This window comes from Hibiscus syriacus, unplaced genomic scaffold, assembly GCF_006381635.1.
Source record: "Hibiscus syriacus cultivar Baekdansim isolate YM2019G1 unplaced genomic scaffold, ASM638163v2 tig00110788_pilon, whole genome shotgun sequence".
NCBI lineage: Eukaryota > Viridiplantae > Streptophyta > Magnoliopsida > Malvales > Malvaceae > Hibiscus > Hibiscus syriacus.
Genome location: NW_024062863.1, coordinates 78,509 through 200,404, shown reverse-complemented (window position 1 = coordinate 200,404; position 121,896 = coordinate 78,509). Strand labels below are relative to the sequence as shown.

At 35.5% G+C, this 121,896-nt stretch overlaps 9 protein-coding genes, 1 long non-coding RNA gene and 3 pseudogenes across 10 annotated transcripts; 6 read left to right on the top strand and 7 right to left on the bottom strand.

Moving 5' to 3' along the window:
• Window positions 1-381: 381 nt before the first annotated feature.
• On the bottom strand, window positions 382-9,733 carry LOC120140662 (14 kDa proline-rich protein DC2.15-like). The gene is made up of 3 exons (XM_039155630.1): window positions 9,250-9,733; window positions 5,098-5,102; window positions 382-393 (listed from the first exon to the last, which is right to left on the bottom strand). Exon 1 carries the CDS (start codon window positions 9,670-9,672, stop codon window positions 9,271-9,273), a length of 402 nt encoding a protein of 133 aa, XP_039011561.1. The 5' UTR covers window positions 9,673-9,733; the 3' UTR covers window positions 382-393; window positions 5,098-5,102; window positions 9,250-9,270.
• LOC120140665 lies at window positions 4,538-14,206 on the top strand. Its single transcript, XR_005517732.1, has 3 exons — window positions 4,538-4,548; window positions 13,123-13,125; window positions 14,090-14,206. It is a non-coding gene; the product is annotated as an uncharacterized LOC120140665 (long non-coding RNA).
• Window positions 6,463-6,978, bottom strand: LOC120140661 (14 kDa proline-rich protein DC2.15-like). The gene has a single exon (XM_039155629.1). It carries the CDS (start codon window positions 6,926-6,928, stop codon window positions 6,512-6,514), a length of 417 nt encoding a protein of 138 aa, XP_039011560.1. The 5' UTR covers window positions 6,929-6,978; the 3' UTR covers window positions 6,463-6,511.
• A 194-nt stretch (window positions 14,207-14,400) lies between the features above and the next one.
• Window positions 14,401-18,380, bottom strand: LOC120140654 (annotated as a pseudogene).
• Window positions 18,381-38,470: 20,090 nt separating this feature from the next.
• LOC120140914 (uncharacterized protein At3g28850-like) lies at window positions 38,471-39,281 on the bottom strand. Its single transcript, XM_039155910.1, has 2 exons — window positions 38,870-39,281; window positions 38,471-38,523 (listed from the first exon to the last, which is right to left on the bottom strand). The coding sequence occupies exons 1-2, from the start codon at window positions 39,279-39,281 to the stop codon at window positions 38,471-38,473; spliced, it is 465 nt and encodes a 154-aa protein (XP_039011841.1).
• A 2,795-nt stretch (window positions 39,282-42,076) lies between these two features.
• On the top strand, window positions 42,077-82,237 carry LOC120140655 (annotated as a pseudogene).
• A 5,293-nt stretch (window positions 82,238-87,530) lies between these two features.
• Window positions 87,531-88,386, top strand: LOC120140656 (ethylene-responsive transcription factor ERF061-like). Its single transcript, XM_039155624.1, has one exon. It carries the CDS (start codon window positions 87,559-87,561, stop codon window positions 88,384-88,386), a length of 828 nt encoding a protein of 275 aa, XP_039011555.1. The 5' UTR covers window positions 87,531-87,558.
• Window positions 88,387-90,119: 1,733 nt separating this feature from the next.
• On the top strand, window positions 90,120-92,563 carry LOC120140659 (abscisic acid receptor PYL3-like). The gene is made up of 3 exons (XM_039155627.1): window positions 90,120-90,448; window positions 91,213-91,428; window positions 92,296-92,563. The coding sequence occupies exons 1-3, from the start codon at window positions 90,428-90,430 to the stop codon at window positions 92,512-92,514; spliced, it is 456 nt and encodes a 151-aa protein (XP_039011558.1). The 5' UTR covers window positions 90,120-90,427; the 3' UTR covers window positions 92,515-92,563.
• Window positions 92,564-97,682: 5,119 nt separating this feature from the next.
• On the top strand, window positions 97,683-99,116 carry LOC120140658. The gene is made up of 5 exons (XM_039155626.1): window positions 97,683-97,881; window positions 97,953-98,014; window positions 98,089-98,224; window positions 98,457-98,529; window positions 98,976-99,116. Exons 1-5 carry the CDS (start codon window positions 97,727-97,729, stop codon window positions 99,057-99,059), a joined length of 510 nt encoding a protein of 169 aa, XP_039011557.1. The 5' UTR covers window positions 97,683-97,726; the 3' UTR covers window positions 99,060-99,116.
• Window positions 99,117-99,915: 799 nt separating this feature from the next.
• LOC120140664 lies at window positions 99,916-117,314 on the bottom strand (annotated as a pseudogene).
• LOC120140663 (arabinogalactan protein 41-like) lies at window positions 105,420-105,970 on the top strand. The gene is made up of 2 exons (XM_039155631.1): window positions 105,420-105,570; window positions 105,699-105,970. The coding sequence occupies exons 1-2, from the start codon at window positions 105,450-105,452 to the stop codon at window positions 105,785-105,787; spliced, it is 210 nt and encodes a 69-aa protein (XP_039011562.1). The 5' UTR covers window positions 105,420-105,449; the 3' UTR covers window positions 105,788-105,970.
• On the bottom strand, window positions 106,975-109,718 carry LOC120140660 (ubiquitin-conjugating enzyme E2-17 kDa). Its single transcript, XM_039155628.1, has 5 exons — window positions 109,584-109,718; window positions 109,391-109,470; window positions 108,806-108,933; window positions 107,599-107,703; window positions 106,975-107,277 (listed from the first exon to the last, which is right to left on the bottom strand). Exons 2-5 carry the CDS (start codon window positions 109,458-109,460, stop codon window positions 107,134-107,136), a joined length of 447 nt encoding a protein of 148 aa, XP_039011559.1. The 5' UTR covers window positions 109,461-109,470; window positions 109,584-109,718; the 3' UTR covers window positions 106,975-107,133.
• LOC120140913 (BTB/POZ domain-containing protein POB1-like) lies at window positions 110,513-111,227 on the bottom strand. Its single transcript, XM_039155909.1, has one exon. The coding sequence runs from the start codon at window positions 111,131-111,133 to the stop codon at window positions 110,513-110,515; it is 621 nt and encodes a 206-aa protein (XP_039011840.1). The 5' UTR covers window positions 111,134-111,227.
• Window positions 117,315-121,896: the final 4,582 nt, after the last annotated feature.

Here is a 121,896-nt window from a genome sequence, read left to right as displayed (position 1 = left end):
TGGGTCTCTTTCGTTTCCTATGGGCGGAAACTCAAATTCATATACCTTGAAAACTTGTGAAAGTTGGTATAACGGGATCAACATAATTTTTGTAGTCCAAATGCGAATGTGAGCAAGCAGCAATGACATGAGAGCATGGATATTTGAGTGCTTGAAAGAAACCACAATCGCACCACCTCTCTTGCAGATTAACTCTGAAAGAGTTAGCTTCAATCCCTTGCAGCGGACGTGGCATTTCGGTTACACGAAACAATTCACGGGTGCGAGAAAAATTTGTAACTAACATCCCATTTGATGTAGCCATTTTTTTCTGTAAATCGGCTACTAGTCTTGGGTGGTAAATATGTCCGTTTTGCATCCAAGTAAGAGCTTGTCCACCGAGTTTTGCAAAGAGTTGACCCAAACGAAAATAAGTCGTTTTGACCAACGCCGTGACTGGTAAATGACGCGCCCCCTTTAAGGTTGAATTTATTGCTTCAGCCAAGTTTGTTGTCATATGACCATAGCGATACCCCCGTCATATGCATTTGTCCACATTTCTTTGCTGATGTCCATAATGTACTCGCACCCCTTCTTATTTTTGCCAAACAGCTCTTGTAGCATCGACTCAAACCTTTGAGGTAAGAGTTCGTAACCTAAGTCATTAGGAATATGTAATAGTTAATATGAAGTATAAATAAGTATAAGAAATTGATAGAAAAATTGGGAAAAAGTAACATACCCATCCGCACGACTAACTGACGTTCATCGTTCTTCTTGTATTTTCCGTAATAGTTTGCAATATGACGGACACAATAACGATGTTGAACAGGTGAAGGTCTATACATTGTACCCAAAGAGTCCATTGCTGCTTTTATCCCGGCTCCTCGGTCTGAAATAATGCATACTCGTTCCCTGGTGACAACATGTAAACGTAAATTTTTAAGGAAAAAAGCCCAACTCAGTGTCTTCTCCTTGAACGAGGGCAAACGCAACAGGAAGAATATTGCGGTTTCCATCTTGGACCACAGCCAATAATAAAACTTGTGTATTTCCCATACAAGAAAGTACCATCAATTTGGACAATTGGTTTACAGTACTTGACTGCATTAATACTGAGGGTAAGTCCAAAAGACTCGGTAAAATTGGCAGCGATCGCGAACCATTCGATCATTCACGTAATGATGTTGAGTTTCGAACTCAACAATTGTCCCGGGATTAAGTCTTTGCACAACATGAAACCAACTGGGCAGCTCGTTGTAAGAGGAATCCCATTCGCCATGAAGTTTGCAAATGGCATTCTGTTTTGCCAACCACGCTTTTTTATATGAGACAGTGTACCCATATTGGGACTGTATAGCAGAAATCAACACTGCAACAGCTATATGAGAGCTTTGCTTCACAATGGGCATGATTGCTTGACAAATAATGTTGGAGTCCAAGTTGGGATGATCCTGGTTTATACCTGTTGCACAACATGTATGAGGACCGTTGTATCTGGTTAGTTCCCATAAGTTGTTCTTCCTCTTCCTCTTTGATACACGGACCATCCATTGACATCTGTTGTGACGTTGGACTCGCAGTAGCAGATTCTCCGTGTTAGATCGATCAACTCGGGACTGAACTGAGTTACGAATATTGTAACTCTTTATTGCCATCATTGCTTCCTCCTTCGATGCGAACTCCATTCCAATATGTAAATTACCGTCATTGACTGATGATTGAAGTCCATAGTTTCCAACATCAGGAAGATCTGGAAATTCAGCTCATACATTGCATCATAATCAGCCTCATACATATGTGCAGGAAGTTCGGCTGGTGTTGTATTTATCGGAACGTCATCCTCGTCATCATCAGAATGTACGTTAAACTGTGGTGAGTCAGGTTCAACGAATAATCCCGTTCAGCACCATCTGCACCTGGCTCCCGAAGAGGTTCTTCTGGTGGAGATGAGGGTTCCGATAATCCAATGTTGAGGTCAAATAAGTTCCGCTTGCGTGTCCTCCCCTTGAACTTGAGGCCATTGTATCATGTGGGATGTGAATAGACTGTCGTCTGTTGCATTTCCATATGTAAGTCGAAACATTGGCAGATGAATGTCTGCCCCTTGAAGTAGAAGAGATGTTGCCATATGGATTATTGGTGAAGCCACGTGGGTTGAGATCATAAGCAGTTGAAGATGAATGCCTTCCTATTGAACTTGATGGCATGGTATATGGCGTTGGATCCGCCATTAATGATGTGAAATCATTACAGATAAGTTGTGTCGGGCTATCAACTTGATCAGTTTGATATGCAATGCCAAAGTGAGAGGAATATGAGAGACCACGAGTTACACGAACCTCAATAAAAGTGGCATACATTTCAATAGAGATTGTGAACTCCCCATATGAGCATCAACCATCATAGAAACATCATCGTTTGAAAGCTGAAATGATGTATACGTGAGCGGAAAAAGTTCAGTAGGAAATCTGTATTGAAGTGAAGATAGTCTTCTCTGGCCTGCTACACGAATCTTTAACGAAATTTTTGTGATTAACTCCTCAATTGTGATGTTTCTCTTCAAGGTTAAGGGGATATAATGATCTGACTCAAAACAACCCCCTCTTCAGCTTCCTTAATTTCTCCATCATACAAAACAACAGCAGAAAGACGACTCATTTTCAGAGAATTTGAGAATTTAGAGTTTGGGAATTTGAGAATTTGAAAGATGAACTGAAGTTTGTTTTGAAAGTTTATAATTTGCATATAATAGTTTCTATATCGGTTCACTATTCACGTGAAGGCGCGTTCCCGGGGCGCGCCTTCCATTATTTCGTCAGAGAATATTATCATTGCCCTATTATGTCATTCATGTCCTCGGGGACACTAGATATATCAGTACCTATTATTTCACTATTCACGTGAAGGCGCGTTCCCGGGGGCGCGCCTTCCATTATTTCGTCAGAGAATATTATCATTGCCCTATTATGTCATTCATGTCCCTCGGGGACACTAGATATATCAGTACCTATTATTTCACTATTCACGTGAAGGCGCGTTCCCGGGGGCGCGCCTTCCATTATTTCGTCAGAGAATATTATCATTGCCCTATTATGTCATTCATGTCCCTCGGGGACACTAGATATATCAGTACCTATTATTTCACTATTCACGTGAAGGCGCGTTCCCGGGGACGCGCCTTCCATTATTTCGTCAGAGAATATTATCATTGCCCTATTATGTCACTCATGTCCCTCGGGGAATAACTTAAATTTAACTTCTTTTGAATGTTCAACAAGTTAAGAAAACTTAAATTAAAACGTTATGTGAAGTTTGAATAAATTAGATAAATGTTATTGATAAATTGAATAAAGTGAAGTGATAAGTTGATTGTGACATTGAAATTGTATGGAATAAGCATTGAAATGTGACATTGAATAAATTGCCAATTCACCCCCTCTTGTTGATTACGTCGATCGATGAACTCAACATAAGTTGATTTTAATGTATACGTTTTAATATATATGTTAATGATAAAATCATATGTTGGAGTCCTTTAATTTCAATTTAAGTATTGTGAACTAATTGGAATATAACTTTTAATTTCGAATACAATTGGAATATTAAGTTGAAATTTAATGTTAAATTCGAATACTATAATTATTTTTAAATTTAAATTTGAATAATATTTTATTTTTATTTTAAATTTCGAATAATATAATTTGTATTTTAAAAACATTTATCAAACTTTAATGTTAAATGTGAATAAAAATAACATAAAAAAATATGTATGTAACCATGAAACATTTAAATAACATAACCAAATTACATAAAATTCTGAAATTTAATTATTTAAATAACATTAAATATAACTGGATCACCGATGTCGTCGTCTCGATGAGTTCCACATGGCGGTGGTTGCCTATTTCGTGGAGGATTTCTTCGTGGAACTTGTTCTTCAGTCCTCATCTTCACTATCATCATCAGCAGCATTTTCTTCATTTGGTGCAGATGACGCTGAAGGGGCTGAAGGGCCTGTATAAATAACGACCCTGGAGGAGTGCTAGTAACATCCCACCGCTCCCCGGGAACTGTGGAAACTGTGGAAACATTGGCATCGATGTATGTGATCCAGATGAAGATTGAGGTGTCTGCGGAGAAGCACCACCAGCCTAATAAGAGAATGTAACCCTGCGGGCTCGGAATGTAACCCTGCGGAGATGGCATATAAACTGGTGGGCTTGGCATATGAAGTGGAGGGCTGGGCATTACCCCGCGCATCGACGAATAAGGGTTGTGGTGGGACTGATGCAGAACCGGTAGCGCCTTCTCTCTCCACGCGTCGGGGGACGATGATATTGAGACGGTTGACGTCTTTCTCGGCGCCTAGGAATGTTAACCCCTCGTCTTCGCCGAAAGTAGAAACGCCCCATTTTCATTAAACCAGTCCATATAGTTATTCGTAACCATACCAGTTTCAGCGTAATATTGTCGAGGGGCCAACAGTGTATATCGGTTCTCCCAAAGCGCAATCCAATCTCTGTGTCTCACCACCCAGTTAACATCTTTCTTTCCCCGTCTATCTATGTTATGCACGTCGTCTAAATTTCTAGGAGCTCCAGGAATATATTGCGTACAACCATACTGACGGAGCACGCGATCAACTGGATGCCACTCAATAAGCATAACATATAAGAGGTATAACCGATATCCATACCTCTAATGACCCTCTAGGTGGGGTGGGATGCAAGCTTTCACTTCATCGCTCGCATAAGGTATCCACTGAAACTGAAATATAAATATACAATTCAATAAATAAAATATTCTAATTATATCTAACATTTTAAATTAAAATATTAATAATTAAACAAATTTAAAAACATACCTCAGACCCAGCTTTCGTATCAATAAGTAAACGAATTTCCTCTAAAACAGTAGGTATACTTTTATGGTCCTTTCTTTTCATCGACCACCTATGAAATATAATATAAACTAAATATCACCCTATTTAATTGAAAATATTTAAATCAAAATTTAGTTCGAAAATTACCTCAACAATAAGGGGAATACGTATGGTTCATTCACGATCGGGCATAAGAAAGGCATGCGGAACCACGCCCATGATTGTAGAAGCAGAAGACATCCACCGATAGCAGTTTTCTTATAATTCGTCGCCCGACACATTTCTCTAAAGAGAAATGCCAAAACTGCAGCACCCCAACTATATCTTCCAGCTTCATCAAAATCGATCAGATGCCGCAACCACATACAATGCACCTGGTTGCGAGATTTGTCGGGCATCAATATTCCTCCAATTATTCGTAGAATATATGCCCGAGCACATGCCTTTGCTTGATCCTCTGAAGCATTTTCATTTAAAACCTCAAAATTAGCTTTCAACCAAGATAAAGCTATTCTACCTCCATTAAACTCTGGCGGAGCAGCTCCAAGATAATCAATGCACATTGATTGCCAATCACCATCCGCCATACCACACATCATATTTCCGTCGACGGGAAGCCCCAGATGCATAGAGACATCCTCCAACGTAATTGTTGCATCCCACATGGAAGGTGAAAAGTGTGTGTCTCGGGCCTCCACCTCTCAATCAGTGCAGAAATTAGGACAGGTTCGAGTTTGCAACCGCCTATAATTGTTGCAATATACCCGAACCCAGCAGAAGCCAAATATGGCAAAATACGTTCCGGTGTCGGTATACGTGGATTTTTAATAAAAGTTTCTAAAATACGATCAGCATCCTAAATAATATATATAAAAGTAAAATTAATATAATTCATAATAACTTTAAAATAAAAATAAATTTAAATATTAACATTAATTATAAAATATTACCATATCGCTAAAATGTCTGGAGATATGATCATTCCAATCGCAACAGTATTTCGTTTTCCATTATAACTGTAGACAAACAATATAATTAGCAAAAAAATTAATAATTCTAAATAAATAATAATTTATAAATATTATTTTAATAATAAATAATATTTACATAAATATATTATATAAAAATAATAACTATTTTAAAAAATACTAACATAAAAATAAATTTCTTACCACTAATAACAAATTTAAAACTCAAATAGTTGGAGAATTTGAGTCATATAAGAGAGGAGAAGATGATTTTGGTGTGAAGAATGAGTGAGGGTTGAGGGGGTTTATAGGGGAGGAGGAGGGTAGTTAGGAAAAACGGATGGGGGCATTAATGACATTTAATGGAAGGCGCGTCCCGGGGATGCGCCTTCCACACGTGTCTGATATGGCAAAGGCGCGTCCCCGGGACGCGCCTTTCACACGTGGCATCCAACTCAGTGAAAACACGGGTAAAGCGCGCCCCCGGGGACGCGCCTTTGCCAACTCAGCAGAAAGGGTGCTAGTTTTGGAAATATTGGTCGAACGGTGTTAGAAAAGTAAAAATAAAAATAAACGGTGTCAGTGGGGTAAAAAAGCCGAATGATTATGGCATGCCAAAACTCCAAATGAAACACACTCAAAACATATTAAAAAAGAAACCAAAACATTGGAAGTAAGCTTAATAATAACATTTGTAACCGGCAGGCAGTTTCTTTCCACAGGTGTTGAGCAGCAGGGACAATGAAACGGGAACATTGAGGTTAGTCCCCAACACATTGGCCTTGATTGCAGTGCAAAGGCAAACGGCGGCATCGAGATCAGCCAAACCCGAGATGAGAGAGCAGCATTTGGTCCTCGACGAGCTTCCGACGACAAGGTGCACTAATCCCCCCAACAAATCAGCACAGACGCCCAGTTTGAGTGTATCTTTAGGGCAAGTGGCTGGCTTTTTAGGCCCCGAGGGCGGGCCCTTGGGGGATGGCTTGGGACTCTTTGGTGGTGGTGGGCATGGCACGTAGGTCGAGCTCACCAGGGTGAAGAACAACAGGTTCAGGGCAACGAGAAGTGCAGCCGATGTGACGGTGGTCGAAGCCATGATGTTTTAGATTCACAACAACAGAGACAATGGTGTTATTAGTTGTGAGTGTTGGTGTGATGAAATGGTGAAGCAGGGCTAGGGTTTTTATAGGCGAATTAAGGGACTGGTTATAGCCATGGGCACGTTGTGAGTGAACATACCCCATGTGGGCACGTTGGGTTTGGGGTACAACCTGGCAGACCAGGTAGGGATAAGCCTGAAAGAAATTGGATGAAAAACTATGGATTTGTCTATAAGTCGTCAATTATTCATCTTCACATATTAAAATCAATATAAATGATAATAATAAAGTTAAAGATAAGAATAAAAATGATATCTCAAACTATTTTTGTTTCTTCCATGCTAGTTGATACGCTACTTCTAAGATCATAATTTGTATAAAAAAATTAATTACAATTATGATTATGTTGATCGTAGTTACAAACATAATAGATATTATTACAATTATAATTTGTATTATAGTCATGAATATTTTTTTACTTCACACAATTTATTATAAAATATAATAATTTAAATTGTTGCAATGGGTTATTGATTTTTAATTTTTTTTACTGTAATAGAACAATAACGGGAATAGTAACTCAATATTATTGTTATTGGTTGTTGCCCATTAAATTGTGACTTCTATTCACCATTATCGGTGTGATTCTATTTCATAACATTATTTTTTATAATAGTAATCTCACATTGCACCACTGTTGTTATATAACGAATACTATTTCGCTCATTCCCTTACCACTATTTAAATCCCTAATTACATTAGATTAATTGTTATTAAATGTAAATCATTAAACATATGAGTATTTGATTTATTAGAAAGAGACGTTTTTTTATTACATAATATTTAAATTTTGAATTTTAGTAAATAAAACAAGTTAAATTAAGGTCTTTCTCATAATGAACCTACGCCGTATTCGATTCAAATTAGTTAGTTATTAAATTAAAATATTAATATACTACTATATATATGTATGTATACGTGTATGTAGAGAAAGAGAAATAATATTGGAACCAAAATGAATGAATGAAAGGGACAAGTGGAAATAAGCACATACATGTGAATGCTGATGAGGTAGCTTTGTCTCTTAGCTTTCATGGTGAACTGGAAAAGCCAGAGCAATGTATGGGGATTTGCAGATGTTTGAGAAAGGAGAGGAATTAAGCACATGGCCCCTCATAATTACTTCCATCAACTCTTACTTCTACTGTTCCTCAAGTTGCTGGAATTTCTTCTTCTTTCTATTAGCTACATTCATACTCTATTCATTTTTCTTCTGAGTTTTCTGGTTTTGTTCTTTTCGTATTTTCCCGGAAAATTCAAATTGAAGCATATAAGAAAGTAACATTTAATGGAAACAAAGCAGTTTGAGAAGCTTCCTTTCAATATTCTATGATTACTGCTAAACCCTAATTTTGTTGGTATATGGCATTTTTCGGAGCAAAGTGTTGATATATTGGCATGTTGTCAATGGAAGACCAACGGAATCGATTGCTTAAACTAAAGGATCGTTTTAGTCATTGAACTTATAAAAATTATAAATAGTATTAAATTTATCAAATTTTTATAAAATGGTCTCTGCAATATTATAATTAAGTGTAAAATTCTGATGAATTTAATGATTATTTTATAACATTTGGATAAAATTTAATATCATTTTATAACATTTTAATAAAATCAATGACTGTTTTATAATTTTTATAAAATTTAGCAACCAAAATAACCATTTGAGCATAGTTAGTAACCTTTAATGTACTTTTAGCCTTTTCTATTTTCACATATATTTGTAGGGTAGTAGGTGTTTTCATTCTCTTAGGCACTCATGGGGTAACATAAATCTTACTGCCATGCATGTTTTTCCACCTTTTCATGTTGGTATAACTGCAACCAGTTTATGCTTGTGTTCCTCGTACGCAGCCACATCATACGCCGTAACGCCGCCGAAACCCACCACGCCACGGAGGCGCTCCCAAGGTTGAGCCACCATTATTGAATGATATTGGTTATTAGTTTTCGCTTGAAGAATTCTTAATTAAGGTATAAAAATATTGATCCATGTGGTTTGCTCACATTTTGCATGTTGTGAGAAAAATACAAACATAAAAATATAAATAAATAGGCATCATATTAATAAATCGATAAAGAAACAACAAGGAAAATAATACAAGTATTTTCATGTCCCTCAGAGATTCACAAATCTCTGAGAAAAACACACTTGAATGCATCAATTCCTACTAGGAAATTAAACAACAAAGTTGCCAAAAGAAATTAAACACTGCTTTATTGGAAACTATAAATTTCAAAAACCATAAGGAAGATGAAGATGGTGAAGTGTGGTGATTTAGCATTGGAATCCCGTTGGAACGTTCCTTGAGCAAATGTTGAGAAGCAAGCTAAGGGAAACTGGGATGTTAAGGTTGAGGCCCAAGACATTAGCTCTGAGTGCAGTGCAGAGGCAGACGGCGGCTTCGAGGTCGGCCAGGCCTTGGATAAGGGAACAACATGGCTGCACCGGGGGTGAACCGACGACGACGTTGACCAAGTTAAGCACATTAACGCACACACCTAACTTAAGGGCATCCCTGGGGCATCTGCCTCGTGTAGATGGAGTAGGGTTGGGGTTGGGGTTCTGCCTCGGGTTACGGCTGGTGGGAGGGCAGGGGGTAGAAGCACTGCCAAGGGAAAGGAAGAGAATATTGAGTGCCAAAAAGAGGGCCATGGAAGCTGATCTTTTTGAAGCCATCTCAAAACCCTAGTTGGCTTAGAGTTGAAAGTAGGAGTGTTTGAGGATGATGAATTTGGAATGAGGGGAGAGGGGATTTTATAGTGTCTTCAAGAGGGGTAGTCGGTTGTTTTTTAAATGTTAATCAAACTGTAGGGTCATCACTTTGAGCTGGCTGGTGAAGCATATGAGAAACAAACATTCCATGAGTTTGGCTGGTGAAGTTTGGATGTTTGTGATTGAGGAGGAAATTATATAGCACATGCCATGTTCCCATTGCTCTTATAGGATCGATCTGCAGATCTATCTTACCATAAATTATATGATTTGCAGCTGTGCTTCATCCAAGTAATAATTCAAAACATTAAACAATGTTAAGTTCGATAATTAAGTTATTTTAGGGTGAGTAATTGCATATCCTAAACACAATTTGTATCCACCACATGAAAAAAATATTGAATACGAAATTAATAGTCAAAACCCAAACTCAATAGCTCAGTTTGGAGAGAGTAATCTATTTGGGATATCGGTTCAAAAGATTAAAGTTGAATCTCTGTTCCAATTGTAGAGATGTAAAAAGAATTTTGATAAAATATTGGGTTTATAACATAAAAGAAAAATCATTTGAACTTTTTGTATCTATATATTTTATAGTAAATTTTTTTCTCATCCGTTGAGGTACGTGATTATTTCATATTACTTCACTTTAATTATTTTTTCACTTATAAATTTTTAACATATTCATAGTTTGATCTACTTCTTTTAAATATGTTTCACGTTGGATTTCAACTTCCATTTAATGCATAAGCTAATAGTTACGTTAGCATAAATATCTAATTGATACAATACCGACATTATGAGAGTTCAATTCAAGTATTTTAAAATTTAGATATCATTTTGAAATCCATAAAGTGCTGACTCTCGCACACGTTGATAACAAAAGCTTTGATTTAGACCATTACCATAAATTACACCACTCCCCACAACAATTAAGCATACACACCCGGTTTGAGTGTATCTCTAGGGCAAGTGGCTGGCTTTTTAGGTCCCGAGGGCGGGCCCTTGGGTGGTGGTGGGCATGGCACGTAGGTCTTGCTCATCAGTGACAGACCGATAGGGATGGTCGTCCATGAAAATTTTAAATTTCTATATATTTTAAATATTTTTTTTATTTTTTATATTGATAATTTGTTTTTATCCATCTAATATAAAATTATACATATGTTGGAGCTCACCAAGGTGAAGAACAATAGGTTCAGGGAACAAGAAGTGCAGGCGATGCAACGGTGTTGAAAGTCATGTTTTAGAATCAGAATAACACAGTGATATAGTAGTTGTTGTTTCGTACAATTAATGTAAGTGTTGGTGCGATGAAATGGTGAAGCAGAGCAAGGGTTTTTATAGGCAAATTAAGGACTGGTTAGCCATGGGAGCAAAGGATGAAAGTACCCCATGTGGGCACGTTCTGACAGGCCACACAATATGCAGGGATAAACCTAAAAAACTGATGCAAAACTATGGATTTGTCTATGTCGTCAATTATTCTCAAATTAAAGTAAATATAATAATATAAAGATAAAAGAATCCAGTTCAAGTGATATGGTAGGTAGTTGAAAGAATAGAAACACATTACCTTTCGTATGAATGTCGGACACATACATACGCACTCGAAGATAATTCCAGTATGAATATACAAGTGAAAGTGCATTTATGAATAAAAGGGTTTTCATAGGTTAACGAATGATTGGGCTTTCGTCAAGTTCCATTTTGTTTATGCCTTGCATTTGTGTATCCACTATCCAACATTGGGCAACCGCCCATAGTTTTGTGTAATATCAAGACACCATAGCTGAATACCAATTTTACCTAAGGGAAGAAGAAAAATTGCAGGATGATTGAGCAATGTAGCGTGGATCATGCGCGGGAACGACATCGTTTCGCGGTGCGTTGCCTCCACTACCCGACAAGCCCGTAAGATCATTCACGTTCATTTAGACCTTGGAATTCTTGAGGAAACTGATCAAAAGCCAATCGATTCCGAATTTCAGCAGGGTCTAGCACATGTCACAGGGCAGGAAAGGCTGTAATGTCTGTCTCTATTTTTGTCCATCAAAACCTGATCGATGACAAATAAAAATGTTGTTAAAACTTAAAATACGTAAGCATTTGCGTTTATGTTGTTGGGTAGTTGGCGTTTAGGTTAGTGCTTTGGGATGTTGATGGAGGTTTTGGTGGTGGGACGAAAGTGGTTCAGTGACTGTGGCAAGAGTCGAGTTGGTATGGAAGTGGTGATAGCTGAGTGAAGAACGGTGAGGAGATTACCGCTGGAAGTGAAGGTTTTCTTGGCGATGGGAAGTGAAGGTTTAATGGAATGAAGGCTCCTGCAGTAAAGGAGAGTGGAGAAGAACAGATAAATACAACTGTGGAAAGGAACCATCCATGGAGAGATAAAGTGTCTAGTGAAAAAAATGCTAAACATCAAGACAAAAACAGGACAACACGTTCAATTCGAACAAGCAAGGACTGAATGATATCAAAAAGACTATGGGGCATGTAGAAGAGAAAACCTTATGGAGATGACAAAAATGCTTAATAGGTTCGATAGCAGCTGTTTGTGATACCAATAGTTTTCTAGACAGACTTCGAGTGTGGGGCCTCGGTAAAATTGAAATTAAGAAGATTGGAGGAAGATTTTTTCTGTTAGAAATAAAAAATGAGAAGCACTTCAAAATTTTGGAGGAACATAAATGGTCTTACCTCAATGAAATTTTGGTGGAATCAAGAGATCTTTAGAAGAATTAGAAGACATTAGTAGTATTGGGTTGTCTTGTGATGGTTTTGACAAGCATGGTGCTAAGTTGTCTGAGGATGAAATTCAAAATATTAAACAAGCTGAAATTCAGGTTCCTTATCAGTTTTGGTCAACCTTAAGAATGGTTGCAAATGCATTCCGGGTAAGAAAAAAAATAATTTTAAGATAGATCTTTAAAATATGGTTTTATCGACGGCTGCAAAAAAGAAAGTGATTCTGAAGAACGCGAATCAAGCATTGGCATTTGCAAAAAAAAGTTGGGTTTTAGTATCGATGGAGATGAGCAGGAAGTGGTAAACGAATTGACAAGACTGGAGGGGCTATAGCTAACGTGATGGAGGTTTGTTTCGGGGGCTCTTAGTCGCCACTTGATGCTGGTTTTTTCATTCTCTATTGACCTAGATAATTCAATTGGTGGAACGTGCATTGATGTTCTGTTAATGATTGTTCTGCGTATGGATTTTTAAGATTAAGAGTTTTGTCGTGAAGTTGCAAAAGTCCATACGGACTATGTGATCAAATTGGTATGCATCTTGGAGTCAAAATTGTAAGCAACTCATAACAATATTTGGGGGCTCTTTCAATGATAGGGCGTGGAAGAAATATATATTTTCTGTGGAGTTTAAAGAGAGTTCTACCAAGCGTATTGGGAGCTCGAGTTTGTGTTACTTGCTCTTGAATGTAAATGAGATTTGTTATGTTTGTGGAAGGCTTTGTGTGTGTTTTAGCAGATTTCAGTATGGGGTTTTTAGAAAATCAATGTTGGAATATCTTCTCGGCACCCCACATTTTTACTTGCTCGAGTCATGAAGAGTTTTTGGAGTCTCGTGGATCAAGCTCTTGGGTGGAGAGTGTGCAATGAATGTCTGATTATTCCTGGAATGATGTCTGATTACTGGGGCTTGAAGATGAATGAGATGGATGCAACCACAGAAGAGCTAGCTTAATTTTAAGAAGGATTGCAGTGTTTCAAGACATGGGGGCTACGTCTGCTGAATTCTTTGCAGTCTATTTTTAATTGGTTCAACTTGCTATGCCTAAGTGAGCAAGGCTCCATTTTAGGATGCAAATCAATTGATGAAGAATATTGATTTGCAGTCAACACTCCTTTAAGATAGCAGAATCTAAGGTTGGATGATAGTAGCTACTTAGGATCTGATACAAGAGCGATCCTGTTATGCGAACTATTTTAGGATTTAACAATAGTCTTCTTAGCTTTGTTGTTTGTAATTATTTATTATATAATAAAAATTCATATCAAACGTGTACTGAATTAGATAATGATTTATTAGTAATAATAAATTTAATTAAATAAATTTAATTTTATCTTGATATATCAACTAATAAATAATAATAGCTTGGTAGAAGGCAAATGTTGATTTATGATGTTATGTCTGAATTCAAATGGGTTTTAAATGGTGTATTTGGATGAATGATGAATAAAAAATAAAGGTGACGAAACGCATTATTATGATGGTAAGATTAATTTTTTTTTTGGATTAACAGTTATAATCCAAAACCAATATAATGTTAAAAGTTTTATACATCGTAAATGGATCACTTAGTAATGTCAAGAAATGTCACCCTTCTAATAAAGGGGAGAGTGAAATAAGATTATGACTAAAGCCATTCTTGAATAATGGAAAAGATCATGGCCTAATGATTATGTACAAATTGAACCCCCTACAAGGACACTGAGGCTAACTAAATTAGTGGGAGTATTATAAGCTCTAAGCAGCTACAGTCGTGGATTATACTGCCAGAGTACATTTCATATTTACAAGCACAAGAAACACCAATATCATAGCCCCCCAACCCATCACCAATATCATAAGTATAGATATTCTCATGTTCCTGGCCTCTTATCCCGAACTAAAACATGAAGAATTCTTGCTTCTTTCAAAACCAGATGATGATGTTTAGGTCTATGGAAGCTCTAAAACCAAGCTAAGTGATTTGGGTTCATCTACTTTACTCCACAACCTAAAAGTAACACACAAAAGCTGCTACGTACCAGCAATAAACAAACAGGAAGTGAAGGATGAACGGGTTCTTATTTTAGTTTTCGGATGAGTCTGAGCTTATTATCGTCCCTTCACCTTCAATGGAAGCCAGGGGAAATTTGCTTCTTCTACTCATCTTTTTCACATCCTGGCTTGTACAAATAAATATTCTTCTTACCATGTTGCAAAATTCCCTGCATGAATATAAGATCAAAGTAGATAAACGTCTGAATTCTAGAACAAATAATCATATATATGTGGAAGACTCGAGGAATTATTAGGCTACTTACGGCCATGGATCATCGCCTACAAGCATCATATCCCCTTCATTATCAGTGTAGACAATCTCCCACTTATTCCTAGGGTGAAGCTCTCCCTTAATATCAAACATCTCCTCTAGTTCATTAATAAACTGATCGTAACCCTCGAACATGGCCAAGTCCACAGCACGACCTACAGCTATTCCCTGCATCTGAACCTGTTCACATACACAGATGCCAAAGAAAGATTACCGGAAATTCTTCGAAGTAAATAATTATCCAATTGGAGGAATTAATACTTGCAAGAATATTTCATTTTCAATACCTTTGTACGACTTCTTGTAAAGCTAGAGCAACTTTGCCTGCTCTGGATTTCTTTTGCTGATAGCTGTAACCGTTCCTGCTTCTCTTTAGAATCTTTTGAAAGGTTGGACTTCTGATCTGAATCAGTAGAGGATAGGGTGCTCGGGTCAAGTTGGTCGGTTAAACCCGTAGTCATAGTAGAAAGTTTTGGAGATGTCATCTCCAATGGTGTTGAGCTTGCAGAATGGTTTATTAGCTCAATACCAAATAATCGGCAACTATAAGCTGTCTCTGATCTGCTTAACTTTTCAATTGGACCAAAGGTTGAATCCTGGTTGAGCTGTGGATTTGAAAAACCTGGAGGAATTGGCCAATCAGATAAACTCGTTTTATCTTCTCTTGCATCAGGAAACAGATGATGGAAAACGCTCATGCCAGGAGAAGGTAGCCAACTTCCTTCATTCGGGGTCTTGGTAACAAAGCTGCAACTACTGCTCATCTCTGTCTGCATTTGGTGCCACATGACAGGATGAGCTGATGCTTTTGAAGATATATCTATATTATTCCAATAAGGTGGATGAGTTGGTTATAAAAAATAAAAGCAAAACAGAAGAGGTATCAACAAGCAAAGCATGTCTTCACCTATGGCAGGAATTTCAGCAGGTGGTCGAGGCCTTTTGTTCTTAGCTGCAACTGGTTGAGCCAGAGATGTTGGAACGTGAGCAGGAAAGGGTTCTATCTCCCACGGTGAAACTCTGTCAGGTCTTGGAATAGAGGCAGGTTCATCCCATTGTACCTGTTGACAAATTGGTAATTATAGCCCTCAGCATTTCCCCCGTCTGTTATGATTATGGCCATAGCGGCCCAATAACAACTGCTCCTAAACTGTCAAAATAATTTAACTTAGAGTTGAAGAAAGCATGTGAGAAGAAGTTACCTTCAATGATCTCCATTTTGAATCTTTCCAGTAAGGAGAAAAATCTTCAACCCCAATGATTGTGCCGGCAAACCTTATCAATCAAGATATGTTGAGTATGAATTTACAGAAGCGATCAAATAATCATCGATTCAAATCAATCGTGTGGTAAGCTCCACTACCTTCTCTCAGGAGAATCCTCCTCTTCAAACCGCATCTTAAATCTCACGCCAACAGTAAACTTATTTTTGACAGCCTCCAAATATTTGTTCAACCCAATGATGAACCTACTTGTCCTGATATTTTACACAAGAGAAGATATAAGAAAATGTATCATTTTTACCTCAAATTTTGACAAATCTGCAAATATCATACCTAAGCTTATAGTAGACAACAAAGAGGGTTTGTGTTGAAACTGCATGAGATGCAGTTGCAAGCACTCCAACATGCATGATCTGACTTGAAATCAATGACGATGGCATGATGCTATTTTGCCGAACAGCATGCCTCACTCCAACACGTAGTTCGCCATTTTCCCCTCTAGTTAACCAAGTGTTAAAAAAAGTAGCCCATAACATGTAGAAAAACCACCAAAGGCCGGAACATGTTCAAGGTGAACAAACACAAACAAGTAGAAAAAAATCCATAAATGATCTACCTCAAAAAGACAAAAGAGTCACCAGCGACTAATCTCTTTGAAGTAACAACGTACTCCATCCTGTTGTCAGCAAATGCCTCCTTGGTTGGCCTGTTCATTTAATCAGATACACATAAATAATGTGCCACTTGATGAATGGTGGAGGTGTCTTTTACACAGAATGGACAGTAAAAATATAAAGGTGTTTTATATTAAATAACTGAACAAACAAGAGTATAAAAATCAGGTGTGTATATTATTATTACCTCTGAAAATATGCTTAAAACGCCATTCATAGCCATGAAGATCCTTAGCAACCAATTCCTGGGTTGGGGTTGCCTCGTTCATGTCCTTAAAGATATCCATGTATAGAAATCAGCAAAAAGGATATTTACAACAACAAAAGATGTAAAAGGCCAAAAAAACAGTGTTGTCGTCTTAAAAGGAGTACAAGTTTAGGAAGGCATTCAGTGGCATGTTTGCGAAGAACAGAAAACCCTCCATGGGTGCTCGTATCTGAGGCAGTTAAAACCTTGCTGAATGAATGGATAGTAGGTCCTTGAGACTCAGGAGGGCATGGATCAGGGGTTGTTGGCTCGGATTGCTATAGATGAGAAAAGAAGGAAATCATTAATTTCAAGGGCAATTCAAATCTTAAAAAAATACAAATCAGCAAGGAAGAAAATTGGTTCTTACATTTGGATCCGGCAACAAAGTTACTTGTGCATAAACTTCATCAGTTTCTTTTTCAGCCTACATACATAAAAGATCCATGAGCGTTATGCAGAAATCAATCATGTTGACAGGATAATATTACTGTCCACCTAAACTACATCTCTTACATTCTATTGGAAACCCCATTTTTTGAGCTGAAAAACCAATTACTAAAAAAATTATTTAAAGCTTAAGGTCTACGTCCTCTTCAAGATCAAAATAATAATAGGGTCCCAAATCCCAATAATTACTCAGTTCATTTTTTTCATCTCCATTTTCTCGGGAAACAAACAACACAACTAGAAACCATAGTTGTTAATATTACCAGCAACTGAATGTGAACGACACGGCAAAGAATCTTTGACGGAAGATTAAACATCGGAATCCTCTGATTGAATTCCTGATTCGTGGACGCTTCCAACTAAAACAATCCCCCACCAAAAATAGCAGAATTTCAAATCCAAGAAGAAATTAATCATTTCCATAAAAAAATTAAGTAAAAATAAAATACGAAAGTGAAAAGAGATTTACCTGTTCCATATGTCCTTGAAGAAAATAATATACTCTCTCGTTAGCTCGAGGAACCTCAACCAGTGGTCCGGCACATAACTTCCATAATTCCGTGTACAGATCATCGCCTCCATTTCCTATCACTCAAAATAAGATAAAAAAAGTTCCAAAAATTTTCCAGGAAAAGACAAACAAAAATAAAAAAGCTGACCATTTGTGTTTTCTTTTTACCTTCAGAGGAGACATTATTTGTCTGCGAAAACGACTCTCCCAGATTCGCCATCATTTAACTCTCTCTAACTCTCCTAGTCAACAACAAGCAGCAGCGAATTTCAAAAACCTCCAAAGTCCAAACCGATCTGATCCTTCACTTAATAAGTCGTACCGTATACACTTAAACAATCAAGTTAACACGATTCAATTGCTTGACTCTTCAAAACTACACTTCTAATTCACCACTCGTCTCCGCTTCTTCGCAACACCGTAACAATCACCAGATCCAAACACCGTAATCAAAAACCGCTTTCACCGTTACAATACCGCCTTGCTTCACCTCCAAAAACCGCTTTCAGCTAAGAAACGCCGTTGCAAAAGAATCCCTGAAAATCGCTTTGCGCGTGTCTTATATTACGCGAATGTTGTCTGCCTTTAACTATGATTCTTTCTCCTATTTCTTTCCTCTTTTATGTCTTTATTTGGTTTTCTCTTATTAAGCACTGTCTTACGGCTAAATTAACTAACTTAACTAACTCTGGTTCAGGATTTAACCGGGGAATGGAGGAATGTGTTTAATATGACGGACCATTTTGGCGGCAAACGGTGGTGGGCTAATGCTGTTTCTTAACGGCGTTTTACGTACGGATGATTGGGGAATTGTATTTTAGGGCCAACAAAATTCAACTCGAATTAAATTGAGTTAACTCTAATTTATAAATTTAAATAATTTGAAATTTTTAATAATTAGTAGATTTTTTTAAATTTTAGTCGAATCTTTTAATTTTGTATCTTATATGTATATCATATATGAAAAATATATATGTATTATATGTAATTATAAAAAATGGTTTAAATTAGAATCAAATATTACCATAATATTATAAATATGTATAATTAAATTTAAACAAAAACTTAAATAATTCAATTCGAATAAAAAATTTTTTAAATAAAATTTAAGTAATAAAATAAAACTTATTAAATTAAATAATAATTCGACTATACTCAATTAAACATTCATCCCTATTAAATGCTTTCTATTGGGAAGTGCGTGGTTCGAAGTTAACGGAGAGGTCTTAGGTGGGATTTCGACGTTAGTTGTTGCGCCGTCTCTTTCGTTGTCTGCTTCGAAACAGGCAACAGGATTGGCTCGACTTAACCCAGCAGAAATTTGTTTTTTGGTAAAGTAAAATAGAGGTCCCTAAACTATAATCAAATAATTGTTTTGGTCAATAAACTTTCAAAAGTTGTAAAATAATTATTAAATTTAACAAATTATTACAAAATAGTCATTATAAAATTAAAAAAATAGTCATTAAATTTAACAAAATATTATAAAATATCATTAAAATTAATTAAAATATTATAGAATAGTCATTAAATCTTACTAAATTATTATAAAATAATCACTAAAAATTTTAAACTATTACAAAATGATCATTAAATTTATCAAATTATTATTACTATTATTATTATTACATTATAATAATATTTTTATAATAATTTAATAAATTAATGATTATTATATAACTTTTAAAAGTATAATAACCACAATGATAATTTAGTCATAGTTTAGGAACATTTAGTATATTTTACTTTCTTTGTAAGTTGCCCTGGAATGATAGTGATAATTACGGGCTTCTACCACATATGATTGTGAGGTCCACGTCACACGTGGGAAGTGCTCGATTTTGACAATTTTAAATTGAGAAAATAACCAAAAATTCCATATAATATACGATTTTAACCAATTTTTTTCGGATTTGCCAAAATGACCAACAAAATCGCAATGCGATCGCTAATTCGCAACGCGATCTCCATTATCGCAAATCAGTTTCCAGATTCGCAACGCGATTATGACTATCGCAATGCGATTTTCCAATTTCGCGTTGCATTTTCCAATTCGCAATGCGAATAAGTAAATCGTAATGCGAATTTGGAAAATCGTAATGCGATACTGACTATCGCAATGCAATTTTCCTAATTCGCATTGCGATTTACGTATTCGCGTTGCGATTTTCATAATTCGTAATGCGAATGCGATTTACATAACGCCATTCGTATTAACGCGTATTTTTTTTTCAAATTCCAAACACGAATTTTTTCTTAATATATCGGAAACTGAACCGTCCACAGTAATCAACTCATAACCTCAAACCTAAAATCACAACACTCAGTCTCATCTCCATCTCTCACTCTCTACGGCGAAATCCGTCCCTATCCGAAGATTTCCGTCCCCATCGCCGGCGAAATCCCTCACAACCATTCACGGTCAGAAATCCCTCACAATCATTCAGAAATAGAAATCAACCTCCGAGGGTTAGTTTTTTTAATTATTTTTATTTTGAAATTTTTGCATTATTTTAGGTTTTTCATATTGATTGATAAGTTTACTGGTAATTTCAATAATAGATTAACCATTTCACTTAGATTTCTTATTAAATTCATTCGCCAATACTGCTAAACTGTTTAGCCTGTGAAGTTAGTATTTGTCTTTGTTTTATCTTTTGGTTGAAGTAATGCAGAAGAAGAATAGTTTCGAGAATGAAAATCGCAACGTGGAAATAACTATCGCAACGAAATAATCGCAACGCGAAACCAAATCGCATTGCGATTTTCATTTCGCGTTTGCGATTTTCATTATCTCGTTGCGATTTTCATTTCAACCAAAAGACAAAACATGTTACAAATTTTAGTTTCAAGAATAACTACTATTATGTTTATTGTTTTTGGTATATCTTCACAGTGTAGTTTTTGGTATATCTAACTGGTATGTTTATTGTTTTTGTAGAAATTTTTTCGGCTTCATTGACATTAAGGAATAAAGTTGGCCTGCCACTACAATTGCTTCGAAGCTTTCACCTGCACAAAGAAATTGTTTGAGGAAACCTGTTTCGGGTCATGGCTGAGAGTACAACATCCGGGTGGAGATGCTAATTTGACCATTTGTGGCTTCAGACCATGACTAGCGATCTACCCGACAATATACAACGTGGTGAGAAGATATGGTTTCATTTTCCACCGGCGTATACTTGTTTTGGGCGGAAGGAGTTATGCTTAATCACTGGTCTACGATTCGGACACGATGATGTAGGCCGGTACACTCGTCATATCACCCGCCCATCATGGTTATCCAGGGTTTTTCCTGATGAGTCAATAGAGAGCCGAACTTACACTCGACGACATGAAGAAATTGTTTAATAAGAAAGATGGTTTTACTCGGATGAATGACGTCGATGTTGTCCGAGTATGCCTTCTACTACTTTTGTATGTCGCTTTTTAGGCAGAGGCCAGACAACCTATTCCTCAGGAGCTAATATTATTGGTAGAGGACCTAAATGCATGGAATCTGTTTCCGTGGGTTCGTATATATGGAAAGCTACCTGGACTAAGTTGCGTCTGCCTTTGATGACCGCAAACGTTTGCGGGGCGATGGTCGAAATACACTTTGTCAGCTTTGTTTGGGCCTTTAAGGTAAGAATTTCTATATAAGTTTTCAAAATTATAATTATTATTTAACAATTACTAATGTTTGTTATTATATTGTTTGTAGATTTGAATATTCGAGGCTTTCCCCACATGCAGACATATGCATTAAAAACCTCAAATGATATTCCTAGGGCTATTTCCTGGAAAGGAAACGTCTGTTGGATTGGGAAGACTTACCATATGCGACAATAAATAATGTAAGTTAACACAAATACTATCATATATAAGCAAGTTATTAATAGTAGACGTTTAACTTTGTTTGAGTTTTTATATTTTTAGGAGGCCAACATTCCATTAATGACTGACACCCACGGAGGAGCTTGCCACTGATTGGTGGCAAGCTAGTCAGCGTTTTCTTGATGTCACGAATGATGAGCAGCCTCCACTTCCTCCACTTCGAGAGCCATCACCTCACCCAGAGCCATCACTGATCGACCCGACTATACACCTCTACAACGAGAGCCATCACCTATCCCGTCACATCATCGAGCCTCTTCTCCACCATCACCTCATGATAGGCGACCGGCAAAGATGCCACAACTTCTATCTCCCTGTTCTCCACCTCACCTCCACGGATGAGTCAAGGAGTTACGTGATGAGGTCAATGCCTTGCGTGAGGAGATCGGTACTCTACGCGATAACGATGGTGCATGGCGTGTGGAGGGTCTACTTTACGTGGTGAGGTTGTCGCTCTACGTGAGATGGTAGTATCGTTGCAGAATGAGGTTCATACTCTACGCACGAGGTAAGTTTAAGATTTTCCATATTTAACTTGATGATAAATTTACTCGTAATTTCACTTAAATTAACCATTTCACTTAGATTGCTTAGTAAATTTATTCGGTGCTGCCAATACTGCTAACTGTTTATTAACACTGTGAAGTTAGTATTTGTCTTTTGTTTTGTCTTTTGGTTGAAGTAAATTTATTCGGTTGCTGCCAATTCTGCTAAACTGTGTATTCTTTAACACTGTGAAGTTAGTATTTGTCTTTGTTTTGTCTTTTGGTTGAAAGTTTGAAATATATTTGTCTTTGTTTTCACTGTTTAAATATCATGTCTATTTATTACTGATATTTGTATTTAATTATTTAGCGGACCGATAAGTGGATGCTTTACGTCGGGTTTTTCTTGCACGACAGAGTTCACGCATCAGACGGCGTGCACGTGCTATTAAGTCTTCGTACACCCCAATAGTGCAAAGACACGCAAGAGAAGCCCCTCGCCTGTCAAAGAGGCCCCTATCATTCCTCGAGAGTCCCCTCCCACCGTTCAAGAGGCCACTGTCATCGTTGAAGAGGTCCCCCCACCATTCAAGAGCCCGATTCACATGGCGTCATGTAGGATTCTTGAGAAACCCTCTGACGTGCCGGACATGATGGATTCAAGTTGGCTCTCGTATGAGTTACGGCCAGTACCATATTGTATCTGAAGTGGAGAAACAACTACTGGACACAATTCTGGATAACACCCTTTGGGCTAAGACCGCAGTTGATTTTTATCTACATGAGCGAGCCAGGGGTGTTTCACTGACATATGCAAGCTCAACGATGATCTTTTGTTGCTTGATCGGTCTTGGTGGGGCATATTATTACAATGGCTATTTCGATGGAGGGGTAAGTCTTATATTTTCTTATATTTTAATTTGATATTTTTTTTTAAATTTATGTAAGTTACTAATATGTCTTTTTTGTAAAACAGCATATCAATGCGTGGGTGTCACGCCTTCTAATAATTAGGAAACTTAAGGAAAATAAAAGAAATACACGATATACAATTATGCCGACGTCTTTAACGCCGTTCACTTGAAGAATCAACGAGATGAATCATTTGCGTTGGGCAATGGACAAGCTAAACTTTATCCTACATGGTGGGAGGTCGATAAGTTAGTGTTATTTTAGATTGAGTTTAAAGGTATTCATAAATAAGTGCGCAAATGAATGAATTATACTTATGATTGCAGGTGTTTCCCTGTTTTGGAACGTAAACATTGGCTTCTCGCGAGCTTCAGATCCCATCCTTAAAGCAATAGTATATGACACATGATATTACATATTGGCTGATTTAAGAGATATTATAAGGGATGGAGCTCATTTGGCTAAATTCTTGGATGCGATAAATTATTGACTCGTTCTGGAAACAAGCCAAAGAAGCTCAATATTACAGTTAGCAAGACGAGACCGCACCACAACAAACGAAAGGACCCAGAGGGGATTGTGTCCTCTCGTATGCTTGGCGTTGGACCGTTTGATCACAGGAAGTATAAAGTATCTACCTCCCACCGATAGAGATAGAGTTGCATAGGCTTGTGGTTTCGCATTATATGGCTAGATCGATATATACAAGACGCTGCCTACCTGCATCCGCGTTATAAAAATGTCCATAAACAATTGGTATGTTTAGGCTTGTGGTTTGAAAATGTTTGGTTAAGTACCTAGAATTCAATAATTTGCTATTTGTAGGTTTTAGATGTGTAGAAAGTGTTTTTGAGCAAATATTTGGTTTATGCAGGTTAATCTCAGAAGTGATTGCGTGAAAATGATGTGTGGCTGCAAAAGTTGATTCATAGTATGAGGAAATAAGAATTATTGCTTATTTTTTATTGTTTAATTATTTGTAAAATGTGATTTGTAAAAGTTGATTTGTTTAATTAGTTAACATAATTCTTATTGTGCTTGTTTAATTGATTGAAATGTAATGATTGATTTGTTGATTTCATCTGCATTATTGAAGGCAAAAATTACTATCGCAATCGAAATGAAAATCGCAACGAGATAATCGCAATGCGAAATGAAATGCAACTAGAGAATCACAATGCGAAAAAAACGCGAAACTAAACGCAACGCAAACTAAATTCGCGTTGCGATTTTCATTTCACTTTGCGATTCCCTCGTTGCGATTTTCATTTCGCATTGCGATTCTCTCATTGCGATTTTCATTTCGCATTGCGATTATCTCGTTGTGATTTTCATTTCGCATTGCGATAGTAATTTCCACGTTGCGATAGACATTAAGATGATTGCGAATGTCATTTCCGTGTTGCGATAGTCAAATGATTGCCTAATAAGTGATAACAACTGAACAGATCATAGCAATTTTCAAACTCAAGTTACTAATACATGCCTAACTGAAAATGTTAAAAGTTAACACATAAAATCTACATAATACAACGTTTGCATTTAAAAATCACCTAAGTTAACAGTCCCCAAAGTTGAAGCCAGTTGTGATGGGATTTTAAAGATGATTACGATTTTGATTGCCTTTTCTTGACACCATATGAGCTTTGGATTTGATGATGATCCATTTTGGTAGAGGAAAAGATGATTGTGATGGAACTGGTGATCCACATGTCAACCTTGTATGACCACTTTCCTTGCACCGACTACATGTCGATCTCTTTTTTTCTTCACCCTTAGACGGTATACGATCGTGACTTTTTGGTCGGCCAGGTAGCCTTCTGTCCATGGCTGGTGGCAAAACTGTTTGTAAGTCATCTGGTATGTCCCACTCAGAAGGATGTGGAATAGGGTAGACAATCTCGGCATAAGTCTGTCGATATACTTCTGTAATGTAGCAATCCATATCGTATGTGCTTGAATCATCTTGGTTTAGATGAAGAGCAACTTTTATAACATGGCCACACGGATAACCAGATGTTTGCCATTCATACAACTACGTCCTTGCATTTAGATCGACAAGCCATTTAAGTTATTATCCAATACTTCAAACAAAGTGTTTGAACATGGTTCAACTCTCCATGACGTTGACTTCACAACACGTTTCGTTATCTTTTTTTCAGTCCATGGTGTAACACGATGTTCCAATGTTCCTGTAAATTTAAATAAATAATATTTAGTAAAATATATGATAAGTTACGAATTCAAAGAAATAATACCTGCATGGTTTCTTTTCTTGTAGTACCACTGTTGAATAGAGGCTCGAAAAAACTCCATTAACATAGTAATGGGTAATTTCCGGGAATGACGACTTAGAGCGTTGATTGATTTTGCACTATTAGACGTCATGAAACCATATCTTGCTCCAAGTTGATGTACTCTTGACCATCTTTCAAACCCGACATCTTCTAGTGTTTGAGCACACTGAGGCAAAACACGTCTTAAACAGTTTATATGCTTATTGAAATCCACTTCCCGATAAGCTTTACAGCCTTCCAGTATGTCCATTTGTTTTTTTATACCAGTAGACCTTGATTTTAGATTTCTATACAAATGACACCACATTCTATGAAAAGCATCTGGGAAACACCTTCTAACAGCGTTGTCAATTGAGTTTGCCCTATCGGATATGATTGTCAGATTGCTAATAGGACCTATGCAATCCCTAAGATGCCCTATAAACCATGTCCATGAATCAGAGGCTTCAGATTTGCCAACCCCGTAAGCTATTGGCAATATCCCATTGTTAGCATCCATGGCTACTGCTAATAAGTTTACTCCAAGGTATCGACCTTTCAAATGTGCTCCGTCAACTATAATAACTGGGCGCATGCAAGTAATAAACGAACGAATCTACAAAAATAATACACAAGAAATATAATCATTTAAATGTGAAATGCATGTAACTAACAAAAATGAGTCAACGGAATTATATTTATTTACTAACCGCAACACCAATGGCAATAAACAGCAACTCAAAGCGTCCATCTCTACCTGTTTTGATATGAGTTACCGACCCAGGATTTTTTAGCTTTAAATTGTGATAATAAGCCGGCAGTTGGGCAAATGATGCTTCTGGCGACCCCCTCAACAATTCCAAGGCATAACATTTGGCTCTCCAAGCTTGAGAATATGATATACTAATCTTGAACCGAGCATTCATGTCAGTCATAATTTCATGTCCCCGATATACCCTACCATTCAAAAACATTAACTCAGCCAGAAAACCACCCAACACCTTTTTGTTTGCCTGTCTATGGTGAGGAAAAAATTGGGTTCTTGAACATGTATGTTTATCAATAAAAGTACTAACTTGAAACATTTCGCAATCTTTTATCCTCTTTGCAATCATACGCCACGTACAGTTTTTGTCAATCATACACCTTGTTTCGAAACGATCTTTGCTTGATTTGTTAACTTTTAGTTGATAGCCATCTTCCACATATTTCGTATACAAAGCTATCTTCAAGTCTTCCTTTGTATCAAAATAATCATCTTTCTTGATACAAATAACTTTTGTGTAACAATCAACTGCTTTCTTTACCAACTCTTCTTCTGGTATCTGAAGTAATTCTGGCATATTCCAGTTATACTCCCGTGGCATTTTCTTTTCTTTGGGGACTTTTTCTTCTTCTTTTTCTCTCAGGATTATATGAATTACAGAATGGATGTTCAACATGTTCATTCACAGTCGTAACTTCCTCCTCATTATCATCAACAACATCTTCTCGGCAACGGTTGTTTCATCATCAAAATTCGGGTATTGACCAATATCAAAATCATTACACGCAGGGTCTGTTTCTTCTTCTGAAACATCATCAAAATCCGAGTATTGACCAATATCAAAGTCCGGGTATTGACCAAGATCAAATTTCGAATACTGACTAGTACTCACAATTTTTTCTGTTGGCTCATCATCGTCTAATTGGTCAATACGAAAACCGAAATTTGGTGCTGAAAGTTGATTGAGATTTGGATTAGAGAAAGGTTGTGGGTTTTGAAAAAAACTTAGTTGATTACTACCCGCTACTGACCCAACAATACTACTTCTAGGTTCAACCATACAATGTAACATCATCACTTGAAACACTAATGTAAGCAATGAATCGTTCAACATCTTCATTGTCGGTTAACAAATAAACTTTACCATTTCTCTGATAAGATAGCCTAAATCCACTTAGGGGCTCTAAATTTAATTTCTTTGAAACACGTAACATTAGAGTTTCATAAGTTAACTTTTTTAATGACAGTTTTAGTTGAAGATTCATGGGTAAAGACATATATTGTAAAACACCATGAACATTCTCCCATGACCCTCCAAAACACAAATCTATCCAAACATGATCAACATTAGATGATTTCATGGTTGTAAATTAATTTACTAAACAAACGAGCTACGAAACTAAGACTTGTTGCCGGATGGGGAAGGATGTAGGAACGGATATAGGAACGGATGTCGCCGGAGAAAGTGATAGATGGAGATGGAATGAGTTGCGATTTAGGGATTTAGGTTATGAGTTGTTACTGCTGCGTAGATATATACACAAAAAATTTGTGTTGCTAAACTAAAACCTATTGCGAACTTTGAAAATCGCATTGTGATTCTGTATTATCGCGTTGCGAAAGTAAGTATCGCGTTGCGATTTTCCCAATTCGCAATGCGAATAAGTAAATCGCAACGCGATACTGACTTTCGCAACGCGATTCTGACTTTCGCAACGCGATTCTGACTTTCGCAACGAGATTCTGACTTTCGCAACGAGATTCTGAAAATTGCAATCATCTTCAAAATCCCAATCACAACCGGCTTCACCTTTTGGGACTGTTAACTTAGGTGATTTTTAAATGCAAACGGTGTATTATGTGTATTTTATGTGTGCACTTTTAACATTTTCAGTTAGGCATGTATTAGTAACTTGAGTTTGAACATTGCTATGATCTGTTCAGTTGTTATCACACTTATTAGACATTCATTTGACTATCGCACGGGGAAATCGCAACGCGAAAATGGCTATCGCAACTAGAAAATCGCAATGCGAATGAAATCGCATTGCGATTTTCTCGTTGCGATTTTCATTTCGCATTGCGATTTCTCGTTGAGTCTGTTTCGTGTTGCGATAGTCTGTTTTGCCTTCAACATAATGCAGATTGAAAATCAACAAATCAACTATTACATTTCAAACAATTATTACATTTCAATCAATTAAACAAGCACAAATAAGAATTATGTACACATCAATTAAACAAATCAACATTTACAAATCATTTTTTACAAATCAATTAAACAATCAAAAATAATGATAATTCTTATTTCCTCATCAATTATTGAATCAATAAATCATCTTTTGCACCCGTACATCCATTTCACGCAGCTCACTTAAGGATTAACCTGCAGAAACCAAACATTTGCTCAAACAAGACTTCCTACACATCTAAAACCTACAAACAGCAAATTATTGAATTTTAGGTACTTAACCAAACATTTTCAAACCAAAAGGAGTATATATGTTAACAAAACTTGCATTTGACTTACCAATTAACAATGGATACTTTCATAACTCGGATGCAGGTAGGCAGCGTCTAGAATATATCGCTCTAGCCATATAATGCCAAAACCACAAGCCTACTGCAGCTCTATCTCTATCGGTGGGAGGTAGAAACTCTGTGATTCCCGTCGTCAAACGCGCCAAGCACATGCATACGAGAGGACCACAATCCCCTCTGGTTCCCGACAATTATTGTGGCACGGTCTCGTCTCTGACAACTGTGACATTGAACTTCTTTGGCTTCTTGTGTCCAAAATGAGTCCAATAATTAATCCCATCCAAGAATTTAGCCAAATGAGAGCTCCATCCCTTGATAATATCTCTCAAATCAGACAGTGATATGTAATTTATCATGTTGTCATATACTATTATCTTCAGGGATGGGAGCTGAAGTTGGACGAGAAGCCAATGACGACGTTCCAAAACAGGGATAAACACCTGCAATCATAAGTAATAATTCATTTATTTGCGCACTTATTATGAACACCTTTAAAAAATTTAAAAAATTAAACACTAACCTTATCGACCTCCCACCATGCAGGATAAAGTTTAGCTTGTCCATTGCCCAACGAAAATGATTCATCTCGTTGATTCTTCAAGTGAACTGCGTGAAAAGCCACCGGCATTATTGTATATCGTGATTTATTTTTTATTTTTCCTAAGCTTCCTTATTATTAGAAGACGTGACACCCACGCATCGATATGCTGTTTTACAAAAAAAAAGACATATATTAGTGAATTACATTAATTTTTAAAAAAAATAATCAAAATCATATATAAGACAAATATAAGACTTACCTCCCATCGAAATAGCCACTGTCTTCAACCCCTAATAACACCCCCACCAAGACCGATTAAGCAACAAATACATCTCATCGTTGAGTTTGCTTATGTCAGTGTAACACCCTTGGCTCCGCTCATGTAGATAAAAATCAACTGCGGTCTTAGCCCAAAGGGTATTATCCAGAATTGTTTCCGGTAGTTGTCTCCTCTCCACTTCAGATACCGGAAGGGTACTAGCCGGTAACTCATACGAGAGCCAACTCTCATCCATCATGTTCGGCAACGGTGGGGGTTTCTCAATAATTCGATATATTACCCCATGTGAATCGGGCTCTGGAATGGTGGGAGGGACCTCTTCAACGATGACAGTGGCCTCTTGAACGGTGGGGGGGACTCTTGAGGGATGATAGGGGCCTCTTGAACGATTGGAGGGGACTCTTGAGGGATGACAGGTGAGTCGGGCTTCTTCTTGCGGAGTCTTCACACCATTGGGGTGAACGGAGACGTAATAACACGTGCACGCCGTCTGATGCGTGAACTCCGTCGTGCAAGGAAAACCCGACGTAAAGCATCAACCTTATCGGGCCGTTAAAAAAAATTAATACATAAATCAATAAATAAACAGACATGATATTAAACAAAGACAAATATATTTCAAACTTGCATTATATTCACCCAAGTCATTATTCTATCATATTTCACAAAATGCATCAGATAACATTCCAGAAGTAAGCACTTATATAAACATTTAAAAGGACAACATATATAAACATTCAAGAAGAAGAATAGTTTACTTTCGCAACACGAAACTTACTTTCGCAACGCGAAAATGACTATCGCAACGCGGAAATGACTATCGCAACGCGGAAATGGCTATCGCAATGCGAAATAAAAATCGCAACGACAAAATCGCAACGCGAAACACAAATCGCATTGCGGTTTTCATTTCGCGTTGCGATTTCATTTCGCATTGCGATTTTGTCGTTGCGATTTTCATTTCGCATTGCGATAGCCATTTCCGCGTTGCGATAGTCATTTTCGTGTTGCGAAAGTAAACTTCTTCTTCTGCAAATTAAAACTTGAATGGATTGCATTACTTCAACCAAAAGACAAAAACAAAACCAAAAACAAATACTAACAAAAACAGTTTAGCAGTATTGGCAGCAACCGAATGAATTTATTAAGCAATCTAAGTGAAATGGTTAATCTAAGTGAAATTATGAGTAAATTTATCATCAAGTTAAATATGAAAAATCTTAAACTTACCTCGTTGCGTAGAGTATGAACCTCATTCTGCAACGATGTTACCATCTCACGTAGAGCGGCTACCTCACCGCGTAAAGTAGACACCTCAACACGCCATGCACCATCATCTTTGCATAAAGTACCGACCTCCTCACGCAAGGCATTGACCTCATCACGTAACTCTCCTAACTCATCCGTGGAGGTGGAGAACAGGAGATACGTCGTGGGCATCTTTGCCGGTCGCCTATCTTGCGGTGATGGTGGAGAAGAGGCTCGATGATGTGATAGAATAGGTGATGGCTATCGTTGTGGAGGTGTATAGTCGGGTCGATCAGGTGATGGCTCTGGGTGAGGTGATAGCTCTGGGTAAGGTGATGGCTCCCGAAGTGGAGGCTGCTCATCATCTGTGCCATCAAAAAAATGCTTACTAGCTTGCCACCAATCAGTGGCAAGCTCAGCTTCCGTGGGTGTCAGCCTCTGTAATGGAGTGTTGGCCTCCTAACAATATAAAAGCTCAAACAAAGTTAAACGTGTACTAGTAATAACTTGTTTATAAACATATGGTAGTATTTATGTTAACTTACATTATTTATTGTCGTATACGTAGTAAATCTTCCCATTGCAAGGTCCGTTTCCTCTTCCAGGAAATAGCCTGGGAATATATTTGAAGTTTTATTGCATATGTCTTCATGGCGGGAAAGGCCTCAAATATCCAAATCTACAAACAATATAATAACAAACATTAGTAATTGTTAAATAATTACTTATAATTTTGGAAACATTATATAAAAATTCTTACCTTAAAGGCCCAAATAAAGCCTATCAAAATGTATTTGGAACCATCGCCATGCAAACTTTTTCGATCATCCAAGGCAGACGATAACTTATTCCATGTAGCTTTCCATAAATACGAGCCCCACGGAAATAGGTTCCACGTATTTAGGTATTCTACCAATTTGATTAGATCATTCGGAATAGGTTGTCTGGCCTCTCTGCCTAAAAAGCCGGTATGCAAAAGTATTAGAAGGCATACTCGGACAACATCGACGTCATCCATCCGAGTAAACCATCTTTCTTATTCAATAATATCGTCAGGTCTTCCACGTGTAGATTCGGCCTCTCCAGCTCAGGAAAAACCCGAGATAACCATGATGGCGGGTAATGTGTCTAGTGTACCGACCTACATCATCGTGTCTAAGCGTAGACCGGTGATTAAGCAAACTCCTCCCGCCCAAAACACGTATACGCCAGTGGAAAATCAAACCATATCTCTTATCACGACGTTGTATAGTATGGTAGATCCCTAGTCATGGTTTGAAGAAACAGGTGTGTCAACATCGCATCTCCACCGGGATGTTGTACTTTCAGCCATGGCCCGAAGCAAGTATCCTCAAACATTTTTCTTTGTGCAGGTGAAAGCTCGACGCAATTGTTTTGGCAGGCTGACTTTATTTCTTAAGGTCAATTGAGCCGAATAAAAGTTCTACAAAAACAATAAACATACTAAGTTAGATATACCAAAAACTACACTGTGAATATACCAAAACAATAATAAACATAAAGAGTAGTAGTTTATTCTTCAAACTTAAATTTGCAACACTGTGAATTTTTATTTGTCTTTGTTTTTTGGTTGAAGTAATGCAATTCATTCAAGTTTCAATTTGCAGAAGAAGAATAGTTTCTGAAAATAAAATCGCAACGAAAATTCGCAACGCGAATTTGACTATCGCAACGAGAGAATAAATCGCGTTGCGATTTTGTCGTTGCGATTTTCATTTCGCGTTGCGATTCTCGGTTGATTTAATAAGCAATCTAAGTGAAATGTTAATCTATTATTGAAATTACCAGTAAACTTATCATCAATTTCAATATGAAAAACCTAATAATAATGCAAAAATTTCAAAAAAAATAATTAAAAAAACTAACCCTTGGTGGTTGATTTGGTTGATTTTCCATTTCTGATTGTGAGGGTGGCTCTGAGAGATGGAGATAGACAGATTTCGCCGGAGATGGGGACGGATTTCGTCGGAGATGGTGAGAGAGTGAGAGATGGAGATGGGACTAGTGTGTGATTAGGTTTTAGGTTATGAGTTCGATTACGGGATATACTGTGGATGGTTCAGTTCCAATATATTAATATTCGTGTTTGGAATTTGAAAATAAAATACGCTTTGCGATACTAATGGCGCTTTGAAAATCGCATTGCGATTATGTATTATCTCGTTGCGAAAGTCAGTATTGCGTTGCGAAATTAAGTATCGAGTTGCAAAAGTCAGTATCGCGTTGCGATTTTGTATTATCGCGTTGCGATTTTGTATTAAGTATATATCGCGTTGCGATTTTCCAAATTCGCATTGCGATTTTCAAAATTCGCATTGCGATTTACTTATTCGCATTGCGAATTGGGAAAATCGCAACGAGAAATTGGAAAATCGCATTGCGATAGTCATAATCGCGTTGTGAATCTGGAAACTGATTTGCGATAATGGAGATCGCGTTGCGAATTAGCGATCGCATTGCGATTTTGTTGGTCATTTTGGCAAATCCGGAAAAAGTTGGTTAAAATCGTACATTATATGGGATTTTTGGTCACTAAGGTTATTTTCTCTTTTAAATTAAAGGAAGATACACCATATTCGTCTTTTGAAATTATTCAATTTTTAAAACAAAATGAGTTTAATTTTAGTAAACATTGAGATTAATTTTGTTAAATGCTAAGGGTTGATTTTAGTATTATACCATAATAATAATAATAATAATAATAATAAAATAATAATAATAATGTTTATTGAGAAACAGCTAAGGTTATGTTTGTATATTTCCCTTAAGCATGATAATGAATTTCTTAAGCTTAACTTTAATATCCGTCTTAATTATTAATACTTGTGACAATGGAATTATAATATGAGGGCGTGTACTTTGTGACCCTTTCTCCCTTCCCGAAGTTGATATTCTCTCTTGTTGAATATATATAACTACGTTCTGTCTGCCGTTAGACTCTAACACTTCAGAATTTATATTGAGAAACGTGTAATGGAAGATTACGACAATAATGAGTGCATTTAATTAACATGGTTGAGCACTCCATGTCATACAATTTTCCATTAATTATGTCTTACATCCATCGTACATATAAATGTTTTATTCAATGAATTAAATATATTTAATGCACTCACATTTAGGCTTGAACCAAAAAATGTTGACTCATCAAATTCATTAAGTGACCTTTAATGGTTAAGAGGAGTGTTGTTTTTCTAATGATTTTGGTTTCAATCAGTTGTGTCTATAAGGTGTGTGTTATCAATGGTTAAGAAAGATTTTGAAAATATATTACCTTATAATCATTTAGAGTATTCAAAAAACTGAGGGGTCAAAATTGAATTATAATGTTTATCATTGTATTTGTTTGTAACATTATAATTTTTAGAAGGATTAAGTTAGATCTTTTATCATTTTAGGGAGGGCAAAATATATTCTTACCATGTACTATTATTAGAGGTGGGTATACGGGCTACCCGCCCGTTTAGCCCGCGGGTTTTGACGGTGCGGGCTTAAACGGTGCGGGTTAAAAAGCCCGCATTCATAAACGGTTTTGAATTTTAAGACCCGCGGCCCGTACATTTAACCCGCGGGCTAAACGGGCTTACCCGCGGCCCGTTTAATAAAAATAATTTTAAATACTTTAAATACAATAAAAAATAATGTTTTAACTTACTACACCTTTAAAAATGATCGAGCAACTTGAAAAGGAAGGTAGCACTGTCAAAATAATAATAATATTTAAATTTTATTTAATAGCGGAAATGATTATAAATAATATTTTTTTAATTTTTTTAATCATTAATATATAATTATATATATATATGATATATTACTTAAAACTCAAATTAAAAAACAATATCACTTATATCACCAATTGAAAAAAAAAACAATAACCACATTATACTTTTATAAAACACAATTATTCAAGGTATAATATGAATACACAGAAGTGTCTGAAAGTAGAAATTCAAACTTAAAAATTTAACAAAGTCAAACATTATACAAATCTAACAGAAAGTTGTCAAGTGTTTCTAATAATTGTATTTTGGATACTTTAGAGAAATACTAAAACATAATATGAAAATATAAAATAAAATACTTATAGTATAGAGCAAATTTGAAAGATACAATTATACTAAAATTGATAAAATATAAGTATTAATTTGTTAAAATATATTTATTTTGTAAAAGTCTTTAAAAGTTGAAAAATATATTTTATTTTAATTTTATTTTCTTTCTTATTTTTAATCCAAATATTACGTGTCATGTGATATTATTAGAATATCACGTGACTTTTTATAATTAAATAACAAAATGGATAACATACTTCATGAAAAATAAAGGTCATAATTAAATAAAAAAACTTTAAATACCAAAATGATAATGATGTATATTTAAATGAAAAAAATATCAAGCAACGGTAAAATTATGACAAACACCTTAATAAATTTAAGAACTACAATAGTTATAAGTAACATCATATTTATAAGTAATTTATTTTCTTTTTCTATAAAATTCTTTAAGTTTATTTTTTCTAAAATTTCATAAATTTTAAATTAAGCGGGCTTTAGCGGGTTTAACGGGTAGCCCGCGGTTATACCCATTAAACCCGCGGGTTTAACGGTCCGGGCTAAAAAGCCCACAATTTAAACGGTCTTCAATTTTTGAGGCCCGAAGCCCGCACGGGTCGCGGGTTAAACGGATAGCCCGCGGGCCTTAGCCCATATACCCAGCTCTAACTATTATATAAAATTATAATTTTACATGGGGTTAATGGACAAAAATTCCAATTTAATCCAACCCCCTGACTTCGCACCTGCTGACATTGTAGAATTTGGGATAAGTTCAGGTACCAATGTGAGAATAGCCAGACCAAAATGTAATTTTAGCATGCACTACTATATAAAATTATAACTTTTAAATGGGCTAATGAACAAATTTCCCATTTTAAAGGGGCCATGGCCCTCCATCTTGCACCTGCTGACATCCCAGATTTTTTTGGATAAGTCACATTTTAGCCTTCAAACTTGTCCATTTTTCCACATTAGTACAAATGTTTTTAAAAATCTGTATTGGTACTTGAACTTGTTTATTTTTTTTATATTAGTACCTAAATATTTCTTTGGTCCAATTAATATCTTTTTCTTTTTTGGTAACAAGTCCAATTAATATCTAAATTTATCTACTTTTCCAAAATTTATATATTTTATTAGTCCATTCTCTTTAAATATCGTAACAAAAAAAATTGATATGAAAAAAGTAGACAAGTTCGAATACCAATGTGAATTTAAAATTTTAACTAATATGAAAAAAAAGTTTAAAAAAAATCTAAAACCAATATAGACAAAGTAAATAAATTTAAATACTATTGTAGAAGTACTAGACCGATTCAAGAGTTAAAATGTGACCTATCCCTATAATTTTATAATATAGTGAACCAGAAAATCATATATTATAATAATTTTAAATAGAAACTTAATCGATTTCATTTTTAATAACGTATAATCAAAGTTCCATAAAAACCCCTGAGGCGACCCGCCTATGTTAGGGCATTGTTGAGTGTGGGCTAACATAAGATAAACAATGACAACATTATAAATCGAAAGAATATATGTATGGGATAACCTTGGAAGTCACTAAAGAGTGAATCACTTTGGTTGGAATCCAATGTGTTATAATATAGTTTAAGGAGAATGTTTTTTTATTAAGTATTAATATTATATATAAATTTTGATCAAATATGTAATGTGATTTATAAATTTTGATTCTATAATGTCATACATATGAAACTTAGGTTTTGATTTAAATATATGTAAAGATTGACTGAATTAGAAAGGGTCGGGTTTTTGGTTGATATTCTAATTTTTTACTTGTCATTCAATCTGACTCGAGTTTAGGGAGACTCCACCTAACTCGAAATTCAATCCTTAAATATATATATAGTTTTTATTAGATAAAATAGATGTCTAGCTGAAAAAATTAAGAGGGATATTATTGCAATGATCCTTAAATGTATAAAAGATTATTATATTGTTATTTCGGATAAAATCGAATTAGAGATTTTTTATCATTAACTCAAACTCTACATTATCTTATTCTTTTAAAAAAATCATCCTAAATTGAAGTGAACCTAATTATATATATATATAAACTTAACCTTATAGGATTGAGCCATGTCAAAACTTGTTAGTTCCAGGTCTCATATTCATTTTATTTTCCAAAAACCTTGATTTTGATTTAATTATACACATTAAAAAATAAATACATCCATCTATTTTCACATAGAATAAAAAGAATTATTTGTATATATAAAATATAAATGTAAAATAATTATTTGATTAGATTAAATGCTTCCAACCGTTGGATCAAATATATATATATATATATCATAATGTGATTAGGAGAGGAATGTCATTAAAACTCCAAATGATTGGTCAAACTTAATAAGCACACCACTAAACTAAGGTCAAATTCCATGTTATTACCTTTCCATTGGATTATTTATTCATATATATATTTTTTACTTTTTCTAAATACCAAATTTTAAACCATATTGGCTACCGATTTAGTGCTTCAAGTTAGGTGAAGGAGGAATCCCATCCACACACAATAATGAGATGCTTTCGTTTGTCGTCTCAAAGTGTTATTCTATACTGCTAAGCATTTCAGTAGTCAATAAAATACTACTTACTTCACCAATAATAGAATCATAGCAAAAGCCATTTAAATGTCTATTTTAAGTATATCACATGGTTTCCCCCCTATGAATTTATCTTTTTATTATATAAAAATCAATAATTTACTCCAACCAAATAATATTATTAAATTAATATATCAACAATTATGAGGCAATTCTCAGACAAGTCAACCTTTCCCTCAATGATTTGTGCCCTAGATTAACTAGTCATAATATCATGTCATACTTGACAAGAGTTATTCTCTTAATTCATTAGTCAATCTCAAAACAACCTGTCCAAATAGATAAGCCATGTATTAGTCCAGAAGCCACAAGTACTTTTGGAAGAGAGATTCTGTGGGGCATAATGAATGCTAGAGTGCAAATTCACTCCTCAAACGTCCTCGGGTATTTATAGACATTGTATCATCCACTTGGTCTTAATACCTGCACACCTTAACCCCTTATGAACTTAGGAGAAGTTACTTACACCATGATAGCTCCGCATGCAAAAAAAAATGATAAAACTAAACAACTAAGATTGTTGTCAAGAAAATTAGAATAAGATTATGATGGTTCATACGGTGATTATAGTTCAAAAGTCATCAGAGGTGTGGAGAGTTTCAATAACACTTAGTGAGATGAGATGTCAATAAAATAAATTTGTATAATTAAATTTTAATAAAAAAAATAATTCATCAATTTTCATACAAGTAAAAGAAAAAAATCTATTATTATATTTTTTGAAGGTGGTATATTGAAATGATTATATACGTATCGTATGTATAAGAAACAACTTGAAAAAGGGGCAACAACTTGCAAAGGGTAGAGATACACTACTAGAGCACAACACTTGCTTCCCCAATAAATATCAATATCAAACTTAAAAACTCTTAGGCCCAACCCAATTGGGCTAACCATGAAATTGCAGAGCACTAAAGACAAGTTGGACAATGGGTTAAGTGCACCCATGCTCGTTGAACAAGTCGATTTTCGTCTAAATCTTCCTTAAATCGCTACTTTCTTCAGGCTTTGCAGGTCTCACAGATACTGAAACAATATAATAAATATTAAACGATGTAGATCAACATGAGATGTAGCTTATATGGTAGAGAGCTCGTTTCATATGTGAGAGGCACGAGGTTTGATTCCCCGCACCTCCAATTTTATCTTATACTAATATTTTGTGAGAATCTCATAAATGCAGGCTTCGCTTCGTTTTAAGGTTTCATTTTTTTCCTCTAAAACCAGCAAAACAAGTCAACATGAACCAGCCTCGTAAGAGCTTAACTTTTCACACTAGTCTTTAGTGCTTTGCCCAATTGGGTTAGCCATTCAAAAAATCTAAGGCCTACACTGCTCCCCCTTATCAGCCCCACTCGTCGTCACTTTATACCTCCTTCGCACTCCACACACGACACAAATTTCGTTCCGCTACAGTCTTCGCAAGCCAACCGCCTCATACTCAGTATTTTCCTAAGTTTTCCCGTCTCATTCAATTCAATCACCTCCTCGGCTCCACCAAGATACCGTCCCTTAACAAACACCCTCGGCACGATCGCTTCATACCCTAGTAACTCCCTCAACTTGTTGAAGAACTCCCCATGCAACGACACATCCAGCTCGTCGAAAACCACGCGTTGGACCTCGTGTATCCCCTGTACCTTATTGCTATGCTTGGACGTGCGGGGGACACCCCTCAATAAGGTCGTGTAAATCACCACCGTGTCATTCCCGGCCGACGGACTGTCTCGAGGAACTCGCTTAACTAGTCTCGTTTGGCTCATTATCTTATCGTAGTTTGCCATCCTCCCTTCTTTCTCTCACTTTTCTATATCCTTTAATATGAATATATAATTTTTAACTTGGACCTTAAAACAAAACCTGCATTTATGACATTCTCACATAAATGTAGTAAAAGACAGATTGGAGGTGTGGGGAATTGAACCTCAACCTGCATTTAAGACATTCTCACATAAATGTAGTAAAAGAGAGATTGGAGGTGCGGGGAACTGAACCTCATGCCTCTCACATGCGAAGCAAGCGCTCTACCATATAAGCTACACCCCCATGTTGATCCATGCCTCTTAATATTTTTTATATTGTTTCAGTATCTGTGAGACCTGCAAAGCCTGAAGAAAGTGGCGTTTAGAGGTAGATTTAGACAAAAACCAAGTGGAAATAGCATTAAGACTTGTTCAACGAGCATGGGTGTACTTTACCCTTTTCATTCCTACGTAATGCAGGGTCTGAAACTGCTGCTCGTGTGCTTTGGACTGTTGGTTCATGATATATAGACGCATTCCAAAAGCGACAAAAAGCTTAGTATGTAAATGAAAGAAAATCAGTTTGCAGACATCCTCAGTTCAAACGAAACTGTAAGAGTATAACTGAATCATCACATTCTCACCGTAAAAGCTTGAAAGAGGAAGTTTATCTGACAGCGAAAGTGAAAAACAAGAAGCCAATATCAAGCTCGAAGCAGATAAGATGCGAGAGAAGTTGTTAAACAGCTCGTCCACGGTCCAACAGCACAAGGAGTGCATCTCGAACACCATCAGTTGTCAAATCGACGTTCTTTGTTGACTGCCACCATTACGTCGTACAACATTGGTTTGATGTGAACATTACCCTGTTTCGTTCTCCCTTCATATCGACAAACAACGAATCTAGTGTATGATCGCCTTTGCTATGTTGCTACATTTTCTTCTCCTTTGTTGCTGCCTGATGTGGCTACAAAGATAAAAGTTTCCAATAGGCATCGATACAACATATTGGTAGGCAGGAATGAACTGAGGGATTTGATGGGGGTGACAGCTCCTCTAAAACTTTATAAGTCCGCTTGCTTTTAAAATTTTATAATTCAATCAAATTATTTTGGGTGAAGCGTACTTATAAAGTTAAGTGTAAAATTTTAAAGGTAATGTTCGCACTTACAAAATCTTTTAAAAATGTTGATACAACGTATTAGCGGGCAAGAATGGACTGATGGGTGAAGCATACGTATAATTTATAAGTTCATATCTTTAAAAGATTAGTGTTCATATTAAAATTTTCTATTAGTTAAATGGCCACTTATGTTGTATATATTGAATAATTTAATAAATATAGGGTAAAGTACATCATAAGTCATCAAACTATGTTCAAATGATTATTTTGATTATTAAACTTTTAAAAATTATAAAATAATCATTAATTTTTTTGAATTATTACAAAATGGTCACTACGACTTATAATAAGTGATAAATTTAAAGATCATTTTGTAATTCATATGAATAAAATTTAATGATCGTTTTATAACATTTCAATAAAATTAATGATAGTTTTATAACAGTTCAATAAATTTAATAATTATTTAATAATTTTTAAAAATTTAGTGTAAAAACAATTATGTGAGGCCAACTGTTCTGTTGTCGTTCTAGCTGGTTGGACAGTTTGTTTGATCGGTGAAAACAATGAATAGTAAAGGTCGTGGGGGTAGTAGCCATCGGTTTCGGGAATGCCTAAAGCCTTCTTCACTCAAATATTTACCCATCAATTTTTAATTTTGTAACTATTTAAACAAGGGCAATTAAGCTATCGACGGAGGAGCTAGCATGACAGTTAATAAAATAGAGATAATTAGAAATTTAGTTGTCCTTACTTACACATACTATCAATTTAGTCATATTTTTAATTTAATTTAATAAATTCAATAGATTATGATCAAATTGATAGAATTTAAAAATAATGAGGACTAAATATATAATTATATTAATTTTATTAATTATTACATCTGTCAAATGATAACGACATGTAATTTGATTGACAACATTTAAATAATTAAATAATCTGATTAATAAAATTAAAAGATCGTTCATATAATTAAATAATTAAGTGATCAGATTAGGGATGGGCATGAGACCCGAACTCGACGGGTTCCGAACCGACCCGATCAGGTCGTGCTTTTTAAAAAAATTCAGGTTCGGGTCAGGTCGAATTTTTTTAAAGGTGATGTTCGGTTCCGATCGGATTCTGATTTAGGGTGAAAAATACTCGACCCGACCCAAAAAAATATAAATTTATCTTATATTTAGGAATAATTACAATAATACCCCTCTCTATATTATTTTTTAATTAAATAATTATTTTTATTGAATAAAAATAATATTTTTATTATTATTTCGGGTCGGGTCGGATTAAGTTCGGATTTTATCTCAAAAAGTCAGATCAAGTGAAGGATATATATTTTTTGGGTCGGGTCGAGTCGGGTTAGCCGAAACCGTACCCAAACCCGACCCATGTCCATCCCTAGATAAGATTGGAATCTTATTATAATTAAGGGGTTCGTGCATATAGTTTACCCTTATTTATATTAATATGCTTTTTATGATTAAAGCCCTACAAAAATAAACAGAGCTGCATTATGCAGTCCAAAAAGTAACAAACCGTCGTTTTTTGTTTAGCCGATCACACAAAGCCACGGACTCCTCATTTCTTTGGCATTATATATATATATTTACAAATTTTCTTCATATTTATATAATAATCTAAGCGGTTGAAAGAGAGGATATTTAAAACAATTTATAGTGACAAGGTTTCTGATTCGAACCATTTTGATCAAATGGCTGAGCAGAGTTATATAATAAAGGTCGAGGAAGCAACGCCCGCCACCGGTGAGAAACCGTCGATCGGCCCTGTTTATCGGAGTCATTTCACTGAGAATGGATTCCCTGCTCCGATTCCTGGATCGGACAGTTGTTGGGATATTTTCCGGTTAGATTTTTAGCTCTCTCTCTCTTTTTCTTTGGTTGCTTTGAAAATAACGAGAACGTTACATTCACGGAGCATAAGATTTAATTATATTATTGGAACGCCTGATGTTTGAAAATGTTGAATTTTAAACACTCGTATGGATCAAGGTGTTGAGATTTCCATGCTTCTGGTTGAATTATCGGTGGCTTTCATTCAACTAAGATTTATATGTTTAATTGTAGTTATTAATTCAATTCTGAAGCTCGCTGTTGATGTGACGTGGAGATTAAAATTTTCTGCTTTATAATTTACCTCATGTTCATGTATGGTTGAACGTGTTACTAACTAACACAGCTCGTATGTGTTATGCGACAAAAGAGTGTTTTTAAAAATAAAAAATAAAAAAATCTTCCACTATGACAATGATTCATATTTCATCTTCTCTTTGCAGAATGTCAGTTGAGAAATATTCAGACAACCCAATGCTTGGTCGCCGGCAGATCGTGGACGGGGATGTATGCTGCTATCCTACATTGATGATTTTTTTTATTGCTTTTGCGTTCTGCTTTTACCTTTGATCTTGACTTTTAGTTTGTGCATCTAAAATTATGTGCTTTCACTGCAGGCTGGAAAATATGTGTGGCAAATTTACAAACAAGTTTATGACACTGTAATAAAAGCGGGGAATTCCATCCGGAGCTGTGGTGTTGAGGAGGTAATAATACACTAACTTTTTTATATTGTAAAATTTTTTCTCCCAAAAATCAAAGCTTCTGCGATCATTAACCACAGCTGCAGTTTATGCGTATGGTTCAAATTTTATGGTTTTTTATTCTTGTTTACAGGGAGGAAAATGTGGTATTTGCCAATTGCCAAGAGTGGATAATCACGATGGAGGTATCGCTATTCTAGCATGTTTTTGCCTGACTTATATACTGAGTTTCTCCTGAGCACACTCTTCACTTCCAAAATGCTTGTTCCCCAAAATGTTTACTAATGCCCCAGCATTGATGCAGGCCTGCAATGCTCATGGAATCTCTTGTGTTCCTTTATAAGACACTATAGGTATTTCTTCTTGATAACCCATAAAACCTGTTTTGTATTTCATTAAGTCTCTACTTTCAGCAAACAACAATCCTATGTGTGTTACCTAGCTTTCCTCATTTTTTTACTTGGTCTCAATTGTTACTTGTAACATCTTTAAACTCTTTTAATGATGAATGTACCTCAATACCACTGCATATTGTTAATGATTGTTTGATCCTTTGTCGCCTATATTATAGGTGTTGGTGCTGTGGAGTTTATCATATTCCATGCAGAAGTTTCTATTGCTTTTGTAGAAGAAATGAAGATTGCTGAAGTAAGTATAGTTAAATCTATATATATTTGGAACCCTATGATTGTTATGGGATTTGGGAACAAGGGGGAAGACATTTTTTCTAGGTATTTTCAAAAATAAGATATCTTTATGTGAAATAAATTTATAGTTTTCTATTATCATCATTTTCTTCTAGAAATGCTGCTCAGTTTTGTTAGTTGGTCTTCATCTAAGAATATGTAGGTACATAGTTCTTTTCTATGTGAGGTTTCGTTTTGCCCTTTCAGCTCCCTTTCTCGCTCATATGCCAAGCCTTTGGTTCCATAGGTTTGATTTTCCATCAACATCTGCTACTGTAATGATATTCTCTAAGTTTGAGGTTACATAGAGAGTATCAGTCTTCTTACCACGAGCATTGTGTCATGATCATGAGAGATTTAGAAATCGGAGAAGACGGAGGACTGCCAGCAGTGAAGAAGTCACGCCAACAACACCTGCAAAGGAATCTATCTGTTAGAGACAGTTGTATTGCCAGCTGGTAAATAGGTTGGTACAATGTAAATATATAAGCAATGTACTAGGTAAGGCTGAGGCAGAATATGATTGAATGAATTCACAGTTTTCTTGAATCCCTTTTCTTCTCTTCTTTAATCTCTATTCCTCTATTCCTTCGATTATTCTTCTTCTCTCGTAGGGTCATAACAATTGGTATTCAGAGCCATCATTTCCTGGCAGCTTGAAGCAAAGAACCAAGGCATGACAAACTTCATTAATCTTTCTGCGATTTAGAGGCAGCTTGACGATCTCACCAAGATGATAAAGCATACAACGACTAAATCAACTCCTCCAAAATGGTGGGAAGCACAGAATGCTCGCATAACTGATTTGGAGATGGAAATGGACGCAACCCAAAAATCGATGGAGCAGATCTTCCAGATTCTGGCTAGTACAATGAGTTAGCAAAAACAAAAACAGAAGGGATGTGATAATGTGTCTCAGGTGTTCGATAAAATGCAAGCAAAAGAAGCTGAGCCATTCATCATTGAATCATCCAGCCTCTGTGATGGTCAAGATCCTGCAGAAACAGAAGCTGAGCAGAAACATGCAATGGAAAACGATATAAAGGCTACTATAATGGATGATGCTTACGGTAAGAACATTCACACTGTCTATACACTTGAAGAAGCTTACTTTATGCCTAAAACTAAGCTAGAAAGCACTGAACCACCACTTAAATGTTATGCTGAAACTGTAAAGAGTGGCCCCAACAATGGTGTTATGATACTTCATTGCAGAAAGCATAAAATGTTTGAGAAAATGTTAGAGCTTCAGCATTGCGTAAACCATAGTAGTGGTGACAAACTTATCAGTCGTGGTGCTGAAAAATTCAACAAATGTGAGTCTAAAGGGGTACGCATCCAATGGTTAAATCAATACCAATGTCTGAAGTCTTACCTCAACATGGATAGAACCAAAATTTATGATGAGCTAAATTTGAAACAGAGATTTCTCCAAACCCGAATGCAGATTCTAGATGAATTGAGAAAGAGAACCACCACTTATTATGATACGGGATGGAGGGTGGACCAATATCAATTGAGGAATATTGGAAATCTAGACCAAGGTTTTCTTCCACTGTCACACGTGTCTTCTTTGAGGACATCACTTCTGCAGTTTGTGTTAGAGGTCTCTGATGGCCAGGAAAACAAATCAGCTTCAACTTTGTATTTGGAAGATACAAATGTGGAAGCCAAAAAGGGGAATAAATTGTTGGCTGACTCGGAAAAGGTGTGGGTTCAGAAAAATATTGATACATGCTTTTACCACTTGACTAGTAGAAAGGGTCAACATGAGCAAATGAATCTAGAAAATGACCAGCAAAACAGTGACCAACTGATTATGCAAGAAACTCTCACAGTCGAGCCCTTTGGGATTGCGAGGACAACCTTATCACTTGAACTTACTGCCTTTATGCACGAGACAAATCAACGAAGAGCTTTCCTTTCTGTTGGAAGTCAATATGAGATGTTTGACAGCAGAAAAAGCTTTTTGGATGGATTAGCAGCAGTTGTAACATCAAAGACAGCCCTATCAAAGAAAGCACAAGAAATTTGGATGTCTCGTACTTATTCATTTGCTGGTAACCATAAGTTGATCCTGTCAGTCCCTGCTTTCAATATCATCAAGGGTGGTTCACATCCAAGAAACAAACCTGCTATGATGGAGTTCATGATTCTCCCTGTTGGAGCATCATCCTTTAAGGGGGTCAAGAAGAGGGATGTGGAAGTTTACCATCACTTGCAGAATGTTATCGAGAAGAAGTATGGTCAAAATGCAACAAATGTCTGTGATAAGGGTGATTTTGCTGCTCCTAGTATTCAGGAAAACAAAGGCGTGCTTGAGTTGTTATGAACTACCTTTGCTAAAACAGAGGTTGTCTCGAAGAAAATTTTGGAGTTGATGAATGTTCCAGGCCTTACCAGAGAAAACGTCGCCAGTCACCTTCAGAAATATCGCTTGTATCTTAGACGGCTGAGCAAAGTATCGCAGAACCAGAGTAATTTGAATCATCCTTTTATCAGCCCCAAGATGCAACATTTGGGCCACTCTCTTCACTCAACGAACTTGACCTTCAAGCTCTTGCTGCTACCGGTCAACTTCCTATGCAAAGTCTTGTCAGACTCCAAGCAGTGGGGCTTGGTCGTCTGACTGCTAAATCTATCATACCTATGTCCCTTGTTGATCAAAGAAACATCTTTAGCTTTGAAAACCCGAAGTTAAGATTCGAAGGAAAAAAATAGCAGAAAATAAAATCACTTCATGGAATCCTTACAAATATGGAGCCGAAGCAGCTTGCCAGCTTGCAGCACAGCGGACCATCACTGGAAAACATGAATATGCAAGTTGCTTCCCCATGGTGCGCAAAATAACCAAAATAATTCTTTATTGATGCAGATGGGGTAGCCGTAGTCAAGAGGACAGATACTCAGTGATACAACTGTTAGTCACTCTCCTGGGCGTCCTTCATCCATGGGACAGCCTATATTGTCTAATGGAATGGCCGCTAGTGTCGCTTCGAGAAATGTAATTTCTGAAAATATTGGGGGCCCTAGCTACAATCTGGTTTCACAGGCCTTTTCGACGTTGAATTTCCCAATGAATCACACTTCAAAACTACCTGATAATAGTTTCCTGCTCGGAAGTAACCATGAGAATTCTAGTTTTGCATTAAAAGGGGCTTTTCAAGAAAATGTTAGCTCGGAAATTAAAGGATCCGTCGTATTCATGCCCTGTTACGATATATTTAATGATTTGAATCAACATAAACCCCAAAGTTGGGAGCTACAAAATATTGGCATGATATTCAATGCTCCTTAACATTCAAGCTCTCTTCAAGGCAACCTTTATATTATGCAATCTGTTTCAGTTTAACAAGGATCATTTCAAGGGAAGGGGAATGCCATAACTATATGGGAAGTCAACAAAGAAACCAACAGAATTTACCTGAAGTTTCGATCTTACCATCAAACCTCACTTGCTATTTGAAAAGGATTAAGACTGGCAGCAAGGGTCTATGGTACTGCTATCTATAGTTTTTGGTGGAAGGTATTTGGCAACTTGAGTTTTCTGGATGAAGGTGTAATTAACCTCAAGAAGAAAAATCAGGCTATCACTCAAATTGTTGCTGCAGTGGACGAACTTAAGACCAGAAAACATCATTGGGGAAAACTATATTGTGCTTAAAGCACTAATTCCAGGTTTTGATCCTTGGGGACAAGGATCCTTTCCTGGAGAGGGTATTGTCATTATCATGAGAGATTTAGAAATCGGAGAAGACGGAGGACTGCCAGCAGTGAAGAAGTCACGCCAACAACACCTGCAAAGGAATCTATCTGTTAGAGACAGTTGTATTGCCAGCTAGTAAATAGGTTGGTACAATGTAAATATATAAACAATGTACTAGGTAAGACTGGGGCAGAATATGATTGAATGAATTCACAGTTTTCTTGAATCCTTTTTTTCTCTTCTTGAATCTCTATTCCTCTATTCCTTCGATTATTCTTCTTCTCTTGCAGGGTCATAACACAATGACGAGTGCTCATTTGGTAATCTTCCGTTCACAGCCCGAAAAGGTTGTACTATATCCTTCTCCATCAAGATGACATACATAAATCAAATTTCTTTTGAGGCTAGGAATATGTCTCACTTCTTTCAGCTTTCAGGTGGTCTGGTTTGGCAACTTTAGTCGGATGTCTCCTTTTCCGACGATCTTCAAGGTTTCATCATCAGCTAGATAAACCTTCTCAAAATCACCATTGACATAGTTCTTCATGATTTCTTGGCATGGGGTGGAGTGGAAAGATGCTCCTGAATTCAAAATCCATGATTCAATCGAATTGTTGACGTTTAGAATCATGACATCACCTGTAACATCCTCCATATTGGGTTAGTGATTAAATTGTGAGATTTAAAAATTCAGTGACCAAATTGGATAAATTGAAAAGTTCAAGGACTTGAATGAAATGTTTTGTGTCGGATTAATTAGCAAATAAGGAAGAATTACAAGGGTGAAAGAGTCTTTTAGCAGGGAAGTAATTAAATATTAGTTGAGGATAATTATATATCCACGTGGAAAGCTATTGGGGAGAACTAAAGTTTCCATATTTCTATTCTTCATTCTTCTTCTCCACCGTAAAGCCAAGCTAAAGGTGAGTTTTCTTGTTAGTGAAATTCTTGATGAATTTATGGTTGATTTATGACCATTAGACAATAGTTAAACTTAAAGGAAGTTTAATTTGGTTTAAAACCATAAGATGAGGAGTACATTAAGAATTAAAGAAAGGAAGTAGAAAAGTGAAATCTTGGAATAAAGTTCATAATAAGAATTGGAAGTAGGATTTGACTTTTCATCAAGCTAATTAAGGAATAGGAAATGTTAGAATAGGGATTAGAACATGTTGGAATTTGAGTGAGATTCTTAAATTCTATAGGTAAGATTGATTTTTTAAGTTTTTGAGGTATTGAATGGATAATAATTAGTTTAAGTGTATGCAAGTTAGGGAAATGAAAGGAGGTGAATTATGTAGTGTTGAGAGTATTATGAAGGGATTTTCGTGCTCAAAATAACATTTCTGGGTTATGTGCATCAATACACATTCAATGTGTACCGATGCATTCTCAAATAAATGAATATCGAATGCAATTAGTGCATCGATGCACCCTCTTAAGAAGAAAACATCGAATGTAATTTGTGTACTGATGCACGGGTAGTGCATCGATGCACACATTAAGGAGTGCATCGATACACTGTAGAGTGCATCGATACATACCTTTATTAAGAGATGAAAATAGCTTTTCTTTTAACCTAAGAAATGATAGTTTAGAATATATTAATTAGTATACTGATAAGTATCAATGTATTACTATGTAGATACAGAGCTTAAACAAGTTCCAGAAGAATTGCCCAGTAAGATCGATCGAGGGAAAGTCAAAGAAATATAGGTGAGTGCAAATGCATAACATGATTATTGTAGTGTATCCAGTTCTAGACTTGTGATAAGTCTAGATTCAATACATTGATGCATGATTCATTTCATATTATGAAATGTAATATAAATCCATACTATATGCATTGTGTAATATGTTTTAAATGAATATGTATGCAAAGTTATATGAACTATGTGATGAAGGTAAGGAAAATAATGTCTATGTAATATACTATGTAGATTGAGAAAAGCCCATGTTATGTAGATGGGAACTATAGGTATATTTGGTATACCAAGAGTAGAGAGTCTACGCGGTCCTTCGGGACATAGATGTATTCCTTAGAACATGTGTGATGTCTTTTGAGACACGTACTTGATCCTTAGCATATATATATGATTCTTAAGGAATTTTCTACGTGGTCCTTAGGGACATCTTATATAGCACTACGGTGCAATTCTACGCAGCACTTTGGTGCAATTCTACGTGGCACTTCGGTGCATTTATACGAGCTGTGGTGACAGCATAGTGCACAACCTCACAGTACTCACATACCTTAGGTTCTCAGTATGGTATCATGGGCCAATAAACTTATTAATACGAATTCATGAATGTTAATGTAATATGCTTATAGGTAAGGAACATGATGATATAACTGCATTGATTAAGTATATGACTTCATTTCATTTCATCTCATTATGACATTTTCATTACAATTCCTTATTGTTATTATTATTATTATTATTATTATTTTGCCTCACTAAGTCAATGGCTTAGCGTGTAAGTGTTTTACACGTAGGATCCGAGAAAGTAGATGAGACATGTTAAGCAGCTAGACAACATTACTCCTGTCACTATCAGATCAGAAGTAACTTAATCAGTAAGTCATTTTGTTATGTAAATGAATGTTGGCATGTAATCAAATGGTCAAGTTGTGAATGCTCTGAGTATTTTGATAAACTTGTATTAACCTATGTATATTATCGTATTTTAGTTATATAAGTCCAAATGTTTTATCATTTTTTTAGGAATATTGTTTTTTATAGTCAATGTGACATCCTGGACTCATATCCGGGTCGGGTATGGGTTGAGGGTGTTATATTTAATGGTATCAGAGCTATAGTTTAGGCGATTCTAGGAATAAACTAGAGTCTATAGAGTCTTTAAATGAAATACATGCCAACATATAGTGAGAACTTCTGATCTGGTATAGTATGAGTATGTTGTTTTGCTAATAGAACAATATGTTTATTTTATTAGATGTCCGGACATAATAGCTCCCGAAGTGAAGTGGAAGAAGATAGGCATGTTGAAAGCAATAATTCACCTACCCTGGTCAGGCAAGGTGAAGGACATACATCTCAGGGAGTGCCTGTACAAGACCAAGACACTTTCTTCAGGACGTTGGACGTTATTCTGACGCGTCTTCAACCTCCTGCCCCACCAACTCAAAGAATGAATATAGCAAAACAGTTGAGAAGTTTGGGAGCTCCCGAATTTAAGGGAGAAGCCGAGGAAGGTCCGGTTGCTACAGATCTCTGGTTAAATGATTTAAAAATCATGTTGGATAGTCTTCATTTCTCTAAAGTGGAGAAGTTAGATGGAGCTATCTCGTTACTATGGGGATGTTAATTGTAGATCGAAAAAGGTAACCTTGAAGAGTCTAGGAGGAATAGAAGTAAGTGTGATCAGTGAAATATTTAATCCTTTAGCAAATGTAATATCAGTGATGTCTGCTAAGAAGTTATTGCTACATGGATGTCAGGGTTTTCTTGCAAATATAATAGATGCAAGAGCTAAAGATAAAGGGTTAGATGAGATTTCAGTAATTCAAGAATTCCCTGATGTTTTCCCTGCTGAGCTGCCAGGATTATCTCCAGATAGAGAGGTAGAATTTCAAATTAAAGTAATGCCGGGAACAACTCCAATTGCAATGACACCTTATCGGATGGCTCTGAAAAAATTGCAAGAGTTAAAGAATCAATTGCAAGAGTTGTTAGATAAGGGATTTATTTGACCAAGTGTGTCGCCTTGAGGAGCTCCGGTGTTATTTGTTAATTAAAAGGATGGTTCAATGCATCTCTGGATTGATTATCGACAACTCAGTAAAGTAACCATTAAGAATAAGTATCCCCTCCCGCACATTGATGACTTGTTTGATCAGTTAAAGGGAGCTTTAGTATTCTCGAATATTGACTTATGTTCTGGTTATCACCAATTGAAGATTCAGGAGAATGATATTCCGAAGACGGCTTTCAGAACGAGATATGGTCACTATGAATTCATCGTACTGCCATTTAGAGTAATGAATGCACCTGCTATTTTCATGGATCTCATGAACATGATTTTTCAGCCCTATTTGGACCAGTTTGTTGTTGTATTTATTGATGACATATTGGTGTACTAGAAATTCCATGAAGAGCATAGTACACATCTGAGGATAGTTTTATAAATTCTCAGGGATAAGAAGCTTTATGTGAAATTGTCCAAATGTGAATTTTGGCTGAATGAAGTAATTTTCTTGGGGCATGTGATCTCTACAGATGGGATTAGGGTGGACCCTCAAAGATAAAAGCTATAATGGATTGGGAAGTTCCAAAGAATGGGTCTGAAGTTAGGAGTTTCCTTGAACTTGCATGTTATTATCGAAGATTTGTGAAGAATTTTTCGATGATAGTATTACCTTTAACAAAGCTGATGAGAAAAAACGTACCATTTGTTTGGAATTTAGAGTGCCAAGAATGTTTTGAAACTTTAAAGAGAATTTTGACAGAAGCTCTTGTATTAGTTCAACCTGAATCCGGTAAGAATTTTGTGGTGTATAGTGACGCATCCCATAATGGATTGGGATGTGTATTAATGCAAGAAGGAAAGGTGGTAGCGTATGCATCGAGACAGTTGAAACCACAAGAAAAGAATTACCCCACTCAAGATTTAGAAATGATTGCAGTGGTATTTACTCTCAAGATTTGGCGTCATTATCTGTATGGAGAACGATGTTATTTATATGCGGATCATAAGAGCTTGAAGTATCTGATGACTCAAAAAGAGCTTAATTTGAGACAAAGGAGATGGGTTGAGTTTTTGAGAGATTATGATGTAATAATTGACTATCATCCCAAAAAGGCTAAAGTGGTAGCAGATGCTTTGAGTAGAAAGACGTTTGCAGCCTTACGAGCTATGAATGCAAGATTATCTTTAACTGGAGACGGCGGTTTATGTGCAGAGTTAAAACTTAAATGTAACATCCGTAATACCGGGTTAGTGACCAAATTGTAAAGTTTCATAATTTGGTGACTAAAGTATAAGAATAAAATAGTTCAATGATTATTGGATATATATGATGAAGGTTATTTAGTAATTATTAAAGGAAATAAAGGGAAAAAGGGTCAAATGACCAAGAAATGAATTAAAAATGGGATTGGTAAGGATAAATGCACGTGGAAAGGGAGATAATTCTCCAGAGTTCTCTTCTCCTTTCTTCTTCTTCTTCACGTGGAAGCCAAGAGCCAAAGGTAAGTTTCTTTGTTTATAATTGAATTGTTGATTTAAAGGTTGGGTTGTGATTATTAGATGATAACTAAGCTTAAGAAAAGCTTAAATCATCTTAAAAGCAAAGGATGGTGGAGTTAGGAGAGATTAAAGATTTAGAGTTTACAAATGAAATCTTGGAATAAAGTTCATTTCTTAAATTGGAAGTTAAATTTGACTTGTCAATGGTTAAATTAAGAGATTTGGAGTGATAAAATTAGATTTAGAACATATAGAAATTTGGTATGATTCTTGAATCTTATATGAAAGATAGGATTTTGAGGTTTAAGATTAAATAAATGAATATAAATTGGTTTAAGTATGTGTACTAGAGTTAAGAATGAAAAGGGGATGATATATGAAGTGTTTGGGAGGAAATAAAGTAATTTTCGAGTTAAAAATATGATTTCTGGGCAAGGGGAATCGGTACCCATTCAAGGGGAATCGGTACCCATTCAAGGGGAACCGATACCCCTTCAAACGAACAAAAATTTCCATAATGTCATGAGGGAATTGATACCCCCTTAGTAGGGAACCGATTCCCCCTAAAGGAAAAATGTGAATATTGGTTTAATAAGTTCGTTTAAGTTGCTAGTATCCAATTACAAGGTGTAGGTAGGTATCTAATGATTGCCTCAAAATGTACATTTATGTAGATTCTGCGCGTAAAGCAATTCTGGAACATTTGGCAAGTAAGATCGATCAAGGGAAAGATACGAGATTAGAATTAACTAGCGAGGCCAAGGTGAGTGCATACTAGTGACATGTAGTGTTTAATGGAAATAAGACTTGCGATGATTCTATTTCCTAGAGTAATATGCATGAAGTCATAGACATGATTATGTGTTGGTTATAACTATATGTGATTATATGTATTACATTGATTGTATGTATGCATGACTAAAGATAATAATATGCTTTGTATATGCTATATGATTTATGTAAGACTTTATTATGTAATAATGGAAGAACATGGAATAAGTTATATGATAGAGTCATAAGAAATGAAATGAACATGAGAGAATAAGATAATCAAGTATAAGTTATATGATATGGTATAAGTGATTATACGAGAAATGTTAGGAGACTCTAAGAGAATAGTATGAATTCGAGGGCATAAATAAGGATACATAAGTTATATAGAGAAGATTGATAAATTAAAGGAAACTATGGTTTATGTATTAAAGTGAAGAGCTACAAAGTTTTATTAAAGAGTATTGTGGAAGTCATGAGAAATTAAACTAAATAAATAGATGGTTTATGTGAGTAAAAAGGGAAAATGATATAAAATAAGTTATGAAATTATAAGAATATAGAAGATAAGTCGAGAGATGTAGGGAAATAGAAATAGATGTTTATTAAGAGTCATAGGAGAACAAATATATGTAATATGATAATGAAATATAAGACTATGTGGATACATGGTTATGAGATAAAATATGTAATAATAGGAAAATATAATGAAAGTGAGTTTATAAGAAGTGATATGAACTAGGTAAACATGGGTAACAGTATATGCATAATGGAAACATGAGTTGGACAAGTACCTAGTGGTATGATTTATTATGAGAATTAGTATAATGGAGCTATATGAAAAGATTATAATGAATATATGAAATTGAATTAAGTAAAGAGATTAAATTAGTACCTAAATAAAAATACTATTAAATGATATATGTTTAGAAATACGACATAATTTATAATCTAAGGGAATACAAAGAAATAGAGCATAAGGTAGATAATATGATATCCGTTATTATATATCTATATGATATATGTCATCAGGAAATATGAAAGGACTCTGAAAATTAATATAAGCTATGAGAAAGTGTTCTAGGTGTTTCTATGTGTTATATGAAGCATATATGATCATATGTGAACAAGATATGATATGTATGTTTATATGAATATCTGAGAAATGATCTAAGCTATATGATATATATGTGATTATGTGCACTTTGGGATATATGTTATATGATATGGATCTATGTAACTACGTGAGAAAATATATAAGCTATGTGACATGTAAATGTGACTCATATGAAAATGTTCTATGAGTAATTGAACTATGTGTTATGTGAAATGATAAGTATAAAAGAAAATGCCCATGTTATGTGTCTTGAGAGCTAGGGGTATAGTTGGCATGCCAAGAATTGAGGGTCTATGCGGTCATTCGGGACATATATGTATTCTTTGGAACATGTGTGAAGTCTGGTAAGACACATACTTGATCCTTGGCATATGTATATGATTCTTAAGGAATGATATGTGGTCCTTCGGGACATATATGTATTCTTTGGAACATGTGTGAAGTCTGGTGAGACACATACTTGATCCTTGGCATATGTATATGATTCTTAAGGAATGATATGTGGTCTTTCGAGACATATATGTATTCTTTGGAACATGTGTGAAGTCTGGTGAGACACATACTTAATCCCTAGTATATATATATGACTCTTAAGGAATGATATGTAGTCCTTATGGACATTATTATATGGCACTACGGTGCAATTCTACGCGGCACTCCGGTGCAATTCTACGTGGCACTACGGTGCAATTATACGAGCTGTGGTGACAGCATAGTGCACAACCTCTATAGACTCACATATCTATAGTTCTCACATGTGTACATTGGCTTTGAAAAGAGAACATAATTTGATATAATGATATGTGTATTTTTCGTGACATGGTAGAAGTGCATATATGTCTTGGTGATATGAGAACAATGTATGTGATATATGTATATGATTTGTGATATGATGTGTGCATGATATGTTATATGTGTGATAGGGGTTATGATATCTGTTATATAATATACATGAATATATGTTGATGTATATGTAAATGAGTTGTATAATTTGATAGCATAAAACAGTCATGCATGATTAGTTGGTATGAATTCCATTAGATGTGTTTTCTTTATGCCTCACTAAGTCATCGACTTAGCGTGTGAGTGTTTCACACGCAGGTTACAGAAAGTGAATATGGAAGCTGTGAGGAGCAGTACAGGTCAGCATCTCCCTTACAAGATTTCAGATCAGAAAATAGATGAGTTAAATGATTTTTGTTATTTTGAATATAGTTGGCATGTACTAATTGATTGAGTTAAATATGCTCTGATCGATTTTGGTTATTGTGGTCAAATTATGTAACTAAACTGGTTTTACTCTAAGGAAAGTTTTAAATTTTCTTTGAATTTTGTCAAGAGTCAAAGTTTGAAAAGTCAATGTGACACCTCAGACTCGTATCCGGGTCGGGTACGGGTTGGGGTGTTACATTTAATGGTATCAGAGCTAAAGTTTAGCCGATTCTCGGCATAAACCGAAGTCCAAAGTGTCATAAAATGTGTACATGCCAACATAGAGTGAAAAAAATTTCTGATCTGACAGTGTAAGGAGTATGTTGTCTTGCTAATAGAATAAGAATAATTTAATACAGTAGAAATCCGATCGTGATAATTTCGAAGTAAGTGAAAGGTGATATTCCTGATTGTGATAGTTATTCACCTGCCCTGGCCAGGCAGGATGAAGAGAGGACACCTCAGGAAATGCCTAGTAAGATCAAAAGTTGATTTCAGAAAGTTGAAATCATATCTGAATAATGATAGAAAGTTTTCATTGTTTTGAATCGGAAACATGATATAGAGTAGTTTTGTTATTATGTGGATAAGATGGAATATGGTGAACGAGTGTTACCATAAGGATGTTAAAAGATCAAGTGACACGGTTATTGTTTGTAAAAGAGTTTGTATTCTAGATGGAAAGAGTTAGCATTGGCTAACAAGAGTATGTGATAAAAATGTAATGGAATTATAATATATTGACAGGTTATGATAACCAAATATGAAGAGGATTTGGATACAGTTGTATAGTTTGATCATAGTAAGGTGTTGTGGTGAAGAAGATAAAGATTTGTATGTTTGAAGGAAATACAAGTACAATAGATGATAAGAATGAGGTTCTGTACAAGTAAAGTTGATTATCAAAGTTATGAAAAGATATAGTTTAGTTATGTTATAAGAATATTTTGATAATGAAAGGATTAAAAATGATAAAGGATTATAAGGAAGTGCAGATTATAAGTTTGATTAGAAGTAAGAAAAGTATGTAAGGTTATATGAAGAGATTATGTGTATTGTAATACAGACAAGGATGAAAGAATGAGTAAAAGTTTGGATTGTGGTGAATTAATTAGAAAATGAGGAAAGAAATCAATTGATTGATTTTTGATTTTGAGTGATAAGAATTGATGTTACTGTCTATAGGATAAGTAACATTATATGAATGAAATCAGAGTTATGAATTTGAAACAAAGGGATAGTATTGTGTATAAGAAAGAGTGTGGAGATGATAAGGATTTGTACTTTAGAATGAAAGAGTTAGTGTTGACTAACAAGATTTTGTGATGAAATTGTATTGGATATAGTTGTATATTTTGATTACGTAAATGTGATATAGTGAATGAAGTGAGGATTCATATGGAAGTGTAAATGATAAGTTCGATATAGAAACACGAAAAGTGTGCAAGGTGATGTGAAAATATTGTTTGAATCCTTAAAGTATAGGTTTAATCACAATTGAAGAAGATTTAAAGTTGTGTTTTGGTCAAATGATGATGAAATACAAGTTTTGTATGGTTATAAGGTAATTAGAGAGTTATGAAGAAATAGATAGATTTATGATATAGAGTGATGAGATGAATGTATAAGCGAAAAAGATAGTTGGAAAACTAAAGGATTGAAAAGTAAGTTTCTGATGATGACAAGAAAGATTAATTAAATGAAGCAACATGAGAACTTTAGAAGATATGTTTCTATCAAGATGTCCAGTGAAAATTCGAGGACAAATTTTCTTAAAAAGGAGGGGAGATTTGTAACATCCGCAATACCAGGTTAGTGACCAAATTGTAAAGTTTTAGAATTTGGTGACTAAAGTATAAGAATAAAATAGTTCAATGATTATTGGATATATATGATGAAGGTTATTTAGTAATTATTAAAGGAAATAAAGGGCAAAAGGGTCAATTGACCAAGAAAGGAATTAAAAATGGGATTGGTAAGGATAAATGCACGTGGAAAGGGAGAGAATTCTCCAGAGTTCTCTTCTCCTTTCTTCTTCTTCTTCACGTGGAAGCCAAGAGCCAAAGGTAAGTTTCTTTGTTTATAATTGAATTGTTGATTTTAAGGTTGGGTTGTGATTATTAGATGATAACTAAGCTTAAGGAAAGCTTAAATCACCTTAAAAGCAAAGGATGGTGGAGTTAGGAGAGATTAAAGATTTAGAGTTTACAAATGAAATCTTGGAATAAAGTTCATTTCTTAAATTGGAAGTTAAATTTGACTTGTCAATGGTTAAATTAAGAGATTTGGAGTGATAGAATTGGATTTAGAACATATAGAAATTTGGTATGATTCTTGAATCTCATATGGAAGATAGGATTTTGAGGTTTAAGATGAAATAAATGAATATAAATTGGTTTAAGTATGTGTACTAGAGTTAATAATGAAAAGGGGATGATATATGAAGTGTTTGAGATGAAATGAAGTAATTTTCGAGTTAAAAATATGATTTCTGGGCAAGGGGAATCGGTACCCATTCAAGGGGAACCGATACCCCTTCAAACGAACAAAAATTTCCATAATGTCATGAGGGAATCGATACCCCCTTAGTAGGGAACCGATTCCCCCTAAAGGAAAAATATGAATATTGGTTTAATAAGTTCATTTAAGTTGCTAGTATCCAATTACAAGGTGTAGGTATCTAATGATTGCCTCAAAATGTACATTTATGTAGATTCTGCGCGTAAAGCAATTTCGGAACATTTGGCAAGTAAGATCGATCAAGGGAAAGATAAGAGATTGGAATTGACTAGTGAGGCCAAGGTGAGTGCATACTAGTGACATGTAGTGTTTAATGGAAATAAGACTTGCGATGAGTCTATTTCCTAGAGTAATATGCATGAAGTCATAGACATGATTATGTGTTGGTTATAACTATATGTGATTATATGTATTACATTGATTGTATGTATGCATGACTAAAGATAATAATATGCTTTGTATATGCTATATGATTTATGTAAGACTTTATTATGTAATAATGGAAGAACATGGAATAAGTTATATGATAGAGTCATAAGAAATGAAATGAACATGAGAGAATAAGATAATCAAGTATAAGTCATACGATATGTTATAAGTGATTATACGAGAAATGTTAGGAGACTAAGAGAATAGTATGAATTTGAGGGCATAAATAAGGATACATAAGTTATATAGAGAAGATTGATAAATTAAAGGAAACTATGGTTTATGTATTAAAGTGAAGAGCTACAAAGTTTTATTAAAGAGTATTGTGGAAGTCAAGAGAAATTGAACTAAATAAATAGATGGTTTATGTGAGTAAAAAGGGAAAATGATATAAAATAAGTTATGAAATTATAGGAATATAAAAGATAAGTCGAGAGATGTAGGGAAATATAAATAAATGCTTATTAAGAGTCATAGGAGAACAAATATATGTAATATGATAATGAAATATAAGACTATGTGGATACATGGTTATGAGATAAAATATGTAACAATAGGAAAATATGATGAAAGTGAGTTTATAAGAAGTGATATGAACTAGGTAAACATGGGTAACAGTATATGCATAATGGAAACATGAGTTGGACAAGTACCTAGTGGTATGATTTATTATGAGAATTAGTATAATTGAGCTATATGAAAAGATTATAATGAATATATGAAATTGAATTAAGTAAAGAGATTAAATTAGTACCTAAATAAAAATACTATTAAATGATATATGTTTAGAAATACGACATAATTTATAATCTAAGGGAATACAAAAAAATAGAGCATAAGGTAGATAATATGATATCCGTTATTATATATCTATATGATATATGTCATCAGGTAATATGAAAGGACTCTGAAAATTGATATAAGCTATGAGAAAGTGTTCTAGGTGTTTCTATGTGTTATATGAAGCATATATGATCATATGTGAACAAGATATGATATGTATGTTTATATGAATATCTGAGAAATGATCTAAGCTATATGATATGATATATGTGATTATGTGCACTTTGGGATATATGTTATATGATATGGATCTATGTAACTACGTGAGAAAGTATATAAGCTATGTGACATGTAAATGTGACTCATATGAAAATGTTCTATGAGTAATTGAACTATGTGTTATGTGAAATGATAAGTATAAAAGAAAATGCCCATGTTATGTGTCTTGAGAGCTAGGGGTATAGTTGGCATGCCAAGAGTTGAGGGTCTACGCGGTCCTTCGGGACATATATGTATTCTTTGGAACATATGTGAAGTCTGGTGAGACACATACTTGATCCTTGGCATATGTATATGATTCTTAAGGAATGATATGTGGTCTTTCGGGACATATATGTATTCTTTGGAACATGTGTGAAGTCTGGTGAGACACATACTTGATCCTTGGCATATGTATATGATTCTTAAGGAATGATATGTGGTCATTCGGGACATATATGTATTCTTTGGAACATGTGTGAAGTCTGGTGAGACACATACTTGATCCCTAGTATATATATTATTCTCAAGGAATGATATGTAGCCCTTATGGACATTATTATATGGCACTACGGTGCAATTCTACGCGGCACTCCGGTGCAATTCTACGTGGCACTCCGGTGCAATTCTATGTGGCACTTCGGTGCAATTATACGAGCTGTGGTGACAGCATAGTGCACAACCTCTATAGACTCACATATCTATAGTTCTCACATGTGTACATGGGCTTTGAAAAGAGAACATAATTTGATATAATGATATGTGTATTTTTCGTGACATGGTAGAAGTGCATATATGTCTTGGTGATATGAGAACAATGTATGTGATATATGTATATGATTTATGATATGATGTGTGCATGATATGATATATGTGTTATAGGGGTTATGGTATCTGTTACATAATATACATGAATATATGTTGATGTATATGTAAATGAGTTGTATAATTTGATAGCATAAAACAGTCATGCATGATTAGTGGGTATGGATTCCATTAGATGTGTTTTCTTTATGCCTCACTAAGTCATCGACTTAGCGTGTGAGTGTTTCACACGCAGGTTACAGAAAGTGAATATGTAAGTTGTGAGGAGCAGTACAGGTCAACATTTCCCTTACAAGATTTCAGATCAGAAAATAGATGAGTTAAATGATTTTTGTTATTTTGAATATAGTTGGCATGTACTAATTGATTGAGTTAAATATGCTCTGATCGATTTTGGTTATTGTGGTCAAATTATGTAACTAAACTGCTTTTACTCTAAGGAAAGTTTTAAATTTTCTTTGAATTTTGTCAAGAGTCAAAGTTTGAAAAGTCAATGTGACACCTCGGACTCGTATCCGGGTCGGGTACGGGTTGGGGGTGTTACATTAAACTAGCATGGTTGGACCGAATAGAAAAATTGCAAAGCCAAGATGAAATATGCTTGAAAAGAATAGAGAAAGTAAAGAATAAAGAGATTAAAGATTTTAAAGTGAAATCCGATGGGAAATTGTATTATAAAGAAAGAATTGTGATACCAGACGATGAAGAGTTGAAGAAAGATTTATTGACAGAGGCTCATTGCAGTCCATTGACGATGCACCCGGGTGGAACCAAGATGTATATAGATTTAAAGGATCGGTATTGGTGGCCAGTGATGAAACAAAGCATCACAGAATTTGTGTCCAAGTGCTTAACATGTCAACAGGTTAAAGCTGAACATCAAGTTCTTTCTGGATTATTGCAACCACTTTCCATTCTACAATGGAAGTGGGAAAATGTAACGATGGATTTTATTTCGGGGTTACCCTTGACTCCAAACAAATAAATTCAATCTGGGTAATTGTTGATCGATTGACCAAGTCAGCACATTTCCTTCCTGTTAGAACATATTTCTCTATGGAAAAATATGCGGAACTGTATATTAGAGAAATCTTTAGATTGCACGAAGTGCCTGTTTCTATAGTTTCTGATCGAGACCCTCGATTCACCTCAAGATTCTGGAAATCCTTACATGGAGCATTGGGGACTCGCTTAAACTTTAGTATCGCTTTTCAACCCCAGACAGACGGATAATCAGAAAGAACTATTCAAATATTGGATGATATGTTGCGAGCATGTGTTATTGATCGTGGGAGAAATATTTACCACTAGCGGAGTTCGCTTACAACAATAGTTATCAGTCCATTATTAAAATGGCACCCTATGAGGCATTATATGAGAGGAAATGATGTACGTCATTAAACTGGTATAAGCTTAAAGATCGAAGTGTATTTGATCCATATTTGATTCAAGATGTGGAAGAGAAAGTTCAGGAAATTTAATATAACCTAAAAGTGGCGTTTGATCGGCAAAAGTCCTATTCTGATAGTAAAAGAAAAGAGATTGAATTTGAAGTTGGAGATAAAGTGTTTCTCAAGGTGTCACCCTGGAAAAAGGTATTACGATTTGGTCAGAAATGAAAACTAAGTTCTAGATTCGTCGGGCCATATGAAGTTGTTAAAAGAATAGGACCAGTGACATATCAGTTATCTTCGCCACCAGAAATGGAGAAAATTCATAATGTTTTCCATGTGTCCATGCTACGAAGATATAGGTCTGATCCATCTCACATCGTTGCACCAGAACAAGTAGAAGTTCAACCAGATTTGACCTATGAAGAGGAACCAATACAAATATTGGGCCACGAAGTCAAACAATTGAGAAATAAAATGGTTCTGTTGGTCAAAGTTCTTTAGAAAAATCACAATGTAGAGGAAGCAACGTGGGAACGTGAAGAGGATATGCGACTTCAATACCCCCATCTGTTTGTGCAATGAAAATTCAAGGACAAATTTTCTTAAGGGATGGAAATTTGTAACATCCTCCATACCGGGTTAGTGATTAAATTGTGAGATTTAAAACTTCAATGACCAAATTAGATAAATTAAAAAGTTTAAGGACTTGATTGAAATGTTTTGTGTATGATTAATTAGCAAATAATGAAGAATTACAAGGGCGAAAGAGTCTTTTAGCAGGGAAGTAATTAAATATTAGTTGAGGATAATTATATATCCACGTGGAAAGCTATTGGGGAGAACCAAAGTTTCCAGATTTCTCTTCTTCATTCTTCTTCTCCACCGTGAAGCCAAGCTAAAGGTGAGTTTTCTTGTTAGTGAAATTCTTGATGAATTTATGGTTGATTTATGACCATTAGACAATAGTTAAGCTTAAAGGAAGTTTAATTTGGTTTAAAACCATAAGATGAGTACATGAAGAATTAAAGAAATGAAGTAGAAAAGCGAAATCTTGGAATAGAGTTCATAATAAGAATTGGAAGTGGGATTTGACTTGTCATCAAGCTAATTAAGGAATAGGAAGTATTAGAATAGGGATTAGAATATGTTGGAATTTTAGTGAGATTCTTAAATTATATAGGGAAGATTGAATTTTTAATTTTTAGAGGTATTGAATGGATAATAATTAGTTTAAGTAAGTGTATGCAAGTTGGGGATATGAAAGAAGGTGAATTATATAGTGTTGAGAGGATTATGAAGGGATTTTCATGCTCAAAATAATATTTCTGGGTTATGTGCATCGGTACACATTGAATGTGTACCGATGCACTCTCAAATAAATGAATATCGAATGCAATTAGTGCATCGATTCATAAGGAGTGCATCGATGCACCCCCTTAAGAAGAAAACATCGAATGTAATTTGTGTATCGATGCATGGGTAGTGCATCGATGCACACATTAAGGAGTGCATCGATGCACACATTAAGGAGTGCATCGATACCCTGTAGAGTGCATCGAAACATACATTTATTAAGAGATCAAAATAGCTTTTCTTTTAACCTAAGAAATGATAGTTTAGAATATATTAATTAGTATACTGATAAGTATCAATGTATTACTATGTAGATACATAGCTTAAACAAGTTCCAGAACAATTGCCCAGTAAGATCGATCGAGGGAAAGGCAAAGAAATATAAGTGAGTGCATATGCATAACATGATTATCGTAGTGTATCCAATTCTAGACTTGTGATAATTCTAGATTCAATACATTGATGCATGATTCATTTCATATTATAAAATGTAATAGAAATTCATACTATGTGCATTGTGTAATATGTTTTAAATGAATATGTATGCAAAGTTATATGAATTATGTGATGAAGGTAAGGAAAATAATATGTCTATGTGATATACTATGTAGATTGAGAAAAGCCCATGTTATGTAGATGAGAACTATAGGTATATTTGACATGCCAAGAGTAGAGGGTCTACGCGGTCATTCGGGACATATATATATTCTTTAAAACATGTGTGATGTCTTCTGAGACACATACGTGATCATTAACATATATATATGATTCTTAAGGAATTTTCTACGTGGTCCTTAAGGACATCTTATATAGCACTACGGTGCAATTCTACGTGGTACTTCGGTGCATTTATATGAGATGTGGTGACAGCATAGTGCACAACCTCACAGTACTCACATACCTTAGGTTCTCAGTATGGTATCATGGGCCAATAAACTTATTAATATGAATTCATAAATGTTAATGTAAAATGCTTATAGGTAAGGAACATGGTGATATAACTGCATTGATTAAGTATATGACTTCATTTCATTTCATCTCATTATGGCATTTTCATTACAATTCCTTGTTATTATTATTATTATTATTATTTTATTATTATTATTATTATTATTATTATTATTATTTATTATTATTATTATTATTATTATTATTTTGGCTCACTAAGTCGATGACTTAGCGTGTAAGTGTTTTACACGTAGGATCCGAGAAAGTAGACGAGACAAGTTAAGCAGCTGGACAACATTACTCCTGCAACTATCAGATCAGAAGCAACTTAATCAATAGGTCATTTTGTTATGTAAATGAATGTTGGCATGTAATCAAATGGTCAAGTTGTGAATGCTCTGAATATTTTGATAAACTTGTATTAACATATGTATATTATCGTATTTTAGTTATATAAGTACAAATGTTTTATCATTTTTTAAGAATATTGTTTTTGATAGTCAATGTGACATCCTGGACTCGTATCCGGGTCGGGTATGGGTTGAGGGTGTTACATCACCTGTCTCATCTGTCATGTTGACTTCCTGTGCGCCGATATCTTTCTTCCGTGCTCGGCAATCTCTTTTAAATTGACCATTCTTGCCATAATTATGACAAGTAAAATCTTTCTTTTCCATTCTTGATTTTCCCGTTCTGGATTTTGATCTGCCACGATTTGAATTTCTTTCTGAAGTTCTCCCTCTAGACTCTGTGTGCAAGGCTGAGGAGCTTGATGCTTCACCCGATTCTCTCCGTAAAATTTCTTCACTCAATACCAGATCCCGAACATCGTTGAATATTAATTTTTTGTTTCCTGACGAGCTACTGACTGCTGTAACAGTAGCATTCCAATTGTCTGGTAGAGATGATAAGAGAATTAAAGCTTGAATTTAATCATCGAATTCAATTTCCACGGAACTCAACTGGGCTGTGATTGTGTTGAGTTCATTTAGATGTTGAGCCACTGATGCCCCTTCCCCCATCCGCAAATTGAATAATTACCTCATCAAGTGAATTTTGTTTGAGGTCGATGGCTTCTCATACATACTGGAGAAAGTCGCCATAAGATCCGCCGTAGTCTTTTCCTTTGCTATGTTGAAAGCAATATTGTGGGATAACGTCAATCGGATAACTCCGAGGGCTTGTCTATCGAGAAGAGCTCAGTCTTCATTCTTCATGCCCTCTGGTTGCTTTCCTGAGAGAGGTTGATATAGATTTTTTTGGTACAGAAAAATCTTCAATCTGTATCTTCCAAAAGCCAAAGTCTGCACTATCAAACTTTTCAATTTTCACTTTCCCTTCGTCTGCAGCCATCGCTCCCACTCGAATCTGACTTCGTTTGGATCGTTTCTGACAATTCTTGTGAACCACCGTGTATTAGTACACCTCTGTCGACAAATTCGTATTGCCAACAAAAATTTTACTATCCACGAACTTCACTGTTCAAGTGAATAGTAATAAATAGTAACCTCACAAAAAATTGACAAAATTCACAACCAAATCTCTGATTACCAGTTGTTGAGAAATAAAACGAGAACGAGTATGAAAGATTTTACCTGTTATAATTGTGGCAAGAAGTGTCACTTTAAAGAGAATGTCGAGCACTGAAGAAATATATCGGCGCACAGGAAGCCAACATGACAGAGGAGACAGGTGATGTCATGATTCTAAGCGTCAACAGTCTTATTGAATCATGGATCTTGCATTCAGGGGCATCTTTCCACTCCACCCCATGCCAAGAAATCATGGAGAACTATGTCAGTGGTGATTTTGGGAAGGTTTATTTAACTGATGATGAAACCTTGAAGATCATCGGAAAAGGAGACATCCGACTAAAATTGTCAAACCAGACCACTTTGAAGTTGAAAGGAGTGAGATATATTCCAGACCTCAAAAGAAATTTGATTTCTGTAGGATAGCTTGATGGAGAAAGATATAGTACAACCTTTTCAGGTTGTGAATGGAAGATTACCAAAGGAGTACTCGTCATTGCTCGTGGTAAGAAGACTGATACTCTCTATGTAACCTCAAACTTAGAGAATATCATTGCAGTAGAAGATGCTGATGGAAAATAACATATGAGGATTGCATCTTTGGCAAACAAAAGAAAGTCAATTTTGCAAAAGATGAAGACACTTTTGTTAAAAGGGAAGTTGTCGGATCTAAAGAACGTAGATGTTGGACTATCTGAGGATTGCATCTTTGGCAAACAAAAGAAAGTCAATTTTGCAAATATTGGCAAGACACCCAAGGCTGAAAAGTCATAGTTGGTTCATACTGATGTATAGGGACCATCTCCAGTTCTATCTCTTGCAGGCTTGCTATATTATGTCACCTTCATTGATGATTCTATAAGAAAGGTGTGAGTTTATTTTCTGAAGAAGAAATAAGAAATATTTGATACCTTCAGAAAATAGAAGGTCATGGTGGAAAATGAGACTGGTCTGAAAGTCAAGCGGTTGAGGTCTGATAATAGAGAATAGTACAAAACAGTAGATTCAGAGATTTCTGAACAAATAATGGGATCAAGATGGAGACAACATTTCCCATGACACCGCAGCAAAATGGCGTATCAGAGCGCATGAACAGAACTCTGAATGAATGTGCGAGAAGCATGAGGATACATACCGGATTGCCCAAATTTCTATGGGCTGAAGCTATCAACACTGCAGCTTATCTGATCAACCGTGGGCCCTCAGTTCCTTTGGATTGTGGAATACCAAAAGAAGCTTGGAACAAGAAAGAAATAAACATTTCACACTTAAGAGTGTTTGGTTGTATTTCTTATATGCACATAAATTCTGCTGAAGAAGTAAACTTGACGCCAAGTCCAACAAATGTGTCTTTGGTTGTTATGGTGGTGATGAGTTCGGTTACCGATTTTGGGACTACGAAAATCGAAAAATCATCAGAAGCAGAGATGCCATTTTCAATGAGAATGTGATGTACAAAGACAAGTCAACCATAGAATCAAGTAGCTCCAATACCAAAGCTGAAACAAAGGAATTTGCCGAGTTCGAGGAGATTTCTGGAAATGATGTTCAGATCAGTCCTGAAGCAGTTTAAGAAGAACAAGGCACACCAGAACTAAGACGCTCCTCCAGAATTCCTAAACCAACACAGCGTTATTCGCCTTCTTTGCACTACTAGTTGCTGACTGACAATGGTGAACTAGAGTGCTATGATGAAGCAATGTAGGTGGAGGATTCAGTCAAGTGTGAGTCTTCCATGAAATATGAGATGGACTCGCTTATGTCAAATCAGACGTGAAAATTAGATGAATTACCACCAGGCAAGAAAGCGCTCCATAACAAGTGGATTTACAGGATCAAAGAAGAGCACGATGGGAGCAAACGCTACAAAGCAAGATTGATTATTAAAGGCTTTCAGCAAAAAGAATGTATTGACTATAATGAAATTTTCTCTCCAGTCGTAAAACTGCCTACAATCAGGCTGGTGTTAAAAATTGTAGTTACAGAAAATCTACATCTTGAGCAGTTAGATGTGAAGACAGCTTTCCTTCATGGTTGTAATATCCCAAATCAGGGTCAGTGACTAAATTGCAAATTTTGAAAGTTTTGTGTTCAATTTAGAAATAAAATTTAAAAGTCTTGGGATTTAAGTAAAGAATTTTAATATTGGATTAAATAGCAAAGATGGATGAACTAAAGGGGCAAAATGGTCTTTTCATGGGAAAGATTTTTATCTTCCCTTTTTGAGTATTATAAACGTGGGAAAATGAGAGAGTTCCAGACTTTTCATCTTCGTTCTCTCCTTTTCCACCGTGAAGCCATAAACAAAGGTAAGATCTCTTGTTAGTTGATATTTAGCTGAATTTAGGATTTGGTTATGATTATCGGATGATAATTAAGCTTTAGGAAAGCTTAAATCATCTTAAAAACAAAGGATGGTGGAATTAGGAGAGATTAAAGATTAAGAGTTTTTTGAATGAAATTTTGGAATAGAGTTCTTTACTCAAATTGGAAGATAAATTTAACTTGTCAATGGTTGAATTAAGAGATATGAAGTGATGGAATTGAATTTAGAACAAGAAGAAAAATTAGAGTGATTCTTGAATTCTATGTAGAGAATTAGATTTTGAAGTTAAAGATGTATTGAATGAGTAGTAATGAGTTTAAGCATGTATATGTAAGTTAAGAATAAGAAAGAGGATGATATATGAAGTGTTTGAGAGGAAATGAAGTAATTTTTGTGCTGAAAAATGATTTCTGGGTTAGGGGGAATCGGTACCCATTCAAAGGGGTACCGATACCCTCTCAAACGAGCAGAATTCCAGAATGTCATGAGGGTATCGATACCCCCAGTAGGGAATCGATACCCCCTAAAGGAAAATTGAAAATATGGGTTTAATAAGTTCGTTTAAGTTGATAGTATCCAACTACAAGGTGTAGATATCTAATAAATGCCTTAAAATGTACATTTATGTAGATTCTGAGCTGGAACATTTGACAAGTAAGATTGATCAGGGGAAAGATTAGAGATCGAGATTGACTAGTGAGACCAGGTGAGTGTATATTCAATAGTATATGGTGTGTGATGGGAATAAGACTTGCGATGAGTCTATTTCCTGAAGTGTTACATATGAATTCATGATTAAAGGCATGAGTTGAATATGAGTGTATGTATGTTTGATTATCTGAATTGATATGTTTTGTATGTGCCATGTGGTTTATGTAAAAACACGATTAAGTGTTATTAAGAGAATATAAAATAAGTTATGAAATTATAGGAATATAGAAGATAAGTCGAGAGATGTAGGGAAATAGAAATAGATGTTTATAAAGAGTCATAGGAGAACAAATATAAGTAATATGATAATGAAATATAAGACTATGTGAATACATGGTTATGAGATAAAATATGTAATAATAGGAAAATATGATGAAAGTGAGTTTATGAGAAGTGATATGAACTAGGTAAACATGGGTAACAGTATATGCATAATGGAAACATTAGTTGGACAAGTACATAGTGGTATGATTTATTATGAATTAGTATATGGAGCTATATGAAAAGATTATAATGAATATATGAAATTGAATTAAGTAAAGAGATTAAATTAATACATAAATAAAAATACTATTAAATGATATATGTTTAGAAATACGACATAATTTATAATCTAAGGGAATACAAAGAAATAGAGCATAAGGTAGATAATATGATATTAGTTATTATATATCTATATGATATATGTCATCAAGTAATATGAAAGGACTCTGAAAATTAATATAAGCTATGAGAAAGTGTTCTAGGTGTTTCTATGTGTTATATGAAGCATATATGATCATATGTGAACAAGATATGATATGTATGTTTATATGAATATTTGAGAAATGATCTAAGCTATATGATATGATATATGTGATTATATGCACTTTGGGATATATGTTATATGACATGGATCTATATAACTACGTGAGAAAGTATATAAGCTATGTGACATGTAAATGTGAATCATATGAAAATGTTCTATGAGTAATTGAACTATGTGTTATATGAAATGATAAGTATAAAAGAAAATACCCATGTTATGTGTCTTGAGAGCTAGGGGTATAGTTGGCATGCCAAGAGTCGAGGGTCTACGCGGTCCTTCGGAATATATATGTATTCTTTGGAACATGTGTGAAGTCTGGTGAGACACATACTTGATCCTTGGCATATGTATATGATTCTTAAGGAATGATATGTGGTCCTTCGGGACATATATGTATTCTTTGGAACATGTGTGAAGTCTGGTGAGACACATACTTGATCCTTGGCATATGTATATGATTCTTAAGGAATGATATGTGGTCCTTCGGGACATATATGTATTCTTTGGAACATGTGTAAGTCTGGTGAGACACATACTTGATCCCTAGTATATGTATATGATTCTTAAAGAATGATATGTGGTCCTTATGGACATTATTATATGGCACTACGGTGCAATTCTACGTGTCACTCTGGTGCAATTCTACGCGGCACTCCGGTGCAATTCTACATGGCACTTCGGTACAATTATACGAGCTGTGGTGACAACATAGTGCACAACCTCTATAGACTCACATATCTATAGTTCTCACATGTGTACATGGGCTTTGAAAAGAGAACATAATTTGATATAATGATATGTGTATTTCTCGTGACATGGTAGAAGTGCATATATGTCATGGTGATATGAGATGCTATGCGTTTATGTATTATATGATTATAGAAATTAGTAACATATTGTGGCATATTAAAATATATATAATATGTTTATATTCATTATATGCTCATATGACGAATTGAAGTAATGACAAGGGAATTAGTAATAAATAGGTTGGTGAATGAGAACAATGTATGTGATATATGTATATATGTGTGATATGAATGCATGATATGATATAGTGTGATAGGGGTTATGGTATCTGTTACATAATATACATGAATATATGTTGAGGTATATGTAAATGAGTTGTATAATTCGATAGCATAAAACAGTCATGCATGATTAGTGGGTATGAATTCCATTAGATGTGTTTTTCTTTATGTCTCACTAAGTCATCGACTTAGCGTGTGAGTGTTTCACACGTAGGTTCCGGAAAGCTAGAAGAAAAGTGAAGAGGAGCAAGACCGGTCAGTTACTTCTTACCGAAGATCAGATCAGAAAAGATGTCTTGAATTAGATGTATTTTGTATATTGAAAATAGTTGGCATATAATTAATGTTTTGAATTGTATATACTCTGATTGGTTTTGCAAAAACATTTAAGCTCTGAATAGTTCTGGAATTCTTTTGAATAAGTTACATGTATAAAAGTTTTAAATTACTCACTATTTTATACAAGTAAACGTTTTGAAAAGTCAATGTGACACCTCGGACTCGTATCCGGGTTGGAGGTGTTACAATGGTGATTTGTAGGAGGAAATCTATATGAGGCATACAGAAGGCTTCATAGAGGCCGGCAAGAAAAATCTGGTATGCAAGTTGAAGAAGAGCTTGCATGGTTTAAAACAAGCTCCTAGACATTGGTATAAAAAGTTCGATAGTTTCATGAGTAGCAGTGGTTTTACCATATGCCAAGCAGATCATTGTTGCTACATCAAGAAGTTCAACAACAGCTTCATTATTTTATTATTGTACATTGATGACATGCTCGTTGCAGGCTCAGACATGCAAGAGATTATAAACTTGAAGTAAATATTGTCGAAGCAGTTTGCTATGAAGGATATGGGCGCTGCAAAGTAGATTCTTGGGATGAGGATTAAGAGAGACACAAAGTCAGGGACTTTGATGTTATCACAGGCTGAGTACATCAACAAAGTACTCTCCAGGTTCAACATGCAAGATGTTAAACCAGTAAGTACACCTTTAGGTGTTCATTTTAGACTCTCCAAAGAACAGTCACCAAAGACAGAGGAAGAACGTGCACACATGGTAAAGGTATCGTATGCCTCAGCAATTGAAAGTCTGATGTATGTCATGGTTTGTACCAGACCAGATATTGCTCATGCAGTGGGAATTGTTAGCAGGTACATGAATAATCCGGGCAAGGTATACTGGGAAGCAGTCAAATGGATCCTCAAATATCTACGGGGTACCACAAACAAAACACTTTGTTTCAAAGGTGGTGGAGATACGATACTGACAGGCTATGTAGATGCTGACTTAGCCAGAAATGTTGACATCAGAAGGAGCACTACATGGTATGTCTATACTCTAGGAGGTACTGCAGTGAGTTGGGTTTCTCAACTACAGAAGATAGTTGCTCTCTCCACAACTGAAACAGAATATGTTGTTGTTACGGAAGCCAGCAAGAAGATGATTTGGCTCCAAAGTTTCTTGGAAGAGTTAAGCAAGAAACAAGAAAACAATGTCTTGTATTGCGACAGTCAAAGTGATATCCATCTAGCAAAGAATCCGTCTTTTCATTCCAGGACGAAGCACATACAATTGCGATATCATTTTATCCGGTCTCTTCTAGAAGATGGAATTTTGAAACTTGAAAAGATTAGTGGAACTCAAAATCTGGCAGACATGTTGACAAAGACGGTGACTATGGACAAACTGAAGTTGTGTTTAGCTTCAGTTGGTATGCTTGAGTAACAAGACCAGAAATGTTGTTGCATTGATCGAGGTGTGAAGACATATTAAAATCAATCTTCAAGTGGGAGATTGTTGGTCAAAGAAAAGGGCTAGCAGCCGCCGGCTTAAAAATTCAAAGGTGGGCTGCCTAATATTGTTGAAATTGGCAAAGGGGTAATTACCAAATTGAGTCATTGAACTTTATGGTATTTACAAGATTAGTCTTTAAACTTAAACTATAAATACCCTATCCCATTTAGTTTCAAAATCATCTCAAAAATCATTTATTTCTCTCAATACTAAAGAGTTTAGAGAGTTCTCTTGTGAGTAGTGAGTGTTTTGTAAACACCTATAAATTTTCTCTATGTAGTAAAAAATCTGCAGCAGTCCGGAGACGTAAGCAAAATGACTGAACTCCGTTGTCAATTTCATGTATAATTTTTTCCGCTTTTATTTCGCATTCTCACTAATATGGTTATAGGGAAATTACTCGTTTATTTCCCAACACATCTAAGAATTTGTAGGTACATAGTTCTTTTCTCATGTGAGGTTTCGTTATTTTTGGTGGGAAGGGTGGGATATTTTTATTCTATAGAGTTAGACATAATTTATGATCATGTACATTTTCTATGCAGCAATTGTTAGCTTCGGGAAGGTAACATCTGATCAGAAGGCAGAAGCTGAGAAGCATGAATTGGCAACATTTGCTTCGGAAGAATTTTTGCTGTTGGTTGGTTACTTTATCTGTTCTTTCCATTTTCAATTTATTCGTAAATAATTTTATACTGCTGAATTTTTGTGTCTTTTTTAGTAGACCTCAATTAATTTAGTCGAGTTCAGAGAAAAGCATTTATTATAGCCGTAGAAAAAATGTTTCTGGCATTGCATTGCAAATCTCTAGTGTGAGCTAAGGATCCTTTTCATTTTCTTGCAGCGGTTCTGTCTACTTGATAATTTTAGCATATCTTGATTCTATATGTGAGTTGCCATTTTCTTTGTATTCATTCTGGTTTAGGATGCTGAAGGAATTTCCCACTGTTTTATAGTTATTATTTGATAACCATGCCTCATGTCATCCATCTTCGATAAACGTTCAATTAAAATCTTAATTTAATTACACAGTACCCATTTTAACAGGTAGGTGGTCAATGGTTCTGATTTAAGTTCTGATGCATGGTGGAACAACTGGTGATCCCAAGGGGGTATTGATTTCAAATGAGAGTATCATTACTCTTCTAGTATGGATTAATAGCCTCCTAGAGCATGTAAATGAACAGGTTATCTTTTCATTTAATCTCCTGATTCCAAGACAAGCCATTTCACCAGTCACTTTGTTTTGACATGTCTGTTCTATTTTCCACACTAAAATTCGGCGTATGATTCTTCTCTTTTTTTGTTTTCCCTCACTAATTTGTTCATTTCTTGTGAAATTTTACAGTTGAAAATGAAGGATGTTTATATTTCTTATCTTCCTCTTGCACATATCTTTGACTGGGTGATCGAGGAGTTATTTATTTCTCATGGTGCCTCAATAGGATTCTGGCGTGGGGTGAGCAAGATTATTTGAAATTATTGATACGGGAGTTATTCCAATCGGCAATTGCTTATTTGTTGCATCTTCAGGACGTGAAACTTTTGGTTGAAGATCTTGGGGAGCTAAAGCCAAGCATCTTGTCTGCTGTTCCTCGTGTGTTGGATAGAATCTATTCAGGTAATTCTTAGATTCTTCAACGTACCGCTGAGATGGATTTCCAGGATTCTTCCTAAACATGCATAAAGATATTGTAGCAGATTCTAGAATCTGGGTAGGCAATTTCATTTTGGGTTGTTTCTTGAAGGTTACAGTAAGCAATCTGGAACATGTACTTGAAAATTGTCTTGTTTTATTTTCGAAACTCTCATAATTAATTATATTTTTATTCCTTTTTTAGCATTCTCATTGTTTTTGTATCAATATCAGCTGCGAACCTATCATAATTTTTGTATGTTGTTAGGTTTACAAAAGAAGATTGCTTGTTGAAAAAGACATTTTTTAATGTGGCATACTCATTGTAAGTTAACTTTTCATTATGCTCATGTGAAGCATTTCATTGTATCTTGCTTGCATCTATTAAGAACAAAGAACATTTGCCTTCTGTACACTATGGTCATCTTTTTCCTAGTTAGACAATAGATTTATTGTTGAATCAAAATAGAGTAAAAACTCTAATTGATCTAAAAGAAAAAAAACTCTTTAGAATAATCTCACAAAATTGCAAAAGGGAAGAACTCTTAAGAAAGCTTTCAAATGCTTATAATTAGCTTTGATTGTTGGATGATAAACTCAATACAAGTAGGGTATTTATAGGTTACAAAAATCTAAACCACTCATTAAAATAAGCACTAAATAATCTAAACCATTGAAATTAAAACATGAGAAAAATACTTAATTTTCACCTAACTAAATTGATGTAAGCAATGACATCAAAACTAAATTGATGTAAGCAATGACATCAAATTAATTTAGGTGTGAACTTATTTAGGCTAATATTGAATTTCAACACTCCCCCTCAATGTTAGCCTCCATTCTTTGAATCACGCCATGCTGACGACGGAAATGTTCAACTTCCCACTCAAGCTTTTTGTAAACAAGTCAGCAATTTGCTCATCTGTCTTGATTTGCCTCATCTCAATCTCTTCTTGCAAAACTTTTTCCCTAACAAGTGGTAATGTACTTCCACATGTTTAGTTCTTGCATGAAAGACAGGATTCTCCGCCAGCCGAATTGCCGATTGGTGTCACAATACAACGAAATTGCATAATCTACTGGTTGATGTAGATTATTCATCAACTGTATCAACCATGTACTCTCTTGAGCTGCCATTGCTGCTGCTCGATACTCAGCTTCAGTGGTTGACAATGATACCGTTAGTTGTCTTTTGCTACACCAAGAAATTGTTCCGGAGCCAAGCTTAAACACATATCCAATTGTTGATCTCCTGGTGTCATGATCTCCTGCATAATCAGCATCACAATAACCAACTAACTTGCAGTCTTCACCTTTCTTGTACAAAAGACCATAGTCAATTGTATTCTTCACATATCTCAGTATTCGTTGAACTGCTTCCAAATGAGGCTTCTTTGGATTTTGCATATACCGACTCATCACACAAACTGCATAAGAAATGTCAGGTCGGGTCAAGGTTAAGTAGATCAGACTACCTACCAATTGTCGATACATTGTTGCATCTTCCAAATCTTTTCCTTCATATGCACACATTTTGATATTTGGTTCCATTGGCGTTGAAGTTGACTTGCATTCGAGCATTCCAAACCTCTTCAACAAATCTTTAGCATATTTCTGTTGACATAGAAATATTCTTTCGTGTGTGCGATCAACCTCTAGACCAAGGAAGTGCTTAAGTTGTCCAAGTTCCTTCATCTGGAAATGAACTGATAAATTCTCCTTCGTCTGAAGAATTTCGGCTTCATCATCACTGGTTATGATTAAGTCATCCACGTACACTAGCACAATAGCTAGCTTACCTTCATTGGATTTGACAAACAAGCTAGAATATGCAGGTGTTACTGAATAACCACTTTTCGTTAGAAATTCAACAATCTTACCATACCACGCCCTAGGTGCTTGTTTCAATCCGTAGAGTGTTTTTCGCAGCTTACAGACATATTCAGGATGATCTTGACTCTGAAAACCCATTGGTTGGGTCATGTAGATCTCTCGATCTAGTTCTCCATGAAGAAAAGCATTCTTCACATCCATCTACCACAAGTTTCAGTCTTTGTTGCTGCAAGTGCAAGTAAGACTCGTACGGTTGTAAGTTTCGCCACTGGACTAAATGTTTCATCATAGTCTAGTCCATACTGTTGAGAGAAACCACGAGCTACCAATCGCGCTTTGTACCTCTCGATTGACCCATCTGGACGACGCTTTATCTTGTAAACCCATTTGCAAGATATGGGTTTCACATCTTTTATCTTTGGTACAATATCCCAAGTTTGATTTTGTTGAAGTGCATCGATCTCTTCTTTCATAGCTGTCATCCACTCAGAACTCTTCGATGCTTCTTCGAACGTCTCAGGCTCGTTGCTCTCTTCAATTATGGCTGCATTGGCATATTTGGGATTTGGCCTTCGTATTCTTGTTGACCTTCGGAGTTGAGATTGTGGAATTGATTCTTCTATTTCACTAGGCCCACCTTCTTCGTTTGGTTGTTGATACACGCCAGTTTGCCAAGGATTCTGAGTCACTCTTTGTTCAACATCATCGCCATTTGGATCTTCTGATTCATCTGAACTTGTTTGGAGTTGAACAGCATGCTCCCCCATATTTTGTTGTAGCTTGTCTCCAAATTCTCTCGAATCTGGCAACACCTCCTTCTCTGAGGACCACCAAGAAGATGCTTCATCAAATACCACATTTCGTGACGTGTAGAATCTTCCACTAATTGGATCAGAATATTTCCACCCCTTTCTCTGGCTGTCATATCCCACAAAGATACATCTAACAGCTTTCTTGTCAAATTTGCTCCGTAAATGATCAGGAACAAACACATAACATACACAGCCAATACTCAAAAGTAGCTAACTGTAGGTTTTATGTTCCATAGTTTCTCAAAGGGTGAAACAAATCCTAACCTTGGCTGAGGAAGTCTATTGATCACAAAGGCTGCAGTCCTCATTGCTTCAGCCCAAAACCTTCCAGGTACATTCTTTGCATGTAGCATACTTCGACAAATTTCTGCAAGATGCCGGTTTTTCTTTCCGCTACACCATTCTGTTGTGGCGTGTTGGCACAAGTGTACTGATGACGTATTCGGCATTCCCTTAGGTATTGAGAGAACTCGTTTGATCTATATTCTCCTCCGTTGTCTGTGCGCAAGCAACATATCTTTTTTCCTACTTCTCCTTCAGCTGAGTCTCTGAACTCTTTAAACTTTGAGAAAGTATCAGATTTTTTTTCATAAAGAAAACTCACACATACCTGAAGAAGTCATCAATGAATGTTACCATGTACCGCATACCGCTAATTGATTGTTGCTTAACCGGTCCGAACACATCAGAGTGAACCAACTCCAACGGTTCTTTTGCTTTAAACTTCGACTCGTCATATGGTAATTGGTGTGCTTTACCATACTGGCATCCCGTACAGACCGTGTCTGTTCTCACGTCTAGTTGAGGAAGCCCCTTAAGCATCGACTTTTTCATCATCACACTTAGCTTGGAATAGCTAACGTGACCTAACCACATGTGCCATAGATCTGATGTCTCATTTTCCTTGTCCTGTCTACATATCAGACTCTGCTGCATCACGTAAATTGATTCCAAACGTCGTCCCTCCATTGTTGGTGTTTCTGAGATTTTGAAGTCACGATAAACCTTCACGTCTTGGGGACCAAATAAGACATAATGGCCTGATGATGTTAGTTGACAGATAGCAATTTTTCTTCATTCCTGGGACATGATAAACATCTTGGAGTTGCACCTGGTTAGTATTATCGAGGCGTAACTATTATCTTACCGATGAGTTATCGGTAACCTTGAGTTGTCAGCTGTCACCACCACACGACCTCCATTATACTCAGACAGGTTTTGTAACTTCTGTTTATCACCCGTCATATGATTTGAGTAGCCAGAATCTACGATCCAATCATTCTTGTAGTCAATTCGTTCTGGTGTTGTTACCGTGAGAGCTAATTCTTCTTCCTCCGTAGCAAATAACGCTTCAGCATCCCAACCATCTTCACTATTCTCCTTCGAACAAGAAGTAGCAGTATTACTTTCAACAGGTTTTTCTTGGTCCAACAGTCTTTTGCCATGTGACTCATCTTCCCGCAGTTATAACACTTGCCATCGAACTTTCTACTATTACCGCGATTCTTGGATGCTCCCCCTGAATGAGGGCCTCCCTTTCCTTGGTAATTTTTCACCTTGTCACCATCCTTTTTAGATCCACTGCCAGTATGCCGCTGAAAAGTGCCTATGCTTTTGCTGGTGTAGAGCGCTTCCTCTTCACCCTTCAGCGATACTCATCCCATTTGCTTGGCCATGGCTTCTTGACCTGCAAGCAAATTTTCGAACTCAACAAGCGATGGTTGTGTCGGCCATCCCTGTACAGCGGCAACAAACCCTCGATATTCGGGTCTCAAACCATGGACAATTATTCTTTTTATCCTGGCTTCCCCAATAGCAGCTGTTAGATCTAATTCTGAAATTTCGCGACATATCGACTTCACCTTTTGAAAGTATTGGGCAATCGCCATGTCGCGTTGCGCCATTGATAGAAGTTCATTCTCGAGAAGTTGCAATTTTGTATCGTTCCTCTTCGAAAAGAGTGTAACAAAAGTGTCCCATGCTTCCTTTGGTGTTTTAGCATCCCGAATGTGCTCCAACATTTCTTCTTCAATTGTGGTCTTTAAAGCAAACATTGCTTTGCCTGCTTTAATTTTCCACTTTCGCAAGATTCCATTGGTATCTTCTGTCACCGGTTGTGTAACTTCACCACCACCGACAACCTCCCAAAGGTCTTGACCTTGTAAGTATGACTCCATACATGTTGCCCACGTGTTGTAGTTTTTGTTGTTGAGCTTCTTGATCCCTCCAACTGCTTGAAGATCACCCATCTTAACGGCAAGGCTTTGACTACACCGAACAAGCTTGAGTAATAAACGTGCAGAGTACTAAATTACTCTAAACACAAAGAAGCTCCACAAGGTTTGTAATAACCCCGACAATAACTCAAGAAATATTTTCTGATGTGGAAGATCAGTTAAAAACTGCAGCCACAGAGCATACTCAGAATTTCAAGAGACCTTAAAAACCTGGTTAGTATTATATCGAGGCGTAACTATTGTCTTACCGATGTGAGTTATCGGTAACCTTGAGTTGTCAGCTGTCACCACCATACTACCTCCATTATACTCGGACAGGTTTTGTAACTTCTGTTTATCACCCGTCATATGATTTGAGCAGCCAGAATCTACGATCCAATCATTCTTGTAGTCAATCCGTTCTGGTGTTGTTACCGTGAGAGCTAATTCTTCTTCCTCCGTAGCAAATAACGCTTCAGCATCCCAACCATCTTCATTATTCTCCTTCGAAAAAGAAGTAGCAGTATTACTTTCAACAGGCTTTTTCTTGGTCCAACAGTCTTTTTCCATGTGACCCATCTTCCCGCAGTTATAATACTTGCCATCGAACTTTCTACTATTACCGCGATTCTTGGATGCTCCCCCTGAATGAGGGCCTCCCTTTCCTTGGTAATTTTTTAACTTGTCACCATCCTTTTTAGATCCACTGCCAGTATACCGCTGAAAAGTGCCTCTTCTTTTGCTGGTGTAGAGCGCTTCCTCTTATTCAATATTAGCCTAAATAAGTTCACACCTAAATTAATTTGATGTCATTGCTTACATCAATTTAGTTTTGATGTCATTGCTTACATCAATTTAGTTAGGTGAAAATTAGTATTTTTCTCATGTTAATTTCATGGTTTAGATTATTTAGTGCTTATTTTAATGAGTGGTTTAGATTGTTTCTTGTAACCTATAAATACCCTACTTGTATTTGAGTTTTATCATCCAACAATCAAAGCTTAATTATAAACATTTGAAAGCTTTCTTAAGAGTTCTTCCCTTTTGCAATTTTGTGAGATTATTCTAAAGAGTTTTTTTTCTTCTTCTCGATCAATTAGAGTTTTTACTCTATTTTGATTCAACAATTGGTATCAGAGCATTTCATTGTAAGTTAACTTTTCATTATGCTCATGTGAAGCATTTCATTGTATCTTGCTGATATCTATTAAGAACAAAGAACATTTGCCTTCTGTACACTATGGTCATCTTTTTCCTAGTTAGACAATAGATTTATCTTAATCCTTTTGGTCATTAAACTCAATCATTTGCATTAGTTAATCATCACCTAATTAGTATTTGTGTTTGTTCACATTGGTTTTAAGTATTTCTGTTGTATCCAGTTAATTTCCAGATTTCTGAATTGCTGTCTGGTTCTGACATCTATGATAACCTCTACAGCAAATTCTATACCATGAGGAATGGCTCCAAACACGGAGAGGCATCACCTTTTTCTGACAAAATTGTATTTAGTCAGGTGATGAAAGTCTTATTTATTATATATATAAAAATAAGTACAAGACACCTTGCTTATAGTGATTGAAAGCCAATAATGTTCAGCACTACCTGCAATAGAAACTCTGTTTACTTCTTCAATCTAATTCATGTTCATAATTTTTCAGGTAAAAGAAGGATTAGGAGGGAATTTACGGATTATTCTATCCGGAGCAGCACCTCTTTCCGCCTACGAGTGGTGGCATGTTGTCATGTTATGCAAGGATATGGTATCCTTCTTTACTGATTGTGTGCATACTTGCTTCCACATGAACACTTATCTGTTTTATATTTATCTGAATGTAGGTCTGACGGAGACTTGTGCGGGAACTTTCGCCTCGTTACCAAATGAGTTGTCGATGCTCAGTACCATGGGGCCTCTGGTACTGAATGTAGATGTACGCCTAGAATCTGTTCCTGAAATGGGATATGATGCCCTTGCAAGCACACCACGAGGTGAAATTTGTCAAAGGGGGAAAACGTTGTTCACAGGCTACTACAAACGTGAAGATCTCACAAATGAGGTCATGGTTGATGGGTGGTTTCACACAGGTCTGCTGATCTTGATTTTCGGTTCTCTCTATCATTTTCTTATCTCCAAGTTGATGATCTTTCATCTCTGTGCATCAGAGGATATTGGTGAGTGGAAACCGAATGGAAGCATGAAAGTTATTGACCGAAAGAATATTTTTAAGCTTTTGCAATGGGAATACGTTGCTGTTGAGAACCTGGAGAATGTTTACGATTCTGCATCTGTTGTTGAGTCGGTATGCCTTTGTTTTTTGCTGTTTTTGATATATCAGCAAGCACTGTTTGTCTCTTCTACGTCGCATATTTTTCGATTTTAGATATGGGTTTATGGGAACAGCTTTGAGTCATTCCTTGTGGCTGTTGTTATTTGTTAACCCAAATAAGCAAGCACTCGAACGCTGGGCTGCTGACAGTGGTGTAAGTGGCGAATTGGAATCCATCTATAAAGATCCCAAGGCCAAAGAGTACATACTCGGAGAGCTCACTAAGACTGGCAAAGAGAAACAAGTTTGCCGTTTGATGTTTTTTTTTCGACTCTATTTCCTGTTTCATTAAATACATGCTCACCGCTGTTATAAGTAATCACTTTTTTCTTACGCAGCTGGAAGGTTTTGAGTTTATAAAAGCTGTCCATCTTGACCATGCACTATTTGACATGGACCATGACCTTCCACCCCCACATTTAAGAAGAAGAGGCCTCAACTGCTTAAGTATTATCAGGTGCCTTTCTTTCTTCATTCTTTGGTTAGGCTTCTTTCTAGATTTGACGATATGAAAACATGAAATGAACAAAAACAGGCTTAAAAAGCACGTATATGAGAAGAACATGATGTAAGACATGCATGCCTGGAATAGCATCTTTTATTTAGTTTTCTCCATTTTTGTATATGAGCATGTGCAAGCATGCATGTTGGTCTGATTCTTCATTTTTCCTAAAGTATTCGTATCCAACCTTTGGGTACGAGTATTGCGTATTGAGGTACGATTCTCCAAATAAGTTGATCATTACTGTATTTGACATTACCCTCGAGTTTGAGCAACATAGTTCACAACGTATGCATGGTGCCCGGGAACTGATAAAAAGTTATTTGGATGCAGAGTGGTTGACGAGATGTACAAGAGTGCAAACAAGCCAAATGCGTGACCGAATGGGGAATCCGAAAGCGGGTTGTTCAACGATTCGGATATATGGAGGAGTTACTCTCTGCTTCTTCTTCGTTTAGTTTGGACTGTAAACCACAGCTTCTTCATGTATCAAATTTGTTTTCTCCCTAAAATAATTCCCCTTTCAAGGAACTTCAGAGAAGGCGTCGTACATGCAGAATTTAATTCCAAATTTGGTAAGTTCCTCTCCAAAATTTTAGAATTTAGGTTTCCTAAGGTAACTAATTAAAAGATTACTTGGAACTTTGTGAATAAGTAAAACCAAATGGAGAGTTTATAAGGAGAAAGTATTTCGTGCGTTGTCGTTGGACAGTTTTGTAATGAAGTGAATAGTTTTTTTTTTTTTTGTTGAAAGAGGTGAATAGGTTTTTGAGAATAAATGTTATTCGTAAATAATTTCTAAAGTATGTGATTAAAAGCTATCGGTTGATGCATCTTTTCTTCTTTACATTGTGAATACAAAATCCATCGCTGAGCAAAATTCTCCTCCCCTAAATAGGAATTATTCAAAAGAATAGATGTTATTTAATATATGATAAATCATTTGATACACAAATTGATTAAAATTATTTTAACGGCCTTAAACTCTATATAGACCATAAATCTTAGAATATATGACCCTAAATCTTGAATTTTAAATTCTATAATAATAAACCCTAAATATGACAAATGATATTAGATAAGGTTGTGTAAACTAAATTTTAAGATTTTGAGAGGTTAGGTTCAAGTTTTATTATGCGTAAATCTTGCATTAGTTGTTTTCATATTTATTATAATTCAAGTTTTATCAATCTTATCTAAATCTATTTTGATTTAGATTCGAAAAATTTTCAATTATTAATCAAATCATGTTTTATAATAATTATTTTCAATATGATTGTTAATTTTATTTTCAATATGATTATTATTTTTTTAACAATAGTAACATGATTTCATTAATAAAAATAATGGAATGAATCAAAATTATAACACACTCGAGCATAAAGAGAAAAATGAGAACAACAATCACCAAACAACTCATACAAAAATAAAAATACTAAACCCAAAGATACGAAAAAAATGAAACTTTCCATTGAGAATGATGACCAATATCAAAAGAACTTAATAACCTTCACAAAAACTCTTTGTCTTAGTCGAACGAGACGTTTTACGAATAGATAAAGGAGTGGTGAGTAAATCAAACTGTCTGCAGGCTGCTTCGCTACATAATTCTGATTATATCAACAAACAATTTTTTACCAAAGAGGGATGTAACTATACATGACTATCCATAAACCGATCAAAAAATAAATATCGTGAGAATCTTTGTGCGAGCACCAAAACGACAATAAAGGTATGCGAAAAACGTACCAAAAGCTATAAGGACTAACAGTGCCACAAGAGCAGAGAAAAATGTGTCACGATGCCGGAAATTCTTATCCAAAATTTAAAAAACAACTCAAAAAAAAAAGACATAATATGAAAAATAACAAGAGAACTAATAATTCCAAATAGTTGGAAGCTAACATTAAAATTGATGTTGTCACTTATTAAATATAAGTCAAAGAAAAAAAATACACAAAAGTATTGAAAGAAAACCCATACTAAAAAAGGGTAAGGGGAAGGCTCACTATACCAAAGTTTTTACAATATGATTATTTAAATAACTTATTTACATATTAATATCCTTTGATGATTCATATTCATGTAAATATCATATATAAGTAGTACGTGAATTTTACATTTAAGAAAATATTGAAAATATTGATACGGTGAGAGCACAGCTTAAAACACTGAGGAAAAAAAGCATGAGTTTGGTTGGAATGGGAACATCATAATTCAGGGCCATTATATTTGAAAAAGTGAGAAAAAATGTTATAGACCATCATAAATCAATCTCTTTGAAGTGACCCACGTTGGCCCGTCGGTGCACATAGCCCTCATGGGTATTATAAGTCAACTTAACCCTAATCTTGAGGGTTCATCCTTACATAAAGTCAAAACTGGAGTCAGAGGACAAGATGAACCCAACTTTTCAAACCGGCCTGGTCCACCGTTCATATATAATAATTTAAAAAAAAGAAATACTTAACTCAGTGATAGATTTAAAATACTTTTTAAGACGAGCATATATATTAACAATATAATTTTGTAAAAGTGATAAACACAAATAAAACTTTAAAATATGTACTTTCAATAAAATAAATAACTAATAAAAGAAAATTTAAATTCTATGATCAACACACGTCTACCCTAAATAAGTTATATATCCTGCTCAAGTGTCCTTTTTAATGGAAGACCAGACCACGACATCTCTATTGAAGTCACCGAGGACGGACCGTGATAAGACATGGTCCGTTTGTATCCATTATGTTTCAACCGTCTCTAACGTTCATTTTGATCCTGCTTTTGCCTACGAGCTGAGATTGTTAATCCTTTGGGACGTTAAAACTCAAATATCAAATTTTATCCGATTTCAATCGGATTATAATGTCAATATTGTTTGATCCAATTCGATTTTCAACCTAATATAATTGGAGTATAATTTGGTTTTAATCCGATTCCAATAACATCAATGTTCACACCACGTTAAACAAAGTTTGTAGATGATAAGTTTTACATTTTAAAATTAATATTTAAAATAGTAATAAATCAACCTATTCGAATTTGGATATATTATTATAAACTTTTTGTAATTAATGCAGCACGAGAAGCAATTATCAAAAAGAGTTGACAAAATAAAAACTCCATTAAGAAACGTAAGTCTTGTAATCAAACCTCAAGTCAACGTGAATCTTAGCCCCAAAACTTGTGTGGTGTAGGATGCAATTGCAAAAATACCTGTCAAATCCACTTTTAATAATGTGGGAAAATAGTTGTTATAATTAACAGGATTAATTAAATGATAATCAGTTTGATATTGTTTAAGTAGGATTTTGAATTTGAGACTCTGTGTATATAGAAAATCCTTACTCGAAGACCTACTCATCCAAGTCAGATATACGATAAGAATCAATCCAAATTTATCATAAAAAACTCTGAATAACCGGGAGGAGAAAAAAATAATTATTGATATAATGCCCCAGCATCATTAATTATATTATTATCCATGCATCACTTAAATTTGTACAGCAGGGTGATTTATTATCATTTTATTAATAGATTATTATTTAATACACAAATTATATGAAATGTACTTTACACAATTTCATCTTTAATCTCATTTATTTTATTTAAGATTTAGAAGTTCAAAATTTACATTTTAAAAATTATAGTTTAATTTTTTTAATATTAATTACCTTAGAAGATAAAAGCTATAATATTAATTGAAAGATGAACAAAATTCTTATATTTATCAAACTTTAACTACTAACTTAATTGCAGTTGTATATAGGGACAAACATAAATCGAGTCGAATTGAATATTTGGTTTATTTGAATATTTTATCTTTTCCGCCGATCATTTCAATTCAATTTTAAGAAGACTACTTAACTTCATATATTAACATTTGAAAAATATATATTTAATAATATAGGTCTTTGTATTAACTAACAAAAATTACACGTTCCACAATTATAAACAAGTACTTAGCGATCTTCAAATATAGACGACGCCTTGTGTCAAATGGCGGAGAGTTTAGGGATGGGTATAGATTGGGTTGAATCATATGGTTTTTTGGTCAATTTGATTCGATTCGAAAAAATTACGTTTCACTTAAAAGTTGATCTAATTTGAGTTTAGGGTGACTTCATTCTAATCGAAAGTTAGATCCTTCTTTTGAGATAAAACTCAAATCCGACTGACTCGAAATAAATATATTTATAGAGAAATATTAATTTTATTCAATAAAATAAGGATCTAATTGAACAAAATAATTTAGAGAGAAATATTATTGCAGTCATCCCTAAACATACAAGATATAATCACATTATTTTTCAAATTGAGTCGAGTCATATACTTTTCACTTTAAATCCGAACTCAATCCAACTCAAACATATCATCTAAAAATATATGACTCGTCCCGTAACCATGCCTAACGGTGGCCGTGCACTCATATGCATGCTTTTCTCTGAAACCATCTTGCAGGTACTCTCGTCCTTTCCCACACTTGAATCGATTGTTTATAATTCCATATTTTTTATAATAATTAATATCTGATTTATTAATTGATTAATTTTGATCAAATACTACAAAGGTGAATATGACCCTCCCAGTCCAATTTATTCTATTCATAAATATCATGATTTGAATATTCGATCTTACTTAAGGAATCTAGTGTCTCTATTTTACTAGATCAATTGATTATTAGTTATAACTCATCTTTTGATACTTTACAGGTAAGAAAAAGGACACATTACCTTAGAAACAGAAACAAAACATTGGGTTGACAAAGTAGTTAGGTAATACGATCACATTTTCACTCTCCTTGTAAAAGAAAGATAAAAAGAAAAAAGAAAAAATATAAGAGTAAATTAAAAAAAAGTCAACCAACGTAGAAGACACTGTCAAATAATCGTTGACTTCTAACCGACAGTTAGGTTTGTTTCACATGCAAAGCAAAACCAAGCCTTATATATATATATAGTTTGCAATTTGTTTTACTATTGGAAATTCATATATTCGGATAATTTGGTATGCAAATTTTCTTTCAAAAGAGAAAAAAATATATTATAATAGAAAAAGTCTGAGTTTTAGATCGACTGTCATTTCTTATAAATTTTGAGTTCAAATAAATTTAAATATTATTATTGATTTTAAAAGTTTAAATAATTTAAATAATATATAAAAATAATAAGTGATAAAAGAAAAAAAATGTCGGACTAAGTTTAATCTTACGAAGTTTGACTTTGATACGTCAAAAGCACGGACGACATCCCCTTTGATCAAAGTCAACGTTTTGGTTGATCATTTAGGGGTGACAGCTAAGATCCATTTGTCAAATCCAATTAAAATTATTTTTAAACATAATATATTTGGGTGATATTTTACAGGTAATTTAACGAGTAATCCAAGTAAGTTGGAGCTTTAAATAAATTATCAAAGTAGAGACCGATATATGATTTTATGCTAAGAGAACAAATTTTTAAATTTTTAGAAATATATAAATTTAGAAAATTTTAAGAGATAAAAATATATTTTTAATAATTAAATAATATATATATAAATAAAATATGAAATAATTTTAAATTTTTAACCAACGTCTATCCATGTAAGGTTTCTGTGTAACTATAAATACACGAAGCTGGAACAACACTCAGGTCTCTATGCCATACTAAATTCTTGCAAGCTCTCCAACAAGTTCTTATTACTGTTCTTCTTCATTTTCTCTCTTCCAAAATCTGGGTTTCTCATTTGCTTTTTCCGGGTCAATCCAACAATCCGGTATCTGTTTTCCGACCCAAGAATCATACCTTTCTTGGGGAGCCTTTTCCTCTATTTTCATCGCCATTTCACTTCCTTTTGCCTAAAAGTGAGAGTGTTCATGATTGTTTCCTCTGTTTTGTTCAAGGAGAAGAAACTATGCAAGAAAGCAATCATGTTTGTAGGTTAAAAAATGACGCAGATATCGGGTCTTCACTATCACAGCTCATATTATCAGGAGGCTCAAACACCATAGATTCAATCTTCTCTCGTTTCTCACCCTCATCGTCCACCATCGCCACCACAAGCTCTGTTCACGAGCCATTAGGCTCTTCAGTCTATCACCACCAAAGAGATCTCCTTCGAAAATTCAGCCACCAAAACCACGAATCAACGAGCAAATATCCGACCCCTATGAAGAAGAAGCTTTACAGGGGCGTACGGCAGAGACAATGGGGCAAATGGGTGGCTGAAATCAGACTCCCACAGAACAGAAAGCGAGTCTGGTTAGGCACTTACGAAACAGCTGAAACCGCGGCTTTGGCATATGATCGAGCAGCTTATAAGCTCAGAGGGGAATACGCAAGGTTGAATTTCCCGAATCTGAAGGACCCGAGTAAGTTTGGGTTCGTAGATTGTGCTCAGCTGAATGCTCTCAAGAACGTAGTTGATGCCAAGATTGAAGCCATTTGTCAAAAGATGAAAACAGAGAGAGATAAAAAGAAAGCCAAGAAGGGCGATTTCAACTATCGTCCCGCATGTTCATCTTCCTTGTCGACTAAGGTTTTTAGCGACGATTTAAGCAAAGAGTTGGCGTCATCGACTGTGTCTGAAGATGGGTTTTGGAGAGCTGGGAATTCACCGGCCTCTGTTTCGAATGATTACTCGATGATGATGGTAGATGAACCACGATTTGAAGACGATTTGCTTGCGATAATGCCGTCTTTTGATGCTGACCCTGACTTATGGGATTTTCTTGCCAACTAGGATTACAACTTTTTTTTTCTCCTAATGTTTTTTTCAGCTTATAGCTGTTTGATTAGAAAGCGTAATTTTTTCTCTAAAGAAATCCCTAATTTTATTTAAAACATGAAATATCGTCCATTATAATAAACATTTACAATCAGAATTATAAATTAAACACATAATTAAGATATTTTTTACAATCATTAAAACAAAAATAAAGCTTAAATATCACATAAGGACCATACAAGGAAAATTAAAATCTAACCAAAAATTTAAAAAAATAGATACAAACATATTAGATCACATCGGCAAACGAATCATAAAAGGGATTTAGTTATTAAAAGACCACCAACAAACCGCAAATCAGACTCGAGCGACGTGAAATCTATCCACGAACGCATAACGGATATCCAAATCCAATCCGAATGTCTAAAATAGGAAAGATCGACAATACATCAGATAAGTGTCATATTGATCAGTCGTGGCAATGTCTAATTAACTCTTAGAAAAAGATAAATGAAAAATAACTAAACAGCCGAAAAACATAAAAAAAAAAAACACGATATAAAATAAAATAAAACGTGTCATATATACATATTTATTAAAAAAAAATAAAAATATCAACCGTCGGTAATAAACATTAAAGTTTGTATAGTTAATAAACAAAGATAAAAGAGAGAGAGAGGGGGGGGGGGGACGACTCACTGATAAGAGAGAAAACTAGAGAAAAAATTAATCATGTCTTCAGGCATGATTGCCAAGTAGGTGCTTTATTTCTTACTCAATACTGCATTAGAAAGTGTAAATTGATTGTTATAAGAAAAACTCTTTAATATTAATTGGGATTTTTGTTATTAATGATTCTTTGTTCACAAAAAGCTAATTATCCTAAGTATTATAATCACTACTTTCTTTATTAAACATCAACATAATTAGTTGTTATTTTTTTCAAAAAAAATCGAATAATAAAGAGTTCAATATTATCTGAATATTTTTTATTGATATCTCAGAAAAAAATTTCATTCAAATTTTATAAATAAAAATAATAATATCAGAAGAGTTTTACCCTTTGTTTAATATCCGGCTGATTTTTTGAGGTATTATCACTTTGATCTTTGTATCTCTACATAAAGTAATATAATAGGTTGTTGAATAAGTGTGTTGGACGCGATTATATTACTTCGTCTTATTAAATTTGTTTCATATAGATTTTAAAATAAATTCATTTAAAATGTGTTATTAGAAAAGTCAACGAATAATAAATAATAGAGTATTTTTAGCATATATGTGGCACTCTCAATACAAAATGTGTTAAGAAATGGGTTCCATCTAGTTTCAATCTATTGACAATTAAATTCAAAAATTTTAATATTTTATTCGAACAACTCATAAATTAATTAAGAATTTTTTATTAGAATTAAAGTTTTTGAATTAAAAATTAATATTATAGCTTGACTAAACAATTGATTTCGAAATTGAATAAATACTTGATCACATGATTAAACGTTTATATTTTGAACAAATTTAAATTTTAAAACTAAAATTAGATTTAACTCGAATCGAATTTAGAAGGTATAAATAGATCATTTGGAAAGAAACTTTGGGCTTAAGAATCGGCCCAACAATTCAAAGACCCAGCGCAAAGAAAAATCTTCTAGATACGCAGCCGTTTTAGACTTCAACCACGTCCGTCCAAAATCCTTTTGACCTTATCAAAACTCAGCCTGGGCAAATCCAAAACTCCTGTCGCTATTCGCCATGAAAATGTACGAATAAACAATACTACTTCCAGGCGATGAGATGAGAAACCGGCAATCTGGACATTTCGCTGTTGAGACTGTACGGTGTCGTTTTCGGACCTTTCTAGACTCCCCTCTAACGGTACCCGGACCCGCTAATCTTCCCCCTCTTTCCCGCCGTCAGTTATTTTTTTCCTCCTCCGCAATTCCCCGAGATAGGGTTTTTGCTAAGGTTACCTCGATGGTAACCAATGATTATATCGCCATGAACGGGAACAAGTCTAGTAAGATAGAAGAAGAGTTCATCAAGAAGCACCATAAACATGAAAGCTCCGGTTCATCTCGTATGCTTTTTCTTTTTCTTTTACATGATTTTAGTAGTTATTTCTTTTAATAGAATCAATTGGATTCTCATTTCGTGTTAGATCCGTACATAGATCTGGGAGTTTGGAGCCTTTTCTTGCTTAGTCAGTTATTTTTCCTTTATTTTTCATTGCGTGTTGAGAGAATATGTAGGAGATTAAAATTAAAGTTGGAGTTGATTAGAATTATGGAGTTATCACTAAAAAATTCAGACAGATTATTATCTCGTTCGAACTGCTATATGATGATGTTAAACATTTTGTGAATCAATCGAAGCTATGGACAATCCATGTGTAAGCTTTTAAACGCGAACTTCAGCTATTTATAGCTAATGATTTAAGAGATGGAATGCAAAATACTTGATGACTTCTGATTGGGGATTAATTAGTAGAATTCACTCTCTAAAATCGTTGTTTTCTTGTATAATGAATTGCTAAGTATTTTCTTTGTTTGAATGGATACGGATCTTAAGATTTATTTATTTATTTTTATTTCACTAAGTATGGAAATGATAACTCAGGGTTCATATGTTTATTCTTCAAATAGTGATGAACTTCAGTTTGAACTAGCTTTAATTTGATACCAATTAATGTAGTTACAGATGAACTTACCCAAACTGGTTTTTATGTAGTTACAAATAAAGTTACTCTGAGATTATGTTTCAGGTTTTAGTTTGCTTTGATCGAAGGCAAACTTGGCATTATTTTCTTCACTAGTGAATGATTATTGGTTTTTGATCAATCAGATTTGGTCTTTGGTGAGGAGATTCGATCAACCACAGAAGTATAAGCCATTTGTTAGCAGGTGTGTTCTACAGGGTGACCTTCAGATTGGAAGAGTTAGAGAAGTCAATGTTAAGTCAGGTTTGCTGGCCACAACTAGAAAAGAAAGGTTAGAGTATCTAGATGACGATGAGCATATTTTGAGCATGAAGATTGTCGGAGGAGACCATAGGTTGAAGGTATGAGTTTTCCATTTGGTTGAATTTAAAACGCCACACATGTAACCTAAAATGCCTCCTCTTTGAATTCCTATAGACTTTTAGTTGTTCACCATATGATCTTGACTGAAATATAAACATTAACCTCAAATTAACTTATCATGTCTACTATTATATGATATATTGGTATTCCTATGTAATTGTGCATACATAAATTACCTGAAAATGTAACAAGGCTTTGGATATGGTAACCTGTAAGATGTAGAACTGAATATGCTAGCTTCTGTAGCCAGTCATTGGGGTAAGACTGAATTGAGTACAAATGCCAAAACCATTGTTTAATCTACTAAATCTTATTGGATCCTTTTTTATGTTTATGAAATTTGAAATTGGAGTTCTGAAACAAGGAGATATATATCATTCATATTGACTTGTGAAATCTATTTCTGCTGAATTTCACTAGTGGCATGAATGAGCTTCTTGCCTGCACTCTGCCTGGGGGGAATTGTATATACCTTGTGTGGCCTTAATCAAATAATTTATGGTTCTTGTGCTGAGAGAACATTTGACCTGAAACCCATCTTATTGCGACAGCCAATGTTTTCCTGGCGCTTATTGCATGTAATGAATCTGGTATAATATAACATTTTTAGTTTATACACGTGAGTAAGCAATGCTGTTTAACATATTCGTTGAAGATGTTTTAAATTTAGTTCTGATATATTTTATACTGCCTCCTTTTATTTTCAATAATTGAATTTAAGTGAACGCTATTGTACCATTTCTACATTGACCTCTCTCTTCGGGGTGAAGTTTTGAATTTTGTAGTGTCCTAAATTTTTATCATGATCTGAAACTGCAAAATTTTCCTTGTGCACAAATTGGCAGAACTACTCATCCATTGTTACAGTGCATCCCGAGGTCATCGATGGCAGACCAGTCACATTGGTGATCGTGTCCTTTACAGTGGATGTACCTGAAGGGAACACCAAGGATGAAACATGCTACTTCGTCGAGGCATTGATCAAGTGCAACCTCAAGTCATTGGCTGATGTGTCAGAGCACTTGGCTGTTCAGGATCGGACCGAGCCGATTGAAAGAATGTGAAAAATTCCAGGTCCGTACCAACACCATCAAGGTAATCGTTGTGTGGTGATAAGTGAGACACACTTGTTATCAGAAGTCGAGTAGACAGTTTGGGCTTTCCTGCTAGCAGAGTGAACAACTATTTCCTTGCATTTTTATGCTTCTGCTTTTGATTAGAACAATGATCTTTAGGTGTCTTGTGTCGATAGTAGCTGACAATTAAACTCATCAGCGGCCTACGGATTTAGTAAATGAAGAAAAACGAATCGAAAATTTCTCTGTGGTGTTTGTCTAATGGGTGGTGGTGAATCGGTATTTGTTTGTAAATATGTAAGCAGGATAGATACATTTATGTTCACATCTTTAGTTTTGCGTGTTATATAAAAAACAGTTTTAGGTAAGAGTTTGATTCGATTTAATTTTGAATATAATCGGAGTCTGCATAATTATCGACTCAACAACGAGTGATCTTGGAAAAAGAAAGGGTAAAGTGCATTGAATTATTATACAATAATTATTAAATTTTGATCATTAAATTTTTTAAACGGTTATAAAATAATTATTAAATTTATTGTTTTTTATAATCTCATGGATATTTTGTAATAGTTTTATAAACTTGATTATTTTATAAATTTTGATTTGATATAGATTTTGAGGAAGTGGATGGATAGCTAAAGTTGAAAACTGAGGGTCTCCAAAAGTGAAATTTCAATCAAAATCCTTTTATTATTTGAGTGTCCACTAGCTAATATTAAATCTGTGGAGGCCAACGGTTCCATTAATACATTACACGTAAAGAAAACAAGATTTGATTTATGAGGGAAGAGAGAGCAGGTAACAACAAAAACATACACTTTGATGTTGTGAAGAAGGGTGCTTACTGACGCCCCAGCACCATCCGTCGGTGGGAATTGGTGTAAACATCAAGAGAACAAAAAACCAGAAGCGGCGAGAATCTCCATGGGTTCATTTGTTGGGAACCTCATAAAACGTCAAAGCAGGTCAAACGTTCGACATCAGCAGCATGAAACGACCTTCTCCAATCTTTCAACCCCTTGGATTGAAGAAAACATACCAAAAGCATGTATGATTGCCATCAACTCTGCCTCATCGGAGTCACGTATTGTTCATCTTGCGCGGCACAAAGAATCCTCGCAAGGGCTAGTTTTGCAGAACCCAGGAGAGATTTAAAAGAACATGGTGACCGAAGCAGGCCAAGGCCGAAGTTCAATCCTCAATACGACGATGATGGTGGAGCAGGGGATTCTTGTGAAAACCATGTGCCAACACCGTCTCTAGAGGAGGTTTTCAATGCCTCCGTCCGTGTCATGGGAGAGAACAGCCGGGGTTCGACTGAAAAAATGGTATTACCAAACGGTACACTTTCTGTTCTAAAGAGGTTTTGGGCGAGTCTGAATTCGGTCAGAGAGTCGAGAGATTGGCTCAAGTTTGCGGCAGCTCCGACTATCTCGTGCCGATCACCGCTTACTTATATTCCAGGAGGATCAAGCTTGTTGTTTGTGACTATTACCCCATGGGAAGCTTAGCTGACTTGCTTTCAGGTCAGTTTTATTCCACTTCCTTCATAAACCAAATATCATCTTAGCTTGTATGGAATTCATTTAAACATTGTTCATTTTGATTGATTAATCAAAGGTGAAAGACGAGGGCAGACCACGTTAAATTGGAATCAACGTCTGAAGATAATATCCAGCATTGCACGAGCAATCAGTTTCATCCATGCACAACCCCGTCATCCAACTGATGATCAAACGAACATGGAAACATAAAATCCTCCAACGTCATGATAAACACCGACTTCACGGCTCGGTTATCGGATTACAGCTTCATCCAGTTGCTCAGTCACCAAGACCGTGTCGGAACTGATAACCGTCGGAATTTGAGTCAAGAGAGTGACATATTCTGTTTCGGACTTGTTTTACTCGATCTGCTGGCGGGAGTGACGAATCCAGATGATATAGTGCTTATAAATTGCGCAAAGGAAAGTATAATACAGGGTAAAACTGTGTTTTCTGAATTTGACGTCCATGTAGGAGACCGGATGCAAGCTTTGATGGTTCTGGAGATTGCTTTGTCTTGTACGAACACGTTACCGGAGACCAGGCCTCCGATAACACAGATTTTACTGTATCTTGATCGTGTTTTTGAGACTATAAAATGATATATTTCTATGACAAAACATCAAAAGCTTAATCAAATATGATTAAATTTTTACAAGTAAAACAAAAAATTTCTAAGATTTGATCTATATATATACACATCTTTTATAATTAGTTAATTGATCAATCAAATATGAAGAACACTGAGATTTGATCTATATATATACACATCTTTTATAATTAATTAATAGATGAATCAAAAATGAAAACCATTGATTTTGATCATTTAATTTTGATATTACTATATTTTTATCAGTTTATTATTAATTATTTAACCGTACGTGTTATATGACAGAACATTTATCTTTTTAAAAAGGATCTCGAAACTTTCTTTTATATTTATAAAATTATACTTGAAATTTTCCTTTCACAAAATTTTAGGTTTTTAACTTAACCTTTTGGATTCTCTTTGATATTCTAACATTAGAGCATCTTCTTTCAAATTTTTATCTGCGAAAAGATGGAGAATAAGGAGACATACAATATAGCATGGATTCATAGTGATAGACGACGAAGATTGTAGATCGAATTTGTTTTCACTCGACTTTAGATTGAAGTTTTGTGAACTTTAGAAAAATTTAGAAAAATCTAAATTGATGGAGTGATAGGAAACGATGAGACTAATTTATCAGTATCATGAATGGTTGGAGAAAACATCAGAGAACAAACACGTCACAATGTTATTTGTGATTTAAAAAAACGATGCGACACATCAGCAGAAAAATAGTTCACTTTTAGAAGAAAAAAATAGACGCATCACTATGTCATTTCTGATTTAACGTAAGGATGATTAAATTGATTTGTTTTTAAAATTTAGTGACCAAAACAGAAATATGATCAATATTAAATGAATAAAAGCATACTTTACCCATCTTTTATAATTATGGGTTTTGAAAGTATCTTAACTCTTTCTTAAACATATGCATGAACCTCGCGGAAAGTAATGTTGAAACCTAAACATGGCATGTTCTACTATTGGAATATGCAACTAAACTTAATGCAAGGCTATCTGCCATTCCCTTTACTATTCCGGTTTATAAAGTTTTAAGACTTTACTTATATTATACATCTTAATTTGATTGATATTGTTATTTTTACTTATAATAATATATTAAAAAAAATTAAATATCTAAACTTTTAAATAAAATACATAAATATATTTCAACTATAGAATATTGTTTTATTGAATATCAGATTATTATTGTTCGTGTATAAATACCTACCATATTAGTATGAAAATGAATAACCAAAGAAAATATATATATATAAAGAGTGGTGATGGGAAGCACAAACACCGAGTTGTACTTTGTTTTCATGAACTATGATCCTGAATACCAGCGTCTTCGAGCTGCTGATCCGTGAGTTTCATCATCATTATATGATTACTTCATATTAATCCTTTTTTCTCTTTCTGCAACTTTCTTCTCGATGTTTATTTCTCATGTTTTTTCTCTTTAACGGAACTAAAAAAGGGGCGTACGAGCTTGATTTGTTTCTGGGCAAGAAGCACGATAAGCTTCTGGCAAGCACCCTTCAAGCTGGCACCTACAACAGGGCTTTATCTTTGGTCGTTGTTGATGGTTTTGCAGTCGAAATCACAGATGCTTAGGTCATCTCATCTCTATAATCTTGTCATTTCTACAGTATGTTTTGTATAAATGAATTATCTCTCAACCTTTTGATTTATGGTTTTTTGTTTAACGAAACCAGGCCAATGTGCTTAGATCTGCAAATGGGGTGAGAGTTGTGGAGAAGAATCAAGAGCTTGCTTAGTGCAATGGAGGCAGCTGGCTAGCAAGAGCATAAACAAAAGCTTCAAGGTTGCAGAAGATTGTTGAACATTTGTACATGTAGGTTTAAGCTGTCTTTATTCAATAAAAAAAGGGTTATGATCCGATAAAATTTCGAACATAGATTATAAAACGAACCTGAAAGATAAGAAAAATAAAGCATGTAAGTAGGAAGAATGGTGAACATTATCCACTCTCGCCTCAGGGCTTCAGTTTAAGCCCTTGAAAAACCAGGCAAATTCGGAAGCCATTGAGAGAGTGAGCAACGAATTCCATTGGAAATGCACACACCACTGTGAATTACTAGCTATCAAGGCACGTTTTTTTTTTCACTCTCTCCAAAGACTTCCAGCATTGTTGGGACAGTGCTCCAGCATTTCTGGAAGTCCTTGAGGGAGAGTGAGGAACCAGTGCCTTGTAAGATTCAAGCCCCAATCTTTTTCACCTACTTGATTGGTTTGGCTGATTCACATTGAATAGAATTGGCTACAAGAAACACCATTTTATAGGACTTGCAAAAGTTTTTCTAACACGGACCACTCCGTCTCTTGTTATTTGACAATCGATCGTTCATGTTGTTTCAAGTCTTTATTTTTCTTAAAATATTCGTATTCGATATTCGTGATATGATATGAAAACATGACTTTCGAAACATATCCAAACATAAGAAAAAACTTGAAAAAGGTTTTTAAAAAAAGAACCTTTCAAATGACTTGGAACCCACATGTGGACGAGTGGAATGTATGTTCTTTACAATTAGCTTGAAATCATTCAAAAAATGGCAGAAACACTTGGGGAATTTGACCCTTAAGAACCTTGACTAGGCATTAAGATAAAAAAGCAGAAGAGTGAAGTATAGGTGCTTAGGCATCTATCTTTAGCCATGCATGAATGTGATTTGTTTATCCTTAATGTCAACGCTAAGATTAATTCTCCATTGACATTCGTTTGCCTTTTAATCTCTAGAACCAGTTGCATATCTTGCAAATTGGACAATAGGGCAGGACTTTGATCCTGGAATTTATGCTCTCTTTTTTCTTCCCCATTGCACAGTATAATCCAGCAAAACCCAAAATCGAGAGGCGTCCACTACGCCCTTTAAAAGCCCAAAAGCCCTAAAATGGTGTTGGATGACGTGTTGGCGAAGCTGGGAAGTTCTTAGAAATGGTATTTGGCGCGAAGGGAACTTCATTTTTTTTAATATTTGATAGGTATTATCCCTTCAATTTGGGGAAACGAAAAGGAAGAGTAATCTTTCCAGCAATGTCTTCTTCACCGCCTTCAAAGCGAAGACGAAAAGGGCAAACCGTGGACGGAGAATCACCGTCAAAATCAGCGTTGACCCAAGAAAAATCATCCCCTGTGGTAGTCTTTGCACATGGCGCTGGTGCTCCTTCCTCTTCTGATTGGATGATCAAGTCCTTTTTTCTCCCTTTTTAAGGTTAATTGGGGCTTTTGTTTAATGGTTAAGTGAGTTGAATCTTTGCAGATGGAAAGAAATGTTGAAGAAGGCGTTGAATGCTGTTGAAGTTGTGACATTTGATTACCCTTTAAGTTCACTTCTCAGATTAATGCTTTTCTTTTCAAATCATTTGAAATATAAGGGATTGTTGTGGTATTTGCAGATATGTCTGGGGGAAGAAGAAAGGCTCCAGCCAAGGCAGAAAAATTGGTGGATTTCCACTCAGGTGTTGTTAAGGATGCAGTTTCCAAATATACTGGGCATCCTCTGATTTTGGCTGGCAAATCAATGGGTTCAAGGTACAATATAATTGTGTTGCCATTTGTGTTTTGCTAATGTCTGTGCTTAGGGAATTGTTTAAGGTTATAACATTGTCAATGCATTCTTCCATAGGATTTAAGGGACATTAAGGACTAATCCTGGTGTTGATGTTCCATAATCAATGTCATGGTTCACATTTTTCTTTGAGATTGTCTAAATTTCATTGATGATTGCTTGTATGTCCCATTTTAAGGCCATGTTTCTTTGTAGAGTGAGCTGCATGGTGGCTGCCCAGGAAGACATTGATGCATCATTAATTGTTTGCCTAAGATACCCGCTTAAGGTTTGTCATTTGCTCAAACTTCTCTGCTGTTCTGGTTTTGAAATTGGCATTGATGATATCAGCTGTTTGTTCTAGTGTATCTTATGAAGACATCCAATGGTTTTTCCGTTTATATCTGACCGATTCCATAATATGAGCGAGTCAACAGTCATTCGTATTCTGTTGTAGATTTCCCAAGGTTAATCCGACAAACTGTTTCGGTTTATTCAGTGAATATTTATAAAGGGGTCTTTCACAACGCATGAACACAATAGTGAATTAGAAATTACAACTTTACAGTGTTTAGGCTACCATGTTAAACTTTATTTATGAATGAGGATAGGGCCCTTGGGGATTAGGGCAGGAAACAATGACTTTTACCCTGAGGAATCGTAGTTTAACCTTTGTGATGCAACTTGGAAGCTGAATCGGGCTTTGTTAATAATAAATTCTTGGTTAAATATCAGGGGATGAATGGAGCAGTAAGAGATGAAACTTTACTTCAACTTAAAGTTCCTGTGATGGTTGTGCAGGTACTCTTCTCACCTTAATACATGGTTCTTTACATGAATGATGTGGTTGTCTTCATATTTTCGTCTTATGGTTGTACAAAAATCGTGCATTGATGTTAAATGATTTCTCTTCGTGTGTATGTTTAGAAGGATCAAAACTCATTTCGACATGAAAAAATTGATCTTTTTTATAATTTTGATATCTCTTGGTGCTTTGGAACTTGAGTTTAGGGTAGCAAGGATGGTTTACGTCCCTTGGAAATATTAGGTGTAAGGAAGAAAATGAAGGCAATGAGTGGGTTGCATGAGATTGAAGGTGGTGACCCCTCATTCAAGATTTCAAAGAAGCACCTCCAAACTAAGGGATCCACCCAAGAGGAAGCCGAAGATGCGGCTGTTCAAGCCATCGCATCATTCTTTACCCGCTTTCTCAGATGATCCCCTACTGTTGAGTTCTAAGTTACTTTTAAAACCTTTGGCCCGCAAGGCCCAAGGTTAGGTTCAAATGCTCCCTTTTTCCCTTGGCCTCCTACAATTTTAGCAAAGCGATGGAGCAAGCCCTACTTTTTCACATCTACTCCTGATGTGTAATTTTCGACTAACTAAAATATTACGTCCATGAAAGAAATTAGTCTGAAATCCAAAAGTTACTGGCTTCTTTTCACTTTAAAATGTTGAAAAACTATTAAATTAAAATGAGATATTATACATTAATTTTAATCTACTGAATTGTCTCAAATGAACACGATGTCTGTTTTTAATAAAATCAAAAGTTTGTTAATTATTCTAATAAAATTTCATCTCACTTTATAATAAAACTAAAAATTCAAATGAAACCTTAAAGAATGCTATGCTAACTCATTTCATTTGACAAAGTTCTCGTCTCCAGTTCAACACTTCCCTCAGAAGCCTGTTTTCCCGAACACAAATACAGCACAACAAAATCCAGACATTAAGCAGTCACATTGGCATGCTCGTATTTACATTTGGAATTAAAATTACAATATAGATATCATTCTACTCGTCATCGGAAGAAAGCTTCTGTTTTTTCCATTTATAAGCCGCTTCTAAAATCTTGAGGTTCGTCACCTGGTTTTCTTCCGGGAATACATATTCGATATATTCTTCATACCTATCAAGCCAAATGATTCAACATTTAGTGTTCCAGCAGAATACATATATGCCAATACCGCTAGAAGCAAAGTAAATGGTGCGAGTTACATACCCAGAGACACCACCATCTTCACTTGTTATTTGCTTCCTCTTTTTGAGTTTCTTGGGCACCTTAGACTGGACCACGCTTACGTCTCCAAGCTCGCCAAAATTGCTTTCCATGTTAAGCCACTCTTCCAGTAGCATAGCGTGCTCTTCTTTCAATTCCAGTGCCTACGTTCTATAGTAGTCGATTGCTCTTTCAAAGACTCCTGGAGAGAATAAAAATAAAACAGAAGGTAAGAATTTAAAATTATCAAAGTTGATAACACTAGCAGGTAGCTGATATTGGATTGGTTCCGGACTCTCACTTATCACACGCTGAACGCATCCCTTCTTGCTTCATAATCATGTTCCGGAACCCCGTCTTCTGGCAAGTCCCAATCCTCATCATTCTCCTTTGCAGAGGCTTCAAACTTGGCATGACTAATCCACACCTTCAAGTGCTTTGTTCGATCCAAAAGTCTCTCGTACAATCCTCTGGTTCGTTCATATTCACTTTCAGAAATTTCAAAATCCATGTATGCCTGTCATCAAAGAATATGAAGCATTACCACCATTTAGTATTTAATATAACATCATTAGAAATTATATTCTTAAAAAAACAAGAAAGAAAAGACGAGAAAAATTGGAGAAATCACTTATTAAGACCTCATTGCTGTCCCAATTTTTATTACCGTGCATATATCTTCAAGTAAACATGCAACTATTATAAAATGAAGATTCATAAGAAAATCATCAGTCATTTCACACGAGAAACCTTAATCATGTGACGGGAATACCTTGTTGGATCAACTATGAAGCAATAAGACAAAAGTATCCAGCACGACCAATAGAAAAGGACAATTAAGTCACCCTCCCACCCAGGACTCAGTATAACAGTTTCTGCCTTGACAATAAATTGGCGTAACTACAATAAAAAAAGATAAACATCATCAAACAGTTGTTGATAGGGCAAATACCTTCCACAGTAACTCTGGCATGTCCAAAGCTGGTTGTGTGATGGCAAGCTCAAAAATAGCTCTTGCCCGCTCCGTTTCAGATAATGATCTTTCTAACTCGGCATATTTGCTCCATGCATAGCAGTTCTCAGGCGCCAACTCTAGATATTTCTCGTACAATTTTAGACAACGATCAATATTACCAAGTTGCAGCTCAATTTCAATATACTTCTTAAAGATCTGAATGATAACAAGACAACATAATGAGAATACTTCATGTTAAACGGTCAAATTTATAGTCATTCAGCATCAGTTAGACACCTACCTTATCTTTGGGAGCTTTTCCAATAGCATTTCCCAAAATTTGTCGTGCACCCTTGAGATTGAGTTGTCTTATTTCAAACTGCGCAGCAAGAAGCCAGATCTTTGCAAAAGAAGACTTCTCATGGGGTATAAGCTTAAGGCACTCCCTGAAAATATTTTATAAGAAAATATATTATAGCTCATGTCAAAGATAAACAATTAGCATTCCGAAATGTTCTCTTTCCTTGTTAAACAACACCATTTCTCATAGCATTTCAGATATATAGAGCTGTCCACATACAAAACCCAAAGTGGGGAATCGATACAAAGCAAGGAAATATGAAACAGAAAGACAACCATGGAAATAATGAAGATGCTGATAGAACAAAGAAAAAAAAGGGTGCAATAAAGACAGCTGTAATCCATAAGTAAGCTCCTTTGCAATTAATATCTACTTAAATTTTAGATTTTCCTCGTTCTTTTCCCTTTCTCCTCAGCATAATTCCAAGAGAGGAGATAAAAATTTCCCCAGAAGCATAATGAAATGGACAAGCAAGTAGAGTGAAACAGACATATTCAAACATTCAATATTGGCAATCGGCAAGTTTCTTGCAAAGTTTGATTGTCAAGATTTATTAGTAAAGCATTGATTTGACTTGCAATTTAGCAACAAAAACAACCAACAGAACCATAAATCCATTGAAGGAAAAGAAAGATACCTACACACATCTCTTGTCCACTCCATATCCCCGGCATCAAGCTCCTCATATAAAGCATAATTAATCCTAAATAACAAGTAAACCATAATTCAGTTAGTTCAGAACAATAATAATAAAAAACCAAGCTTACCACCATTAGGTACACAAAAACTCACCACAAGTAAATATATCTCTGCCAATATCGCTTCACCTCAGCTGGAGGAACATTAGCAATAGCCCTCTCATAAACCTCCCTAATTCTCCCCTTATTGCCTACGCTCTCTTCCAATTTTATATAATCAAACCAAGCATCATAATTTAAAGGATTCTTCCTCATACTGAAATCTCCTTTTTCCCACAATTGCATCCTCAATCCCTTCCTTATCTCCATTTTGCTTCTCAAAAGCCACAAACTTTCTATATAAATCCTCTGCTCTCCCTTTGGGTATATGATTGAGAGCGAACTAGTAAATACAACGAGCTCGTTCTGTTTCCTTACACCGTTCCTCAAACTCAGCAAAAGCAACGAATAACTGCTCTGCATCTTCTTCATCTGCCAGCTTCTCCACCGCACGCTCATACACATTCCTAGCCCGTACAATCTCCCCGTTTTTCATCTCGAATTTGGCAAATCTAATCCAAGCTCCAACTTTGGGGTAGCATTGAACAAAGCATTCATAAATGGCACGGGCGCGCTCAACTTCATTGTAACGAAGCTCAAACTTAATGTAGGAAAGCCAACCTTGTTGGTCCGGCATCCATGACATCCAGCGTTCAAAAATCTGGCGAGCTCCAGCAACATTCCCTAACATCTCTTCCATGTGGATGTACTTGTACCGGAGCTGTTCCACACGCGGGATGAGCGTGACGGCACGGTCCCAAACATTCCTTGCATGGTTGATGAACTTGTTCTTCATTTCCACTTCGGCATATTTCAACCATAAAGTGTGGTTTCGGTAATAAACTTCCAGAGCACGCTCCCAAACGCTCCGTGCTCGATTGAAGTCCTTCTGGGACTCTTCCCATTGAGTGTACTTGATCCAAACGCTGACATTCCACCGAACACTGCGGATTAGGTCTTCGAAGGTCAAATTTCCGCCGTGGAAGAGATGTTAGAAGGTCGAATTTCCGCCTCTTTCCGTTCCCGAGCTTCTCGAAGGATTTGTTCAGCAGTTATTTGAATTGGAGCTGGAGTTTTGTTTTTGACACGTGTCGGCCGAGGGAGTTTGACCTCGGTGTCTTTACGGGTCAAGTACCCGAGTGACGGATCTGCATCTTTGGATGCCATGAGTAGTAGATGATTCTTGAACGTTTGGTCCCTGAACTTTCGTCAATGCAATATCTGTTAAAATTAGATATATAAACATTAGTAGCTGTATTATTCTACAATTAGAGAGACACACCGGTTTTATTCGTAACTTTTTCAATCGCCAAACAAAGGGAAAATTTCCAACAGATACATATTTTTTAAATTTCAGCACTTAAAACATGTCATTTATCATAGAATAAAGCTTTTATCCAAAAACCTAGGTCACGAGAAACCCAATCGAAGGAGAAGCAAATCGGAGGATTTTGTTAATGTTTTAAAAAAATCAGAATACTGCAATGAAGAATCAAGAACTTCAAATCCAATCAATCTGAGCAACAAGGAACATCAAAGGATAGTTACCTGGAGAAAGTCGAAGCAGCCTATCTCTCTTTCAGTGCTCCAAATCTTTCCCCCGTTTTTTTCTCTTTCTTCTCTTTTATATCTCTGCCGTAGATTTTTAATTCTTGGTTCTTGAATAAGGCCGTTTCGAATTCAAATCCGGCCCAGATTAAAGACAAATATTCAGGTAAATAATCTCTCCAATCCCTCCATATTCGATATTGAGCAAATCAGTCCCTCTTCAAAAAAAAGGCAGTTTAATGTTATTGATTTTGGAAGTGCGTCATTAACAATAATTAATCACATCATTAAATTTTATGTCAATTTATATAATTTAAGTTACGATAACTTTTCGTAGGCATTTGCTGGCACTAAAGAACAGATTCTACAGCACAAATTTAAACTGCAAAATAATTTGCATTAAACAATTAAAAAAAGAAAATATAAACATAAAGGGTAAAATACACAAATGGTCTCCTAACTATAGCATACTACTTTGTTGAGTCTCTCGACTATTAAAAATTATAAAATAATCCCTTAATTATAGGGTGTTGCTTTATTAAGTCCCTTAACTATTAAAAGTTACAAAATGAACACCCGACTATTCATTATATTCTAAAATCATCCTTTTTGTTAAAAATATTGAAAGCAATTTGAGTTGGAAGTTAACATGTTGATTGAGATATGATAAAATTTGATCTTATAATCTCAAATGACTATCATATCTAAGTCAGTATGTTAACGTCCAGCTCAGACGATCGTTAATTTTTTAACAGAAATGGACGAGTTTGGAATACAATGAATAGTTGGGTGATCATTTTATAACTTTTAATAGTTGAGGAACTTAACAAATGAACACCTATAGTCGGATGATCATTTTATAATTTTAATAGTCGAATGACTCAATAAAATTCAATAAAATAGTATGTTATAGTCAGAGGTCCATTTATGTACTTCACCCTAAATTTTTAGCCGCTCTGCTTCATCCCAAATTTACATGTATCAAATTTAAAATCGACCAAACTCAAATCTAAAAAATAATTTCACCCTAACATCTTGAAAATTCATAATAAATCTGATCCCATCACAAGATTTAAAAGTTCATCCAAAATCCAATTTTTAGAATCAAAACTTTCTCTCAAATTAACATCTAAACAATTTCGATTTTAAAAAATAACTTAAACATAAATTTTTAAAATTAAAAAATAAATAAAAGTTTCAATTTCTGATAATTTTACTATGCTAATCATGAACGATAAAACGTAAATATTTTTTCTTAATTGTTGGAAATTATTTAGAGAGAGAAAGGGAACAAACACATGGGTGAATCCGAACCCAAGCAGATGGCGCCAACTAATATGACAGACTATATAATTAATAATCATATTCTTCCATAGTAATCATAGAGTATTTTAAAATGAACCCAAAAGTGTCGTAATTTTAAAATCATATTTTATTTTTATATAAATTTCGAATTTCGTATATAAAATCAGGTTCAACTTTCTCGCCATTCGTTTCCACATCGTCAAAAGATCAGTTCAATCTCTCTTTCTCTCTCTGCGAGGCTGCCCATTCGTTGCTCTTTGAAACATTTGAGAGACACCGGAGAGAGAGAGAGAGAAGAAGAATGGCGGTTTCCAAGGTGTCTTTTATGGCTGTTTTTGCAGCTCTTGTTTTTGCTATGGCCGCCTTACCTTCTGCCGTTGACGCACAGTCCTCTGCTCCCGCACCTGCTCCCACAAGCGATGGTTAATTAGCTCTCTGGCTCTTCTTTTTCTCTCTCTATAGTTTTTAGATCTGACTTCGCATATCAAATGCCATTTGATTGAGTGTTTTCCTTTCTTGTTCTTTTGAAATGTTCGAATGGGGGCGACAGGGACGTCGATCGATCTAGGGATTGCTTACGCGCTGATGCTGGTTGCTCTGGTGCTAACCTACCTCATTCACGCTGCTGATTTTCTTTAGCTTTTAAGGGCCTGCGTTGCATTTCATAATTTTGTGTGGTTTTAGTAGATTTGGTGATGATGTGAAACCATGATTCTTTCAGATTTGGGTGTAACTTTCAGAATGATGTAACTTTAGACAAATTAATTGTTGGATTTCTTTTGATGAGTTGATGATGTCATTTAATGTTTGGTTTCGGTATCATCTATCTTTTCCTTTTTCTTTTCTTGCCATAACTTCCATTTTTGTCCCAACTTGTGCATTCTCTCCATGTTTTTTTGCTTGAAGGACAAACAATGTAAAAACAAAGGTGCGTCTGGTTCAATTTTCTTTCCGCATTTTCCGATGTGGAAATAATACACTCAATCATTCTAATAAATAATTGGTCTCCCTCTTTGAGAAATTATCATATAATCTAATATACGATTAAGAAAAGACGTTATCAAAAATATTATTATACAAAAATATTATTATTTTTCTAATATTTTCGGTAAAAAATTATCTAAAACATATTATTTTTACCAAAAATGTTATTATTCAATACTTTATCGGATTTGTTAACGTATTCGGTAAAACGTTACCTAAAACATTATTTTTCTATCATAAATGTTAATATTAACACTTTATCGGAAATATTAAAAAATTAATGTTTTAAGTAAAAAAATAATATTTAATAAATTTTTTACCGAAAATATTAAAAAAATAATAATTTTCAATAACGTATTTCCTTAACTGCATATTAAAATTGTCGTAGGCAGAACTTCTCATCCTCTTTTGGAGAGCAGGACATGACAGAAGCACGTCCTAAGGGCAACTGTTCTCCACATGCAAGAAAAAAAAACATATTGGAAACAACAATTAAACTATTCATTCTCAAAAAGGTATATACTTCTTTGCACAATACCCAAAACACAACCATTCTTACTCCATCTCATTTGCATCACCAATGTTAAGAGTTTCAAATCTCGTACTAGAATTTAACTAAGAAGCCAAATCATTTTTGTGAACAAAATCGATAAACTCAATGGACTTCAAACCAACAATACCTTACAGGTTGTGGTGAACCGTAACACATTGAGCTGAAGCCGGAGTTATAGCATCTGAACCTGATAAGCTATTTCCATAGCGAAAATGAAAAGGGGATAAGACCTAAAACAAGGATTATATAGGAGAGTGGGGGATTTCAAGTTTGAAAAATAATTCCCATACAACAAATAAAGCAGAGAATGTGTTTTAAGGAGGGCTTGGTTCAGTACATAAAGTGCAAAGACAGGCCACACATACTGATTCATTGATTTAAACATATTAATTTAAAGATCAAAGCCACATGGAATAAAAAACCCTCCTTTTACATACATATTAGCACACTAACCCATAGCATACTTCTGGGTCCAGCTCCGAGCAGTTGTCTCATACTTGCTCCTGTCGGTCTTGTACATGTGGGCAATCTCTGGCACCAAGGGATCATCAGGGTTTGGATCCGTCAAAAGTGAGCAGATTGAGAGCAAGACCTAGAATCAAAAATACAAATAAGAAACAGTCCCACACTTAAATACCAGTGAGCCAAGGCAAGCAACAGTTACATGATAAAAAATATATACTCCTTTTAACCCGGGGTGGCCTTACATAAAATAGTAATGACCCATAAATGCAAAAAAAAAAAAACACAACTTGGCCAGTAGATGGAATGCTAAATTTAAAGGGTTATTGTAATCTTTTGTTTTAAAAGACGGTTCAAATTTTAATGGTTTTATGACAATCTGTTGATAGATGGCATCACAGTGAAATCTATTATTCAAATCAAAAGATGTATACACGCATGTTGAACGGACCTTGGATATGGTGAGGGCAGGACTCCATTGCTCCTTCAAAATATCCAGGCAAATGCTACCGTTGCTGTTAATATTAGGATGAAAGACCTTTGTCCTGAACGCAACCTGAATCGAAGGGAAAAGTATTCTAAAAAAGAGATAAAATGAGGGGGGAAAAAAAGGATAACCGAACAAAACTAAGCAAGAAATTAGCTGGTAATAAATCAGCTACTAAGCTGGTAAGTTATAAGGCCATTACAGTGGGAAAAAGAACATGAAACAACTTCATCATCGATTTACCATGTACTTACTAGAATTAGGAGAACTAGGTGAAGATTGATAGGCCATTGTCGATTGGTTACGATTATATTTCTTTCTAAAAGTAAATTTGATGCTATTCTACCTTAAATATATGAACACATTATCATCGCATAAAATGTAAAATATATTCACATGGTGTCCATGCACAATAACTTTTGCTTAACCAAAAAGTATATATGTGAGGCGCCATAATGAAATATCCATATGGAAGTAATAAGAAGGCTTACCTGAGGTTGTTTACAAAAGTAAAAATAACAATAGATCATGTAAACTTTGGCACTGAAAACCACCTAATAATAGCCTTTCACATATAAACTAAACCATTAGACACACAGCATACATATGCATGCATCACTGTGTACGCATACGTGCCAACAAAATAAACTAACAAAAGCTAGAAGGAATTAGCATTTACAGAATAAATTATCAAGTAGAATTAGCATTTACTCATTTCAGTGCCAAGCAATGTTTGCACAAGCCACTAACCCTGTAAAGACATCATGGTCACAGAGTATTTACAGTAAGGAATTAACTAAATAACATGGAGGCTTTAAACACTTATGCTAATCCATATCTCTCTAAACGTAGAAATGTGAATGGGTGCAAGTAGGAACATTAACCATGTTAAAATAACAGATGTATGGATTTCAGAGTAGAAAACATTTGTGCCTGCAGCACTTGCATATATGGTTATTAAAAAACAGTTTATTGGAAAAATTGAACATGCAGTATACAAAGTGCTATATCATTTTCCCCAAGATATTTAAAATGGCCTATTTGATGTGTCTAAAAAGAAAAAGGACAGTCAGTTACATTTATATGCATTGTCAAGAGAAGTACACATTCTCAATATACAGTGAACAAGGAAAAAAGGAAAACTAGAAGGTTAAGGAATAAGATCAAGTGCCTTGGGTGGTTTAAATGGATAGTCCGGAGGGAAATGAATGGTAACTAGAAACACTCCACCGGCATACGGACTGTCAGGGGGCCCCATAATAGTCGCTTGCCAATGAAACATGTCTTCAGCAACAGGGCCTTATTTCAATAATAAAATGAAATAAAACATCGGTTAGACAGAGCAACCAAATCCACAAGTAACATTTAATTGAAATGATAATGCAAAAATAAACTCTTAAAAAAATCTTCTGCAAAATCAATGCCTCACAAATTCACCTCTAATAACATAACAAACATGGATTTTAATATAAATTAATAAGACAGGGAAAAATCAACAATCTAGAGTCAAATAGATTTCTATGATGTGAACCTAAAACTATAGAAAATAAATATATTGCAGTCTGACTCAATGAGACAATCATGGTAAAAAAATATATCTCTAATGATAAGCATAGATCCATGACATACAGAAATAATTATCTCGTGTCATGAATAAACAGAAAAGAAAAGATAAAATAAAAAGGACGATAAGCAAACCAACAAGAGTTAACCAAACCGAGGCTAGAAAGAGAGAGAAAAAAGGAAGAAATTGAACCTGCGCTGCAAGAGGTAGGAGGATCCTTCTGCAGATCCTTGAGCTCCTTCAAGATCCGCTTTGAAGCCATCACCTAAACCCTAAAACAAACAAACAAAAAATATCAAATCAAAGCTGGATCGCCTTCCTCAACGAAGCTAACACGAAAATCAAATAGAAATCTAAAATAAATAGAAAAGGATTAGAAACTTACAGAGCTAATTGGAGAAAATTGAGAGAAAACGTAGCTGAGAGATCCTCCTGTCCTGGGCTGATGTCTTTGTTTGGTAATCGCTGGAAATAGATGAAACAAAGTAAAGATAGGAAAAAAATGTATAAAAAGGTTAAACTATGTTTTTCATCACTTAACTTTTCCCATTTTACCGTTTTAATTATTTAACTTTATATATTTTCAATTTAATTATTAAATTTTCGAATTTAATGATATATTCTGTGATGTGATTTACCCAATACACTGTCAACTGCCACGTAAGATTATTTTTCTCCTTGTAATAAAATTGTAATTAGATTTTGCGTCAAATTCTATCATCGGTCCTTACATTATGCATAGATTCAAAGTTTATTTTTATATCTTAATTTGATCAATTTTAGTCTATATATTTTAGGTTTTAAAATTTATATATAATATAAGAACGAATAATAAAATATAGTATAGACTTATAGAGCAAGTACAATTGATCAATCTGCTTCCCTCATATTCCCTTAATTTATTAGTTATAAACTCACACTTCCTTTTTTTCCTAGAGTTCCTTTCCCCTTTCCTCTAGATAAAATTATGAATTAATTTAGAATTTGTATATATATATATATATCGAATACTGGACCCGTATGCATTCAATGCTATCTTAAAACTTATATATAACTTAAATATGAAAGATGTTCTAAGGCTTCCATGGAAGCTTCTGCTTCCAGTTCAAAATGTCTTTTTTTTTAAAAAAATTGCAGCCTTGCAAGTTGAAGATTAGGGTTAGCTCAATAGCAAGATCAATATGCTTCTTTATTTGGTTAACCTTCCCACATTTGAATCCAAGTGCTGAGTTGTTGAAGATCATTTGGCAAATTTATATTATAAATGCCAAATGAAGTAAAACTGACCATATAATACTTCAACCTAGCTCAGTCTCACTGCCTAACAGTTAGTTCGGCCCTGAGATGGAGAACGCCATTTATAAAGTAATTGCTCTCTTCGGACATGAATAGTGTCCACGGTATACCAAACAGGTTACGATAGCCAACGGCCTTTCCGCCCATGAATTTGTAATTACCTTTATACTTAACTACATAATCCTCTGTCGGTTTTGACCTTGCTGCAAACTCGTAGCCGACATCAAAAGTAACAGATCCCCTTTCTTGCATTCCCAAAAATAGTCCAAAGGAGTGAAATCCGCTTTGCTGGTCCATATTGCAATGTGCGGAAAAGAAAAACCCTTGTTCGCCAAGATGAAACGCTTGTGAATAAACCTTACCAGCCGGAAACAGATGCGTGCACTCCTCACGCTTCTGGTCCAGGTATACAATGCACTGCTGTCTTGGCTGTTCAAACTCTACAATCTTGACCGGGCGGTACTTGTAAGCCCGCTCCACAAAGTGACGGACATTGATATCGGCAGCCTCTGATGCAATAGCACGCTGTTGGTAAGATGTCTCCGCCTTGAGAAACAGAGCTTCAAACACAACTTTGGATACAATTTCTACATCAAAGTCATTGCAGGTTAAAACTTTTTTCAGCTTTCTGCAAGTCATATACGGAAAACGGATTAGGGGACAAAGCGCGTAGTGAGAAATTCACGTCGTTCTTCCAGTTCTGGGTAATGAGTCCGAGCCCACTTCAGCAAAAAGTCATAAACGGAATGTCGAAACGATTTTTTCTAAAAAGTGAAAAGGTAAAAAAAGAGTGAGATTTTGAAAACACATTAATTTTAATTGTCTCTTTTTATTTTAAAATCATATGCGATTTAAAAGATCTCTCGTTTCGAAAAAATTTGAATTTCCTTTACGATCGAAAAATACGATTCGAAAAGTCGCCACCAATATTTGATTAGGGTGTGATTGGGCACCCAAAAATGCTGTCATTTTAAATAAAAATTAATTTTAATTAAAACAATAAATTGAGGTCTACGTTACCAAAATCCGAGTTCGGGAGTCGGTTACGTGTGGGGAAGGATTAGCACCCCCACAACGCCCTAAATCGGTACCTAGTCGATTAATTAACGTCTTTGCAATGAACTTTACAAATTCGAATTTATTTTGATTTTTGATCCCATAAAATAAAAATGTAAATTTAAAAATTCAAAAACACTCAAACAAATTAAATTAAAATTACCAAGTCATTTTAGAAAGATAAAGAATGTTCGATTATTTACAAATATCGAGACCAGATCTTAAAGATATAACAACCTTTTCTCGATATATTTAAATAAACGAACATTTCTTTTTCTCTCGTGCCCAAATTTTAGGTGACAAATCAATTTTTTGGTTTCACTTTCGGGATACACTTTTATTTTAAAATCATTAAAAGCGGACCTCAAATCAGTTATGACTGCCCACTTAAAACAATTTTAAATTAAAAATATATTACCCTTAATCCAATTATAAATATGTCGAGTTATGCAAGTGAGACTATCATGCAAATTATGCAAAAATGATGTCATGTAAAAATTAATTAAACATGCGATTAAAATAAATGAGTAAATAAATCTAAAGCTAAAATTACTATTACACAAAGACCACAAAAAAAACCTATCAATGCATTACATATACCAAGATCAACATAAAACTGAGACCACCTGTAAAGCTAAAATGAAAACCGAGAAAATGTTATGCCAAATATGCAACATCACATAAACTTAAAATAACATACCCATGACTAAAATGTGACATGCAAAAACCTTAAAGTCTAATATCTAAACAACATAAATTGAACAAATCAATATTTAGGACGAAAATTAAATGAACATAAAATAAATAGACATAATTAGATACATGCAAACTTCTACCTAGGGACTAAAATGTAACATGCGAAAATTAACAGTTTAATATCTAAAACAGCAAAGATTAAATACAATAATACTTAGGGCTAAAATTAGAAGCGGGTAAAATAAAGAGACAAAACTATAAACATGCAAATGTTGATTTATGGACTAAAACGAACATGCAACAATTCAAAAGTTAAATGTCTAAAATAACAAAAACTAAATAACATAACATTTGGGACTGAAAATTAAAACGCATAAAATAAAGATGCAAAATTGGAAACAGGAAAACATTCGGTTTGGGGACCAAAATGAAAATAAACACAAAAACTATAGGGATTAAACGACACTCTAAGGACTCGGTGGCTAAAAACTAATTAACCCTAAATTTTTAATATATCCAACCTAAATAACAACCTAACCTAACTCTAAACTAAACAACCCAACCGTTCCTCTCATCTTCTCTACTCTCCCTCTATATTCTCTTTTGCATCTCCCCCATTCAAAAGTCACGACCAAGACTCCAAATCCCAAATCCGGCCACCATGCACAACGCCCCGGTGACTCAACGTAAAGGTAAACGATCTTCACCTACCTCCTTTATTCTCACTCTATTTTGAAATCACGATCTAAAAGCTAAACCTCATACCATGTGCCAGGTCTCTCGGACAAACCTCAACGCTCGAACACTAACCCCTGTTACGCACGACTCGGTAAACAATCTTCTCCTGATTCTATTTCATATTTACCTTGGTTTGAAAACAATACCAGTACACACAAAGAAAACGGGAAAATGGAAACAAACCAAAAGAGAGTACCTCAAACCCAAAACGTGTTTTCTATTGCTTTCCCGATTTTTGAATACAATGATGGATTGCCCTTTCTTTTCTCTTTTACATTGATTTTCTACTGTAAATTCGAAGGAAAAGATTGAGATCACCCTCTTTTTTACTGTTTTCGTCCCCTGTTTGAGAGCCCCCTTCGAATGATTGTTGGGAAACCTTCTCGTTAATTTCTGGTTGCCGACCTGAGAGACTCCCCTTGTTTTGTGTTTTTTCTCTCGTTTCTTTCCTTTTTTTTCTGCTCGGGTTCCCCTTGTATTTCCAATGGTCCACTGTTTACAATGCTTTTCCCTATTTTAATTTCCAGCGGTTAATTCCCCCTCAAAACTGACTCTTTACAGTTTTTTTTGAGTGCTCAATATCATTCCCACGATCAAACACTACTTTCCCCTCATTTTCGCTTGCTAAATGTTCTTGTTGTGCAGGACTTCACGTGACTGAAGTCTCCAATCAACACTGCTGTTTTGGGCTGATTTGTGATCCTACTGGTCCAAATTTGTATCGTTAGCTGGATACGAAGCCTCCGATAAAGCCCTCGACGAAATCGAGCATCTACAGCTGCCCCTCTTTGCTCATTGTCATATAACGAGAATAAAGCAAAGATCAAAAGATGATCGAGTTTTTCCGGTCCTGAGAACTTCAAAAGATTAAAGATCTCTACTGTTACTTCGGGATAAATGAAACTTGAAAAATCTTCAAATGGCGGGTCCGCTCCCTATTCTTTCAAGGAGTATAAGACTCGAACAATCTTCGAAAAATGTGTCTGCTCCCTATTCATTCAGGGAGTATAAGACTCGAATAATCTTCAATAAACGGGTCCGCTCCCTATTCATCCAGGGAGTATAGAACTCGAACAATCTTCATAAAACGGGTCCGCTCTCTATTCCTTCAAGAGTATAGAACTCGAACAATCTTCAACAAACGGGTCTGTTCCCTATTCATTCAGGGAGTATAGAACTCGAACAATCTTCATAAAACGGGTCCGCTCTCTTTTCCTTCAGAGAGTATAGAACTCGAAGAATCTTCATAAAACGGGTCTGCTCTCTATTCCTTCAGAGAGTATAGAACTCGAACAATCTTCATAAAACGAGTCCGCTCTCTATTCCTTTAGAGAGTATAGAACTCGAATAATCTTCATAAAACGGGTCCGCTCTCTATTCATTCAGAGAGTATAGAACTCGAACAATCTTCATAAAACGAGTCCGCTCTCTATTCCTTTAGAGAGTATAGAACTCGATCTTCATAAAATGAGTTTGCTTCACTACTCTTCCTTGAAGGCTTATGATGATTGCTTCACTGCTCTTTCGTGAAGGCTTAAGAATGACTTGTTTCAAAGGTCAACATTTCTGAAAATCCATCTCCATCGCGAAAACTTGTCTGGAAACCATTGGATACGTGAATCTGCTTTGGCTCAGTTTTCGTATAAACATCATTCTTTTCAAAATCTCCAAACCAGTTATGTTCATCTCGATGCTTCAATATCTTCAACTATCCCTGGAAAACCTGTAACTGCTTAAGTCATCATGCAATTATGAATGTTATGATCCTAATCATGCCTAAAATGTATGCAATTATGCAATTCAGTGTGTTTTCTTCTTCGAAGGAACTCTATCTCCTTTTGATCTCGATAGAACTCGGTTTCATCTTGGGTACAGAACATTTGACCAATTCACCCCAGTTAACAACCTCAATTTCGTATCTCTCGACTTAACAGAACCTTGACTCTTTCCTTTCTTGAAACCCGCCAGTACCCATGACCAACTTCTTGACCAATGGCAATCTCTTTGGGTCTTCTTATCATGGCTGAGATTTTCTATGAATTCCAATGTTTTAGCTTCCCGTAGCCACACAAGCTTACATGTTTAAACCATTGTCAACTTCAGAATACCTGCATTTTCCAAAACCTTTTACACAATAATACAAAATGATCTCATGTACTTCAAGTTAAGCTATATGTTTTAACTTTTCAAAATAAGATGCTTACAAAAGGGAAACGAACAAGGAAAGACATCTCTTTATTTATATAAATACAGAGAATTTTAGGCAACTAAATGGCAAACTTTTAACTGGAAACAGTATAAAAACAAAAGAGTAGGCGTCTTCAAATATCAATAATGCAAATGCTTTTGAACTGGCACACCGTTAGAATGTCTCGAGTGTAGCTTCTGTCTAAAAGATCTCCAAAATTGTGATGTTTAAGAGTATGAAGCTACTTCTAAACTCCCAAATCTCTATCATTGGATGCCCTAAACCAGTATTGAATCTCATGTGCATTCAATTTCTCTTGGTTATTTCAATCGAGACTCATTAATCTTTAGTCTCATCCCTGATCACCAACTGTCATTGTTACTATCCATATCAGGAGCTCTTTCCACTTCCAAAATTGATTCAGAACCTCCACCATGCGCGAATTCTGAATTTCAAATTCAACTCAAGTCGCCCTTTGTGGGTTTTCAACTTAAGACCTCATTTGGTTCCAAGACGTCTTTTCGGGTTTTCATCTTGAACTCTCTTTTATTTCTCTTTTTTTCATTTTTCTCTTTTTTCATTTTCCATTTTTTCTTCTTTTTTTTCTTTTCGTGTTTTCCATCATTTTCCTTTTTTCTCATTTTTTTCTTCTTTTTCTTCTTCTCATTTTTATTATTATTTTTTCATTTTTTTTTTTCTCTTTTATTTCTTCTTCAAGCGAAATATCTCTTAACAGCGTCAGAATTCATTGGATATGGTAATTCTGATCCGTCCATTTCAGTTAGGACTAGAGCTCCTCCAGAAAAGGCTTTCTTGACAACATAAGGTCCTTCCCAATTGGGCATCTATTTTCCTCGGAAATCCTTCTGAACAGGTAAAATCCTTTTAAGCACCAAATCTCCCTCATGGAATTCTCGAAGGCGAACTTTCTTACCATGTGCCCGTATCATACGTTTTTGGTATATCTGACCATGACAAATAGCTTTCAATACCTTTTCTTCAATCAAATTCAACTGGTCATACCTAGCTTGGACCCATTCTGCCTCATTGAGCTTTACCTCTGACAAAATCCGAAGTGAGGGAATTTCCACCTCAATAGGTAAGACAGCTTCCATCCCATATACCAGAGAAAATGGAGTTACCCCAGTTGAAGTCCGTATTGAAGTTCGATAAGCAAACAGAGCAAAAGGCAGCTTCTCATGCCAATCCTTATAGGTCTCAGTCATCTTCTCTATGAGCCTTTTGATGTTCTTATTGGCCGCCTCTACTGCCCCATTCATCTTCGGGCGATAAGTGGTGGAATTATGATGCTTTATTTTGAATGTTTACAGACCGAGTCCATCATCTTATTATTTAAATTCAACGCATTATCGGAGATAATCCTCTCTGGTAAACCATATCTACAAATGATCTATTTCTTTAAGAATTTGCATATTGTAGACTGGGTAACATTTGCGTAAGAAGTTGCTTCTACCCACTTGGTGAAGTAATCTATGGCTACCAGGATGAAGCGATGACCATTTGAAGCTTTGGGCGAAATTTGTCCAATAACATCCATGCCCCACATTGAGAATGGCCACGGAGCTGTCATTACGTGCAACGGATGAGGAGGAGTATGTATCCTATCTCCATAAATCTGACACTTGTGACATTTTCGGGCATAATTGATACAGTTTGTTTCCATAGTTGACTAATAATACCCAAATCTCATAATCTGCCTAGCCATAGCATGCCCATTAGCATGGGTACCACATATTCCCTCATGCACTTCTTCAAGAATCAATTTGGCTTCTTTCACGTCCACACATCTTAACAAGACCTGATCCAGACTTTTCTTGTATAGAGTCTCACTATCAAGCACATACCCTGATGCCATTCTTCTAATGGTTCTCTTATCATTCTTAGTGGCCTGTTATGGATAACTCTGATACCTTATATATTGCAAGATATCATAATACCAAGGGTTTCCATCTTCTTCTTCTTCAATATTAAAACAATGGGCTGGATACTCATAAGCCTTCATTTCAATGGGCATCATATTTGAATGCTCGTTCATCTTAAATGCTGCTGCCAGTGTGGCTAAGGCATCTGCCATATTATTCTCTTCTCTGGGGAGGTAATTGAAAGTTACTTCTTCAAATTCTTCAACAAGTTCCATAACCAACTTACGGTATTCTACAAGCTTAGGATCTTTTGTCTCCCATTCTCCCCTGAGTTGGTAAATTACCAAAGTTGAATCCCCATATACTTTAAGCATTTTTTCTTTGCGTTCAACAGCAGCTCTAAGACCCAGAACACAAGCTTCATACTCGTCCATATTGTTTGTACAATCAAAATTAAGCCGACTGGTAAAAGGATAATGCTCTCCTTCTGGTGAGACCAAAATTGCCCCGATTCCATATCCCATGGCATTTGAAGCACCATCGAAGTTCAACTTCCAATATTTGCTAGTGGATGCAACTGCTTCTTCTACCAAAATAGCCATTAAATCTTCATCTGGGAAATCAAAGCTCAACGACTCATATTCTTCCGAAGCCCTGCTTGCAATGAATTCCGCTATAGCACTTCCTTTAATTACCGTCTGGTTTACATACTGGATGTCAAATTCGGACAATAAGATCTGCCAACGAGCTAATCTTCCAGATAATGCAGGCACACCCATTAGATATTTCAAGGGATCAAGCTTGGATATAAGCCAAGTAGTATGATACAACATATATTGCCTAAGCCTTCGGGTAGCCCATACTAAAGCGCAACACAACTTTTCAACGGGTGAGTATCTTGTCTCACATTCAGTGAACTTCTTGCTGAGATAATAGATAGCCCTTTCTTTCTTCTCAGTTTGGTCACGTTGCCCAGCACACACCCCATTGAATTTTCATAAACTGACAAATAAAGAATCAAGGGTTTGCCTGAAATGGGTGGCGCTAAGATTGGAGTGCTCGACAAATATCTTTTCACTGCTTCAAAAGCTCTTTGACAATCCTCACTCCATTCCCCTGAGTTATTCTTACGAAGAAGGCGGAATATGGGATCACACTTTTCAGTCAACTGCGAAATAAACCGAGCTATGTAATTCAATCTCCCCCAAAATCCTCTGACTTTTTTTTGTGTTCGTGGGGGTGGCAAGTCTTGAATAGCTTTTACTTTATCTGGGTCTATTTCAATTCCTTTTTGGATTACTACGAATCCCAATAACTTCCCAAATGTCACCCCAAAAGTACACTTATTTGGGTTGAGTTTTAGCTGACATCTTCTTAGTCTTTTAAAAAGTTTTCTCAAATTCCCAATATGTTCTTCCTCTGTCTTAGCTTTGACAATCATATCATCGATATAAACTTCTATCTCTTTATGCATCATGTCGTGAAATAACGTCACCATGGCCCTTTGATATGTTGCCCCGGCGTTCTTCAATCCAAACGGCATTACTTTATAACAAAATGTTCCCCACATGGTAACGAATGTCGTTTTTTCCATATCTTCAGGGTTCATCTTAATTTGATTGTAGCCAGAGAAACCATCCATAAAAGAGAACAAAGAATTTCCAGCAGTATTATCCACTAGCGTGTCTATATGTGGCAAAGGAAAATTATCTTTTGGACTAGCTCGGTTGAGATCCCTGTAGTCGACACACATTCAAACTTTCCCATCCTTCTTCGGTACTAGGACAATATTCGCCACCCATTCAGGATATTTAGCCACTTTAAGAAATCCAGCATCAAATTGTTTCTTCACTTCCTCTTTAATCTTGAGCATCATCTCGGGTCTCATTCTTCTCAGTTTTTGTTGTACCGGTTTACATTCAGGCTTTATTGGCAGTTTGTGAACAACCAGTTCCGTATCTAAACCCGACATATCTTCGTATGACCAAGCAAACACATCATTGTATTCTTGAAGCAATTCTATCAAATCATGTCAACCTCCAACTGACAGAGTGGTACCAATCTTTACTTCTCTCTTATCATCATCTGTCCCCAAATTCAAAATCTCAGTAGACTCTTTATGAGGCAGAATCTGCTTATCTTCATTCTCCACCATTTTCAGCAATTCAGAAGGTAGTTCACATCCCTCATCATCATCATAATCCTCGATTTCTCCTTGACATATAGGCTTCTCGAAATTAATCTCCGGGTCAGAGTCATTAGCATTCATATTATTGATATCTGAGCTCCTGAAAAAATAATGAAAAAGAAGATATATATACATATGGGAGGATCTTTTCCCATATAAATAAATAGAAAGAAATAAATACATACATATATACAACAAAGAATGAATGAATGAAATGCATGAGAGAATGTTTGCCATTTGAAACTAACCGAATGTATCTTTTATTGAAAGCAAGAAAAAACAAACAACTTAACCCTTTACATAAAATCACCTATTGCCCCAGGGTATGAACAACAGGGAGAAAGTTCCAGTGCATTACTCTGTAAAAGATTTTTAAACTATAGGCAGTTCTTCTGCGGTCCAATTGTTCAACACGAAGCCCGGCGGTGCAGAATAAATGCCCATAACTCTCATTTCCTCAAATTCATCATCAGTTATAACGTTAATGCCTAAATCTCCCAAGGCATCCTCAACCATCACCTCAGTGTTCCTTGAATTCCCTTGAAACATATGTCCCCCAGATATGAAAATGCTGCTCAACGGCGGGAAGATCATGGGTTCCCAACTAAGGTCTTCACCAGCCAATCTGGCCTTTCTCATTTCCTGAACCTTCTTAATTCCCCTCAGCTTATCCCTCGGAGTTGACTGATACCCCAAACCAATTCGATCTCTTTTAGTAACAGGGCATATTGGATTCACTGGTCCTTACAACTGTCGACCTAACCCCTTTCAAACTTTCGCTTCTCTTCCAAGAGTCAATTTAAGCCCCATCTTGGTACAGTTTGACAATCGAGGCTTTGGTATCTTCCCCTTCGGCCACAAACGTAGCATTGACAAACTCCAACGATCTAAAATAACACTCGACCGCTTGCTCATCCACTTCAATGTATGGAGCAGTAGTAGAAACAGAAGCAATAATATCCTCTTCAGCATGAATACATACCAACCTTTCATCAATCACAAATTTCAGTCTCTGGTGCAATGTGGACGGAACTGCACCGGCCTGATGAATCCAAGGTCTTCCCAACAAACAATTGTACGTAGGCATAATGTCCATTACGAGAAATTCCACTTCATAAGTTGCTGGACCAATATTCAGAGGAACATCAATCTTGCCCAACACTTCTCTTTTAGTCCCATCGAAAGCTCGAACCACACTTTGACAGGTTCTCATAAGTGTACTATCTAATGGAAGCTTCTTTAGAGTCACTAAGGGCATCAAATTCAAAGCTGAACCATTATCAACCAAGACCCGGGACAACACATGCCCTTTACATTTAACTGTAATGTGCAAAGCCTTCTGACTACCAATCATCCCAGAAGGGATCTACCTCAGAAAAAGATAAAAAATTATCATCTTGTATATTGGAAACTAACTGGTCCAGCTTTTCAATGGGCAACTCTTTCGGAACAAAAGTCTGGTTCAAAACCTTACAAGCATTCCTATGGGCCTCTGAACTCAAATAATGATAAAACAAAATACGGCAGACACTTGTGTAACTGTTCAACATCATTGTACTCCTGTGTTTCAGAAACTTCAAAAATTCTAACCGCTTCACTCTCGGTAACTGGTTCATTGATAACATGCTTATCTTCTTCTATCTGCATATCAATCTTTTTTCCCCTTATCAACCACCTTCTTCTCATCTCTTTAGGTGGATTAAGAGATACACCTACCGCTTCTAGTAAAGCATCCCACCTCATCTACTTCCTCATTTTCTTTTGTTACATCTCCCATCTGTTAATCATATCTCCAAGGCACTTGTTTATTATCCCGATATGGGAATGGGAGATGGAGGTGTAATAACCACTTCGGGGCTATCTTCTCAGCACTCGATTCTTGGGAGTAATAATTAGGGGACACTGGACATTGTACACCCCTTTAGACGATCCTTCTGAAGCACAAACTTTCGCTTCCTCTTCTTCAGCAATCTCTAAAGAACTCAATTCTTTACTGTCCATCATGTCTTGTACCAAATAGGAATCAGGACATTACTGAATACTGTGTCCTTCACTGTTATGATACTGACATACCTCTCCACTATTAAACTGTTCACCCCTCAAACTGGGCTTCAACAATCCTACCTTGACCATCTGGCACCACCCCAACTCATAGGTGATACCACCTCACTAACATTCCTTACAATTCTCTTTCATTTCTCTCAGTCGCGTTAACTCCTGCCCCTGCATGGCTTGGCAACGATTCTGAGCTATATTTGCTGCTCACTGTCACCAAAGTTGATGACATTCCTCGTTCTCAAAGCTTGGACAACCTTCTTAAAAGCAGTACAATTTCAATGGAATGCCCAGGTCCCTGCATGGTACTCACACCGAGCACTAGCATCATACCATTTGGAAAAGGAGGTTGCATTGGTGTCACGTGATACGGCGAAACCACGTGCCGATCATACAAACTCTGAAACATTCCTTATAATTCATCGGGATGGGATCAAATTGAGGCTTTTCTCTCCTCTGGTCCCTTGCTCCTTGTCTATTGTCATTTGTGTTGATGACCCTACTCTTGAGGACTGGAAATAGTGATGTTTTAGAATCGTACTGCCTTTCACTTCGTTTTCTTTTTCCTCCCTCCTCTTACTAGACTCTCCTCCCTCGA

Bases quoted from the DNA above. Each gene is read 5' to 3' on its own strand.
- LOC120140661 (XM_039155629.1), bottom strand. From the start codon at position 6,928: ATGGCTTCGACCACCGTCACATCGGCTGCACTTCTCGTTGCCCTGAAC.
- LOC120140662 (XM_039155630.1), bottom strand. From the start codon at position 9,672: ATGGCTTCAAAAAGATCAGCTTCCATGGCCCTCTTTTTGGCACTCAAT.
- LOC120140914 (XM_039155910.1), bottom strand. From the start codon at position 39,281: ATGGCAAACTACGATAAGATAATGAGCCAAACGAGACTAGTTAAGCGA. The intron at 38,524-38,869 runs GTATAAAGTGAC...ATATTGTTTCAG, and splicing joins GTGTGTGGAGTGCGAAGGAG to TATCTGTGAGACCTGCAAAG.
- LOC120140656 (XM_039155624.1), top strand. From the start codon at position 87,559: ATGCAAGAAAGCAATCATGTTTGTAGGTTAAAAAATGACGCAGATATC.
- LOC120140659 (XM_039155627.1), top strand. From the start codon at position 90,428: ATGAAAGCTCCGGTTCATCTC. The intron at 90,449-91,212 runs GTATGCTTTTTC...TTGATCAATCAG, and splicing joins TGAAAGCTCCGGTTCATCTC to ATTTGGTCTTTGGTGAGGAG. The intron at 91,429-92,295 runs GTATGAGTTTTC...ACAAATTGGCAG, and splicing joins GAGGAGACCATAGGTTGAAG to AACTACTCATCCATTGTTAC.
- LOC120140658 (XM_039155626.1), top strand. From the start codon at position 97,727: ATGTCTTCTTCACCGCCTTCAAAGCGAAGACGAAAAGGGCAAACCGTG. The intron at 97,882-97,952 runs GTCCTTTTTTCT...GAATCTTTGCAG, and splicing joins TCTTCTGATTGGATGATCAA to ATGGAAAGAAATGTTGAAGA. The intron at 98,225-98,456 runs GTACAATATAAT...GTTTCTTTGTAG, and splicing joins GGCAAATCAATGGGTTCAAG to AGTGAGCTGCATGGTGGCTG.
- LOC120140663 (XM_039155631.1), top strand. From the start codon at position 105,450: ATGGCGGTTTCCAAGGTGTCTTTTATGGCTGTTTTTGCAGCTCTTGTT. The intron at 105,571-105,698 runs GTTAATTAGCTC...TGGGGGCGACAG, and splicing joins ACCTGCTCCCACAAGCGATG to GGACGTCGATCGATCTAGGG.
- LOC120140660 (XM_039155628.1), bottom strand. From the start codon at position 109,460: ATGGCTTCAAAGCGGATCTTGAAGGAGCTCAAGGATCTGCAGAAGGAT. The intron at 108,934-109,390 runs GTTCAATTTCTT...TATTGAAATAAG, and splicing joins TCCTACCTCTTGCAGCGCAG to GCCCTGTTGCTGAAGACATG. The intron at 107,278-107,598 runs GTCCGTTCAACA...TTTTGATTCTAG, and splicing joins CTGCCCTCACCATATCCAAG to GTCTTGCTCTCAATCTGCTC.
- LOC120140913 (XM_039155909.1), bottom strand. From the start codon at position 111,133: ATGACTTGCAGAAAGCTGAAAAAAGTTTTAACCTGCAATGACTTTGAT.